This window comes from Rhopalosiphum maidis, chromosome 2 (assembly GCF_003676215.2).
Source record: "Rhopalosiphum maidis isolate BTI-1 chromosome 2, ASM367621v3, whole genome shotgun sequence".
NCBI classification, from domain to species: domain Eukaryota; kingdom Metazoa; phylum Arthropoda; class Insecta; order Hemiptera; family Aphididae; genus Rhopalosiphum; species Rhopalosiphum maidis.
In genome coordinates, this window is record NC_040878.1 from 24583740 (window position 1) to 24727918 (window position 144179).

The 144179-nt window shown below is 26.3% G+C and overlaps 5 protein-coding genes across 6 annotated transcripts; 1 reads left to right on the forward strand and 4 right to left on the reverse strand.

Moving 5' to 3' along the window:
• The first annotated feature begins 23980 nt into the window (after nucleotides 1-23980).
• LOC113551148 lies at nucleotides 23981-27226 on the forward strand. The gene is made up of 2 exons (XM_026953200.1): nucleotides 23981-24646; nucleotides 26753-27226. Exons 1-2 carry the CDS (start codon nucleotides 23981-23983, stop codon nucleotides 27224-27226), a joined length of 1140 nt encoding a protein of 379 aa, XP_026809001.1.
• Nucleotides 27227-36204: 8978 nt separating this feature from the next.
• LOC113551149 (endoribonuclease rege-1-like) lies at nucleotides 36205-47544 on the reverse strand. The gene is made up of 5 exons (XM_026953201.1): nucleotides 46986-47544; nucleotides 46203-46302; nucleotides 44225-44449; nucleotides 39357-39464; nucleotides 36205-36313 (listed from the first exon to the last, which is right to left on the reverse strand). The coding sequence occupies exons 1-5, from the start codon at nucleotides 47542-47544 to the stop codon at nucleotides 36205-36207; spliced, it is 1101 nt and encodes a 366-aa protein (XP_026809002.1).
• Nucleotides 47545-63691: 16147 nt separating this feature from the next.
• LOC113551326 (eukaryotic translation initiation factor 4B) lies at nucleotides 63692-80727 on the reverse strand. Its single transcript, XM_026953505.1, has 12 exons — nucleotides 80476-80727; nucleotides 77045-77155; nucleotides 76205-76386; nucleotides 71231-71341; nucleotides 70816-70972; nucleotides 69663-70142; nucleotides 69323-69581; nucleotides 67214-67453; nucleotides 66814-67139; nucleotides 66687-66747; nucleotides 66591-66624; nucleotides 63692-64414 (listed from the first exon to the last, which is right to left on the reverse strand). Exons 1-12 carry the CDS (start codon nucleotides 80480-80482, stop codon nucleotides 64367-64369), a joined length of 2016 nt encoding a protein of 671 aa, XP_026809306.1. The 5' UTR covers nucleotides 80483-80727; the 3' UTR covers nucleotides 63692-64366.
• Nucleotides 80728-83525: 2798 nt separating this feature from the next.
• LOC113554038 (ribokinase-like) lies at nucleotides 83526-88090 on the reverse strand. 2 transcript variants are annotated; one of them, XM_026957690.1, is made up of 7 exons: nucleotides 87891-88090; nucleotides 87669-87738; nucleotides 85384-85516; nucleotides 84991-85114; nucleotides 84719-84892; nucleotides 83888-84177; nucleotides 83526-83813 (listed from the first exon to the last, which is right to left on the reverse strand). In XM_026957690.1, the coding sequence occupies exons 2-7, from the start codon at nucleotides 87725-87727 to the stop codon at nucleotides 83637-83639; spliced, it is 957 nt and encodes a 318-aa protein (XP_026813491.1). In that variant the 5' UTR covers nucleotides 87728-87738; nucleotides 87891-88090; the 3' UTR covers nucleotides 83526-83636. The 2 variants fall into 2 exon arrangements, with proteins under 2 accessions (XP_026813491.1, XP_026813490.1); XM_026957689.1 differs by having other exon boundaries at nucleotides 87887-88090.
• Nucleotides 88091-92419: 4329 nt separating this feature from the next.
• On the reverse strand, nucleotides 92420-120121 carry LOC113551632 (carbonic anhydrase 2-like). The gene is made up of 6 exons (XM_026953984.1): nucleotides 119778-120121; nucleotides 103265-103333; nucleotides 100619-100783; nucleotides 94651-94789; nucleotides 94074-94407; nucleotides 92420-93183 (listed from the first exon to the last, which is right to left on the reverse strand). Exons 1-6 carry the CDS (start codon nucleotides 119812-119814, stop codon nucleotides 92962-92964), a joined length of 966 nt encoding a protein of 321 aa, XP_026809785.1. The 5' UTR covers nucleotides 119815-120121; the 3' UTR covers nucleotides 92420-92961.
• Between the last annotated feature and the right edge of the window lie 24058 nt (nucleotides 120122-144179).

Here is a 144179-nt window from a genome sequence, read left to right on the forward strand (position 1 = left end):
ATATAAGAAAAACTTTCCCACTTAACCGCGAGACCACTAATATAACAAATTATTGACACAATATATACTTTGGTTGGCTCGTGGGCACTGCTACCATAAAGTATCCGTATAAACCAAAACATACAAACCAGACGTCGTCGCGTCGATATTCCTGTGAGCCGATGAGTGGTTGCTGATTTATTATATAATAATAAACAATGAAAACTCTCCTAACGGACATGTCCAAACCCTAAATATCGGACACCTTCAAATAGTAAATACAATCTTTTCGGAAACAAACTACAAACTAAACCTACTCGATAGCAAACACCTCCAAATTTCGGACAAGATTTCAACGACCCAAGTGTCCAATATTTAAAAGTTTCACTGTTATAATAAAAACATCGAACTTCATAAATACTTGATAATTTATGATACCATACGCTGATTCAGTGATGGCTGCCAGAAATCTACTAGGTACACGATAAACAGTGTATTGGCTATACCGCAGACCACGCGAACGCGTTACATTCCTCCTTCGTATACTCGTGGCACCGCAGGTTACCGTATTTTAAGGTACGCTGCATATTAATTTCGATTTCGCACGATCGCGTCGTTTGAAATCGATTTTACCATTCTAAAAGCCCGATTATCCATGAGCCACAGTCTACCAGCGTACAGTGTTCTAAAATATAATCGTAAATTAAAAACAAATGATAAAAAACAACCTATATTATGATTTTAATTTGTATAATATTATACACCTTATGCAAATAAAAGTTATTTTAACGGTTATCGATGTGCGTTGATAATAACATAATAATTGCGCGATTCTCGTAAATGTATCACGATTCAAGACTGCATTCACTTTTGCTAAACTTCGATTTATGAATATGTCTCTACTCAGTCTACTATCTAATTTTAATGATTATAATATACAAATATGGCGTCATTACCGCATTATGGACACTGATAGCCTTAAATGTTTTATTACAAGGCCTCAGATTTTATCATCATATACGCATTTTTTTTTAAATTTAATATACAAAACATAATAATTTATTAACTGTGGCGTTTTAGAAAAAATAAACGTATAATAAATATTAAAGATAATACTTTCATGATAAGTGCAAGTAATGCAACTGTAGTACCTTACAGATTATTGTCCAACGTGCATTTTCTAACTAATATGTTACATGAGGTGGCAATTTAGCTAGTTATAGCCCTAAATACGTTTAACCCGGGTTTCCTCTACATATACTGCACAGCCGTTCTATTAGGTATATCTACGAGCAGTTGCCCGTTACACATTTTGCAAGAGAGCAAAAAAAAAAAAAGTATTCTACGTGCTTTCAGTTATATTTAATGAACGTGCATTACGTACATAGTGCAGGTTTGTCGCAAAAATGGCGACGTTTTGAAATAATATTTTGGTTATAATTTTATGACAGAGAATAAAGAAACTCGATTTTCAAAAATAAAATTTCGCTTATAATAGGACTAATAGGTAGTGCAATTTAATTTATTGAATGCGCGGAGAGGTTAGAACTAGAACGTATATAACCTGTATTCGAATTGTAACAACGGAAACTTGCAGACTTATTACGACTTCTTATATGATTTACACCATAGCCTTTACGGTTAACAGTCGCGTCACCGCCGTGCTATAAATGAGGATGATGATATTTCGTTTGTATAGATCGGAACCGGCGACGGCGGCGATGGCGTAACGAGACTCTATTATTGTTGTTACGCATATTATACAACAATAAGGTTAAATAATATAGTGTCGTTGTAGTATATTTACCTATATATGTGTATATCTATTGTTAGTTGTTACGTGTATACCTTCGACTCGGAGTATGAGGATAACACGCTTGCGGAAAACAATATTCACGATCGACGGGCGCCGTCGTCGTCGTTGTCGCCGTCAAAAGAGCCGCTTATATGTATAGACCTATACCACAACCTCCACCCCCTCCTACCACTTTCACCTCCCCTTCATTACAACTGTCGTCATCACAATAACCTCAGCCCCCCATCCGTAGCTTATTATTAAATTGGATTTAGAAGCTTTCCGATTTACGTGTGTCTGACCCAAAACATGGGACGCACGCACGCAACGGGTCCTTTTGTGTACGTGAAATTGGTTAATGGAACGTACGGCTTTTCAACGTCGGTGCCGGCGCCCGGCACAGACGAGCGGAGGCTGCGCGGCAGTGCCAGTGATGATGACGACGAATTCCCTGGATAAGAGAATGATTATTACCGTGCCTATTGGTGTAAAATCGTGATGAAAAGAGGTGTAGAGCAGGAAAAATCGAGGTGAAATAAATTAATTTATAAATAAAAACGCACTCAAACAACACAAAAAGTGCAATTATATTCGTCAAAGTCTTCCATCAAAGTAGTTTTCAAAGAAAGTTTATTACTTCTAAATATACTTCATTTCTCCACATTGTTAAATAAGAATAGTATTTACATAGTATATAATATTTTAATCACCTATATCTATACCTAGTATAGGCTCTAAATTTAAAAACGCGTATTTTATACATAATCTGCAGTAGATACAATTACAAATTTTAATATTATTAAATAAGTACCTTATACAGTACTTAAGTTAATATTGTATACGTGATCAGTGGTGATCAGTGACGAGCAAGGCTCGGGATTTAAAGCATTTGCTTATTTTTATGGATTAACTTAAAATGTAGCAGATTGCTATGGAAATGTATGTCATGTTACCCGTGGCGTAGCTAGGAATTTTAATTGGGGAGGGGGGAATTTCAAAATTGTTCATAATAATCATGGTATAAAGTCAAATACATAAGTATATAGGTAGTAATTAATAATTCATTTCAGTAAATGAATATAATAAAATAAATGATACAATATAAAACTTAATAATATACAACTTCTTATACAACTTCAATATACAGTTTTTTTAAATTACTAAATTTTGTTTAAAAGTTAATTTTTAAAGGAGGTTGGGGGGCAAGCGCCTCCTTTGCCTCCTCTTAATTACTTCACTGCATGTTACAATACGTTCAATTATGAAATTTGAAAGTGCTTTTTTTGCTTTTTTCAACGATTTTTTAAAAAGATGCTTATTTCCAGTTTTTCTGATTATTTTTGCTTTTTTGACCAGTTTTTTAACTTTTTATAGTTTTTTCAGAAAATCCCTCGGAAAGTCTTTAAACAATAATACAAAAGGTCTCGGACGTGAAGTTTGATTTTTTTTATAATATATAGGATAAGGATAAACTGATAATCTATAATGATTTTAGAATGGTATACTACCTAATTAAAATTAATGTATCAACATATTCAACATTTATAGTTTGTAAAAATGGTTAAACTATAATAAATACTAGAATACTAGATATAATATTACATATAATTTATATTTTTGTGAAATCATTCTTAAGGACTAAAATACTATTATATTCTTATTAAATAAATTTTAATAACTGAGAAAAAACTGGTACAAATTTTTTATTAGGTAAATGGAAATTTTCAGAAAAATTAATCGTTGAACAATTTAAATTAGAAAAAGAGGATTCTCATTTAAAAAAAAACAGAAGTTTATATGGCCAAAGCCAAAGTACACTTTTTATGTAGAACAAAAACTCTTAAACATTTGAAAATATGATGGTATTTTTAAAAATTTAAAAAAATCAGAATTTGAATAAATTCATTGTTAAAAGAAAAAAATAGGGTGAACATGATTCATGAATTGACCTGTATAATCTCCACGCTGAAAGTTGTTTTATAAAAAAAATGATTTTGTTTAATTATACTAATAATCTAAACAATTAAACATTTAAATGCGACTAAAATGTCAGGTAAACTGATTAATGTGTTTAATGAAACGTTGTGTACTTACTTAAACTTTTTCTACTATTTCATATTCATGAAATTAAAATAACAAAGCTATTTTTTTATTCTGTTTAACTAGCTATTAAACAAAAAACTTCAAGAACCATCAATAACATTATAATTGGTCTTCTTGAACTTCAAATCAAATTTATATTTCTCGAAAATCAAATACAAGAAAAAATAGATTGTTAAAAATACCTCTAAAACTAATCACACCTTTATAATCATTTTTATCAAGTTATCGAAAAATAATATTTAAATTTTAATAGTCGAAATAATATAATATATTATATATTTATCCTTTAATTAAAGTTTAATTATAATAATAATATATAATTTCACTGACTTAAAGGTATAGAATACAGTACCGCAGTATTAGTATAATAAACTCATTGATAAAAAGAACACAAATAAATTACCGAGCAATTATCAATATTGTTTAATATTTATGCATTTTGGGTTTATAATTGAAACCACAACAACAAAATTAAACTCATATCAAATGTCTACAAATATTATGACGAATTTACCACTCGAAAACTGAAAATTTCTGTTCCTATTTAATAAAAAACTAGAGTAGGCAACGGTGAAAAAGTCTCTTTGAACAATTTTTTTAACGCAGAAATGCTTAACTCAATTACGTTGTTTGTCGTCGAATATTTTTTACAATAATAATGAGCGCGTCGACACATCGATGTTTTTCGTAAGCGTCGGATGTATGTGATCACTGCTGCTGACGAATGTTTGGATGGTGTGAGTGTATATCTGCAGAAGCGTGGATGTAGTGGAAGGGTGTAGTTATGGTGCGGGACGAGGGGGAGGGGGGAGGAGGGGAGGGGGCGAAGAAAATGCGTATACGTATAATAATTATGCTGTGGTTTCCCGAGGGACACGGATTCTCTCCGATGGGTCTCTGGGCCGAAAAGAAGAGGGCAAAAATAACCTTTACCAGAGATCATCATGAATAATGTAACACCAAATGTAGTACAACACCACTACGCCCAGACCCCCTCCAACCAGCCACTCCTTCCAAACGCATACTAGTTATACGGATGCGAATCTAATTTAAAACGCAGTCATCGGGATAGTTCGACATTTCTCCCAACTATATACTCATGTGGTGTGTACAGTATACATATATAATAATATATAGATAGAGCATCGGAATCATGCAATGAGTGTGTGTAGAGCTTATATATATATATATATATATAATAAGTTAGTGTGTGGTGTAATATATGCACCGTGTCAGAGAGCCGCACTCTTTAATGAAAACAAAAACGAAAACATATACTCGTATAAATCATAAATTTGAATTTCTAAGTACAAAAGTTTAACTATCATGCGTGTATGGTGAACCGTTTTTTTCTGAATACATCCAAATCGTTGAAGCTAAGGGTCAAATGGCCTCGATTCCTTTGCCAAGTGTTCAATGTACATGCGGGACTTTTAATTCAATTAAACTTTGTTCGCATCTATTGCTGCCTACACTATCTATTATACTAGTTATCACTATACCACAGTACAATAATTTATACTGTTACAATATATATATATATATATATAAGTATTAGGTTCTACAACTTTTAATTTTTTTTTTCAATCACTAAAAACCTGGTGATTTTTTTTTCAACGGCTACCTTTGCAGTGGTACACTGGAATAATTATGACTTGATGTTGAGCGAAGGGGATTCACGTAAAACAAAATTGTTCACCACTCAAAAATGTATACCACAAATACAAATGAACACGTGGAAATTGTACGTTATAAATGTTATAATTTATGAATATTGAATATCTAACAATACGTTACACAGCTTGATTCAATACATTATTTATATTCATTAGTAATTGATTTCAAATTAAGTGTATATTTCTTTAATCAAATAAATTACCCAAAAGAATAAAAACAAAAATGTTAATATTTTTATGATACAGATTTATATAATATTCAACTATTTATCGATTTTTTGTAATCTTACTACTTTAATAATATATTATAAAAACTCGTATTTCCGGTTTTTTCGTTAGAACAAAACAATTTTTTTTTAATATTAAATTATTCAATATTATTAATTTTCTTTTAGATTTCATCACAAACAAATTTTACAGTTTTTGTATAAAAATTTTAATTCTTGAAGTAATTAGTTTAGTAAACACAAAAAAATGATGTAAAGATGAAATTAACACATTTGTAAAAGGACTAATAAATGTGGTTTAATAATTATTAACATGAAAAAAGATTCACAGTAATACAGCATAGACAGGTTGTAACGTATATTTCTCTGGCCTCCGCCACATTTAATATATTGTCATTTTTTATTTGTACGAAATTGTAAATATAAGTACTACCTATATATACTTGGTTCAATCATTACGAAAATACAAAATATCGAGAACGAATTGACAGGTTTTCAGCATCGTCTATATCATAGGCGAAGATTTAGGGATGCTTGGGGGGCCTAACCCGCCCAAAAAAAAAAAAAAAAATTATTGAATATTTTTCAAAGTCATGTAACCGGCCGGACATCGGACTTATTTTACAACAATTGCCAAAATCTTGGAACTTTACAAAAAATTATTTTTTCCGAAATTTAGTCAATATAATAATTATTACAACATTTATCTACCTACTCGTCATCGGCACGCACCAGGCGGCTGTCACGACGGATTGAAAAATTTAATAACTCTTCAATATTATACATTGAAAAAAATATCAATATCAGTATTGAAAACATTATTAATATATTTGCTAATCAATATAGGTTCATTATACTAAAATAATAAAATATTTATTGTATTATAAATTAATGATTTTAAAGTACATATGTAGTTAATAATGCGTATTTAATAGGTTTTTTTTTTTATTTGGTAATTATTAGTTGGTTATTTAGTTAACACGTATTGGAGGTAATACAGTAGACGCCGCTTATAAGACTCACTTTTGGACCAACACAAAGTATCTTATAACCGAATTAATCATGTATAGGCGATAGGCCAAGTGGGAAAAAAAATTGAATAACATATTTATGAATTTTATTTTACTATATTTTTTATTTAATTTTAATTTACTTTAATACATGTACTATTACATATTACATATATATTATTGAATAAATTTAAAAACTCTGATAAAAAAATTAAAATTATAATACATATAAATATTATAAAAATTATTACATATTGATAAAAAATTATAAAAGATGTATGATGTATTTATGATTTATGAAAAAAAATTGTAATTTTGATTTGTTTTGAGTATTAATATTTCGAAAATATATTTCTCGTACTCATATTACAATAACGATAATTGCAAAAAATGTGAAATGCCATAACATTTATTGTAAATACACACACTAAAAAGCATGATTTGAAACCAGAAATAACCCAAAAAATATGTAATTTTTAAAAACCAACTTATTTCTAAATTTCAATCAAAAATGTTTATTTTTTTCGAAATTTGAGTCTTATAAACGATTTTTTTATAATGTATTTGGATACGTCCGGATCGTTCCAGACGATGTTGAGTCTAATAAGTGCGTGACTGAACTTTATATCCGTGAGTCTTATAAACGGCGTTCTCTGTATATATTGATATTAGTGAGGGGGCATGGGGGCAAAGCCCCTTCGGATTTTTTTGCAAAGAAAGATTTAAGCCCCCCCTTCCCTAAAATTCAATCAAATCTCAGCCTATAGTCTACATACCATCACATACAAAACCGAAGATAGTTTTTATTAATAGATTATAGGATTGCTATAATACTATAATATATTAATGAAATAATAATAATAATATGATTGTACAAAAAACAGCATGACCAACAGAAATGTCGATATTCAAGTTCTCAAATAACAAGGTTTATAAACTTAAATAATTAATTTATTAAATTTATCATGTAAAGAATAACTATAATTTATGACAGCCAACAGGTTTAGTTTGAAATAATACCAAAATAATGCTAAAAGACTTAAATAGTTAAACCTTATAAATATTCAACGAAAAACAGGCATTAAATAAAATTAATAAAGGAAATTATTTCAACGTAATGATAAAAATGTAAAGTAAATTCAAAAATAATGAAAAAAAGTATAACTAAGCCATATTATACTTCATTAAACAGAATAATAAATAATAATACGTTTAAGGTATTTATAATAAGTCACGTGAAACACGATTGAGTTAATTGGGGTTAAAATACATTTCGTCACAGGCTTTTGATGACAAGCAAAGTTTTTTTTTACACTTTTTCAGAGTTTTGGCCAGAAACCTTTTTCCCCTCCACAAGACGAGTATACATTATTGAAGTTAGGAAAGTGAAGTCTGCATGAAAAGAAAGGGGAAAAAGTTTCAGCTGCGAAAGAAAAAAATAGCAATGATAAGAGGAAAAAAACGGAATGACACTATTGAACACTTGCAGAATACATTATTAGTTGGGACATAGTATTTATAAAATTGCCAACACATTCTCCGGACGGAGTTCTCATTGTAACTTTTTTCTTCATATTATTTGGTTTTATTTTGCCGTCACCACCGTTGTCAAACTTATGGCGACCAACCCACAGCAAATGGTAACAACATTTCTATAACATAATATAAGTTTCCAACAAGAAAAGATGAGGAGCTGCTATTTTATAATATTTATTTTTATAAAACAATATAATTTTTTTTATAATTTGTATATAAAATTAATTTGATAAATTAAATAAATTAAGCTTTACATATTAACATTAACTCTACAATATATTAGATACCAAAATAAATCGGTATCTATATGAATTTATTATAAAATCTTTAATGAGTTTAATACACACGTTTTATTTTAGATTAAATCAAAATGTAATTAAAGTAATAAACTAATATATTGATTTATAATTGTATGTAGATTATGAAAATGTATTAGTGTTATTACTTATTAGTTATACATCCATAATTTTATTGAAAATATAATGATTTGATCATTTTTATGATTTTTTTAATTGTATCTAATAATGTATTATGACTTAAATAGGTACTTTTACAATATTACGTAATATAATACCTATTAGATACCTATACTGATTATATCAATAATTATCTTTATCTCTGATTATATTTTTGTTTTACTTTTATGTGTATTTACGTAATACCATTAAGACTTAATGTTTGAATAATCTTATATGTCTTTTATAAGTATAGGAGTTCGGTACTTCCGTGAACATTGTAGAACCCACTACTACCCTATGAATATACAGCATAAAATGTTTATGAATAAATAATTCTATTTATATATAATTACCTATTAATTAATAATTGTATTACAATAACAATTTCAACATTATCATTTAGAAATAATGCATGAATAACAAACAAACAAAAAAACTAAAAAAATTACTTTGCTATATAGTATTAGTATCTATTATACACAATTATAAAGTTCAAAAATGTATTACAATTTACAAGGTTCTTCATAAGTTTTAACATTGTAATTAAAAAATATTAATTGTAAATCTACAATCATATTTATCATCTTTGAAGTTAACATTTTGACGATGATCGTCAAAATCGTGAAAATGTTATTATTTGTCATTTTGTTAAAAATATAGAATATTAATTTTCATACCTAAACGTAATATGGTTTACATGGTTCCATGTAAATTTTGCTTTTACAAGAATGATGATAAAGTTAAGTGAAATTCCACAAATATTTTTTATAAGTTTTTATTTGAAATGAGCGTCATAAGTTTAAATTTTGATAAAATTAGGCATTTATGGCTAATATAATGATTTCTCATAAAACAGTTTAAGTTTTTTTGTTATAATAGTGCAGAAACTATAAATATATATATATATATATAATATTATTATATTATATTATATATATTATATATTATTATATTAGGTATTGATTTTCTAAACTCAATGAACATTTTTGAACTATTTAGACTTCTTTTAAGCTATTGTTGGGTTTTTTAATCAAAAATGATTACCTAGTTTTCTTTTAAATATTGATAAAAATTGTTAGGCTTAGTCAAAAATCTTGAAATTTGATTAAAAATTCCACAAAAATTATTCTTATAGTAGGTACTCGTAATACGAGTTATCTATTTATTTTATGCAGTAAAGCAAGTTTCCTGATTTATTTATTTTGTTTTTTCTGATTATTTTGAAAAGTACTGTAGTTTTTTCTCTTGTCCTCAAAAAAATACTAACTTTACAATTTTTTTTTACCAAAAAACCCTTTGAAATGGAAGGTCAAAGCATTTTTTATATTACTCCGCTTAGAATCTAATTCAGAAATAAAGTAACAATTTATAAGTAGCAACTTATTATTTTTTCGGTATAAGCAATACTTAAATTAGAAAAATAATTAGTATACATAAATATTTTTAAAAATATGAGGGACTTTGTATACCAGCGTCCACCTACATTCAAGTATAGGTACTTATAAGTATATACTTAGTCCGAAAATTGTGTACAAAATGAAGACTCGTTCATAGGATATGATAATGCGTATTTTAATTACAAAAACAAAGTATACTTGTATGTTAGCTACCACTATTCATCAAGAAATGTCAATATCATATAGCAATAGTAAGTATAGACATGTTTATTGCTTGTGCAGGCTATATTATACTAGTAATTATCTATAACCTAACATTCCTAACCAAAACCAAAACTCACAATTAAAAATATTACTCTCGTTATTAGATCATAAATAGTTATAACTATTATGGCCTATTAATTTATGTATATTTTAATATTTATATTTTATAATCGATTAAAATTTATAAAATAATCACCTGAACTACTGTAGTACACTAATATTATAATTTATACAATTATACAGTATTGTCAAAAACTTTTAATCGCATAAGCATAAACTATTACATTTTACAGGAATTAGAGTACAATGTCATCTAACATGGAGTGCAATAGCAAATCTAATCTGTTAGTTTTAAAGACAAACATCCTTAGAAACTACCATGTTTCTAGTATTCTACTCTCAGAATATAAATTGAAGCTGACTTGAGGTATATAGATACTATTTTGTATACATTACGCAAAATCTATTCGTTCTCTAAATTTGAGTAAACAAAAACGCAGTACAATTAGTGTCTTCAGACATTCAGAGTTAATATTAATTTCATAATATGTACCTAATAAATTACGATAAATAAGTAATAAATACATAGCTATAAAATATGTACTAATTAGAATTCATATGCAACGCCAATTGATACTTATCAATTATCATAATATATTAATTCCCATACCTATACTATATGAATATCAGTAATATACCGGTGTTTGTAGATATTGTATTGTTATAAATAATATTTAAAGTATATATCTTATATTTATTGGCCATATATTATTTATATATACTGTATACTTGTCAAATAGCTTTTTAATATGTTTGTTAACAGTTGAATAAGGGTAAATACAAGTTTTTAGTTTTTCTTAAATAAAATATATTTGTTAGCACTAATTAACACGGTAATGGTATTTTTATTAGGTATGGTTGACCTATTCGTTGAGAGGCACTTCATTTATGTCCTAAAAAAAAGGAATACACGAATAATTGTCGCGTCCACCTGTATTGGTTAAATAGTAGAATTTTTTTTTCGAAGCTTTCTCTTCTCCGTGTTATTTTTGCAAGGAGTTTTTAACTCTATATAATATTATAAATTACGATAATAAATTGTTTTTTCCTAATTTCTAATTAATAAGCAATAATAAGCAAATTGTCGTTTATCATTATTATGATCAAACTAAAATATTGACCTCTATACTATATATACTATATAGGTACTATCGGTTAAGCTTTATATTATGTATGTATAATATTTAGTTTCTCAATGCACCAAAATCATTTAAAATATTTTAGGTATAGTGTTAAAACTTATCACTCTTATGTAATAAATATTAACTGATAACGTATAATCGTGTATTTACACTGTCTTCTCATAAAAAACGTTTTAGTCAACTAATTTTTTTAATAACTCCTATCTGACCTATCTGAATATTTATACATTGAAAGATGTTTTGAAAATAGTTCAAGCTGATAATGCAATGCAGTGGCGGATCCAGCGAGTGCGATCGGGGCAATTGCCCCCCCCCCTCTTTCTCTAAAAAAAATAGTTTGAAGTCCTTGATTTTAGTTTTTGACGTAATTATTATTATTATGTTATTATATTTCAAGTGTAACAAAATTATAGTGATATATTTTTTTTATTACTATTACTATAAAAATTGTATAAGTTAAAAAGCTCACTAATTTATTTACCTCAATTTAGGAAACAACGCCAAAAGAAAAATTGTACGTATTTGTTAAAAAAACAGATAAGATATCCAAATGAAAATAAAATAACCAAATTAGATTCTATAAAAAGCCTATCTTTTAAGTATAAAAATAATATATGTCCAACATTTTGATTAATCTTATTATTAATTTGTTTATGTATACATTTCGATTGACTTATACTTTATGATTATATTTATAACTATTATTTATTTCCTCTATTATATCATAATTGACATTTGATTATATTTAACGCATATTTGATTTTTATGAATTACTTATTATAGATACATTCAACAAACAATCAATAATAAAATAAAAAAGTATTTTATTTAATAATTAGTTTATTAGGAACCCTGAATTAACACTATGATAATATGGATCCCAATTCGTGTATACCTATTTTATGGGGCGCAACTCATGTAATCCCAATCATTGGCGCCTATTTATTATTGTATACCTTTAGTCTAACTCGCGAAATGAGCGGTACCGCGGCTTGACGAAAACCGGTTATACCTGCTCATTCCCAGGCCGCACCAGTATTAGTACCCCACCACATTCGGTCCGACACCGGTTTGTTGTTCAGTTGACGTGCGTCAAACGGCACCATCCTTTTGGGTGACTGATTCAGACAGAGTATAGGTCATCGGTGTCGGCACCTTTTTCATGGTATTTTCAGTCAATTTCGTTGTATCTACCTGTGTATTAAATTTAAGATGCTATCGTTATATATATTTTAACATACTAAATAGAAGCAGGGGTCTGCAACTGCTGGAAAGCAAAACCCTGGACTCTGTCGATACCAAATGATATTATTTTATTTACCTAATATTGTAATTTTTAATATAAATTAATTTTAATAACGATGATTTTTTTTGATTTTTATACTAATATTTTTCAGTTTTAAAGATTTTACAATGATTTTACAGTTCACTGGACCTCATTAGTCATTGGTTTATTATTTTAATCTATAGGATTAAAGACCTCCAATAAAATTACTTGCCGACCCCTGCTGTATAGCATATAATATATTTATTATAAGAATGTGTTGCCATATGCTGGAGAATCTATTTGCATAATAATATTATAATAATAATTATTGGATATATTGTTTTGTTGCTATTTGGTAGTTAATGGGTATTATTATCGATAACATTTGATATGTATTAACTTATATGAGTATTGAGTAGGATAAAAAGGACAAAAACGCCACAACTATTACAATTTTCCCATCTCTGGGACAGAGTGGTATAGTAGCTATAAGCGGTCAGAAGATTGTTCTGTTTTTATAATATGGTAACAAAGAGGACATACTAATAACAGGAAATATTATTATTTTATAATTATATATTTTATACAAGTAAGACTATAAAATGTATTTTTTGAGAGTATATAGTTTACAGTTGCTCTCCGCAAGTATTAGTCATGAGGAGAATCTTCCTTATCATAAGGTGGCTACTGGCTGTGCATCAAGCCACCAAATATACCAAATATGGTGTGGTTTGGGCCATAGTAATATAATATACATATTATATATTAAAAACTACATTATTTAAATTAACGTTATTTAAAACGTATCATTCTAATGATAATGTATAATGTATCGTATTAAATGTATAACGGATTAAAATACCTTTTTTTTTTTTGTTGAAAAATGTGTCTGTAGTGTTAAATTTAAAGAAGTAAAACATAATATTAAATAAAATATATATATATCACATAAAAAATATTAGAACTTAGAAAAGTACAGAATAATAAAAATCGAAATACGAATCCTCGTTAAAATATGTCTACCTATGTAATAATAATAATAATAATAATATTGACCGATAAGAATAAAAAATGTATACGTTGGCTAGGAGTCGGGAGATTTTTTAATTTATCGAACACCGCGTCGATTGAAACCCAAATTTAAATTAATTTGCAATTCGAAGTTCAAACGCTACAAGAACAAAAACGATGGTAGTCAACGAATCTGTGAGCGTCGACGAAATTTCAAGTGTAAAGGAGCAGTTTCGGCGACTTCGTACTAGAACGACGATAGCTACGCCGTTGGCTGCACACCGGGACAGCTATATAATAGTCGTGACACACAACTCATTACGAAATGCACGATATGGTCGATACGATTTTATCGATGGAACGACTAACGTAACAGACGTCATCGAGGAGGACACGCGGACGCACATGCACTCGCATACCATTGTATGTATAGACTACCAATCGGCCAACATCGACGAAGTCAAATTCAACGGGATCATCGACGATATCATCATTATATTTATCATAATCTCATCGACGGAACCGATCTGAGGTACTCATCAATGGCGAACCTCGAAAACTCGTTGCACCGATCACCGTTGCACGATTCAGACCACGTCCCCCGCAGAATCGATCACAATTTTCCGCCGAGATAAGAGACGTCTAACGTGTAGTTTCGCTACGTATCGTACACGGCGCCGAAATCCTTTGCCGTTAGCCGAAGTCGTCGAACAAGACGTAATAATAGTAAGCTGCTATTGCGTATGTTTTGTGTCGGTCTGATGAGTCGACTGCGCGCGTTATTCGGCCACCCGAAGACGGTGGCGGCTCGATGGAGGTTACCCGTAAAAGCGAGACTCTCGGCGTCTCCTCTACGACTACGGCCGTACCGGATGTTGCGGTGACGATAGCGACACGTTACGACAGAGATTTTTCACGGTTCAGCGTTGCGGTGGTCGAGCGTCCGATTAAACGGCATTCCGAGCGCACGTCGATGCCGCCGAAAATTAATGTGCTCCGTTTGGTCCGCGACACGACGTCACGCCGATGTCACCGCAGTCGGCGTATATGTATAATTTATATGGATCTCGTTCAGTACCTACCGCGCGCCACGGCAATTAGACATTGTCACTGCGTTCAAACGCATGCCGACCACAGTAGTACGCGTGTATCACAACGATATCTGTTTTTGATTTTTATATTTTCTTTTCGAATGTGTTCCCCGACACCCCGGCATTATATCTGTGTACGATCGCAAGACACCATTTGCGATGTGGATCGCCGGGACGTTTTTATTTTGACGTGGGTCCGAGTGTGCCACCGCTTCGCGCGGCGGATTACTCGACTTCAAACGCTTTATTCGTACGTTTTTTTTTTAATGTTTTTATCGTTGTCGTCCGGCTTCTTGGCTGGGTGTTCCGTTGCCGTTGCCGCCGCCGCCGACTTTTTATGCCGTTTTTCGTTACCGCTTTGTACTCGCGACGCAGTACGATCTCGCTGTGACTCTACACCCGTCTCGTGTTTATCAAGCAGTCGGTCACATTGTTACGTAACAACTAATTGTCGATCTCTCGTAAACTAGTAACGAGTGCTGAAGCTGCGCTATTAGTGCCATCAAAGCGGCACCGTTGTCCACTCGGGTGCCGCGCTAGTCACCGTGTCGCCGTCGCCGTCGGGCCGCGCGATTGTAAAAGGAGAGTGCCGGTTGCCATAGAGGGTGTCACGCGTTCATAATGACTGCAGAGCGTGTGACACCACGGGGTACCGGTGAACGTGCGGTTTGTGACTTACCGTCAGACTCCGTTCTTCCCCTTCTCGTATTCCACCATCGCTGTCGTCATATCCGACGGGGTTTCGGCCTTCTTTTTTTCCCCGGCACCAAACTTACCGAGATAAGGTCGTTCGGGACCCAATTTACCAATTGGTTGCTCGATAAAATATAACATAACCGCGTACGTTTGGACGTTGTTGTTATTTGTTTTACCAATGTGGTTTTATGATTTTGAAAATTTACCAATCATTTGATGTTTTTTCATCTGTACGTTAACTTATACTTTATGGCTTATGCTGTAGACGTTTTGAACATTTCGTGATTGTTATTTTTAGTCCGCCCACATAATCAGCCCTAAAATATTATACAATAATTCACGTTATAGAAATACGAGTAAATCGGATAATTTTCGTCACGATATAATAATTATTATTATGATTTATGATTATCTCGTCAATTTTTGCAAGTTACGTCTAAAATAAATGTATAAACAGATCTGTCTTGCAATGGGTTGGTGTACATTTGTTCGTGTATACAAAAGTCAGATCTGGCGTCTAAAATGGTCTAAGTGTACCAATAATATGTGCTCAAAACGACAACGTACATGACCGAAATAATAATAAAAATTTTTTTGCGAACGAGTGTAGGTGAAAGTGAAAATGAACATAATATTCCATCCGGGTCGGACGAACTGACTATACGATATTATTTATAATTGCGTCTTAAATTTACACATATTACACAATCGACAACAGCACGTGAAATAAAATTGAATCCTACATATCTTAATTTTAATTTATAAGTGAGTACTTATACTCCATTTATTATTTTATGTCGAATTCGCGTGTATAAAGACTTATTTTTCAATTTTTGGCTCAAAAACCATAGATTTCTTTAATAATTCACTATGATAATTGTATTTTATTATAATTTACCTATAATCGACGCAAAACAATTATAGTTATAATTTTAATTTAATTTTGACCACGTTTTACGATATTTTTTTCAACAAACAACAAAAAACAGATAACTTTTAATTTGTTATGTAATTTTATAGGTATATTTGTATTTAATATATTTTAACCAAACCTTGCAGAGGAAAAACGTGTATATGGTAGTACGCTACTGCTACCATTATACTTTTTTATTTTTGTGTTTACTCTTTGAGGATGTTATTGTATTTTTAAACAATTAAAAGAATAATGAATAGCAACAGTATAATGTTAAAAAATATATATATCATACACATAGACGTATTGTGGAACACCTTTGAGATTTTGTTCAAGTCGTACAGCCATCACTGGTCATCTTGATTATATTATTCTCGTTGGCGGCCCTTGGCTGAAAATTGCCACATGCAAACGACGTGCGTTTTGACCTTGACGTGTGTACGGCTGCGGCGACCGGACGTCCATAGTTTGCTACGATAACGGTGATGATGACGACGACGACAACGAATGCGCGAGTAAATTACTGCGGACAGCACTCTGCCGCCAGCGTTCCAGGGCGTAAAAGAGGTGCGGGCGGTCTACGGACGGCCGCCGCACAGGTCCCCGATACCGCGTAACCATCGCCCCGTCCGCGATGTCTGTATTCGGTCGCAGCCGATCTCGCGCACCTGCACCGTACCCGCGGAAACCGCAGCTCGGTCGACACTGCTGACATTTTTACTCCAAGCAACTCGCCCCGTACCGTCTTCGCCATCGATACGTCGCGCGTCGTCGCTATCGCAGCAGTACACGGTCATCACTGTCGGGGCCCGAGCGCGTACCAATAGCCGCCGCGAGGCTACGACGATCCGCCACCGTGACGGTAATTATATTCGGTTTTGTCTGTCGTGCGCGCGGTCAACACGAACATTTTGTATTCTGTCCATATGTCTTGCGTAGAACATCAATAGACGATGCTCGCATCGATACGAGACGTAATTGTACGTCCGTAGACACGCGCACGGCGCGGCTCGGCCGGACATTTCTTAGGGGCACAGTGCAGTTCGCGTGCACGTCGTATTATATAATTAATAACGCATAATATAATTTGTGCATAATGATAGTTGTATTCGTGGAGATCACGAACGTTATATTTGCGGGGATAGTATGGTAAAATTAGGTAGGTATTACCATTATTACTGTACTAAAATTACTCGGTGTAATACCAATTACAAGTTGTACCTACGAACTAGTCAGGGTCGTATGCAGAGTTTCGAGGCGAAAGAGCGTAGGCCATATGGACGCAATTCTATGGGGGGGCCTAAATTTCAATTCTACTTATTTGGGCGGATGTACGCGATAAAGAAAAAAGCTACGTATGAGAGTTCCTACACTGCATATATTATATTAATATTAATATATATATATATATATATATAATTATTCAACAATTGTAAAAATACTGTATTTTATACAATACTATAATTAATAATAATATGAAAATAGTAAAATAAATAATGACGGCGATTAGTGCCTTAACAAAAAGCAAAAGAAAGATACGGTGATTCTCGCACGCACACAATGTAATAAAAAGTGATGATTCGCGCCTGAACAATATAATAATAAAACGGTGGCGACTAGCGTACACGATATAAAAAATACTAGTCTTTGGAGCTCAAAATCATTAATGGGTAAACAATTTTACTATAATAGACAATAAAAATGATTATAATATTCGCACGTGCCGATGCGCGACATTACCGCTACAACGTACAGAGCGAGAAGGCCCGGGGGGCGGCCATGTTATTCTGTGCACCCGGCAAAACGGCGGTGGACGATAACGCGTCTACATAATATTATATTATATACCTCAAATGTGAAACGAGTACATAACACATAATAATTTAACAAAAATACAGTATAATAAACAAATATGTTATTCTTGTGCGTGTGTATCGGCCAGCGATTGTGGCGGCTATATTATTGTCGCGTTATTGGGCCTCAACAAACACTAACCAAAGAAACATAAAGATTATATTATTAAAATAAACAATGGTATTTATTATTTAAATATTTTTGGAACGAAATAATAAGAAATAAACAGTTTGATAGGTTTTTAGTTCCTTATACTTATTAAAAGAAAATTAACAATAACATTATTTATAGCCAGCAGATTATCTTATTAGTTATTACTATCTATTATAAATCTTATATAGAATTATATAATACTTATAATATCAAATATAAACAAATAGCTTACGATTCATATTATGCTTATAGTCAATCATATACGTTCATAAAAAATAATGCTAACTACCATAAAGTACTTTAAGTATTACATAAGTATAGTCGGTGGTGTAACAAGGGTACAACGTAATTTCATTATTCATTTTGATTTTTGAAATGTGTATGATTTTGTTTATTTGTACACACTAACCGTGGTTAATTTACACTGAATGATTAATCTAGTAATATGGATGTCAGCAGCTCTGGAGTCTGGACCCACGAAAATGTTCAACGACGTCAGACACAGACTTGAACGACCGGGCGCCATATGGAGTATCGTGGCCACGGTGCGAGGCGGTAGCAACCACGATCAAATTGGGGAGTGTATAAATACTATAAATGGCCGGTGCCGGCGTCCACACGACTATAAATCGTTACAAAACAAAAAAAAATGTTATCCACGTGGGTGTGATGGCGTAACGATAATACAATATGTAACGTCGCAACGTCACGTAAGACTGTAGGACGGCGGTGTTGAAACCGTACGTATATAGACGCACTTCGCGTACAAAGGTCAGCGTTCGGTATGCTGACGGCAACAAAACGGTACAATACGACTTTCAGCTGGCGAAAATGCCGAACAAACCGTAAACGTACTGAACTCGCGTTAAATTTCCACGCGATAAGCGTCGTCACGCACAGAAATACAAATTTGTCTCAAAAACATCAGAATACAAATTACAAATACACGTCTTATAGAATGATCGATGAATCATACTCATGATTTTAATTATTATATTTATTAAAATTATACATAATGTATCAAAATCTCACTAAAAATTGGCTATTAAACTCTAATTATGTAGTATTATGTTTATGTTAAATACTAAAGTAATAAGCCAGTAATAAGTATAATGTTTAAAATTAAACATTGCGAAGAAAAAATTAACGAATTAAGTACAGCCTATCTTTATATGCAACCTAAATCAATCTTTAATTATAAAATAGTGAGGTTATTTAATATAAATTAATATAAATATAATAATAATACATTATATTATGTGTATAACGTATTACTGGGCTTGTCCGTCGCATTGTAATGTGTAGTACAGACTATTCGACTATATATTTGTGCGTAGAGTAACACATTAATGATAAATTGATAATGTATTATATTATAATGTCTAATCAAAGTGTTGCAACATACTATCTACATCAAGTGATTTAACTCGACACTTGGTGTAAGTATACCATTAGCCGAGAAAATAATAATACATAGCTAACTGAATGGATATTTCTAGTTGACAGTCTTTTAAAGAAGAATGTTATATAATAATATTTGTTTAAAGATTTAAATCGTTTTTATATATAATATGCATACAAATATTATACAGGTAAGACTTATCGACAATTTGTTCATTACAACCACGAATAATTTTCATGCGCGTAGCCCTAAAAATAAATTCTAACATGATCGACTTTGAAACTGTCCGCGATCGCTCGTTTGACCGCCCCCGGATATAATGTATACCAATGCATGATAATATAGTAGATTATTATAAATCAGTTAGTATTAATTGAGTGATGAGTACACTCAAAACCATATTGTATCGTTTTGGTTCGTACAACTTTAGCCACTCGACGATTCACCAATACACCATTCGTCTTGGTGTTCCATTCGCATTTCCGTCACCTATACGCCTGTCGTTCGTACGTCGGCCCCGTGTTTTATCGGTGACGCATCAGTTTCGTTGTCAACACCCGGGTTGGGCTCGTCTTGTGCACTTTTGCCGGACGACCCATCACGCCGAAATAGCACGTGCTCATCGGTGCAAAAGCCGGCCGGTCACCTATTGTAATCGTGTCGTATCATATTATACGCCCGTTGTGCATGTTATTATGAATGTGCTTCGTTTCGACCGTGACGGTACTGTGTTACCCCAAAATACATTATTGGGCCACAGAAAATAATTTCTACCTAGTCCCTCAGGTACCCGGGCCGACCCTGCGTAATATACATAACAGGGGTGGCCAGCGAGAAGACTCGCGAGCCACCAAATATATTAATAAATATAAAAGAGCCAAAATGTAAAAAAAAATAAGGTCATACATAATTATAAATATACATAAATTCATATTAAAAAATGTTACGATAAGATACGAGCCGCAAAAGTCCATAACGCGATTTTGCCACCTCTGATATTTAACATTTAATTATATGTATAGTATTATTGTCAATCAGTGGCCGCCAGCTGGTATATTAATATTGTCGTGAATTCGTGACTCGTTTTTAAGGGCGAATAGGCCTCTACCGGGAACCCGGACATTTCCCGGTGGGCCCCCCTTTTTAAAAATTAAATGAAATTATTAAATCCAGATTATGACATTATTATTAGTGTATAAAACATTAATTTTAAAGACGCTCATATAGATCATAATTCACTTAAAAATTAAAATAACATAAAAATCCAATAAAATAACGTAGACAATACTAACATTAATTTTTAAAATAAGCCAATTCACAATAATATTTGGGATAATAACGAAAGAACACAAAATTGGAACATCTGAACGTGCATTTTAGTATATTATGCTTAAGACACGTCCTCTTAACATCGGATTAAAAAATATAAAGAATATTCATTTTACTAATGAAAACTCACGAATATTATAAAGATACATATCTGAGTATTGATATAGTGGAATAAATAAAAACGATTGGGTATATTTTTGTTTTATTCTAGAAGGATAAAAAATGATGTCTTGTCAATAATTTAATTATACACAATATAATAGCTTAGGTATCTAATAAATACTAATACAACCTTAAGAAAAATTTAATTAATTTCAAAACTTAAATTTTATATCAGTAAATATAATCATTTGTGTAAGTAAATTCTTGCTACCTAATATAACCAATTAATTTAATAGTTCGATGAATTAAAGTGGGGACCTATGACGAGCCACTAAATTATGTTTTGGGGGCCTTTAGCTTGTTATTGATTCATTAAATGTTAAGTGATTAAATATATACCACTAAATATATATTAATAATTATTATTTGATAGATACAGATGTATACTAGGCCAGGTGCCCAGACATGAGTCGTCCACTCACCCAGGCCTTATTCCATCCTAAGAATTTTTCCTGTTGACCAAATAATGAAAGAAGAATTAATATCTAATACTCTGATGTATAAGGATCAAAAAAAGGATGTAGAAATGATTTTTATATTCAACAACTAGGTATACTTAGTTCAAAAAAAATACAATCTCGACTGCGACAAGTTTTGGCCGGCGGCAGTGATCTGGTCACCCACTATACCGGTTTCCCTACTATACTAAACCATATATTGTGATTATGTAATATGCCACGCCCATTGCGCAGAAGCCGGCCGCTGAACTCACATTTTTTATTTTGAACCTAGTATAGGTACCTATTTATTATTTAAATAAGAGTGGTCCAAGCCACGGCACTCGAAGCCTTTTTTTTTTGGCTTCCCCCCAAAATTACGGAATTTTTATCTTGAAATTTTTTCTTTATTTGAAAGTAAGTATATTTATGAATAATTGCAATTTTCAACTATAAATTTAATAAAGTCTAAATCAAGAAATCATTTTCCCAATTCGTCTTTAAAATCGAGTGTCGAATTAACCACTAAAGAGTGTTCAATTGATATTGAAAATTGTTTTCATTAATTATCTCAAATCTAAATAATTCTAAATATAAGTAATCTAATCATTATTATTATATATAATCTGTAATGTAATAATTTGTGCATTATATAATAATATCATTTATCATATATTTTCTTTTAGCGGCCCCCGAGTTTTTTTATGAAAGTATAAATTGACCTACCAACTACTAAATTTTGTCCACCCTGATTTATGAGCTACACAATTATAATATCATTTCCGAATCGGCTTTGGGCCAGTTAACTTAATAATACAGTATAGCTAGATCTTTTATTTTATAAAAATTGAGCGATTAAAAAGGGTTCTTGTTGAATTTTAAAAGTATTATAAAATATACGTATCATCATTTTGTTGCATCGGTACAGAGAATCGAGTTCTTTTATCACCTCCTCCCCCCTCATCGGGAATTTATAATGCAAATAATGTTGTATCATTATAAAATCTATAACAAAATTGAAAACACGTTTTAAATTTGATGAAAATGTATTTTATAACGATATGTATCGTTTTTCGATATCGGCTTTACCATTTTGTAGTCTATGGTATTCGCCAGTCGCCCATCTACATTAGCCGAGTCCCTTCGATCGTCGTACACGGACTCACAACATATCAGTGTAAGCAGTGTTCATCAATCGGCCATCGAAAATATTTTAATATACGTTCGGTGAACGGTGATATAGTTTGCCTCGTCGTAGTGATGATTCAAAATACACATACACCCCACGGGTGACGCAACCCCGGGTCGATATCGCATTTCACAAGGGTACAACGCGACTATTACGTAGAGCGCTCTTGTGCACAAATGTCGAACTACTTGAGATTGCGTTATGATGAGTTCTGCTGTGTTGCTATTGTCCCTGCTGTTTTTGTAATAATAATTATTTTTTGTTTTAATCCAACAATTACCGAACAGACGTGTTTTATATAAAATATATACATATTATAAATCCATATATTTGCGCAAGGAAATAACATTTTTTGACACCCTTATAAACGCTGAACCGTAGTTATTGATATTTGTCAGAATCAGCTGATTAGGTTTGATGATTTCCCCCGCAACAAGCTACACCTTATCGATTAATATGTATTGAATATAAACTAAACGATGTTCTCCAATTGGTGGTCACGTATCACTATTAAATTTATATATACATATATATATATTAAATACAACTGCGCATTTATATAAAAGTATTAATACGATCCGTACATCGATAGTTCGAAGTTTATAGTAGTTTCATCGGGATTTAGCGTGTCGGCCATCGTACACCCTCCAACGATCGCGGTTCTAATTCGTGAATTTTCATTAAATTTCACTTAATCGCGGGGTGATTCGTCCGTAGTGAAAGTCAACGAGATTACGCCTATCTACCGCCATTGTGAAATTCGTACGCAGTCAAATTTCAAGTGACCGATTACTTTAGAAAATACGTTTTAACAAAACTAAAAGCAATAATGATTTCGATCACGGGATATATCTTCATAGATAGCATGAGCTCGGGGCGCAAATATGGTACGCGGGTGAACCACTCCATTGTCGAAATCTCCAATGTAAATGGCACATACACAATATTTCTAATGGAGAGACCGAATCAAGTGGAATTTGAATATAAATTTCACAACTTGGATGGCTTAATTTTTCTTGATAAGAAAATCGTGCTACGGTTTCGAAAACCTAGGCACGAGGTGGTCATTTTGACTAATGATGTCGGCAAGGCGAAAAATTTCTCGAATGATCTGATATGTCTCATTAAAAACCTGAACTTGAACATCAGCGAATCCTTTCAAACTGATATTCTCAAATTCTTCGGGAATAACAGTTCCAATACATTGTCCGGTTTTGACGTAGAATATCTGAGAACTGTCGCCCTGGAAAACTGCGATTTATCTTATCTGCCAGCGGGGATTGGAAATTTACCAATTGTAAGTCTTAGCCTGAATGGTAGCAAACTGAATATGCCAGATAGTGGTCGAAATTACGTTTGGGATTGGATGACTAAGGACATTATAAGTAGAACGTTGAATGAGTTTGAAATGAATTCAATCGGCTTAAAGAAATTGCCATATGAAATCATATATCTGAAAAAACTACATAGTTTGTCAGTGTCCAATAATGCACTAGTAAGTATCGATTTATTATTCAATTAAATTATCATTAAATTAAACTGTGTAGTCTGAAAATATAAGAATTATTACTATATTTATCTAGTTATTTATTTACAATTTCGTTGTTTACCAATAAGCATTTTTATTTTAATTTTTGCTTTTAACTTAAATTTTCCTTTAGTAAACGACAAATATAAGATAAAAAATAATCAATAAAAAAATCGTTATCGTAAGTAAGACTACAACATATAAACAAAGCATATAGGTAAATTTATTTCCTATACTCCACAACCCTAGCATTACGCATCTGCCTAGGTATTTGGTACCTATTACAGTATTACTTAAGAACTATATAAACCTTTTTATATTAAATGAAAAAGGTACATCGATTCTGTTGGTATAAATTTCACCAGTATAGATGTATTTAAAACAACATTTCCATTTCAACAATTTAAAGCAGTACGTTTTTAACCGAACCAGGAAATATAAACTCCAAACAAAAGTTATTATTTGATTTTACTTCTATAGCTATATAGATTCTGTACTATTCTATAGGTATTAAAATATATTAATATATAGTTTAGCATCATTACATTGTAATAAAAAAATATTATATAACTTTTAACTATAGATAGTTACATGATAATTATTCAACATTAATTTTGAAAAACCAATTTATAAAAAATGTATACGTATCTATAAACTATTATTTATATCTTATAATAGTTCATTGATTATCATTATGTTTGTTATTAACCTTAAAGGTATATTTAAACTGTGACATTGTATATACCTTATACCTAGTATACAATATATGCACGATAAACATTTACCTATTTTAATTTTTAAAAATACCTTCAAACCCAATATCGATTACACTTAACATAATAGGTATTAGATACTTATAAGTTATAACTAAAAACTTTAAATTTAAAAATATTGTTTTATAAAGCTAAGATGGAAACAGGATGATTACAGGTAAAAAATGTTAAATGGCATAATCGATAAGTTGTTTTAGATAACATATACCTATTAACAAAGTTGTTAATGTTTATAACCTTGATGTACTTATAAATTGATAGAATCAATAGGTCCCAAAAGTATTAATATCACAACTAAGATCTACACATTCAATTTTATATTAAATATTATACTATCTCTATTAAATTGTTAACGCCAATAGATATAATAAATAATGTTATATAATATGACAATATCTATGTGTATTATTTTAAATTGTTTAAATGTTTCTTATTATTTAGGATTATATTACTTATAATATTACTTAAAATATAATATTTGATAAATGTCTTATTATTATGAGTACCAATCTACCAATATCAGTAATTTATTTTAGTTTCAACTAAGTATAAATGGCTATTTTATATATCAACATAGAAATATGGAATACTCATATTATTTTCTATACATTTTGGTATTGCTAAAAATAAAAATCTTATATGCATAAGTAGTTACTATTATAACACAATTTTCTTAGATTTTTATTATTGACAACCTATGTTTTTATTAGTTTTTCAAAATGAACAAATAATTTTTAATTAATAAATTGTATTCAAAAGATGAGAAACAAAAATAAGTAAAAAAAACCTTCCTAAAATTAGCTTAAACAATTTGTTGCTAGTCAATTATCCTTATAAATGTCCCTCTCCTAGGTTAAAAAAAATAAGTACCTACGTTCAAATATTTATTAGTAAAAAACATAATATATTCCCATTGTTTTCAGTTCCCACAGGTATTTATAAATTGTTTGAGAATAAAGCATCTTCAAAAATCTATTGATAAGAACTAACATAAACAAAATAATCTATAATACTTGTTTTAGTTGTCATTAAAAAGTATTAAAAGTATGATTTATTAGTAGAATTTATGTATCTTAGGTTTTATTAAAGAAAAAATATATAAAAAAATAATTTAAATATTGTTCTGTAGCGTTACAAAAATTTTACATTGTGTAGTTACATTATATTTCTTATTTTTATATAAAACTAGTTTAATCACAGAATAAAATAATACATATAATATTTAAATAAAAAAATAATAGAGTAGGTATCTCTTTAGTTATACCAAACATATTCATTAATCATTTTTCATTTGTTTCAGACTTATTTACCTCATTTCATAGGTGAACTTTCAAAACTCAGAACTCTATTTGTTGATGGTAACAAGATAAAGTTCTTTCCAGATTGCCTATCGGATGTATATTTTCGTAAAATCAAAATTGTTAATAATAATTTTAATGATTTTATCCCGGATTTTTTAGAACCCAACGTAAATAAGTATTCTGATTTATTAACAGTGCCAACATTATTAAATTTATCAGTTGTATCTCTAATGACTAACCATGTGAAATTCAGTAGGCAAACTATACCTTATACTCTATGGACCTGTTATGATCTTATTGGCCGTTGTAAATATTGTGGGAAGGTAATGATACTCGATAAAAAATATGAACAATACTTTTTTGACTCTCCAAGAACAAAAAAAATGATTCCGATGGAAGATATATATTGGCAATTTTTTTTGTGTCGTCCTTCATGTTTAATTGTAAGATATGAGGAAAATATTATAATCTAATTTATAATTTATTTTAAATCAAGTAGTTGTTAGTGTCTTAAAACAAATTTTAAAAAAATTCACATTTTTTAAACAAAAAAAAAAAAAAAAATGGTACACGGGCAATCAATTCCTATCCATAGTATTTAATACTTTCACAACCCATACATTATCGAATATAAATAAAAACAAATTATCAAATACTCCTTCTGGATTCAAATAATTTCACAAAATAAAATAAATATAATGTGCGTTTACTGTGTTTTACCACATTATAACTATTAAAAAAAAAGAAACTATACCAGTTGTATCCTATAATCCATACATACTCAGATGGGGTATATCTTTTAGAATGCTAACTGTTCTAATGGTTCTTAATTACATTTCTAAAATTAATATAAATGAAAAAAACTTAAATTTACAAAAGTTAATTATTTAAGTTCCTATATCATAAAATAAAATACCTCTCAATTTTTATGTAAAATTAAGACAACAAAAGAAGTTTAAGACTATTTTTACTTCTTATTTTAAAGTCATAAATATTTCAATTATTATTGATTCCATTAGAGCATATTGTTTTTAACTATACATTTATTGAGTTCAAACTTATGAGTACTTTAAGTAAAATAATGATAATGTAACTATAACAAAAACAAATTTAAAATTTAATAACAATATATCAAGGCATTAAGGACATAACATTTAATAAGTTTAGATCTACTTGCTACACATATTGTAATAGGTTCTGCCCTGTAAAAATATATTGGTTGTAGTGTCATAATAAATTTTTCAGTATACATTTTAATATTATAATATTATAGATATATTTTTAAATGCTGAATTATTTTAAATTTTTAACTATAAATTGTTAATTAAAAAATATTGATGTAATTATTGTACTTGTTAACTATATCATAAAGTTTGAACTCTAACCCTTAAAATTAAATATAGATAATTAGGTAAGCAAATTTTTTGTAAAGAAATTATAGATAACTTAACATTAATTTAACCTATAATACTTAAGGTACCTATTAATATTATTTTATAAGGTACTCGTACTATTAATAGGTACTTATCAAACTGCAAATAAAAATGATGGCACATTATTGCAAATATAATACCTATTATTATAACCAAGTTAAGTAATTGAAACATTTATAAAAGCAAAGGTTCAAAATCACTATTAAACACCTAGGTATCTATGTTTTCTCAAAAACCAATGTACAAAATAATCTGTTATAACTAAAATTATAAAATTATATTTAATATACTAAAATAGTTTTACCTATATTTTTCACGAAAGATAAAATCCACATATATAATGCAAGTAGGTTTATTAAAATGTTTAAAACTTAGATTATAATCAAATTACCCATATTAATTCAAAATAAATAATTTTAATTTCATATTTTGCAGTACGTTCTAAAAGATTGTATAATAATTATTCATTATAAAAATGACAATAATTAATGTATTTTATTATATTATTTTATATACTACATCAATCAGTTGAATCTTTTTAATTATTTCATGATATACAACTAAAGATTGAAATATTTAACTAATATTTATTAAAATTTAAAAATTGATTTAAGTATATTAATATAATTTTTAAACAGGTTCCAAGTAATGAAGTAAACTAAAAGACGAATTATAATTATCAAATAAATAAGAGTCATTTTTCGAATAACTATCGTAATATTAAGTTAATTTGTAATAAATACCAACAATAAATCATTACATATTAATCGAAACTTCAATTACCAAATTTTAATACATAATACCTAAGTAGGTAATAAGTATAGGTACAGTGTGTATGTGTCCACTGAGGCGCTGAACGCATTACCTACGTTCTTGTGCATTCCCGAATTCAAATAATTTAAGAACGCATAATATACTATACACTAAAGTTTATAATAGTAATTTAAGTATATATACTTACCTAATCACGCGTGAATATTATTATTTACTATCGAGAAAAAACATCACAATACATTTATTTTGTCTAAGCATGTTTAAGATATATTTTAAATTTTATAAGTAGGTAATGTTCAATAGTCAATACCTATCTTAAAAATTGTCACTCCTTGAACCATGGGATTTACCTATACTATATTGATACATTTATTTATGTTTATAAGCATAGACGGAACCACTGTAATCTGAATTGGATACCTATAACTATAATTTTTTTATGAACATAATTTTTAGACTACCTAAGTGAATAAATACTTAATACTTAATTCACATTATCAAATTGTATCACATTTATTATCATATTATATTATAGCATTTAATGAATAAATTAATCATGGCCGCATTTAAGGAAGTTCGAAAATCAACAGTTGTTCGGGGCAACTCATTTTTAGGAGTGGAAATAAGATGCAAATAAATAAATAATGAATGCATTTTGAAGCTATATGTGGTATGTAAAAATACAGCAAATAATTACATTACATTGATTAAATATTTAAATTATTTATGTTTAAAAAAATGGAATCTGTCAAAATTTAAGTAAATGGGTAAATTGTGGAGAGGAGTAGGAGACAAAATAATTGTTCCCTGGTTATTAAAATAATAAATGCGGCCATGAAATTAATAAATAATACATTACTTTAGTTGTAAGTTTTTCTTATTGTATAACAAAAATCTAAAGCTGTAGGTTCTAACCCTTACACCATTTTATTATAATAAACTTATTATTAAGTACTAATTATTATAGATAATATTACGATATTATATATTATGTTTTAAGATTGTAAAACTTATTATCTCTATACGCCCAAAGCGGCGCTATAGTTGGATTTTCACTTGTAATATGATGCAAACAATATATATATATATGTGTGTGAAATGTGAATAAATAAAATATAGTACAAATTACAAATGAATTGTTGCTGGTATTTGAGTATTTCTTAATAATATATTATGTATGAGTCAGTGCCGCATTTGGACATTTTGTGCCCCGGTGCAAAAAAAAATTGACGCCCCCTTAAGGGGCCTACCCACGAAAAATAAATCTTCACTAACCTTTAAGATGTTGAGCAAAAAGAAGAATGAGTACTTTTTTTAAAAATATTGTTGAATAATTGCAGATTCCCTCTCCTTCTGCAAAGATACACTGGTTTCATTTGAATGTAACTTGAACCCTGCTTATTATAATGGGCGCCAATTCAGTTTTAAAATAAGACTGCCAAATTATTAAGCAGTCCAAATTTGTCCACCACATCAGAAGATAGTAAAAATATTGAAATTTATTACTGTCTTAAAAGATAGGGCGCGCGACATTCTTTATACATTTTAGCCTATTTGTAGAAGTCTTACAACCAGCCTACACACTCTTACTTTGAATCTTGATTATACTGTCATTGTCTATAAATATAATTCATACATCTAACTTAAGAACCTCAATTTTAATGAGTAATAATGACTATTATCATTCATTCAAATCAAATTTTTGATTATACAAATAAAGCTGTAAACAATATATAAAAAAAAAATCAATGTAAGCTATTAGCACGCCGTTATTTGTATGATTAAATTATTTGAAGTTTGAAATTAAGAGTTTTTAAATAATTAGCAAAATGAATAATGTAAGACTGATTTCTACACATTTTTAATAATTTATATTTATCTCACAATCTTAAGAAGCTAATAAGACAGATATATAAATATTTTTGTTATTTTTGAACTTCTCATTTTAACAAATATTGATGTAGTCTATATAATATACTCATAATGCATGGGTACTAACGAAAAAAGTTATGGGTTAACTTCTAAACTACTTCTGATTAGACCCTAATACTTGGGACCTAACTCAGATGTGTCGATGCCGACGACAACCTAGGTCCAAGATACAGGATCCTGCAGCAAAAAAAACCTCCCGTATTTAGAGTTAGCGCTGTGTGAGTTGTGGTGGTGGACGATGGTACAACAGAGGAGAGGGTAGTGGTAATAGTGGTTATACGTGCCATTTTTAGTAGATATAATGACAAGGAACAAAAAAAAAAAATGAAATAAAAACCAACAAAAAATAAAACGAGATTTTAAAAATAATCTTAAATTAAAATTTTTTAACGTGATCACCCAGTGATTACGTTCTTTGGGGATATTTAAAGGCAAAGTGTACAATTATCGCCCAGCATCCCGGCAAGCATTTAAGGAGCCAATCACCAGACATTGGCCGCCATTACACCAGAAATGACACGAAAAGTTATGGACAACTGTCGGGAAAGGTTTCGTGAATGTGTTAACAATGGAGGACACAACTTAACCGATATATTATAAACTAAACTAAATAATTAAAAATGGCATAATATTTATTAGTAAAACAATAAAAGAATTTTTTCTATAATTCTTTGTTTGTTTATTTGCAACTGCATCTTGAAATATGGGAGGTTTTTATGTCGGACCCTGTATAATATGGAATTTTAGTCAAGTTGAAATTGCGCAATTTGACAGATCAGCCGTAAATTATCATAAAATTCAAATAGTATATGTTTAAATGAATTAAATAATAATTACTAAAATACAACGAATCGACGAAATATAATTTTATATTATTGCAGTACTATAGCCTATAATTAATAATAGCTTGATTCAAATTTCAATACACATCACTTTTTAACATTCAAAATTGTAAAATAATAAAATATACTAGGTAGTAGGTACCTACCTAATAATAAAAATATAACCTTGCTACTGCAAATAACCGTGTCAAAATTTGACTATCTGTTCTAAAGGGCTCATTAGTCGTTATACAATTTGATAAATTACCATTTTTATTCATAGTAAAAAGTTTCTTTTTCTTTTTTTTCTTCTGCATTATGCATGTGCTGATTTTATTTAAATATTTTATTGTTTGTTGAAATTTAAGATCATCATTATGTGATTTAATAAATTAATGATTATTAAGCCACATATTTTAAAAGTTAATAGCATTCATCTACTTATTGTATTATAAATTTAGTAATGTTTATTTGTATTGTAAATTTAAAACTGTCTTATGCATTTGAATATAGATAAGGTAGTATGCTTTGTCTTTTAGTAGGTAACTCATGTGGTGGGTCGTTCACATTAAATAAAAGTTGTTTCTTTCTCTTGAAACATTAGATAAACTATTTGTCTTGACTATAGATGTATCGGAATCATTATATAAATATCGATGAGAATACCTTATAATATAGTGACCATCTATAAGGGAAGTAGAGAGGATAATATGTGATGATTGATTTTATTTGATATTAATGAAAATATTGAAGTCAAGGCTTAATCAACTATTTGTAGTTAAAAGTATTATTAGAATTTAGATGTTAAGGCATTCCTCATAAGCCGTGACGTGTATTCATAAGAGAAAAGTGGATAAATTCTGCCTCAAAGTATCTGCCTTCATAAAAATATATTTCTATAAGTACCCCTCTACTTAAGTAGGATGGTCATACATAGGTAATTATGTAATTTTGAGAAAGTTATTAGTAGCACATCCCTTACAATCAAAATTATGTTATACACTATAATGTCCTCCAATATTTGTACCCCACAGAGTTTATTTATTTTATTTAACTTTCATGAAACATTGTTTTAGGTACAATTTGACATTAAGAGTTTAGTCAATTTATAAAAAAATAACAAACCATTTTAACAGTTTAAGTATCTATATTATATATATATTATATAGGTACATAGTTTGGCAAAAAACTCTATGTGTAACCAATGATATTGTATAGAGACTTAAATAATTGTTTAAACATAGAGTATTTTAGCTCAACACTGATAAGTAATAATACATAAAGTGCATAATAATTAGCTAAATGATAATTAGTAAAAGTACATTAGTTTTTTTTTTTTTTTTTTTAAATACTGGTTAGAACTTAAAATAAATAATTAACAATTAAATGAATACACACAACATACATAATAATATAACCATTAAATATTAAATTAACTAGCTACAATAAAATAAAAAATACACTAACTTATAAATAATCCTTAAATATTTAGTACACAGTATGTCTTATCATATTTATCATCATCATTAACTTTACCTACCTATAGTCTATAGATTTAAGACTAGTAAGAGAAGACTTCACTCGCTTTCAAAGTATAAGGTAATCAATACTTTCAATCCAATGCATATTATATTGAATTTAAGTTTATTATTTAATTCTACTAGTTTCTACTATCTTTTTTTATATGACCCTAAAATTTATAATTTTTATTTAATTAAATGTTGAATAAATAAAAACTAAATTGTAATTAGTCATTAAATGAATACAATTTTTAGTGAAATTTAAATTTAATTTTATTGAATAATAAAAAAAACAAATTTTGTATTTTAATGTACGAGAACAGACAAGATAAGACACTGTGTGTATAATAAATTATGCTAAGCAAAATAATACTAATACTAGTTATACATTTATAATTAGATCTATTTTTTTTTTAATTTATAATTTTACAATGGATAATTATTCTAAGGTTTATAGTTCTATTAGTTCTAATAATGTATTAAATAATTATAAATATTTGTATGTTACCATAATATTCCGTTATGATGATCCAATTTCAAAAACATTAGTATTTAGTTTTTTTAAATAATTAATATCTTATGTTAAATGGTTCATCCTGTGAAATATATGTATGAATATTTAGTTTTAAATTATTTAATTAGTATTGAAAATCCGTAACTTTATATATAATACCTATTAAAGTGGTCGAAGTGGTCTAAAATAAAGATTTTAATAAAATATTATCAATTTTAATCAACATTTAATGAATAAGTAAAATTTAAATTATCAATAATAACATTTCCACATAAAATGAATTTGTTTGAACAATTAAAATTCATAATTTTTTAATATAATTCAATGTAATATGGCAGATGTGGTTCTTTTTTAAAAAAATGTAAAAAAAGCATAAAAGCATGAAATTTTAAAAATAATTTTATGCATAAACATTATTTCTATACTTAAATAAAAACAGAATAAGATATTACTATAATATTTTTTTTTTCTCAGCTGGTCATCCACTTCAACCACTGAGGTTACAAACACTTACTATCTAGCTTATGCAATTATATATATATATATATACAATAATATAATAATATAATAATAATATTATATTACATTTATTATTAAATATTAATACTATTGTATTATATTATGATACATATTCATTACACTACTATTAAATCAATTTCTCTCTACTAATATGTAAGTATGTAGGTAATTATTCTAGTTAAGATACTATTCTAAAGAAAGACCCATAGGCCATAATAAAAGTTATTATGTTATATTAGAATTTAGATAATGTTTGATTAATAGTTTATATAATATGTATTCTGTCAACATGCTTTGAAATATAAAGAATTTTAAAAAACACCTTTAAACCAAATAAAAAATTATAATTATGACCTAAATCATATCCAGCTTATAAATTGAACAAAGCAATTAGTATTAAATAGTTAAATGTTAAAATAACTTTAATATAATAATTTATTGATAAAATCTCATTAAATAAATAACTCAAGTTATTAGAATTATAATATCATAAAACAACTAACTACCTAATAAAAGATAATAGATTATTTTATAGAATTCAATTTATAGTAAAACAGCATTTGTCCAACATGTGCAACCTATGAGGTAGGTAATTGCGATACAAATTACAAATATTATTACTTTATTAGGTATTATCAATAATACATCATAATATGTAATATAGAAAAATATTTTTTAACATAAAATTGAGCCAGTGTATTTATTTAATTTCTTTGATTATATTTTTTATTGTATTTATGTAAATTATCTGCACAAATAACAAATAATGGTTGATATAGTAATCATACCAAGATACAAATTTGGAAATTCCAACTTCCAAGTAATTAAATGTCAAAAATATCAGTTGAAAATTAAAAACAAAATTGTATAACGAGAGTAATCAGATGATCTTTATTACCAAGACCATAGGTACTTTATTATTTAAAAAAAAAATGGTTTTAATCCCTTAATCACACTATAATTGACAAATTTTGATCATAGAGTACCTATACTGATTACATAAATGAGCATAACTTAGTTATTGATATCATCTTCTTGGAAGGGAATTATGTGAAAAAACAGTACTTACACAAGTTATTTTATAGGTAATATGCAGGTCAACAGTGAAATGTAGCTCACATATTAAAACAAACATTTATCAATAAATTGCACATAATTGGACTGGTTCTTCCTGGTAATTTTTTTTTAAGTTTTGGTAATACAACATAAAAAAGAAATATTTTATAGATATTTCATCACTTATTAAATTTATGTATGTTATTATATTCTTATATTAATTGAGGTACCTATAGAAATATTGAGTACAGAGTAGGTAGAGTATAATTCAATTTGTACTTATAGTTACTATGTATAAATATATGCTGGAAAACACAAAATATTTTAATGATACAAACACCAATAATTTAAATGATATTGTTAACAGTATTGATCAATTGGAACAATAATTTTATGATCAAATAATATTGTCATTACATAACTGCATGGATAAAATTTAAAGTAAATATAAACAAAATCAATTATCCTAAATAAATATTAATATATAATAATCAATAATGTATTCTTATATTATAATTTATTGTTATATGAGGTAATTGTTTAATGTTAAAAATAAATTGACATCAGTTTAACATTTTTGGAAAAATGTATTTTAATTTGAACTTATTAATACTTATTTTTAGTAATAAAAATTTGAATCAACAAAAATTATCATTCCAAGGATAAAATTAATTATCTTAAAATTATTATGTATATTATTATAATTATAAATGTTATATAATATAAAATATTGTAATATATAATGTATTGTTAATTGAGGTAATGTAGTATTTCATAAAATACATAAAAACAAACATTAATCTAAGAATACTAGCCATTTACTATGAAAACAAATTGTATTATTTGAACTTAAAATAATACTTATAGACGATATGTTAAAATTTAAGATGGAAAATGCAAAATATTTGAAAGATACAAATTTGGATATTGACGACTATACTGATCAGATGGAACAATAATTTCGTCATTGATAAACATGATCATTATGTGCCTACAAAAGGTTAGAAAAAAATATACTAATTAATAATAATATACATAAACCCAAATTAAAATATGCATTATACTACAAACACAAATATTATGAATATAGCTCATAGCTTGAAAATTCAGCTAAATATCTAGTCATCTAAATAAGTATTTTATATGTTATGTTTAATTAAAGCAAAGCAGTTAATAGTTAATATAATTTTACATAATTTATTGAATGGTTACAGTGCCGGCCCTGAGGGGGGGGGCAAGCGGTGCGACCACAGGCTAGAAATTATTCTATTAGGAATATCACTTTATAAATAAACATAATATTGTCCCCGTAGACAGTAGCACAGAAATTGCGACCTATGTTGTTTTTTATTTATGTAAAATTATTAAAATAATTCTATCTAAATTTTAAAAACAAGACTGATAGGTAGTATTTTTTCACATGCATTTATTTACAAAAACAATTCTTTGTAGTTCATATACTTCTGTATCATTTCATCTAGAGATCGGGATAATTTTAGTAGTTATCCGTCAGGAAATTAAAAAAGGCAAAAAAAAACATAAGGGAAAAAAGTTTAAATAAACTGCGTGGATCTTTCAACAAATTTGTTCATTATCTTTAAATTCTACCCAATCGTTTCAAAATTTTCCGACAAAGAATAGTCCAAACAGTAAGTAACAATCTATCACAGCATAAGTTACCGGACCTGGCCCTTATCAGCATCAAACATAGTATTGCCGGTTCTTTGAGCTACAATGAGACAATTGGTCTATTTGTATCACAAAAAGCACGGGAAAAAATATTTAAATAATATTATATAAGGTATTTTAATTTTTTTATTCTAAGTAAATGTATACTCAATGCATCATGATTATAATTTATGTTCAATATAATAAAAATATTTATTAATAAAATATTCTTTGTACACTGTACCAAAGTACATTAAACCTACTCATCTTGTGTCTTATATAATAAAATGCGAATTGGATTTTATTATAGTTTATACATAAAAAGTTAGGTTTCTAACATACCTTAAAGGGCTTAAAGTTTATAAAATTATAAAAAATTAATGTGATTCTCTATAAAATAAAATAAATATAGATGTGTATATCGTATAATGTATATACAAATAATTAATAAATTAATAAATGGGGCCATATGGGGCCCCGCAAAATCCTGCACCAGATTTTAAAACCATCGGGCCGGCACTGAATGGTTAATAAAATAATAACACTACAATTGCCTAATCTATCATAATATTCCATTTATCATAAACCAACATTATAACATAATGATTATGTTTACTTTTTGGATGTATATTGTCATAATATATTGGTTTTAGTAAAACCGTCTTACTTAGGGCCATATTTACGCACGGACAAAATAGACATTTGTCCTGGGCCCACGTGGCCAAGGGGTCCACCGGTGACTAACACTAACTATGTAATATATTAGTTATATATTAATATTATATTATATATATATATTTATATTTATTATTTAATATATTCATAGTCATACTGCTGAATACGTAACATCAACTATTATTGAAACAATAAAAAATTAGGTTTAAATATTGAGAACTGTGTTGGCCAGTCATACGATAATGCAAGTAATATGGCTGGAAAGTATACGGGATTACAAGCGCGAATAAAAAATATAGCTCCAGCTGCTGAATATTTACCGTGCACAGCACATTCATTATATTTAGTAGGAGTTCTAGCTGTTGGAAGTTGTAATAATGCAGTTAAATACTTCAGTATTATTCAAACGTAATATAATTTTTTTTCTGTATTAACTCATCATTGGGATAGATTAAATCAAAAGGAATGCTTTCTTTAAAATCATCATGACATCATCACAGACACGTTGGTCAGCGAATGCTAATGCTACCAAGGCCTTGACCCTTGACTATTCTGAAATTACCAAAATTCTTTTTGAAATGTTTAATGATATGAATAAAAATATAAATACTCGTAATGAAGCAAATCATATTTTAAATCAACTAAGAACAAGCTAGAGAAATGGCGATTATGATTGTTACTTGGAATTGTATATTACAGCTAATAAATTTAATTACAAAAACTATACAATTTTCAACAACAAATATATCGATAATAGTGCCATTATACAATTCTCTATTTGATTTCATACAAAATGTCCGAGAAAATTTTGAAATATACGAAAATGAATCCTTTAATAATAGAAAAACAAATTGATTACAAATGTCAAATGCAAAAGAATAAAAAAAATGTTGAAAAGAGACAACAAAGTTTAAGACAAAATTTCATTACTGATACTCATTATGTAATTTGCGATACATTATTGGCAGAAATACAAAAAAGAAGAGAAGTTTATGTTAATGTGGAAAAAAGATATTTAAAGAAAACTTAACCAGAAATGAAATTATGATTAAAATTGAAGCATTAATATTGTTATATGAAAATGAACTTGATATTGACGCCAAAAGGTTCGTAGATGAATTTATTTAATTTCAAAGTCTTATTTTATCTACCAACAATAGCACAACAATAACTAACCGATCAATTAGAATTTATAAGAAATATGCAAATAGCGCATACGTTTCCAAATGTAGAAACATGTTTGCATATATTTTTAACAATGCCAATAACTAATTGTTTAAGTAAAAGATCATTTTCATTTTTAAAAAGAATAAAAATAGATCATGGTCAAGAAAATGGGTAAAGAAAAATTGGATGCCTTAGGAATACTTTCAATAGAAAGTATTGACTTTGATGAAATTATAGATGTATTTTCCAAACAAAAGGCCAGAAAAAAAAATTTTCAATAATTTATTACAAATAATCGTATTTTATAATTTTTTAATTTTATTTAATTGACAAATGCTTTAAAGAATAAAGTATAATTTTAATATTCATATTGTATTCGTATATATTTATTCTTTATTTACATTATAAGCCCAATTTTTATTTTATCCTGGACCATATATTTGGTAAATCAAGCTCTACGATAGGGCATCTACTTTTTTTTTATCCAAAAGTTACAATGATATCAAACAATTTTTATAGCTTACCTGTTTTCAATGACTTCTTTAAACTTTTCATTTTCTTCATACAGATCCCTAAAGTTATCATTTGATACAACTACTCCACCACAGTTGTAAGCATGATCAAGTATAATTCTAAGAAAAAAAATATATTAATAATAATAAAGAAATATAAAAGTAACAAAAAATGTCTGAATTGTTCTAGGTTCTATTAATAAGAAATTCTATGAAATAAAAATAATTTATAAAGCTAAAATCTTATTTATTAGAAATACATAAACATATTTAATACATTTAATTTAATTTTTATTTTTTTTAAATCTGAACGGAGTGATGAATGTATTAATTTTACAATGATGTATGTTTTATTTTTATTTTTATGTCTGTCATCACGTTTTGGAGTAGAAATAATGCTTTGATTTTTTTTACTTCAGCACCTCTTTTAAAAGGAAATTCATCTAGTTGGTACGCTGGGGGATCAACGGTAAAAAATTTAGAGTAGTTTTAAAATGCGTCAAGAAAACCCCTAAAAAAGTAACGGAAAAACGGAAATTTTTACGCATCACCAGTTTTCGACAAAAACGATATTTTTTATTTTGCTGTAACTCAATAACGAAACATTATAAATACTTGACATTTTCATCAAATATTTATATTAGCGTTATCTGTTAACGATTGAATTTTCAAAATATTTTGACTTTTTTTAAACTATTTATAGTTTCTATTTTGAAATGCCGATAAAAAAAATTTGGTATTCTAAAAAGTCTTTAAAATTTAAAACAAGGCTTATTATAAGTTGTAATTATCGTAGTAAAAAAAAAAAAAATTAAAAATTGTTAGTTACAATTTTTGTTTATAAGCATTTAATGTACAAATGTTTTCGAAATATGTCAAAATCGCGAAAATTTACAAGGAATTTTTAAGTTGAAAATACATAAAAGTTTTGTGATTTATACCTAAGGTTAAAAAACCCAACACAAGGTTCTTCATTATTTCTTCTTCAAATAAATGTAAAATAAAACTCCAATGTCAATATAAAAAAAAAATTATAAATGTATGAAATTAAATTTTTTAGGAAATCGCGTAAAACAACGGTAATAATATAAATATTTAATATATCCTAGATTAACAAATCATCTCCGTATTGTATCTATATTGTAATTAGTGTCCCATAATGGACGAGATTAAAAGATATAAAATACCTTTGGTAGTGCTACAGGAAATAAGATGTCTAGGAAATGGTAGCGTAAAGTCAGATGATACCACCATATTATACAGAGTAGGCACGAGTCCAAACACGATTTAGTGGTGGGATTCCTGATCAATGAGTCATTACTACCTATTCGAAGCGATAAATGAACGACTATGCTACATACGATTGTCGATGTTAAACTATGATCTTGTAATAATCAACTGACACGCACTGACGGAGGAAAAAGAGGAAGTAGTAAAGAATGTATTTTATGAAATCCTCAAACGAGTATATGATACACTTTTTAGACACAGTATAAAGTTGTAATTGGTGATCTAAACGCAAAATTAGGGCAAAATGAAGGTTATATACCAACAATTGGTAGTGAAAGCTTACACAATATATGAAACGATAACAGAACAAGACTTGTAAACTTTGCAACATCTAGAGACATTGTTATTAGTAGTACTTATTTCCTAAGAAAGGATATATATAAGCAAACATGCAGTAGCGTAAGTACCCTCATCAGCCCCCAGAGGCAAAATATATTTTTCGCCCTACCTAATATAAATTCGATTCTTCGACCTTTGTCATTAAAACTTTGTCATGACCAAATTTAAGGTTTTTTTTATAAGTTTAACCCAATCACACTTATATCATATAAAAAATATTTTTTTAAATTAAATAAAAATAAATTTACAATTGCACAAAACCAATATTATTTTATTTGTTATTTTGCGCCCCGAGGTAACTACCTCTGTTGTCCCTGCGGTAACTACGCCACTGCAGACATGGGTATTACCTGATGGATGAACTTATAATCTGATCGACTACATAACGACCAATAAAGAACACAAATAATGGATAAAAAATATTCATAGTTTCAGGGGGGCAGATGGTAATACGAACCACTACTTGGTGGTGGCTACTTTAACAAAAAAGTTTTCAATCAACTGGAAGGTGAGAAAAAACAAAAATAAGCTAAAGCTTCTAAGTATAAAAAACTGAAGACCCAATTAAAATAAATAAGTATAGAAACATCTTATCCCAGGAGGTCAGAATGGTGAATATAACGCAGTGGACAATCAGGATACGAGATTGAAAAACATACGAGGTATAATTGAAGGAGCCACAAAGGATCTAAAAACAAATGATATAGGTATAAAAAAGAAACATTGGTTTAATGACGAATGTCAAGGGATAGTAATGAAGCGTAATGATGTGAGAAAAAAGATGTTACAGAATATTACTCCGGAATCCACGGAGAAATATAGGCTAAGGAAGACAATAGTAAACAAAACGATTAGAAGAGAAAAAAGACGGGTCGAAAAAGAAATATTGAAAAGTCTTGAAGAAAATTACAACATGAGAACATTTTTTTAAAAATGCAAAGCAGTAAAAAAAGACTATAAACCTCAAACTTCTATCTTAAAAAAGAACGGATCCGACAAAAATAATCGAACAATTCCGTATACATTTCGACGAGTTGTTAAATAATAATAGTACCAAAGGAAATATTTTAAAATTTGATATAATGTCTTATCAAACAGCAGAACCAAAATTGGCCGAACCAAAGTTGAAAAAAATAGAGTTTATCATTAAGGCTTTAAAAAATTTTAAAGCCCAAGGAGATGATAAAATTAATTCAGAACTACTTAAGCTGGCCGGAAAAGATCTTGCGACAGAAATATACCTCTTAGTAAAAAATGTTTGGAACAAATAATGTTTGCTTAAGGATTAAAATTTAGGAATTATTTGTCCAATCTTCAAAAAAGAAGATACGAATTATCGCGGAATTTCGTATTGGATATCACATACTCGTACAAAATGTTATCAACAGCTATCTTGAAGAGACTTGAAATATACAGAATAGACATAGTTGGAGAATACCAGTGTGGCTTTAAAAAAGGAAAGTCCTCGACAGATCAGATTCATACACTAAGGCAACTCATGGGAAGGTATTACGAGTATAATAAGAACCTTCATATGCTATTTATGGACTTCAAACAGGCATACGATAACATCAATCGTGAACGATTGTGGACAACTTAAGAAACTTTAACATACCCGATAAATTAATTAGACTAATCCAGATGTGTAACGAACAAACCTGTTGTAAAGTTCGCTAGTAGATTTATCCTCATTATTTGAATGCAAGAATGGCTTGAGACAGGGTGATGCAATGTCCTCAGTGCTGTTTAAATTAGCTCTAGAAAAGGTGGTGAAGGTTAGGTTAGATCTCGAAGAAAATGAAAATAATAGGCCTTTATACCTTGCTCGCCGATGCAAATGACATTATTTTACTAGGTGAATCCAGAAACGACGTCGAGAAGAGTGTAAGAAAGCTAATAAAATCTAGCTGCAATATGAGACTAGTAATAAACGAAATCAATACAAAGGATATGGTGATAATTAGGAATACAACTGTAAAAGATAATGTATGCATTGAAGGACTTACTTTCGATCAGGTAGAGGACTTCAAGTACTTGGGAGTTAACAGAAACGAAAAGAACAATATGCACAATGAAATTAGGATGAGACTGAATGCGGCAAACAGATGTTACTTCACAATGAAAGAAATATTTTCCTCCAAATTACTGTCTAGACGTACAAAGCAACACCTATACTGCACATAATTAAGACCCGTAGTAACGTACGCATGCGAGACATGATCTAGCCTCTAACACTCAAGGAGATGAAGAAAGGCTACAGATGAGCTTCGAGAAGAAAATACTCCGGAAAGTATTTGGACCAGTATAAAATAATGACTTGGAAAGTTACCAAAGAAGATCAAACGAAAACCTGCAAAACTATACAATAAGTCGAGTCTACGACATTTCTTAGCCAGGAAAAGGCTAGAATGGACGAGACACGTTTGGCGAGCTGAGGAATCACTCATTAAGAAAGTTACAGAAAACAATCTAACGGGAAAAAGACCTGGAGGTGGATCTCAGCAGAGATGGTACGATACAGTTAAGAAAACCCTAACGCAAATTAATCTAATACTGGATATGGAAGTGGCAATGGATAGGGAAAGGTGGAAGAGTATATTGGAAGCGGTGATGATTTTAAATGGACCGCTATAAGCACTGTAATAAAGAAAAAAAGAAATTATAGTGACCTACTTTCCATATTTCTACTATACAGCAGAGCGATACCCACTTGCCCACCCTTATTTTGCTTGATAGATACTGCTTAAACATAAATAAATAAATTTGATCACTATAATAGGTAACTTTTTTGATTTATAAAATGTATTAGTGTACGTTATACTATTATTATAGTAGGTATGTACCATACATTATTAACCCAGATAATAAAAAATAAAATTAAAAAATAGAAAACTGTTATTATTTTCCCCTTTTATATTGTTATAGAATGTAAGCCACTATAAATGTTATACGGTGTAACTTATACCTACTATAATGAAATTATATAGGGGCAAGTTGTATTAACATTGTGTGTAGGTACTGTCTATATGTCAACAATTCATAATACCAAACCTGAATTCATCCATAAACTTAAAATGGTTCTAAATTAATTTTTTTGGTGCCATCTAATAGATTGCTGTTAGGGTAAATAGGTACTAGATAGTATTGTAATATTGTATTAATGATTTGTTATAACTTATAACTAAATTCATTGAACAATAAAATCTAAAATAAATAACTATTAGTACAAAAATAAATCAATTTAAGATTACCGATCACTGTAGCATGTTAGACGAACGTTTTTAATTTTTCTACTAGGTGTAAAAAAAACATAACCAGCGTTCAATAACAAACTGATGTTTGAGTGAGTTTCTGATCCAGGCATTCCTTGATAATGTTGTGGTAATAAAATTCTCACGGCTCGAAATCCTAGATTAGTAAAATACTGTACGCATAAAACAATGCCTTTTGCAGAAAATTTCTTATTGCATCCATGACTAAATAAATAAATAAACAACAAAATAATTATCAACTATTTACATCATGTTAAGTTTAAAATATGGTTACTAAATCTTATTGTTAGTTTAATAAATGAGACTATATGACAAAAACACATCTTTAGGTGAGCAACAATTATCAATAAATCTGTAATATTAAAATGGGTAAATATAAATTCCCCTAAAAGCATATTGTTTCCAAATTACATTTACGTAATTTTCCCTAAAAACTTACAGCAAGTATTAGTCTTATGTTAATTCCTCTAAAAGAGGTAATAGAGATAATTTAAATTGCATTTATATTAATTTATTCATATTCTATATTGTATACGATTCATACACTTTTAATCGTCAATAAATAATAATAATCAAATAATGCACAACAAAAAATTATTAGGTACTTACATATCATTATCTAAAAACAGTTTTATACTATTTCAACAATAAATATAATTGTAATTAAATTATCATGAAGGTGACTGTGAATTTGTTTAAATAATATGAATAAATTAATAGAACATATAAATATAAATGTGAATAAAAATTCAAATATTTTTTATAAGTTGTGTCTTCCAGGTAATGCAAAATAGTTTTAAATTTTTAATATGATAAAATGTTTTAAGGCAGTTTACATGTGACAATTTATATTAACACCAAAGTTAATTAAAAGATGGATAATAATTATTTGCAGATATTTTTCCTATGTGTTACTGTAAGATAATATGAATAATCAAAATGGCATAAAAAATAAAATCTCATAATATCAAAGGCTGTAATCTTCAGTAGAAACCAACTATAAGATATATCTTAGATCATTTTTTTAAAAATTATTTTTAGTTAGGCTAATGACTTTAATAACTAAATTTTGAATAGTTTTGATCTTTTTACCTAAAGAGTTGTTAAAACAAATTAATGATTTTAGTTTATATGGTTTTAAACATTTTTAAATATTAAGTTATCTACCTACTTCAAAAAAATAACTTATAAAATACTAACTAAATAATAAATAGGTATAAAATTTTTTTTTAATTATTGTATAATTATAAATATTTAAATAAGAACCGCACACATACACAAATTAGTTTGATTTTAACCTCATTTTTATATTAATTAAAGTTATCCCGATTTGATAACTTGAGTAAGTCCTCAACCTCCTACTAGTATTATATGAGTATAATTTTTTATGGTAATAACTAATAACTGATTTGTCCAATTGTCCAAATGTATAAATATACTTATAATTTTTTAAATATTTTGTCTTAATTGGGTTATTAGATTTCTATAATTTTTATTTGTATAATGAGTGATGACTAATAACTTTTTATGAATATTGTTTTAATTATATACCTTTATTTGTTATTGATAAAATTGTTTTTATATAAACAAAAAAATAATTTGTATTAGAAGTTTTTGTTTATGTTAAATTTTAATTTTTACAGTTTTCAATAAAAGGTATTGGTTTATTTGTGTATTGTGTAACATACTTACAAACCTATGATTTATATTTTATCTTTTAAACCTATCCAACTCTGTATACACCCATACACCAAAAATTATGTTACGTAGTTTATAGTAATAATATTGGCTATTATACTTACTTGAATCAAAGCACAAAGTTAATTTTATCTTAGTAATTAAATTTATTATTATAGAAACAAAATAATCGTAATCACATCTATCCTAAAGTATCTTAATTTTTTTATAATTTTATCTAAGATTATTGTAAAAGAACTATATGAAAAATAAAACTTACGCATAACCAATATTTAAGCCATCAATGATAATTGGTCTCTGTTCTCCGAGAACTATTGATGAAGTAGATGGTGAGGCCAAGCGTTGAAAATAATTAGGTTCTGCAAAATCAAAATTTATAATTGTAAATAAGACAAATTTTATTTTAAACTACTATTATTAGTTTTAAAAATAAAATTCCATTATTCAAGTATAATACTTATACTAATAATTATACTATTATAACACAGATATAGATAAGTAATTGGTATATTTAAATAAATTATAATAAAACTAACTGATCCTGCACAAACTAATATTGCCTGTGACAAACTAAATAATGTTCATGGATTTACCCTGTCTTAAAGTGTATTAAATATTAAAATATGTATACTATACACATTTTTAACACAGTAATTTAAGTGGTCTTGACCAAGTATAAAATATATCTAAAATTATATCTAACCATATTTTTTTTTCATAAGCCATCAAATCTTTATATGAGCATCTCCTAAAATTAAAAAAAATAGTACATTTTTTCTTAGTGCACCCTTAGATAGCGGAATGAATGTACCATAAAAATATAAAGTCTCTAGCTATCATGGTTTTGGATACATGTTGTTTATGAATCAGTTAGTAGAGAATTCTTTTTTGTATACACAAATATTAATATTTATTAAAAATTAAAAATATTAGAATAATTATGTGTAATTTAATATAATTTTAAATATTCAAAGCATTTCTGGTTTAAAATCTAAATTATTTATTTATTTTGTGTTATTAAACTAATATAAATAGTAATTACCTTGACGCATATAATTATGCTGAATATATTGCAATGATTGGCCAGCAGATTGGACAGATTGACCAGCAGATTGAATAGATTGAACAGATTGAACAGATTGACTAGGAGATTGACCGGCAGATTGAATAGATTGAACAGATTGAACAGATTGACTAGGAGATTGACCGGCAGATTGAATAGATTGAACAAATTGACTAGCAGATTGACCAGCAAATTGAAAAGATTGACCAGAAGAGTGAGCAAATGGTGCAAATTGAGCAGATTGTGCAGATTGTTGATGCACAGTGTTAATATCATTGTCGTCATCACTAATTGTTATGCAATCAATTGGACTTGGTGAAATATAATTAATTTGATGAAAAATTTTAGCGTCATTTTGTATTCTTCCATAATTATTATGAGCCATAATATGATTACCAGCAATAGCACCTAAGGTAAGGTCTATAGCGCCGTTATTTGTATCATTTAATGCTGTTATATTGGAATATGTTGCGCTATTAATAAGTCCCAAAATACTATAAGCAGGAATTGATCTAGTTTGAAGTCTTAGTCGGTCCATAGTAGAATTTAAATTTTATTCAATTATGGTAAAATTAGTGTTTGCTGATGTATTTTTTTCAGAATTTTTTTAAAAATTCACTTTAGTCCACTATTTTTTTCTTTCTATTCCTTGGATACTTCTTCTTATACTTCAAAAATGAACCTACAAAATACTTAATTTAATTAGTAAATATATGAAGATTGCGATCGTAAGGAAATGTAGAGTTAAATAAAATTTAGATTTTTATCTCCTACATTTAATTAATCACTAAAACTGTAGCATTCAACAAGTACAACTAATTTATACTATAATTTATTTTTTATGTATTCAATTATGAAATACTACAGTCAACTAAAAAAACATGGCATATTTATTCTACATCTATTTTTATGGTTTACATATACATACGATATATCATATATGCACCAACAATTATACATTATACTAAAACTTAATGTGTAGACTAGGTGGTAGATCAGTTATAATGTGACTCCAACAACCACAAATATATGTTTATTTGTTTTAAAACTATTTTCATTTATGTGGGTACTCAGTGGCGGATCTAGGTTTTTTTATGGTGGGTGCCATTTTGTTAATAATAGTAGTCCTAAAGTACTTATTATGTACAATTTGGGGAAGAAAAATTAATAATTTGGTACTTAAACATAATTAAGCAATATAAAAATTATAAACAATTTAACATATTTTTTTTTTTAAATTAGCGAATTATTAGTAATTTTTAATAAAAATACGCGCGGAATGGGGGGTGCTTCAGCTCCTAAGCACCCCCCCCCCTAAATCCGCCACTGTGGGTACTTATTTATAATCTACAAAACTTTTAGTAGTTTTTGTATACATTGTGTTGTATGTCAGTCTAGTTTGTAAATCACTAACCTAAAATCAGAAGATATTACAATGTAACAGATTTATTTAGGTTAGTAAATAATATATATTATGATAATTATCCTACGATCAGGTATACTTTGTAGATAAGGGCATGTTGATTTGACTATAAATAACATTTTATAATGTATTAATAATTTTAAACTTAAGTTTAGTATAAAATATTTGTATTTTAATATTAAGTTTTATAAAAGGTCATTGAAGATAAAAATAAATATATGTAAGAGAAACCATAGTTTTAGTTTAGAAAAGAGTAAATTTAATTTATACATTACATAAAGTATTTATTTTAGTATCTATTTTTTTTTTTTTCATAATTCAGTTTTTTATGTCTTTTTATGATAAAATTTAAATTAAAATGATCATGCATATCTACATAATATATTATTTAATATATAAATAGTGTAATATTACTTACAAATTATTACAATGTTTTAATAATAAACAAGTATGTATTAGAAAAATTATTAGGTAAACCCAATATTATTAACTCCTAATATTAAAAAACAAATAAAGCTTTGAATAATTGTTTTAAATATATTTCATACAATGTAATTTAAGGCATCTGCTTTTTAAAAGTATAAGATAAGTGGCTACTACTTACTAGGTAGATATTAATATAATTTCTATTAAAAATAAAGTAATTCAATTTTAATTACCTGTAAATAATATTGTCACAACTATTATGTCCCTAAAATTAATATTTAAATATTTTATGCAACACATAATTTAATAGCTAATTTCAATTGGACAATTAAAAATCTACATGTTATTATACTATTTTCAGCTTACTGATGGAAATACTCTATACTCAGGGAATCGAGAATCTTTATGATCTATTAAAACATGCTACATGCTAATTATTAATAAATTGGTGTTACCTATTTTGAAATATTATTATATAATTTATTAAAAGAAATTTTTATGGAAAATTTTCTATAAAAATAATTTAATAGCTTACTTTTCCAAAACATTTTTATTATTTCTATTAAATGATAACCAATATTTTGAATTGCATAATACCTATAAAATAAAATATTTTTTTGAAATTATTGTGTAGTAAATGGTGATAAGAGTATTAAACAAATAAATTATAGAATTAATGAAAATACTAAATGTTATTAAAAAATAATAATTAACAACTAGTCAAACATTTTATATCTAAATTTAAACATTTTTAGAAGAATATAATGCTTATAAAAACAAAATTAAAGTATGATTGTATAGACATTAGACGTCATAAAAACTATTTATATGTACCTATAAATAAAACAAATCATACAGTTTCTGAGGAAGTGGGTACAAATTTATAATATACGAAATATTTAATATTTTTTTAATAATTTTGGTAAGGTAAGTAAATTAGCTATATTATGAATGATAACTATACAATCAATTATTGAGCAAAATATACTTGTGTACTCACTATTTACTAATTGCAAATAAATTGGAAATACTTACCTTACTTATATAGTAACTATATATAGTATAGTATAAAGTATATAGTAACTTATATAGTATGCATAAAACTATGTATACTTGAATAAAAGACCTAGCTGGTATTTTGTAAAACCTAATTAAATTTCTTATTACCTAAAACGTACATATTATATTATAGTAATTTTATTTGTATTTATCATATTTCAATATCGTTCTTTGAAAACTATAACATCATACCAAATATACTAGTTAATTTAATCAGTTCAGATGATTTGTTAAATTATGTCTAATTGAGTATACATATATTATATTATTATATATAGCATACTCGTCTGGGCTCCGCCCAAGATTTTAATGAATAATAACTAATTATTTATTAACTTTATTGGACTAAATTTCTGCCTAAAATCTTCTCTGTGATGTCCTCTTTAATTTAAAAAAAAACTGCACAACGATTGAATAAGTAGTTTCGGCGTTTATCCCGAAAATACAAACAAACGCTATCATTTTATATATTAGTATAGTATAGAATATAGATAAGGTTACTATATAGTATATATTATATTCTGTTCAGTAAGAGACACCGTAGCCCAATGAGAATCCATTTATTCTATGCATCCCCACGCGTCACCCAATAATAGCTTCTCAATTCCCATCAAGACCACCCATCAGCGTAGACTGTAAATCGATTAGAATTTATATGCTATTGGTTTACACATGCGCAAAACCGCCATGTCTTCTTATTTTGGACATAAAATACTAAATAGTAACAAGTATTTAAAAAATATATGTACCTTTTTTAAGCTTTTAAACACATAATAAATTACAATTGTAATCTGTATGATTTAAATGATCAAAGAGAATCATTTTTCTGGGACCACTTAACTGATAACAATATCACTTTTTAAGCTATAATATTGTTAGAGTAGAGAATACGAGTAGAAATCAAAAGTTTAAAAAAAAATGTAAATTTAATAAATGGTCCAAGATTCATCATTCTCCTACAACATGATTAATCACAATCAAATTTAGATTTAATTATAAAACCTTGATAAATTTATTATTTACATTTATTAACTAACAGGCTTTGCTACTTATGCTCGCCAACCACCAATATTTTGTAAGATTTGTCGAACTGCAGGCCTTATCTCAACCATAATGTATGAACCAATCATACTATAAAACTAATAAATATTAAATTTAGTTGACAAATTACTTATGTCTGTCAATCGATTAAGAGTTTTACAGTGAAAAGATAATAAGACTATAGTACTATTAAATAATCCATTAAACTAATAAATAAATATTTCAGAAAAAAACTATAAATTTAAACAAATCAGTTTATAAATTACACTTATTAAAATCAATAAGAACTATTTCGAGTCTTCAAAAATACATTTTATCTAAAGTGAGAGGTGAAATCGATTAGTAGAAAAATAAGCTGAGGTCGAAAATTATACAGCTAGAGTTACTGGTAATGAGGTCCAAATCGGAATCTTAAATACTGCATCACTGCATAAAGTGTTATTGTCTTATTGATATAAAATATATAGAATGATGATAATATAATATGTGTCAGAATGGCCCTTTAAACTATTTAATAAACAAATATTTGAAAACCCACTGAAGTTTTAGCAAAACAGGTAAATTTATTTCCAAACATAAATAATTATCAACGAATAAGTAAAAATAATTACATCTATTTTCATTATATTAACTTACCAAAGTAACCAAATTTACCTTTTAAAAAAGTCAACAGTAGTTATCATTAGTTTTATTATTATTATTATTATTATTATTAATCACCTGTTGTTAGAACTATAGTTGAATGGAGGATTTCCAAAATGCAGACGTTTTAAAATCTAATAAAATACTTGGTAGCATCAAAAATGTTTCGTTCAACCGAAAATGGCACTAATGAACGACTAGAGTTGAACTATGTACGATTATGGTTGAACGATAAAAAATTAAGTTGACGCGAAACCTAATGGATGGCACTAAGGCAGACAGTCGTCTGGCACTTGTCGACAAGTAATAAAATATTATTGCGTAGTAGTATAGCTAACAAAAATCAATACCTTCCAGGAGCATCCAGGGTATTGGGGTCAAGTCGAGCAGTATTGCCATATTCATCATTCACTTCCATAGTTGAACGTCAACCTGCAGACTACAGGTGGATTGGGTTTATACGTCCACCACCGTTCGGGTGAGCGCTATTGATGCTAATTAAGGTATAAAAAAAAATTTCCTATTAACAAATAAATAAAAATAAAACTGAAAATGAAAAGAAAAATATTTGTTATCATATAGGTAATAAAACTATTCTTTAAGTTATACATATACATGTGATTATTGATTTATATGAATTTATTATGATTACGAAATATAGTAGTCTAAATTAATTAAGTAGAAAATTAAAAATTATACAATTAGAAACTGGTTTAATTTAAATTTATTTATTATACATAATAAACATTTCGATTAAAATGTATTTATAATTATATATTTTGTATACATATGTTTTTTTGTTTTTTTTTTTCAATTTATATCATATAAATTTTAACCAATTATAATTTATGTATAAGTTATAACTGATTTGTATTTATTTATAAATTTCCTAATTCAATTACCTACGTCATTATATGTATTAGCGTAACTGTTTAAAAAGCTGGGCAGGGAGCAAAATAATTCACTAACATTGAAACAATAATTTTAATCTATTGTATTTTTTGTACACGATTTCCAAAATTCACTTCATGGCTTGGAAACAAATGGTTTGCACTCATATCTCTAAATTATATAAGAACAAAAAAGTTCATAAAAAAGTGCTTCAAAAGTTGTTTAAAAAAAAAATAATGTTATGATAATCCTGTAACTACTACACAATTATGCTTTTGTGTCAACATATTGATTATTTTGAAATAAAAATATATCGTAGTCTTAAGTTTCGGGGCTCGAAAGTTGTCCTAAAAAACATAAATTAATGTCAAAAAAATAACCAGGTAACGTAGGCAACGAAATAAAACCCCACACACCAGTTGCCTTTACCGCGTCACTACCGCCCGATAGCAGTGCGGGTGCGTCGACCACAACACGGTGTAGGTATGCGTCGATATCAATTCATCGCCGCCGCCACCGCCACCGCCACCATCGCCACCATCACCACCAACGACACTGACCTATATTACACGACGATAACGCTATTGTTAGAAACTATATCAACCGGGTACGTGTCACAATAGCCCATGTTTTCGTCATCAAAATTTCTTTTTACCTTTCCTGTTTCTCTTGCTCTTTTTTACTGTCCTTACTGTATGTCTGTCTGTATGCACACTAATCACAATAGCACGTATACAGTATACCCATGTCCTCTAACGGTTCTAACATTCGACAGTATAGTATTTCGTAAACATGGTGTATTTTTAATTATTTTTCCCCTCTGTAGGTAGTCCTACAAACAGAGACGTATTTAGGAATTGCTATTACTCTAATGATGAAAAAATCACGATAATAATATATTTTAATGAAATTTCATTTTTATTAGGTACCAACGTAGGTATATTTATTTTATTTATTCATTTTTATTTTTTTTGTTTTTTTGATACGTTATATTGTGAACCAATAATAGCACGCCGTAATAGGGTTACCTGAATTTTATTCAGGTATCTCCGTCCTCATTACTAATGGTAAATATTTGAAATATTTGAATATTAGAAGAATTCTGAGGGTTTCCAATCGTAATTACTATTTTAAGTATTATTATTGGAGTATAATATATACTAGCCACTAGGTAAATTGTTATATATAAATAAATTAATATAGTATGCAATTAAATAGGTATAAATTCATAGGCGCCAGGTTTTAAAAAACTTTATGGGTGCCTTGGTATCATAGGCATAAATGCACAATTTGGGTGATGGGACTTAGCCCCTAATCAATACAGAGTCCCAGTAAAATCCAATATTCTAATGTGTGCCTGAGCCCACCGGGCACCCATCATAGGCGTTCGCACCGAGCTTGACCGGAATCTTTTTAGGGGCATAGTAACATTTCAAATGTGTGTAAATTATACCTAGTTCTATCAATATATTCGCGGAGATCATAAAAATTGTACTTATCGTAATAGTGAAAAAAAATTTTAAAATTTTATTTGTATACCATTACATATTGTTAGACTAGAAATTTAGTTGTTCATTGAAATTGAAGAAAGAGTTTGATGCTGAAAGCTAAAAAAACTAATATGTACAGCCTGACATTTTCTCCGCTGCATGATGATTGATGGTTAAACATTGAATAATATTTATGATATGGTATTAAACTGCAACTACATATTATACCCAACAACTGTTTTTTGTTCTTGTATCTTTACCTTCAACCCAAACTCCTCAAATCCAAACGTTCTAGGATGTTTTTATTAATCGTAGTACAAGTACCTGGAGTCACCTGTCTTACCCCCGATGGGTACCCATCATTATGTGTATAAATTAATGTTTGAATGTTTCTTCATATTTTTTCTGCGCTATAGACTCAAAAACCATTGCACCGATTTCAATAAAATGTTATATTATTGACATCAAATTTTGGACCAGGTCGATCGTAATAATAGCATTAAATATTAAAATGAAATCCGCGGGTAACAGGTATTACGCAGCGGATTTTACGATTTTACGAAAAAAGGTGTAAATAATAGATTGAACTAGTTATCAGTTATCCCAATTTGCATTTAGTAAGAAAAAAAGTTTCTTATTGGTTATTTAGTTATTACTTTTAGTCGCAAGTGAATATTGTCCATCTCAATTTCATTTATTCTCGAGCAACGTCGGATGTGTATAAAATATACATTATAGGAGATATCTCGATTTTCGAGTGCGTACCATTTTTAATTGTTACCTTTTTCTAGCACAAGTGCGTCCGCAGTCATATCGACAAATTATTTATTAAATAGTTCGAGTGAATCCTCGGTTCACAGCTATAAGTACGTATTTAAGACAAAATAATCGAATAAATCTTTCAAGATACAGGTTTGACGATCGAGCATAGATGATTTGGTTGTTCAGATGGCAGTATACCAGTAGCGTATCTAGGAATTTTTCGCGGGGGGGAGTATAAAGATTTTAAGATATATTTAGTATATTATACACATTTATTCATATTAATATATAGCGTATAGGTACATGTTGTAATGTGTAAAAAAATTTGTTTTTTAATTATAAAACAAAGTTTTTGAAAAAATAGCACAAAATTTACAAAAAGCTCCCTTTTTTATATCAGAATATACAAGCCAAGAAAATTCGTCAAACCATTTGGACTGAAATCTAAGCCCTCTTTTTTTGTTTTGTTCCAATAAAAGATATTTATACATTTTTGGCGGTTCCCAAACATTCTTAAGCATCTATAAATAAATGTGTGCAATTATAAACATGCAGTTTAATATTTCATAGTCCTAGTTAGGTATGTAGTTACTAATTATATAATATAGCTACAAGCAAGCAAGTGTGTGTGTGTGTGTGTGTCATTTAATGATACATTTTACACTAATTGTCGTTATTAATAAAAATTGAAATATATCTTATGGCTAGTAACTTACTAATAGCTTTTCTTCGTCATATAAGCTACGATTAATAAATAAAGCAATATCATTAATTTGCGGAAGCAGCTGAATATTAGAATTTATCGTGCAATTGGTTTCAATCTTCAAAATAAAAATAATATTTAACGTATTTTTATGTATATTATAACTTATAAGCAGTAAGCTGTATAAATGTACAATTACTATAGTTTTAACACTTAAAAAATAAAATAAATAAAACATAATAAACTTACATCACAATCCTTACTTTTTTCATCCAGATTTTCATTATTAGTAACAGGGCAAGAAGTGACAAGAACTTTATTTGTCTTACCAGATTGACTATTTTGACTTGGTGAAGTAGACGCTTTTCTTTTAAAATAGTTTTAAATAGATTGTTTTTTACCTGTATCAATTGTATCCATGATAACAATTTATTATAAATTTAAATATAGGTACGTTATATATTCAAGTATTCAACACTTTGCAACTTTCAACACAAGAATTCAAGATTAACTAGTAATTTCACTTTAACACATTTCAAAAATCAAACAGTAGAATTAATTCAGTTTGAGATATTGATAAGCGTTTCTCGTCTACGTTAATTGTTGATTATTAGCTCTGAATTCATCTTAAGGTAAGATAATATCACTGAACAATAGTAACAATCTAAGACTGTGGTAACAATATTATATTCAACAACTAGATAGCCGCCTCTTTCTTATCATTGAAATCGGCAAAGCAGGAAATGTTTACAAAATGTATTTTCATTCATAGGCTAGGTTAGTTGTTCAATGTTCATACAACTATCAAAATATCGTTTTAAACATGGTTTTAAATAAAATAAAATAAAATAAGCTTCTGGGGGGGATATGACCCCCATACCCCCCCATACGCCACTGCAGTATACCAATTGCGCTCAAAACATTTTATAATACCTAAAGACAACTTATTACATATTAATAGTTATAACTATAATTATATAATATATATCAGGAATTTTATGAAACGTTATTATTATTACCGCAAATAAAGTAACTTATTAAATTTGAAGAAAAAAAATATTTATTAATTTATATTATATTATATACCAACTAATTTTTTAGCGATTATTAGTACATAATATAATATAAATAAATAAATAAATAATTTTTTCCTTCAAATTTAACAAGTTACTTTATTTGCGGTAATAATAATAACGTTTCATAAACTTCCTGATACTGTAATAAAACATATTATAATCAGTCACTTTAACCAGTAATCAAATGATCGATAAGTAAGTTTTTAATTTTCAAGAATTTTAGTGTTTAGTTGTTTTATATTAATGGAATTAGATCAAACAACAATATTTTCATATCTGAAAGTAGGCAAATTTGAATACAAGCGCAATTGGAAAACTCTATTTTAGGTGTAATTGGTCTATGTCCATTCAAATCTACAACTATAATACTTTATATGTGCTTAATTTTTACAGCTATGATTATGAAGCACTGGAATTGGTTGAACCTCAAAAAAGGTTAGGAACCTCTGCAGTAGTTTCTCGTCACATCTAATCTCAAGGGGAACAGGAAAAATTTCGAGATATCGAATTTTATTAAAATTTAAATTATTGGTAAATAATTTGAATGCTTAAGTATTAATATTACTACGTACATATCAATAAGCTACAATAATGAGTGAATTATTGTTTTTTTTTTTAATTTGTCATTAAGGTTTGTTTAATATTTAATATTACTTTTGTTTTTGTGAAAATGTAATAATAATGGATATTTAATATTTAATTTACGTTTATTTTCTGGTTCTTTGATCACTATATTGAATGTACTGCTTAATTTTGTGTTCTTACCGTAATAAAAATATTTGTGTATTCGTGATAACTAAAAACGATTAATTTTATTTTGAGTTATCGAGAGCAAAACGCTATAAGTGTAATAGTAATTTCAAGGGCATTTCAATATGTAGTTTGAGATAGGTAATACAAAATTTGAGATAACGATTTTCGACATAATAAGAATCTACTGTGTACTTATAAGGTGAAATACTTACATCATTAAATCAGTAAATAAAGTTAATAGAAAATATGTTATCATCATTCATCAACCAATTAGAAAATTTTTAATCCACATGAAAGTACGTACCCACCGCCGGATTGACAATCTATCGGCCTACCGAGTTTTAGGGATTTCTAACGTTTGATTACAGCTACAACTACTGTACGGTTAAAATAATTCAAATCAATTATATTTTCTACCAATGTTTGTACTAATTTATCACAAAAATAAAAAAATACGACCTAACACTCAAAACCAATAATATAATAATAATAAAACTTCGTATTGAAATCGAAAGTGACGATGAAATAAGTTATAAAACATTGGATATTGAAATTTGAAATTTGAAATGAAAAAAACTGAAAATAGTGATGGAAACATTAAAACATTTTAAAAATAAAATAAAAAAGACCACCTAAAAGTTTAAAACGAGTGAAATATAAATCGAGATATTCGAAATCTTCGTTAAATTATTACAATACTATACACTTAGGTAATATCACTAATATATATATCAATAAATAATGACTATAGTGTTCAGAAAAATAAACAGGCCCACGAAATCTTAATGTCGACCGATTAGAATTGATAAACGAGTAATATAGGTAGGTACTCGCTGGCTAGTGGATTATTAGTAGTAATAAACTAATAAACGACGCTTTAGTACTTGTCGTCCAGAAAATTTATCCACCACCACGGTGTTCGACAATACTCCAATTAAGTTTAGATATTTGCAATTCAAAGTTCAAGACGTGTACACTACACATTCGCAACTGTTAAGATAGCCTCAATCGGAGAAAACATAATGATGACTGCAACTTTCTTAAATGATGTCTTCCGTGAAATTTAAAATAAATCCATATCCATTAAAAACCATAACCATTGAAAACAGCATAGACGTCGAAAGCAAATGAGAACGTCGAAAGCGCGGTCCACGATATCGTGGAGGAACTATAATATGTTGTTGTCGGTATACGTCGTCTAGCGGAGACGCACCGTCCGAATCTATTTTGAAGATCGTCGTTACTCGTTGCTTCGGATAAAGGAACGCCTGCAGTCGTCGAAGATGGTCTTATAATTTTATACGAGTAGTAGTTGATATATATATAGCTTAGTTTTGGTATATTAAGAGGTCACTACATCAACATTTGTTTTCTCTGTCTATCTCCCACATAATAAGGGAACAAAGATACTCCACGTTTACGACTCTGGTTCGGTTTAGGGCAAAAACACGTATTGTATATTTTATAAAGAAGAGTATTTCCTGTACATTGACCTAATAGATTTTTAATATTTATAGTTTTAAATAAATTATTAACACGTTAACCGTCATATGACCGCCGGCGATCATACAATAGGTTTTAGTTATGCACCATGCATATTTTTCCATGTCTTTCAAATTTGTATATACTATAATCCTTTTAAATATAAATTAATATAAATACATTTTTATGTACCCATTTTATGACGACTTTATTAAACATTTTTCCAATTTTTCTTCACAGAGTTGTTTCAAATACCTGTCTGAGTGTCACCACGTCGCCTGATTTTCAAAATTTTGATTTTAAAGGGTTGAAATCGGTGAAAATAAATTTTTACGTATAATTTGTATATTTATATTCATATAATAATAACAATAGCAATTGGCCAATAACGGGAATACGGTACGGCATGGCGTCCCGAGGGTTTCCAGCTACCAGTAACCTGACCTTTTTTTTGAGTGTGTATTTTGTCGGCGTGTAAATATGACTTGTTCTGATACGTAAAACACCGGTCAATTATATAAATTATAAAATAAAGGTTTTTCGTCTTTAAAACACGACAATGTGTGTTGATTTAAGAATTTCATTTTGAGAAAGCAAAAACTGCACACGGACGAAGCCGGGTAATTCAGCTAGTACTATATATTTGAAAAAAAGTTTAAAAATAAAAAATAATGTATCATATTCAAAAAATTGTAATGATTCCCGCTACGCCGTGGTCTTTATTTTAGTGCATTATTGTAGCGCCATTGATAAGTTAATAATATAAAACCAAATTAATTTTGGTCGCCAACTGGCACGTGGCGTGGTAATGGTAATAATGATCAACTATGGGCGTCGGCGGACATAAAAGTACAAAATTTAAACATTGTAGTATGACCACCGGCTGTTATATGGCGGTAAATATCTTTTAATGGTTAAAAATAATCGAAATTATTTTAAATTAAAACATGCTTTTATAGTTATATTTATAAAAAAAAATGTAAATACTAAAAATCTATCCGGTCAATGCACAGAAAAACTCTTTTTTATAAAATATATAATAGGTGCTTTTGTCCTAAACTGAACCAGAGTCGTAATCGTGGAAATACGGAGTATCTTTGTTCCTATTATATTAAGTGGGAGATGTCAGAGAAAATAAATGCTAGTGTAGCGGCCCCTTGAACAAAAAGTGAATTAGTGAAATAATATACAAATACTGAAATACAACTTTCAGGACGTACTCTAACTTTAGCTCTAATTAAAATTCGGATATCGAAGTTATTAACAATGACTTCAGTGATGAAGATGATTTTAGGGAGGACATTAAATAAATATTACTTACTTCTGATAGAGATCCTTGGGTGAGGTAAAAATGTTCGTCAATAGCAAAAAAACCATTTTGAAGAATTTCTTGCGGCCATTAGAGACAACTCAGACATCGACAGAAGACGAGGACAGATCTATTTTTGAGTCTTTATTACCAACTGTCAATTTTATACAGATCAAAGACTTCTTTTTCGTTCTTATATTATAAGTACTAACACTAACAATATAATAGAAATAAAAAATGATCTGGTCACTCAAAAGTGCAGTTATCCTTCTATGTATCCTAAATAACAACGATCCTTTTTATTTTCCATATCAACAACAACAGTATTCACAAGTTTTACCAATAAACTTTCAAGTACAATAAATTAGTTATTTACTTAATTTTTATTTTATAAATAAGTAATAACTAAAAAAGTACCCAATTGAAAATTAGCGTTATCTGTTGTTTTATTTTTTACAATTCCATATGAAATTTATATATATATATATATTTTTTTTATTTAATGTATAAATAAGATTTGTAATAAGAATTTTTAGGCGAGTTATGAATATGAAATTATTAAATATTTGAAAATGCTCATAATTCACTTAAAAATTAAAATATCGTAAAAAGCCAACTAGAGAACACAGATAATGTTCTTACATAAAAGTTTGATAATAGGTCAATTCACTCTAATATTAAAACTAAAAGCGCACTATTGAAAATTGGTGAACGAAAATTTACTGTAGTACGTGTGAAAGACGGAGACAACACATGCGGGTGAGCAGAGCCCAACTTAGAAATTTTGGGGCCCGGGTCTAATTATTTGATGAGGCCCCAAAATTAATTATCATCTTAATTCTAAATTATCAACTTAAATTATAAGTGCAGTCTTTTTGCTATATGGATTTTTTATATTCAATTTATTTTATAAGATTATAAATAAATTATAGTATAAGTCTATAAGTAATTATTTAATGATGATTAATATAAATAAAACGATGAAATTAAAATTATAAATATAAGTAAAGAAGTGTAGATAGTTAAAGATATTTTAAACAAATGTTCAGTGATATACATCATGTACATTGTACACAAACTCAAAGTAGTAATGCATTTTTCAACATAGTCAATGTAAATAATAAAAAAATGTACATGATTTAGAATTTAAAACAACGGTTTTTTCTAGATTTTACTATTTTAGTTCACTAAACTTTTGAATTAGATCTGAAAAATGAAGTGTGTTAGTTTGTGTGTGTTTTGTTTTTTTGTTTTTGTTGTTACTTTGTCTGCACTGTTGATAGTTTAAAAAAAAATCGTTAATTTAGGTAACTTGCTTACTGCATCTTCGGCCTCCTTTAATTTTCGTTTTGTATAACCATTGAGATGAATACTATTTTTCTCAGACATTTTCAAATTTCAATAGTTTTTGGCATACACTAGTAATGAACAGAACTCACAAACTCGACTAAAAACTAATTTAATAATTTAACATCTCTACGACAGTCGACGGATTACTAACAACTAATGTACCGATTGTACTAATGATGCGAAACTGACCAACAAAGTGTATGTAACGATAAACTGTAGACTGAAAGGTTAACTATCTACATAAGCAATAATATCATAAAATTTCACAGTGCCTTTTAAATAATTAAATATCAAAGGAGCCCGGGCTGCAGTCTCCCTAGCCCCCCTCTAAGTTGGACTCTGTGGGTATGACGTCCTCTTAATATGGATAACACAAATTATAATGATTTTATATTATTATAAGAGGACACCATTACCCGTATGTGTAGACTCTATCTCATTAACGTATAGGTATCATAACAAATTTCCGTTCAGCAGAACACATTTTGTGATGTTAACACTGTGATGTCCTCTTAAGTTATAAATATGAAAATATTTTTATTTATAATAAATAATTTATTATACTTTGAACTAATATTAATTATTATGTACCTAAACATCATTATTTGTGTTTGGTTGAATAGTTCCCTATAATTAATTAAATATAACTTAACATTATTTAATTATAGCTAATATATAGGTAATTAAAATCTAAAACAAGCTTACCTCAACGTGACAATGTAACACAAAATCGGTCTACTGGAGTTATTGGTACTCCAATACAATAAAAATGTTCTAAATGTTGTTCAAATTTATATGATAGTTTGTCGTAACTTCTAACGAACATCCAATAATTAAAAAATTGTCTTTGTGCTCTCGGACATCAAATAATAACATTGAGGTAAATGCACATTGCACAAGTCTTTTTGCACAATTTTTTTCAACTATTTGGTCTTTTTAAATAATAATACCGATAAAAAGTGTCACTTTTCATTTTGATTACTTATATTAAATTTTAAATGATAGACATTGACAATAGGTACTGGAGCAAAACCTCAATATTTCCACTCAGCTTTTATTATACATGATCATGTGAATACAAGTCACATTTTCATCAACATACATACGATATGTGAAATGAGCCTTAAATTCATGTCATTATCTAACCATTCAGAAAATTCAAAATTATTTAGTGAACATACTAAGACAATAACTGTGAGGGAAAACGATATATTCAACACTTAACACACATTGTTTACAAATAAACAGGACTATCACTAAAAAATGTCATACATTAATTTATGTATTTATATATATGTATATATAAAAATACATCAGAATACCAAATATCATTCTACTATATCAGACAATAATTAACAATAAATTACATAATTTTCTAATTTTTAAGTTATATAATTTAAATACAATTATCATGTTGTCACATATTTCTTAAGCTTTTTTTTTAATTAACTTGCTGTCCAAAGCAATACTACTAGTTAATTCCCATTTCTGTTAATATAAAAAAAATTTTAAACAAGGAAATAGTTTTTTTAAGACTAAATGTCAAATAACATAAAACTGACATATATTCACACAAGATTAAATAGTTATATTGCACAACCAAAAATGATGAATTGGAATCAGTTGACAAAAACAAAATCCTACAGTATATGTATGTATAAAATTGATAGATAATATCACATGTATTTCCAATAATCCATATTAAACTAATGTTTACAATATTAAAAAATAAAGTAGATACATTTAGAGAATCACTAAGGCAGTATAAATAATTATTGTATTGTCCAATTATTAAACATTTTACATTAAAATTTTAAAGGAAAACTTTTGTATTATTTTTGAAAAAACTAACTAAATAACAATTGTTTTCGGTAATGTACATAAGTTCAACAAATAATAATAAAAAAGGGATACTAAATGTAATAACCAATGAACAACACTTTTATATAAACAATGCACAATAATTATAGTTAACTAAACATTAAAACTGCTCGAGCAGATTAAATAATTAAAGAATACAATAGTCTTGGTATTGTAAATTGAAAATATCTACTAGAAAGTAAAAATATTAATTTAATATTTTACAATTCATTATTATTTACAGAATACAAATGATTAAATAAGTTTAAATTATGTTTTGAATCCAAGTCGTCAGTATCAAAAATTAATTAAACTCACAAACTTAAACATAAGTGTTTTAAAATTAAAAATAATAATAAATACATCACAAGACTGCATACATTCAAGAATTAAAATTTACATAATATCTAAAATTTATTTTATAAATTATAATACTTACAATTTATGAATATATATATATAGTAGATGAATTTAATTTTTAATTCTATAATTGTGTAAGTCTGTTGATACACAAATCACAAACAAAATTTAAAAAATGTTTACAAATTAAGATGCTAAAAGAAAGATTGGCAGTGACTTGTCCTTGGTCAAAGTCTTGTTAACATAAATAATGAGCGTCTGTTATCATAATACCTAATATTTATGTATATAAAAAAAAAATTATAATTCACTTATTTAAGTAAGCAGTCTTATAGATTGTTTAGACGACAAATTGAAAAAAATTTTTTAATTTAATTCACAAAAAAAAATTAATTTTGTACAGTGGTATTTAATAATTGTGCAAACCACATGATCTGTTTTAAAAAAAAGGATTAGTTAAATTAAGATGTATGTCTTAATTTGAATCACTTTAAATTTGTATGGATGTAGTGTAACAACAGACGTCGCGCATCACCATAAATTAACATATAATTACATTTACTATAAAACATTTCTATCAGACATTAATATAATGAATATAACATAAAGGGATTATAGAGAAAGATATATGTTGGCTTAATTTTATATTCAGCTCTTTCTCTATGTATATATATCCTTAAACATAAGTAATATAACAATATAATGAAAAAATATAAAACATTAACTGTATTTTCTATTCGTTGGAACCGTCATCAAGAAGTGCAGCAAATTTATTACTAGTCTAAAAAAATAAAAGGCAAATTATAATATTTATAATAATGAAAACTATAATTAGTAATGGAGACCATAGAATATTTTGTAGTAGATAATGAACTATATTGTGTTAAACAATAGAATTTGTCGATTCTGTACAACCCTGCCATAGTGGAATAAAGTTCATACCTAGGTTGTACAGGAATGCACAGAAATAATGTTTATTTTCAGGTGCAGACAAAAGAACATAATATTATTATGTACATAGAGTTTTAAGTTTTTATAATTGATGTTAAGACTTAATAATGATTTGTACAACATTCAAAACAATTTGTTTAATTTTATAATTAATAGTATTATTATGATGTAGCCGGAAGTCTTGAAATACCACTATATCCATGTGTTGTCCGTGTCTTTCAAACATTAATATACACAACGGGTCTTAGATCTTAGTAAAGTTTATCTGTAGATAATATACACTTATCAAATTTATAGAGAATATAAATTAAGCTTAAGCAAAAAACTTTTCATGTTTATATTTAAATAATATTAACATTAATTAAAATATTTAAAAAAAAATGCAAGCAGTTTAAATTAGTGATTGCCATTTAATTACACATGTTTCTATCTGAAATGGGATTAAGGCCCGTACAATTAAAATACATGAACATACCAGTGGCGGAGATCCAGGGGGAGCAATCATCCCACCTTTTCACTAAAAAAAAATATAGTTTGAAGTCTCTGATTTTAGTTTTTGACGTAATTATATTTCAAGGTAACAAAATTATAGTGATATATTTTTAGATTTTGAACGAAGTGATGAATGTATTGATTCTACAAAGGTGTGTTTTTTTTTATTTTTGTGTCCGTCATCAAGTAAAAATTTTTCAGGGAAAACCCTAAAAAAATAACGAAATTTTTTTTATGCATAACCACTTTTCGATTTTGCTGTAACTCAAAAACGAATCATTGTAATAAATACTTGAAATTTTCACCAAATGTTTATATTAGTGTTATCTAATCACGATTATATTTTCAAAATATTTTTTTTATTCTGTACGAGACTGTGGAAAGCAACATAGAAATGTACCTAAATAAATACTTTATCAAAATTAGTTTATGCCCTTTAAAAATCGCGCCCCCCCTGTTATCTTGATCTGGATCCGCCGCTATTACATACTACCCGTACTATGACATTACCCAACATTAACCATGATGTTACCTTACATTACATTTATTAATTTTCTGTTGAAATATTACATTTTTTGTTTTTTAGAAACACAAAATTTAAGTCATATAATAATGTCTAAATAAATAAATCTAGACAATTTTAGAAGAAAATATGAAAAATAATAATTAAAATAACCAATAAAAATTTACTTCATAGATAATAAGTATTAAACACGAGTGTATTGGTAAAAATATCAGTGTATAAAAACTTGGATTTTAATATATTTTATTTGTACATGTACCCGGGGTTGTATGTACATGTATACTCAAAAAAACAATGTATAACCAACCACTAGGGATGGGCATGAAAACCAAGTATCCAAATCTAAATTTAAATCAAATTCTTATCTGTAATTATTCGGTTTTATGGATTTACTTTTTATGTGACTTACAATTATTTTATAATGTATGGTGAAATTAATAAACATGGTACACCTATGTTTGAAATTTATGTTGTAGAATTAAATTTATTAGAATATAAAAAAAAGTCATTGATTAGAAAAATTGAGTTGAATAATCCACAAAATTCAGATTTCCTAAATCTGGATTTAACAAATCCAAATAATTCAGATTTTTTAAATCCAGATATGCTCATTACTACCAACCACCACTCCTAGCTTAAATTTTCTTTCATAAATTCAATAATGAGTAAATTTACTTTAATATTAACTATAATAAAAACCGGTAGAATAAATTTGTTAAGTATGTTGACAGAGACAACACATGCGGGGTATGGCATTTCCACAATAACATACTCAACAAATAATAATCAATTGTATTTTAAAACTATTATGGGTAAAGTAAAATAATACTTATTTAAATTTTTTGAACATATTTTTAGATTAATTTTAATAAGAAACAAATTTTATTTTTGAAATATCACCGATTGTTATATGGTTGGATTTTATTCTACCCAAAACTCGCATTGCTCAGCACTAAAAATTGTATTAAATGTAAGTACTATTTATACTTACAGATTTCTTTAGCTCCTTAGTTATAACAGGATCTCTGTAAATTAAATAAGTTATTAATAATAAAGTAACTATTAGTTTTAAACTGTCTTAACTTACTTCTTCTTAACTTCTATTTCTGATAATTTTTTAACAACTTTAGGCTTCTTTTTTGATTTATCTAAAAATTAGTCTACATTTTATTCTATTCTTTATTTTATAGTAATATTTAAATATAAACAATTACATTTATCAGAACTATTTTTTCCACATTCAATAAACCCAGAATCATTTGTATCTTCTTCGTTAATGGATTGGTCTTTCACTACATCAGGTTCACTGGATTGGCCGTCAGGGTCAGTTCTAACATCATTTGGGGCTTCTACAACTATAGTTTCAACAATTTCTGACCCATCAGCTGCTCTATCTGGAACATTTTTATCTAAATCTGGGGAAGTTTCTTCTCTAATAGGTTCAGATTCTACTGTATCTAATATCACAGTTTCTTCCAGAGTTTTTTTACGAAGATTTGGTAGAATGTAAACATTTGGTCTCGGTTTTTCATCTTCCACTCTACAAATAAAAATTGTTTAATATAATAAGATTGTATTAAGATACATTTTGATTAATATAAATGCTTTTAGTACATTGTCGGGGTTCCATTGCACACATTTTCTTCGGAAGACAAGGATTCTTTGATTAAAGAATGTTTTTCCCAAGCATTTTCTCGTGGTGGTGGAGCTTCTTCATATCTAGGGTTACGTTCAGGAGAAGCTCTTCGACGGGGTATACGATCATCATCATTTGTTCGACGTGGACTTCTACGCCTCCATGTTTCAATTGCTTTAGGCTTAGTAGGTGGTTTTACTTCCGTTTCTTCTTGACACCTAAGAAAATAAAATATTTATGATAGCTGTTATATAAAAAAGGTTATCCAATAATTTAAATCCAAAATGTATAACATTTCATAGCTGATTTTTACCACTTCTGTTTAGGAAATGTTAAGTCTATTATAACCTTAGTACTAACTTAATGTAATTGAGTGTATTTAAAGAGATGCATTATTTTTTTGAATTTATTGAGCAAATTGGAGGTCAACTATATAGAATTAAATTTAGCTGGTACTATGATTGCTCGTTTAATTTTGGCTGATTGCTCATTCCAAATAATAAAGAACTATTTTTGGTCTATCAAAAATCAGCCTAATTTTAATTTAAACTAAGAAGAATTAAAATAACACTTATTTTCTTTAATAACAACAAAAAAAAATTAACAATAGCTGGTACTATGATCAGTGGCATACTTAGACCTGAACTTGGGGAGGGGTTAACCCTTTTAGTGTGCCACTGACTATGATTGCTCTTTTGGCTAAAATATGCTCAATCCAATAAAATTATACATATTTTTGGTCTGCCAAAAATTAGCCAATCATTGAGAAATATTTTTTAAATGATATTAACAAATTTTTGGTAAGAATAAGGTAGATTTTTAACTTTATAAGATATGTTGTGTACAGTCATATATTTTATACACATCTTATAGTTATAGTTTAGGATGATTTGTTCATTCAATACTTTTTGTATACATAAGGCAACTTAACTATAGTATTAAAATAACTTTTCAAAATATAAAAAAATTAGGTTGTTGTATTAAATCTAAATAAAATATAGAAAAATATTTATATGATTAATTAATATAATGGTATTTCTAACCCAGGAAAGTGATATTCCTGAATACTGCTCGTAACTAATTGTAAAATTCTTGAGTAATACTTTCTTGGTATTTGAATGCAAATTTTTATATTATTTCTCTTGATTTATATTTATAAATATTAACCTGCAAATCAATTCCCAGATAATATTTGTTCCCATTATAATAGTATAAATATTTTTATTTCAAACAAATATATTCCAGAAAACTACATATTACCAAATAATACAAGAAACTGTTAAATTAAAATGTTTGAGAAACAGATGTTTGGACAGAACAAATTTAGTAATGAATTGAATAGATAGTACATACAATTTTATAACTTCAAAATAATTAAATTTATTGAGCAAATTGGAGGTCAACTAAACAGAATTAAATTTAGCTGGTACTATGAATGCTCATTTAATTTTGGCTGAATGCTCATTCCAAATAATAAAGAACTATTTTTGGTCTATCAAAAATCAGCCTAATTTTAATATTTTTACTAGGAAGGATTAAAATAGAACTTATCTTCTTTCATAATTTGAAAAATTCATTACTACACTTTCTAAAAATATTTCATTCTAAAATTTTACAAAGAATAGGAGAAAATTCGTTAAGCTTCTACAGTTATGTTTATAATATTAAATATGGATGTTCTATATATAAATTCCGAAATTTGTAAATTTTCTTTTTTTACAAGTCAAATAATAAATTTTAGTATAATAAGAGAAAATATTAAAAACATTTAAATAAGTAACTCTTTTATAAAATAACCAGGGGACATAGTCCACTCACTGCGCTCTTCGCTCAAAAAATCTGCCCACCTTTTTAAGTTGAAATTTAATATCTGTAATTTAAAATATTTAAACATAAAATATACTAACTTCAATAAATAAGAGAAAAAAAACACTCTTATTAGAAGTCTAATTTTAACAGGTTTCCAAAAAAAACTTAATTTAATTAATAATAATTTTTTTTCTAATTTGCTATTGTAACATAATAAACTTATTATCCACAAGATATAAAAATAGTTTTTTTATTTTATAAAATAGATAAAATTTTACTTATTATCAGAAGTCTCATTTAAACTGGTTTCTGAGGAAGCACCAGACAATTCTGATTGAGGTTTTGGTTCATTTTTAGCTAAAAGTTTCTCTTCAATTTCTCTTTCTTTAGCTGCTGTGTCTACGGGTTTGGCTGCACCAAATATAGATGGTGCAGCTACATAGCTAGGTGCTTCAGTCTTTGGTGCATTTGGATCAACAGTCTTTGGCTTTAGTATGAGCTTTGGGCGTTCTTGTGGTTGTGAAGTATTTTCTCCAGCTAATAAATTAATATTAAAATGTCATACATTTGTATTAGTACTATTATTAAAAAATATTAATTCTAAAAATAAATAATTACCAATATCAGGCAAATCATCATCTCGTTTAAAACCAAATCCTCTTCTTGATTCTCCAAATGGTTTTCGTCCACCTTCGATGTCATCACGGCGCTCACCAAAAGGTCTTCTTCCACTGTCAGAGTCATCAAAACGACGATCACCAAATGGTCTTCTACCACTATCAGAATCATCTCCTCGACGATCACCAAAAGGTCTTCTTCCACCATCAGAATCATCTCCTCGACGATCACCAAAAGGTCTTCTTCCACCATCAGAATCATCTCCTCTACGATCACCAAAAGGTCTTCTTCCACCATCAAGATCATCACTTCGTCGGTCACTAAAAGGTCTTCTTTCAGAATCATCAAAACGACGATCACTAAATGGTTTACGTGGTACATCGTCATCAATAGTACGTCTGGCACTTCTCCAAGGACCATTATCTCGTTCACTATCATGGTCTTTATCAAAAGCACCACCATCTCGTCGCCTAGTAAATCCTAAATAAAATAACTTATTAGGTTATTGTAATAATAACGAAGGGTTGAAAATTATAAGGGTTAAAATTTATAAAACATGCAAATTAATCATTTATTAACTATAAAAATAGTACACATAGTATACCTATATCAAATAAATATTATATTATGTTATTAAAAATAACTTAATTTATATATTATAGTGATTTACAGTGGAAAACTGTTAGGTTTATAAAATTAATAGATTGTTATTTTTAACTTGCCATCAGCAAAGACTGAATTTTTAGCTTCGTCTGTTTTAAACCTAGAGCTAGGGTTCTCAACAACACTAGGGAGACATGACAAAATTTCAGAGGCGTGAAAATGTTGAAAAAATTTAATTTGGTATTTTTTACACATTTTCTGTGTACTTTTTTTCTTATGCAAATAAATTCATATAATATTATAAAAATTTCATTGGTTATTTTCATACTAATTCAATAAAAAACCTTAAAGTATGTTCTGACGTGTATATATATTATACATACATCAATTTTATAGTAGTAAGGGTCAGGGTGTTAACTCATATAATAGTTTGAAAGGGGGTATGGACCTCAAAAGGTTGAGAACCCCTGCTCTAGATTGTAAAGTATATTATTAAAGAACATTAAGTTCTACAACTTACAAGCTCTACTAATAAAAGCAGTTTATTTACCTCCTCTATCATCGGTAGTTGAAGATCGGTTAGTCGATCGCCAATCACCAGGTTCATCACTAGGAAAATCCATACCCATGCGACTGCCTCTTTGAAAAGCATTTCTAGAATCTTGCATACCACTAGCCAGTTCAACTCGTACACGACGTCCACGAATCTAATTTAAGTTAATTTTTTAATAAAACCTATTTAAGAGACATTTAAATACATCTACAAAATTAAAATAAAATGTAACACCCTGGATTGAAAAATTGATCATAACAATCAACTTTCCACTAAGAATGTATACTACTATACTTCCGTTGACGACCGATATAATTAATTAAATGTATTATATTGGTGCTTTTTTAGAAGATATTTTTCTTCTTTTTATAGTAATAAATACATATTTAAGATAATACACTTTTAAGCTTACCAAATTTTCCATTCCAAGTGCAGTAATTAATTCTTTTCGCTCTTCAAACTCAACATATCCAAATCCTTTATTACGGCCATTGTCATTACGTGGTAATTTAATGTTGTTAATCTATTTTAAACATATAAATAGTCAATTTATTAATAACTTAATGCAATGATAATTAAATAATTTATTAAATACACACTCGGATATAATAAAAAAAATACCCAAGCAACATAATAATAATAATTAGGGAATAAATTTAAATGCAAATTACATTTTTTTCTGATAACAATGCTTTCCAACCACAAACTTCATTTCATACATATCAAAGAATTAAAAATATAACATTTTTTTTTTTTTTTTTTTTAAGTCATTTTTATATAAGAATGGATAAAATTCACTAAAAATTAGGCAGCACCTGATTATACAGTACTTTTATGAAACACAAAGTAAAAATATAACAAATCTATCTAAATAGTATATTTGTATATATTGTTTATTTTTTGGAAATAATTTTCAGAGTAAAAACAAGAAAGAACTAGAGGATGATGAAAATGATACGAATAATACATAACAATAAAAATTTATATAATGAAATAAATTTCTTCAAAAATTAATTAAAAATAATTTTAAGAGCATTATAAAAAAAAAAATTAAATTCTGTTATAAATGTATTCAATTTAATTTTTTAAGGTATTTTTTTTGATTTTAAGAGCATTTAAATCAGTTTCCTAACAATAAATAATATTTGTATCCATTAACAATTTATGATAGCAAAATTCAATATTATTATATAATGATAACCTAAACTAACTAACTGGATCAAACCAATTGATAACAATATTTATTAGTTTTATTGTGATTACTAATACTCATGTTCATTTATCATACAATGAATATCATTATAAATGTAAGTAAATATGGATGTGCTATTAAAATAAACATTATAAACTAAAGGAAACACTAATGAAATTTTTAATATATTTCTTATATATTTTATTCAATATTAATATTAGATTAGAAGATTCAAATAAATAAATATGAGTCATTTAAAAATTAAATTGCATTGTATAACATATTTTTTTTCAATCAATTATTTTTAAAGCTAACCTAATCTTTGGTGGCAACACTTACTCTATTATCCTCTCAAATTTTTGAATTTTAAATTGAATGTTAGTAGAGAAGCTCATCAGTTGACTATCATGGTTACTACTATTGTTTTAGTCAACATTAAAATTAGTTAGGGCCGGTCGAAGCAAGTCTGGGAAGGTAGGCACTTGCCAGGAATGCAAAATTGACGTTTTTCTTGTAATTTTTGAATTACGAGTTTAAAAATCAAAGCCAAAATATTTTAATATATTACGTTCAAATTTTTTTTTGATGAAATTCATTTTATTGATCAACAAGGATAACTGGTACAAAATAATATCATAAAGCAATAAAATAATATTGCTTCATGATATTATTTATTAATGCAATAATTATGTTTATTGTCCACATTTATATATGTATTATAAGCCACAAAGAATATCAATGCATTTCCCATAGCCAACAAAAATTAAATAAAAAGATCAAATAATTAAGGATAATATTAAGCAAAATAAATACGATCAACTAATTCATTGATTCAGTCATGTAAAGGATAACAGTTTAAAAAGTATTAAAATGGAAATATTGAATGAGACTGAAATTTTAAGCAAAATTTATAATAGTAATTATTTATATTTAATTGAAGGATAATACACAAAATAATAATTCAAGTAAACTTATCATTAGCAAAAAGACACAGAAAATAATGAACTTTATTTTAGTTACATGATCCTAGCTGTTGATTGACTATGACATTTAGAATCAAAGATTTAATGGTGCAAATAGGTACCTATTTTATGGATCAAAATAACTATTTTTCTGCAAAAATTATCAGATATTTTGACGGTAAATGGTTTTATAAGACTAAAAATAAAGAAAGTTTGAATGGCTACTATAAAGTACACAAAAAATGCGATTTTAAATTTCACATATCTTCGTTTTACAAATAATGACATCAGTGTTGATAGGCTCGGCCCTAAAATTAGCGGAGTAATCAAGATTGTATGGTTAGAAAAAAATTATAAGCTAGTACAAATTAACAGGGAAGCGTTCCAGTATACAAAAAAAAAGCTTACAGAAAAAGTCTGAGAAGTGGAAATGCACTAGAAAAAACTTAAGTTCTTGTATTTGCTGAAAAACTGATGTTAACACTGTTCTTTGATAATCAAGGTGTTGTACATCTAAAATTTTTAAAGTTCAACGACAAACTCCGCTTTCTACTGAAACCCTTAAAAATTTAGAAGACTATTAAAGATTGACAAAAGGATTTTATCATACTTCTTTATTACAATGCAAATCCATATAATACATCAAATGTAACATAGAACCTTTTTGAAAATTCAAATAGGAATTATAGAATCATTCTCAATACAATTATATTACATTAAATTGTCAATGTAATTTTCTTGCATTTAAAATATTAAAGTATAAATTAACATAGAACAAATATCACTTAGGACAACAGTAATAAATTCCAGGCGCAACTGGTGTTAACTAATTGAAAGAGTTTTCCAAGCTGGGCATTTCTAAATTTGTATAGATACATAAAGTGTAAGTACTTGTTTATCAATTAAAAACAGCAATCTCGTGGGAAGTGAATCATGAGAGTAAACCGCACTCACCGTTGTAAAATATAGACTAATAAACTCGTTTAATTTTCATTTTTGAGAAACAATGAAAGTTAACAGCAAGGATTACTCTTGTGTTCACTTCCAGTAGGAATATTGCTTTATGTGAGCTAACACGATATTATTATGGGTAATTCTTAAAAACATTTTTGCCAAAAAAATCTTGGTATTATTTAACCTAGCAAAAGTAAATTACATTATTGATTGATCTCTATAAATCATATCTATAATTATTTCAATTAATAAGTATCAGAATTATTGAATTATATACATATAACATTGGTTCAACTAACACAAACAAGTGAAAGGAACTCCACATGCTAATATTCGCCTTTGATTCATCATGTAAATTTAAGTTATATTATGCAAGTTGAGCATTACAAATCAAATAGATAAATAATGGTAGGACAAAATATTAAAATAATCGAAAAAGTATAACTTATAATTATTTATTATTTCAGTAATGTCTGTAATTTAAAAAAAAACACTGGAAACCATTTTGCTATATTGGTTCACATTGTCACTTTAATGAATCTATTAAATTTAAATTCAAACCATTACATAACATGGAAATTATTTTGACCAGAAATGGCAAATCACTGTGTCAACATCTACTTCTAAGGATATTTTAAAATGTATGTTACTATTAGTAATAAACGGTATATTAATTCATTTATACAGAAAATATTATATATTGATATATTAAGAAACCATTATATCATATGTTATTGTTATTACTTATTAATAAATACTGCCATTGTAAAAATTACTACTTTCAGAAACTTAAGTGATTTGAAGTACTTATTAAACAAAATAGTGGTAACTTGCAGATTTATTCATAAAAATGTAATATATTAAAACTAATAATTAAAATTTGACATTCAGTTGAACTTTATATGTATTACTTTTAGAATCTTATCTGCTATCACCATGAAACTTTATTTAGATAATTATCAAAATTAATTATAACTTAATATTTAAACAAGGTATTTATAAAAAAAATCTTATCTATTTATAATATAAACCTGCATTTGTAACATAAAACATTTTAAATAAACTTAAAATTAATAATATTAACTATTATAACAGAAAGCTATTAAATAGCATATTAATGCAGCATAACTTATACTATCTTTTACTTTGCGACCATTTTAAGCATTTAATAACAGAAAATAGTGTCTAAAGAAAATTTGATTTAGCATAGTTTCTGCAAAATACTTATTGACAGCAATAAGATTATCAACTCTGTGCATGTTATTATTCTTTTTTTTCACAATTATTATGCTGTACTGTATAAATATAGAAAATAAATCAACTATAACAAAGTAGCTTATTAAAAATAATATTTATTCTAAAAAATTGTATTTTACTTTGCGACCATTTATAGCATTATCAGCAATAATATGGTGTCTAAAGAAAAATTAATATAGCACAGTTTCTGCAAATAATTATTGACAACAATAATATCATCAACTCTGTGCAAATCGCCTAATATTTCAAATAAAAATATCCGAGTTACATAATAAAAACTTTTTAACTTTAGATAATACTGATGTATTTAAATATAATTTTTAATTATCAAAACTGTTCAATGATTACAATTTTGTATTATTGAACACTATTAAAAATAAGATTAGTATCTGGCAGCAACAGCAGATTACATTAATGGGTTCCTATAATTGAAAACCTGAATAAAACCGTGCCACTACACATAAATTAGCCACATAGTAAATATCTTATTTTTAATGGAATATATTAATTTAATATATTTATTTTATTAATTAGATCATAGAATATACTATCGGTGTCACCAATTAATATTTTTGAAGGGCCACATTAGAAATCTGAAAAATGTTTGTGGGCCATCAAAACTCTAAGTACATATTATTTACATTATTTAAAAACCAATAATATTTAACAAAACGAACACATAATGTTGTCATAATATGAGTTGTATATTCTTTGTCTGCGGGCCGAATAAAATTTGTTCCATAGGACAGTGTTTCTCAATCGAAAGGTCCAAACGTGTCGTGGGAAGTACTAATATCAAATGCTTAAACCTTATTGACACTATATTTACAAAAATGAATAGGTATTGTTTTAATTTTTTTTTTTATTGTGTGTCACAAGTATGAACATTTTTAATAGTATGTTGCCATTATACAAAGGTTGAGAAACACTGCCATAGGACATAGCAAATAAATATTGTTTTACCGGGAGTATAAAATATTTAAATACTTTTTTTGTCATATACTCAAGACAAATAATTTACCTTGAGTCCTTTAAAATAATTAGAAATATCATCTTCATCAATTTCAAACTGCAAATTCGACATATGAACCAAGAATGGTCCTTCTTGAGGCACGGTGCTTTCATCTATGATAGATTCACATGCTGCTCTTGGAGCCTTAGGAAGGTTCAATGGCTTAGGTTCAAATCCAAAACCAGCAAAACCTACAAAAAAAAAAAAATTGTTTAAAACATGATATAATTTATACAAGTTGTCAGTATTAACAAAAATAGTATTTCCATCTCAGTATCATTATATTATAAATATTTCAAGGTAAAACACAACATATTGATTATGATTAGTGATAATAACTAAAAAAAATTCTAAAGAAATTGTGCCATAAAATGACATCAATAATAAATCTTAAATAAAAAGCCCTCAGGTTTAGAGATTAACAGTCAACAAGAGATTAGTCTGAATTGAGTTATACTAGCATAGCTAGAACCTTGCAAATTGAACTAAAAATGCGAATCACAGGAGGTTCCAACAGTACCCAAAATTATAGTCTCAACCAGTGGCATCTCAGACTTAAAAATCTTAGAACTGGACCAATTTCTGGTTCTCCTGCCCAACTTTGTCAAGAAAGCCCCCGGCTGGAGGGTTGGCGATTTTGTCTCAGACCTTCCCGGGGTTATAAAGTAACAGAGTACTCAGAGTGTGAACCCCTGAAGCAAGATTCTTGTTGACTGATGTTACTCTCGTTAAGAAGCTTAAGCAACTAAATAAACGAGGATAAGCTCTAAAAAATTCATCATAAGGCAAGTTTTGAAACAATAATGTATTTACACATATTAAACTGTACAATAAAGAAAAGAGATGTACCATGTTTTCCATTATGTTCTTTTTCTGCTTCATCTGCCCAGCATGTACCGCTAGCAATTGAAATAACTTCTGTTTCTATTGATATCCACTTCTGCTTTTTATTCTTTTTGCCTATAATAAAATTTCAATAAAAATAACTATTATTTAGGTACCTAATACATTTAACAAAAATAAAATATATACCAGCGTATTATCATTTTTTGTAGTACAAAGACCTACAATGATAGATTAAAAAATCACACACTTCTTCTCCTCACTCATTTTTTTTCAAAAACAAAATAACCCATGTTATGTCCAGCCTAAAACCACCAATAGAGCCCCCAACAATGGCTAATGCTGAATAATATAATTATTATAATTTCTTGATTTAAATAATTATCGAGAATATTATTCTAATAACAACCAGTATAATATACTGGCATAAAATAAGAACTACAATATATTGATAAAAATTAATGAATGTAATATTCTGGATTGACGGATTAACCAGTTATTGGTATAAGACTCGCCTAACAAGTATTTTTGAGAATTACTTACTTTTATTTACTTGATTCATCTAATACTATTTAAACCTTCAATTTACATGTGTCTTATTAATATACTTAAGAAAATATAATAATTTTATAAATATTTCTTGATTAGATATCGACATGCAATGTTATCTATGTTAGCATTATCCGTGTATGCGCGTTGTGCTCAGTAGGTAATATTGACATATTTTTGAATAATGAAAAATGAATAGTAATGATAATACCTATGATTATAAAGTCTTAAAATATTGTAGTTTTTAATTTCTTTAGGGTGAAATATTTATGATTCAGAAAAATTGTAAGAACATTTATGTAAACTAAAATATAAAGAATTTAGTAATAGTTTCAATATTCTATGTTTATTATATAATATTGATGAAAAAACAACGAGGTGAGCTTATTCGATACCAATGACAGGTTAATCAAAACAGACTGATACCTCACTAAAGAAAGTAAAATTTAATTTACTTCCATTTGATGGCGAAAGTGACAATACAAGTACAAATTTGGTGCTTTTAGGAGGATATTAATTTTTAATAATCATAAAACATAGTTTTTAATTATGAAATAAATAGGTAATAAACTACAATATATATATTTTTAAATGAATAGATGTAACATTCCGGATTGATGGATTAATCAAAATGGACTGATCCCTCACTAAAGAAAGTAAAATTTAATTTACTTCCATTTGACGGCCAAAGTGACAATACAAGTACAATTTGGTGCTTTTAGGAAGATATTAGTTATTAATAACCATAAAACAAATAGTTTTTAATTATGAAATAAATAGGAAATAAACTACAATATATATATTTAAATGAATAGATGTAACATTCCGGATTGATGGATTAATCAAAATGGACTGATCCCTCACTAAAGAAAGTAAAATTTAATTTACTTCCATTTGACGGCCAAAGTGACAATACAAGTACAATTTGGTGCTTTTAGGAAGATATTAGTTATTAATAACCATAAAACAAATAGTTTTTAATTATGAAATAAATAGGAAATAAACTGCAATATATATATTTTTAAATGAATAGATGTAACGTTCCGGATTGATGGATTAATCAAAATGGACTGATCCCTCACTAAAGAAAGTAAAATTTAATTTACTTCCATTTGACGGCCAAAGTGACAATACAAGTACAATTTGGTGCTTTTAGGAAGATATTAGTTATTAATAACCATAAAACAAATAGTTTTTAATTATGAAATAAATAGGAAATAAACTGCAGTATATATATTTTTAAATGAATAGATGTAACATTCCGGATTGATGGATTAATCAAAATGGACTGATCCCTCACTAAAGAAAGTAAAATTTAATTTACTTCCATTTGACGGCCAAAGTGACAATACAAGTACAATTTGGTGCTTTTAGGAAGATATTAGTTATTAATAACCATAAAACAAATAGTTTTTAATTATGAAATAAATAGGAAATAAACTAAAATATATATATATATTTTTAAATGAATAGATTTAACATTCCGGATTGATAGATTAATCAAAATAGACTGATCCCTCAGTAAAGAAAGTCAAATTTAATTTACTAGGTAATGTCAAGATAACTAAGATTTTTATAAATTATTTTATTCAATTGGAAATTAAATGTGTAAGTCAAAATAAAAACAAGCACAAAATAGTTAAAATAATATACAAGCTATCGGCCACAGAATAATTTTGGTGATCAGTAAACTAAAAATAATGATCAAGTAAACATATATACATATTATATTAGCTGGCTATATCAATAGGATTTATTGTACAGTACTCAATCAAACAATTAAAAGACACCCTACATACATAGGATGGACAGATAAATAAGAGTAAATAAATATTTAAGTTTGTATTAGTAAGCTATTAAAAAAAAATTCAATCTGATGATCCAAATGCCTGTCATATGTAAACCAAAATTATGTGCATTTTGAATTTTATAATATATAAAAAAAAATATAATTAAAATCAAATTATTTACAATATAAGGAAAATTTGTAAAAAGATTTGACAATGTTAAACGGCAATAAGTAGTAATATAATATATAGTCATACTACATAGAGCATTTAATAAAAAATGTCAATTGAGAATGGTTAAGTTATTTTAATGGGAAATGGCCAATAGACAGTTAGATGAAAAACCAATAAATCCACTAGTTACTTGGTTGTACAAAGCTTAAACTTATTTTCTCTGAATGAGTTTATCTTCACAAGACAAGATACCATAATTGATATCATTATGTAACAATACGTATCGATAGATAAAAAAAGGACTGCCATGACATACGAACGGAAAGGGTAAGGTAGGAGGATTGAGAGGTAACGGTCGCTTCACCCCCACCATTGCAACATCACATTACGCCATGCGACATTGACCGGACACTAAAGAGTGACGGAGCTCTGGGGGGGCAACTCCCTTAGTGACAAGAGTAGACAAATCGAACGTGTTACAAAACGCTTCAAACGTCGGGCGGGCGCGAAATATCTCGATGTATGGCGGATACATCAGGCGATGCGCGCGGAAGCCATTGACCTGTTATCATCGGATGTGTGATAAAACATCGTACGATGCGTGTAAAACACGTGAACGGGATTTCATTGCGGAATCCCGTCGAAACGGTCAATCGATCGATTGAAATAATTCAGAAGGACGGAGCTCTCTATAGTCAGACGGTGGTTCGGAGACCGTACTTGGACAAACGTGGTCACGGCCAATGGCATTAGGGTTAGACATGCGAATCGCGCAATAACCGTGAGCACCTGAACGCGTCAATGCCGCCGCCGACGCCTTTCAATACGACACGTTTACCGAGTGGGCGTTCGTTCAACCGACGGATATTTTGTCATCAATCTCAGTTAAACGCCAGACAAAAAAGACCACATAGGGGAAATACTTACTCGACATGATTGTTGTAACGACCGTGCAGATGACGTTGAATGTAAAGAACGCTGACGACTGGTAGACTCCCAAGTGTGGCTACGCAGACTTTTGCAAACGAAACAAAAACTCGTAATACGTTAAACCGCGTTCGTGCAGCTTTTATTCGTTTTGAACGGCTACGGCACTACACCGTTGATGCCGTGTAAGGAGAAAATGAACGAGGCGGTTGCAGACGTCGGTGTGTTTGTGACGCACGGGCTCAGGGAAACTATCGGAATGGATGCTGGTGGGGATTGCCAGGAGGGGGAGGTACCTGTCCTGCCGAGCGTTGAGCAATGAGAACCCACGGCACCAAATCATTGCTTGCTATGTAAAACGTGTTCACGGAGACCAAAGAGGTTCGACATTTCTTTATAAAACTCTTTGGTCGCAAGACGATGGTTCAAAATAATCATGCAAACATTATAAATTTATAACCATATATACCATGGATACCGCAATTATAACTAACGCTATTTTAGTTTTTTTTTAAATTTTTCATTATCTTTTTTTTTTAGAACATTTAATATAATAATCATGAAAATATATCTATTTTGTCATGATAATGATTATATTTATAATGCATGACATTTATAATGTTCAAATTGAAACTACTTCATAGATTTGATTTTTATTTCGTGTTTCAAGTTATGATATTAGAGTTCGGAACTACAAAAAAAATTTTTGCATTTTCAAGCTATCATAATTTCTATAGAAGAAAAACGAAAATCAGGTTTTAAGTTTTTGACCAATTATGGGAAGATATAAATAACTAATCCGAAGAGCTAGATTTAGGCGAAGTCAAGCTACCTAACTAATGAAAAACTTCAAAACGTTTGATCGAAGAGGGGCAAGAACATTACTTCCTGTCAGCTAAAGAGCATTATAAAACACTAGTTTTTGAATATATTGATATCACATTATCTGTTCTACATAACAGATTTCAAAGTAAAGTAATTGAACATCTCGCAAAAGTAGAAAACTTAAATGGTGAATCTTAAAAAATAAATACATTTATTATAGCTAAATATTATGACTCTGATTTCGATGGGACAAAATTAGAATTAAATCGTAATATTATGTTAGATGTTGCTAAAGTAAAAATATTTAAAATATCAGTGTCAGATGCAATTGATTTTTTGAAAAAAGAGACGCATTTACAAAATTTGGTTCCAAAAGTGGTTAAATTAATAAAAATTATGTTAACCGTACCAGTTTTGTTGGTTACAGCTGAGCATTCCTTTTCTGCGTTGCAAACACGGTTTAATGATGTAGCATCATTAAATATAATAAACATTGAATATTAATATTAATTACAAATTTATAAAGGCAACCAAAATCAGGCAAAATACTTTTTAGATTTATTAGGAAATTTAAGAATATAATATATTGTAAAACTTTTTATTTTAATATTTTTAATTCATTATTATACAAAATAAAAAGAATATTTTTGGTTATTTACATATAATTTTTTTACCATTCATAGTAAAAATATACAAAAAAAAAAAGTCATAAAACGAGTTGACAAGTAATGCTTTGTTGATTTTTTTTTTCACTTTACTTACAAGTTAAATAATTTTAGGATTTTGGGCACCCCATGAAAATTAGAAAACCCATAGGTTAGGTTAGGCACCCATGTATTCAATAAATAATAATATAAGCAAAACTAGTCTTTAAAAAATAGAAGTATCATTGAAAATTATATAGCCTTTCACTCGAGTTTTACTTTGTTTTAACAATTAAAAACTGACTACTAATTAGCAATAATTAAGAATATTTTTTTTTACTATTGATATTATTGTCAGGTGTAACTGTCAGCTAAAACAATTAAAATTTAAAATAGTATGTACACCATGAACATTTATCATACCTTATTTATAATATTGCCAATAGAAAATAATTAAAATTCTATATGTTGATGATTTTGTTTTTGTACAACCCAAAAAACAATAATAAGCAATAAAATAGTCGTTATAATTTATAAAGAATGAACTTTTCACAAACAATTCATGGTGTACTTAGTAAGTAACCAAGGCCAGTTACTACTTATTATACTTAATTCATAATTTTCTTCTATGTACATAAAAATGAATGTACGTTTGAATGGAGTTCATAGACTTGGAAATAATTAAAACAATTAATACTAAATTCTTTTAACTCATAAAGAATTTATACTTAATAGTTTCATTTTTCAATCCATACAGATTTGTAGAGTAGGAAACCACAGAGACTTCATGTTGACTCATGTAAAATTGAAAATTTTTGCCATTGGTTACAAAAAAAAAATGTATATAACTTTTATGTAAATAAAAATAAATGTATGTTTGTATTGTTTGTAACTTATATTGTATACTCTACTAATATTGTCAATATTGAAAAACATTTCAATATTTATTTATATCTCAGTAGCTTGATGGCTCAATCCAGGGCCAGTCTATAGATAGAAAAACTGTCTTTCTATCTGTTAAATATTACAGTATGGTTTAATGTTTTTTCAAACTAATAATAAATATAATCGCATATTGGCAAGACTGGGCATTAACAAATTAAAAGTTAAAACATTAAGTTAATTTACTCTTAACTTTTTTTTTCAAAATAACTTTTAACTAAATAAGTTACTTTTATTAAAGATTAGCGTGTTAATTTAAAGTTAACATTATTTAAAAGTATCTAAATTAAGTTAATTTTTTTTTGAAGAATAATGCAAGAATAATTCAAAATGTTAGGATTTATTTTAGAAAATCAGGTTTTTCGATAGCTAGTTGGTACTTTGATGTATCATTTTAAATGTCCCTGCTAATTTTCTTGAGCGTAAAGAAAAACTATCTAACAAACAATATTATATACTTGGAATTTTTAATTTTTGCAAATTAGAAAATTTTAACTTTATACTTAGTCAAGTTACTTTTTTTTAAAAAGTTAATTTTTAACTTAACGAGTTAACAAAAGAAATATGAGTAACTTTTAACTTGATTTTATTTTATAATTTTCAAAATAACTTAACTTAACGAGTTAAAAAAAATTGTTAACTTTCCCAGCCTTGCGTATTGGCATGCATTAACATAATTTATACAACACATAAATTATAATTAAGTACTTTAATATTACAATAACTTCATATATTTATTTCATGTATATATTAATTGAAAAGTTCTTTGGGTAAATCTTTTTTTAAAGGATAACTTTTCTGGGTTCCTTTAAACTGAACTGTCTTTGTAGCTATTATGCACGCTCTTTTAATTTGTTCATATAAACTCAAATTTGGTGTATGGACAATGAAATAAGCTAAACTTCCTAAAAAGGCATCACCAGCGCCCTGAAATAAAATACAGACAACTTTTCAATAGCATTCAGAAATAAACAAAACTGTATTTTATCGATATAACTTACTGAGGTATCAATAGGATTTTCTATTTTTGGCACTTTAACCCACTGTGGTTCTGGTTCATCTTTAGACGCAAATATGGCACCTAATGGTCCTAATGTGATAATTACAATTTTGCATCCTTGTTTTAAAAGTAAAGATAAAACTTCATTTGCTGATTCAATACTATCAATTTTCTTTATGCAATTTGTATAAATTTCTGCCTCAGATTCATTAACACAAAATATGTCGGCTAATTTTAGTATATTCTGATAAGAATTTGAATAAGCAGGAGCACCATTTACAATTTTACAACCTAAACAAATTATTTAATGTAATTTAATTCTATTATATATGTACAATTATACAATTTGTTATTCTATTATTAAATGTAAGTCTTATTACTTATTAGTAGTAATTAGTAATTTTTATTTTATACTAACAATAAAACAGTTAAAAAAACCCCCCACCATAAACAAACTCTACATACGTTCATGTGCTTAATAATTCTACAAATATAATGTTTGATCATGATTACTAATACTACTTCATATTTTAATTCCTACAAAAATTAATTTAAGGGTCTACTATTCATATTATTATTTAAATTCTATTTTGAACTTTATTCATTAAATAAAAGTAAGACTATTTGTTTTTATACTATTAATTGCAATATATAACTTTATGTTTGCAAAACTAAAAACATTTATATTGATTATAAGAAATATAAGAACTTAAAATCATTGATTCACAAATTAAATATAAAATCTACCAACTAATAGGACTAACTAAAAATAGAAAAATATGATTTCACTATACTCAGTATTATTTACATTTGGAATAGTATAATTATTTACATTTACTATTTGCAGTAGAAAGCATATTAAGTATACATTCAGTTGTTTCTAGTGGAGTTTCAAATTGAAATAGCACAACTCTAGTTTCATTAAGTAATAAATCTTGTGCTTTATCCACATCTTCTTTTTGTAATGTTCCATTAGCTCCTGCTACTATAATGATATAATTTTCACCTGTAAAAATAAATAATTTAAATTAATTTGAAGATAATTATTATTATATTATTTTTTAACTACTAATAAAATAAATAAAAAAAAAAAAAAATTTTCACCATTATCTGTAACATTAATTTGTGCAACTCCTGTATCAATTGATTTTTTTGTAATAAATTGAGTGTCTACGCCCCATTTTTCAAAATTATTTATAATATCTCTACCAAAAATGTCTGATCCAACCTATGACATAAAAATTGTAAATTAAAATTGAACTAAAATTTATGAAATAATATAATGTATTATAATTGGACAAATAACTGCATGGAAACCTAACGCAAAGAGACCCAGAGGAAGACTTAGACAAAGATGGACAGGTAGAATAAAAGATTGGAGATAATATGTCGTTGCGGCAATGGACCTTAAAGGCCTGTAAAAAGCCAAAGAAGAAGAAGAAGATATAATGTATTAATTATTATATTTATTTTTATTATTTTACTATGCAATCTTACACAGCCAATAAATACAGTATCAGCTCCAAGTTTCTGTGCTGCAATACATTGGTTTGCTCCCTTACCACCAAAGTCTAAAGAAAATTGTTTACCGTGTATGGTCTGTCCAGGGTTAGGCAATATTGATGTATAACTGAAACAAATTAAACATTTAGTTACCTAAATAAAAAATGATTAACTGTTTTCCATGTAGGCAACATAAATATAAATAATAATAGACATTATGATATTATTTATATCTAGAAATTCTTTTATTCTATTTTTAGTTAGCTAATTTTAGCGTTTTGAATATAATTGGGCTAATGTTATGTGAAATAAATATTGAATTCTAATACCTATAGATTATAGAATATATTATTAAAGGATCCCACAATAAATTTAGTTTGTTTCAAGAAAGTTAATTTTATTAACATTTTCAAATTTAATACTTTAAAATATATGTAACTAAAACCATAATATATTTAATAATAATGTACAACAAGGTATTGTTATCCAAAAAATTTTAATTTAAAAATAAATTGAAATATATTAATGAAAAATGAGCATAATCAGTAGTTACCAAAAAGTCCAGATATTGATGAATATAATACATAATTTTTATTTTGTTCTGCTATGAATAATGCTTTTTGTATTAATTCATGATTAGGTTTCATTATTTTTATTTTGACTATTATATTTTTTATTCACAAATTCTTATTTTTTTTGATTTGATACATTTTTTTCTCCTCTGTATTTTTTATATCATTTATAACAACTATTTTAAACATGGAAAAAATAGGTAACTATTTTGTTGTATAGTTGAATGCGTCATTGAGTAATGCAATGTAATTTTTAAGTTAAATTTAAATTCATGGTAAATTATTACAAATCAAAAACAATTATAAGCAAAATCTGTCTATCAACCTATACTATATAGTAAATTTCATACTATGTTCTTTCAATATCATTATTTAAGTAATATATTATATAACTTAGATATATAACAATAGGTTGATTTAATTTTTTCTGAAAACATTGCATTAATTATATTTTTAATATAGATATGTAATATAAATAGGAAATCGCTTAAAATGAATTAAATGTTTTGAAAACATAATTATAATTTAATAATATAGATAAAAGTTCCCACAAATAATATTTTTGAATTCCAATAAATTAATGTAGTGTTATTCTTTGTCTAAATTTAAAAGCCAAATGTCTGTAAAAAAAAAAGTTTGCTTTCATATTTTTTAGATTTTCTGGTTTTAGAATAAAATACTTGAAAGGAACCCTTTGTATTAAATTTTTAAGTCTTAGTTATAAATATTAAACATTTTATACATATTTGACTACAAAATAGTTTAAAAATGTTCAAGATTTTTTGACAACTTTTAATGCTTTTAAGAAATCTATGTTTCCTTAATATTTTTAAATAACCATAGTACCAAATTATGAGAAACTTTGCATTAAATTATCAATTGTATTACCATTAATTATGGAAAAAAATAGAAAATGTCAAATATGACAAAACTCTAAAAAAAATTAAATTTAAAATTATACATACCATGTATAAAATACTAATATAAACATTTGGTGAAAATTTCAAGTTGCTACGGTTATTTATTTTTAATTACTTACTACAAATAAGAAAATTGATTTTGTCAAAGCAGTACCTTACTATTTGTATCATTATCATAATTTATCAATCATCATATTTATAAACCTATAGATATAAAATATTTTTTAACTAGGTAAAAGTGATTTTTATTTTCTCATATAAAACAAATAACAGGTATAACTGTTAATAACTATAACTTAAACAATTCAGCAGATAATAATCAACCAACATTATATACTTTTTAAACTGATATATAATAATATTATATATTATTACATCCATTTCCACTAGATTATTATCATCTGTGCAGTAGCGGCGCGAATGCAGTCTTTTGAGCCCCAAAATTTAAGAGAGTAGGTGGCTGATAACTGGTATAATGGTATGGAATACTGGAGTAGTATTTGCAGTAGTGTAGAGCGGGATAGTAGTAGAACTTTTGAGATTTTCATAAATGTACATTTAAAAGAAGGAGGTTCACTTATACAGGCTACCCTTTAATATTCTGAGTTGATAGGTGGATAGAACCCATAAAGTAAAATATCTACAGCCACCACTGCATTCGTGTATAATAATAAATTACAATTCTTTGATAACGTTTTCATAGCTTCTTTAGTAGATAATAAATAGTACTTGGTAATTACAAAAAAAATTGAAAATATTCATGGACATGACTATAATACATACTTACAAAAACATATCAGTACTACAAGAACCAATAACAACAATCTTCGACATTTTATTTGTCATAAAATTATAATCTATTAAAATTTAAAATTCAAAATTATAGAAAATAAAATTAAATATTTAAACAAAAAGCGGTCTATACTATTAAACTTCTGCTATAACTTATAAGTATATTGAGAATATGATTACAAAAATTTTTTACTTATATACATTACTAATTACCTACAGCTGAATTTATTAATTGACAAGTTTAAAATTCTATGGAAGTGTGTGTATATCTCAATAATATAGAATTATAGTCTATAGACTAAAGTAATATATATTATTATAAAAATATATTATAATAAACTCGTTAGACTCCTATATTATAGGTCCTGCATATTGTACAATGTATAACCGTGCCGCATTGCCAGTTGCCACTGTTGTGTTATCTGTCGATTCTGCCATATGCATTGATAACCTAAACCACCGCATTACAATTTACAGCTGTGATGTCACAGATTAAATTTTTTTATTTATTCCGTAGTGATGTTACGTGAACGATACCACATTGTTGCTGTTAGTATAAAATAAACATGGAACACTAGTGTGTATCTTTAATCCGTGCCCCGTGGTATAAATAGTAATAATAGTATTACTAGTATTAGGTAGGCATGATTAAAGATAATATTAGGTACCTTGTAAAATCTATTATTAGGGTACAGACGGACAGTAGTGAATAGCGATACTATTTTTTTTTATGATGTTACACGCGGAATCTAAATTATAAATATACCTACACAAAAATAACGTACCAACAATTGAGAAAAATAGTTGTTAATTTGTTATATATGTTAAATTAATTACTAGTATAACATTATATATATTTAATAAATTTAATTTTAATAGGTTCCTATGCCTACTTAATTAATAAGACTTGTATTACTACATAGTAGTAAATAATTGCTTTTTTTTTATAAAACTATAATTTCAATTGAAAATGAGACATTTATTATAATATTATCTCAAACTGGCCAAATAAATCAATTTCGTGTATTCTGCTGAAAAAGTGTGCTTTTTTATAAAAATATAAAATTATTTGTTACCTATTTAAAGAAATTATAAAAATTAATAATAAGAATTACATCATCGATTAAGTACCTATCAACGGTTACATATATAGCTGCCAACTGTACGTAGTTTATAATCTGTCCACTGTTGTATACTCTTCCTAATACGTTGTATATATTTATTTATCGTAACATTCGTGAGCCATTGCAGACTATTGACTAACCACTGTCCAAACGTCAGCGTTATTTCTTATTGATAACCGATTGATACTTATTTAATTAATTAATAAAGATAAATAGATGGGTTATACATAATAAAATTATTAGGTATATAACACTTTATTTATCATAGAAACATAGAATAATAGCACATTGGTACGTACTACGTAGTATGTACCTAGATTCTATAATTAGGTAATTAATGGTTCCATATAAAATACTATTAATTACTATTATAGTTAGCTGTTATAGGTACCTACTGTATAATATTATGTACAATGTTCATGCTATAGGTAGGAGGTAGGCACCTACATATTTCTCCATTAGTGTTACTAATGAGTTAACTTGTTAACTATAATATTTGTTGTAAGTATCTTGTACTTACTTAGTATGATTATTATTTATTACATTACATACTAATTAACAGTACTTTTAATGTTTATATTATGTATATATTACATTATTATAGGTACCTACTTACTAATTATACTATTGGCTATTGTCTTAATCGACTAAAAATGTTTAAAGTGCATTAAAATTGCAAGCAGACGTGCAGTACACGATTATTTAATTAGTTTAATGTTTTTAATTGCTTAAAAGTTAAAATATAAAATTATAATTCTATTTTAACGGTATGAAATTAATGTTTAATTTTTAATTATATGGGTTCCTTCTTCAGTCATTTTATCTTCATAATATTTTATATTAGTCAGTGGCGTCATTTGAGCAGTGGCAACGTGATGAACAATTGAGCCTACCTAAATTAAAAAAAACAACTAGTTTTTTAAAGCCATTGTAGCACTACGTGTTGATAATTGGTAGAAAAAACCACTATCTTAATTCTTTAATAATTTTAAAGAAATATCTTATTTTGTAGTCTGTGTAGATACTGGAAATAATTATAGTCGCAATAAACTTTAATATTAATAGTTTTTTATTTGGAATAAATAGACGTGTTTTCAGTGGGTGTATGTCGTGTATGATGTAGGTATATTATGTAAGATGTGCATACTATAATAGGTAAATGGTGTCTGCTTTGTTGTGTAAAGCCGTAAAGGTACGTGGCATGTGTATTTTAAAAATACGAGTTATTATTGTTTACATATTCTACTGACGATCGGAAAGACGTGTATAATATATTATATAGGTAACTAGATACCTACTGGCTACTACACGTTTACAGAAATTTATATGTGCGGATGTCAATCATTTATAATAATATAATCTCTTATATTTAAAATTGCGGTTTTTTTCATTTCAACATTAACCATAATATCAGTAATATCTGAATTCTGCGATGTGAATATGTGATAATAATATGATATGCCTATCAATAGTATACTGACACGATACAAATTCTAGAAATAATAATAAACAACCACTTTTTAAGTCATATACGAGAGTGACTGATTTCTAAAAAATAGCCCTGTATATTTTGCTCTTTTTAATTAAAATTTTACATATTTTATAATAGTTACGTTATAGCAATAAGCAGTCATGTGAAATATTGTAATTCTATTTATTTGACTTTTTGAAAAAAAACTAAAATAACGCCATTGAGATAGCTCGAAACATACCTATTTATTTGAATCCCCACATTTTTTTTATTTTACAATTAGACTAGTTTTCCCACAATTACGCATAGAATTATTAATGATGGAAATTGTATTTACATAAAAATTTAAATGTAAATTAGTAAATGTTTTTTTTTTTTCAGTTATATAAATTAATCAAAACTTTTGTGTTTGTCCCCTCATATTAAAATCTGAAATGACCCTTTTAATATTAGTGCAAATAGTACAATTACAATTATTGTATTATACCTATAGGAGGTACCTACACACTACCTACCTATATTATAGTTGAAAATAATTTTATTTGTACATTAATGAATACTCTCTCACAAGGATAAATATATTGTATATTGTTTTAACATAGACACACCACACATGTTAGGTATAAATGATATATTATGTATGTATTATACTACTGGTATACCTATTTAAAAGAAGTAAACCATTCTTTTAAAAAAGTTAAAAATTGAAATCGAGAGTGATTACCATAAATGGTAATAGTACCCTACCTACATTTTTATGTAATACACTACTAGTCTGGTATTTTTTGATTTACTCATTTAATTAATTTTGAATATAACATATACATATTACATTGTATATACATATTATAGGCAAAGAAAACCAATAAACACACGTTTGACCTTATAGTCAGTGTGACACTTTTGGTTTTTCAAAAGCAAACAACTTGATTTGTGTAACTATTTATAATTTACTGCAGTAATAGGTAATATAAAAGTAGTTGTACAATATAAATTATAATACTGCTTTTGAATTATAAAATTAATAATAAGTTTTATATTACAGTTTCAGTATTAAAAATTGAACAATAATATAAATAATATTATATTATAATGTAATAATGTAAGTAGGTAGTATACAGTTACCTATACAACTATACATCAAAACTAAATTTCACACTTAATGTATAAATATTAATATGTTTTTCATAGATATTTGCAGCCCTGTAAGTACCAAAAAATTTGGTCAGGAATTAGGATTTACTTACACAATAATTACAATAATTATAAAAAAAATATTTTTTTTTTTTTTTTTTTTTTTAACACAGCTAATTTATATGTATTTATAATGCAAATTAATTTAGATTTTAAATACATGAATTGGTATATGATCATTATATTTATACACACACTTTTTTCTTATTTATGGCAATATATTATTAAATAAAAATAAATATTTAATTGTAATACATATTTATATAGTTTAAGACTATAACCAGTATAACCTATAAGCTATAATTATAACTGAAAAAGTAATTATCGTATAACATAATCTTATAATAATAATAAATGATACAATAATATGTACTAAAAAGTATTATATTTTAAATACATTTTTTTTTTGTATTTCACAATATTATAGGTGGAAAAAATATTTTTTTAAATGATATAAACAGAAATATTATTAGTTTTAAAATTTTAAACTTATTAAAGCTTGTTTGTTTCTTATAATATATTAACTGGCTCTACAATTCTATCTCGATGAGGTAATTTTTAATTTTATAATACTATTTTTGTATTCATAGATTTAGTTAATTTAAATTTTACTATATAGTATTATGTATCAGTAATCAGTATCTAACATTTATAAAATTCTGATTAAATATGTATTTGTACAAAATAATTAATTATGAACTATGTTTTAGTTTTATTTTTAATCAATTCAGAACAATATAAATAAATGATAAAATCTCGATAATTTTTTTAATAAGTCCACATTTATTTAATGATAAATGGAGTCTAAGCAAATTAGAAAACTCTTGAAAATTATTACTTAAACATTATGCTATATTTATGTATTCAATTTGTGTTGTTGGATTTATTACAAAGATTAAATATACAATAATAATTGTATCTGCATTAACTGTACTCTGTTTAAAATAATTTATTTTATATTATTGTTAAATTAAACCACAAAAATATACATTATAACATTTATAATACAAAACCAATATTTAAAATTATCTACTTTCTAGCTATTTATAAAGTGATCAATGGAATTATAAAATATGGCTGTCATTTTTATTGAAGACAAATTCATTAGCTTAAAAGTGTGAAAAATGTTCTGTAATGACATAAAATGTTTTTAGAACATGTTTCAAAGATTGTTATCTTCAAATCAAGTAACTCATAAAAATTACATAGGTAATTAAAATGGTTAGTACAAAAATAATTAGTAAAATAATTTTTAAAAAAATTCTTAATATGAAAATAATAGTAAAATACAAAAAAAAAAAATGTTTCATCAAATAGAAGTAAAACACACAAATCGTCTAAGAATAAACTGTTGAGATCTATCACATAAATAGTTATACAATTTTTGTTTTCGTATATATACATATTGATTAATTTATAGTATAATTATCCCTTATATGGACCATAATAATTTAACAAGACTGTTGATGGTTAAATTGGTTTTAAATACAACAGGAGAATCAAAATAGCATTAGTGCAGCAAGTTTGCAGCCCAATAACATGAGAATATCGGACATGAGAAGACCTATTGTTGAAGCGGAATTTTTCTCAATAATTGGATTATTCAAAGCCGCAAAATCACCTACGTTATACCATACTGGTCTTCCCGACAACTCTTGTACAGGCCTAGAATTGTGTGTTAATTGTCCGTGTTTTGAACGCAATGTACGAAAAGCTTGAACCTGAAAAAAATCATAAACATAAATTAATTCAAACTGTGCTATGTAACCTATTACCTATAGCATATGATATAATGTAAACGGAGTATAAAGTTGTTAAAAGTGAATGAAAATAAATTTCTCACAGATTTTATACTCCATAGAATTGTACTATAATAATTTATACCTAATATAATATTTTTAAAGTAATAATATTATTTTAACAAGTACCTATAGAGTATAAATAATTTTAAATGAAATTTAAATTATAGTTTTATAATATCATATATATATTTATCTAAAAACCATTCTCTATTCATTCCTATTTCCTTTATTTCCTCAATTATAATTTTTAAGAATATATACATTTACAATATATTTTATTGTAGGCATTCGTTTAATTGAAAATCTTGAGTTCCATAAATTAGGACCCCCCTAAACTTAGAGAATTACTACTTCAACATTACAGTTGGTACTTGGTGCAGTTATAAGAGTGTTAAGAATTATAAAGTGAAATACAAAAATTTTGTATTAATCATAATCTAACATAATTAATTTAACCCTAGGTTCTTACCAAATAAATTAGAAATGTTTAAAGCTCATTTTTATTGTATACATTACAATAAAAATGAAATACATACCATTTTTATTTATACAATCTGATACAACATAATATTAAACTATAAGCATAAGAAAGTTGAGAGCCTTGATATATAATAAGACTCTCTAATAAATATAACTGAAATTATACATATAATATGATAATATGAAAAGCACACAAACTGAAGAGACCTATTAGAGGGTAGAGGGATTTTGTCAAATTTGAATATAGTTTTATAATTAATGTGGCATTTCTATCTACTAACTAAGTACTAATTAAGAATATAAATATAGTAATTAGGCATATAAAGTACTTGATTATGAGATAATTTAATAGGATGTTTGAAATCTATCCATTGAACGACTTCTAAACAAGGTGGTGTAGTTAAGGAACCCTTGTACGTGAAATAGTGTTCGGTAGATTCGGGTAACATGGATCTGATGGTGAATCCAACTGGTAAATGTGTTGATTGATCAGGCATATGTATTTGACTTAAGGAGTCGACGATTTCTGAGTACACGAGATTGTCCTCTTGGGTTATTTCAAAGAACATAGCTAAGACAACCAATCCGTCACTTTTTGTTAAGGCTACTTTGTCATCATCATAATCTGTGTTTGAAAATACCATATGCAATTCCATCGGGTAGCTATATAAAAACCACAAAATAATAAACATTTGAAAATTATATTAAATAGTTTAATATTAATATTCTTAGTATAATATATAATATTATTATTATAAATGTATGCATTAATTATACAAGAAAGCAACATAATTTATATATCTTATAGACTTATCTATATTAAAAAATATATATTTTGTTTTGTTTAAAATATAGTTTTTATGTTGTATTTTAATCTTGCATTTACTTAATTGTTCAACTACATACCTATGGTTGTTAATAAGGTCTTCACTACCCAATGAATCATTAACACCCCAATGGAAATGCAATTGAGTGAATTTGTAGGTTGGCGTCAGTGGACCTCCACTGATCATTACTTGTTGAGTATAATTCAATTGTATGACCACTGTAAAAATGTATTTTAAATAATTTATTATACATTTAATATAGTTTAAATTTTTACAAATTTTTAATTACAGGTAATAATGTATGTACCATATTATATTTTGTGAATTTATGACCTATATATGTCATAGGGCAACTACTATTAAAAATTTAAAAATATTCCACTGTCATCTGTCAATTCTATACTGAATGATTTTTAAGTATGTATTTATAGTGTCACAAGTTACACTTTTAAGTTACTCCAAAATACATATCGGAAAATGTAATTTAATTAAATAATAATTATTATATCATATACTTATAAACATAGAATAATAGTCAATTGTCTATAGCACTATTTTTTAAAATTAAAAAATTAGGTCTAATATTATTATAACAACTGGTATATTTTAATCTAATAATTTAAACAATTCAAGTATTAAAATTTGAGTAAATCTTTATTCTCTTTGGTAATATTTTTTCATATATTATGTATTAATAAGTAAGATATTATCTATGTTTTAAAAGTAAAATAATATACAAATAAAAAGAGGCTTAAATCTATGGTGTGTAGTTATTAATTTATAAAATCTTTAATTTTAATTTAAACAATGATTAATGATTTAACTATTTCATTTATAAAAATATCTTTAGGCATTCAATCTTTAATTTTATTATAAGAGGAGTTGAAAGTTATTTTAATATTTAATTATATTTAATTGGCTTTTAGAACAAAATGCTTAATTCAGAAGATATTGATGATACTTCGGTAGAAGAAATATTCGCTAAATATAAATCTGTATGTTAAACTAATTTAAATCAATAATTATAATGAAGACTAACATAATAATATAATACAATTTATACAATAATGACATATTAATGTTTTTTTATTTAACTGTTTATTTATTTTTTTAACTGACAGGTAATTTTTCATAAGATGCAGGATATTATTAAAAAAAAGAAGTATATATTGGAGTTAAAATCGAAAATTCATACTTCTGAAGAACAAAGAAACAAGTTACAAGAATACGTAAAAATGTTAAAAGATATGATCCATAAATCCAGTCACTTCTCAACATTGATCCCAAATTTGAACAGTGAGTTTTTAATTGAATACAGCCAGCGCCAGATTGGCAAGATATCGGCCTAACAGGTTTTGGAATTTGTAACATTTGATTACAGCTACAGCTACTGTACGGCTAAAATAATTCAAATCAATTATATTTTCTACCAATGTGTAAACTATTTATCACAAAAATAAAAAATAAATATGACCAAACACACAAAACCAACCCATATTTTGAGCGACCCACCGAGTTTTCCTCGGTAGTTCGCCTGACCAATCCGACCATGAATACAGCTTAAAATGTTTAAATACCTGTAGGTATATGATAATAAAATTTAAGTATATACATATCAATGTAATAAAATAAAAAAGTATTGATTTATGCGATGTTTTATTAAAATGAAAATTAGTTTTTGATATACATGTAAAATTTAGGTAAGTACACATATAATAAAATATAAAAATTTAAAATCTTTATGATCATTTTCTTAAAATAGGTAATTGTAAGACTAAAAAAAAAAATATGTTTTATAGGTATTGTATCAAAAATCTCATATTTTATTAATTATCGTAGATTAAAAAAATACCCATGGGTACTTTTGCAAGCATAATCTATCACACAAAAATTACATTTAAAACGAGTGGTAACTCAATTTTATTAATCATATAAAAATTTTGGTAGAAATTATAGATGTTACATTTCTAATGTTAAACTAGTACTTGAGTATGGTTTGGGAATTATAGCTTTATATAGCTTATAGTAGATTACGAATACTCTTGAATAAAATATAATTATTATTTGATATTTATAGATGCCATTGCTGAAGTGGAAAAATCAACATTAAATATTAAAAAGGTGTCTAATTTTATTAATTTATAATATCAAAGTACACTTCTTTTTTTATATATAAATAGTAAAAATACATTGTTTGAATAACTAAATTACATCATGTACATTATATTTTTGTTTTATTTTAAGGCTATTGCTGTTTTGGAAACCGAAAAAAAAATGGAAATAGAACCAAATAAAGCATATACAAAATTAGGTGAGTATGATGTTATCATGAAAAAAAAATATATAAAATAGTTGTAGATTAGGTATATTAATAAAATAATTATTTATTATAATTTTTATGTGAAGAAAATTTTTACTGTACTAAGATTATTTCAAAATAAATATTTTTATTTTTTTTGTGGTCGGTACTTTACTTGTAGGTAAAAATACCAGCCAAAGTATACTTTTTTAAATACTTAGGTAGGTACTACGTATAATAGAATATAATAGCAATAATGTTTTTCTTTGATTTTGATTATATTATATTTTTCTTTAGTATTGAGCATGAAAAAAATATTATCTGAATTATACAGTAAAAATGTTGATGTATTGATGCAAAAAGAAAATAGATTGCTTGAATTGAAGAATCAAATAAAAGAATTTAATGCTTCACATACTATATCTAAGGTAAAAATATATTTGTTGCTTCTGCAGAATCTTAAATTAATATAAATATATAAATATACCTATATCATAGGGCATAGGCGGACATTTGATTGAATTTTTAGGAGGGCTATAATAATCCAATATAAAGTAATCCCGCATCCCCAGTATAACATATTACCTTTTTTTGGAGGGGCTAAACCTATCCTAAGTATAAGTACCTAACCTATAAAATTAGGTAAATAATTTGAACACTATGTTTTATTTTCATTAGGAAAAACAGAAACTAGATTGTTATATAAAAGAATATGATTTGCTGAAAGCCAAAAATATGCATCTTAGAGAAATGATATCTTTAAACATTGAACAAAAAATTTAAAACGTTTATTATTTTAATCAACAGAAATACATAATATATTTAAAAAATAGTTCAAAAGTACATTAACAAATAAACAATAATTTTTAATATTGATAGTTTTATTACCAATATTTCATGTGTAAATCAATTATTTATTTTAATTAAGTATAATTATATTATACACGAAAGTCTAAGATGTGAACTATAATCATTACTTTTTGATATAATAATACTTGAAATTTTTTTACATTTAGTTTAGAATTCTATAGCCTATATAAAAATTATAATTTTACTTTTGTATAAGTAAATATATATTATAGAAATAAAATTTAACATTTTAATTTATGTTTGTTTTATATATATAATACATGTAGATAATTATTAATTACTTATTAGTTGTATGCTAATAAGATAGATATTATTAAACTCAAGCGTGAAAATTATTTAAATTATCTATAATACCTATGTATAAGTGCACTTTTAATCTTTATTCATAATATGTAGTTCAGTGTACATAGATCAGAATAGGTACAATTTAAAAACAGTTTAAAATGAGAAAATAAAGAAGACAAATGCAAATAATAATAATATATTATGTTACCTACCTAGTACCTATAATAATGGGACCATTTTAAGATTATATAAGATATATCTTAATATGATTATAATTCCATAATTATTTATAATTGTAATAGTTTATGCAGTTTATTTATTTACTGAGTTATATATTTACCCTATACAAGAAGCATTGAAAAACTTAAATCAATCAATACAATTATAAGTTTTATTATATATAATTTACAATAAGAGAGTTCATATATACTCCTTGAAATATAGTATAAAATATATTCCTGTAGGCTACTATGTTAGACCTTGACTAGATAATAAATACGTGTTCTTAATACCAGTAAATAGTAATACCTATATTATATTATATAAGTATGTATAATTTATATATTTATAATTATATTATACTACTATTTTATACTTTTATCCTTTAAACTAAGTTTGTAAGTTAGAATTAAAACTATTGGATAAAATTATACTTAAATAAAAAAAAATGAACTATCTAACAGATTTTGTTATTCAATTTGTGTTTTTTGTTTATTACCAATTAATTTTAAATAATTATAATTTTGATTTTTCTTTTATTGTACATCACAATACTACTAATGAATTTTCATTTCCTATTGGTTATTACCTAGCAAAATAATAACTACTTACATTTCTATTTCTAATTTTACACTAACTATAAATTAAGTTTCCTATTTTAAAATGTCTGTACACATGATATGTTCCACTACTGGGTCATTTTTATTGTTGGTTTGAAATTTTAAATAGAGTTTTGTATCACAGAGTAGAATCAATTGAAGCAGCATAGGTTATTTATTATTTATTATTTATCTTCTTATTTAGGTCGGTCTCTAAGTGTGTTTATTGAAATTTGAACATCACAAGTGACTAAAATTATGTTTATAACTTATAATCTCTGTTGGTAAGATAGAGTTAATGTTCTATTTGCAATTTGTTTATGTTAATTTCTTAATTTCATACTATAATTATACATGTAATTTTTACCATATAATAATTTAGCTAGAGTAGATATATTAGGTAGATAGTTAATTTATAAATTGTGATATATATATTTTATATTTTTATTGCTTGCTTTACTATAATATTTCTGTTTTTGGGTTTTATAAATTCTTTTTTAACTATACAGTAGTATGAATCATTTTTCATCATCTATTACATTTTGGTCAAGGTTCTATATAATTGTAATTATTTTGTTTTGTGTATATTTTTTTTTATGGTTTTAGCTATTCACAATTTTAAGTCAGAATTTATTTCAAATGTATTTTAAATGCATTTAGCAAAGGATAATGTATGTTGATGAAATACTAAAATATATGTCTCTCCAACAATTGTTAAGCCAATAATATATTAATTGACACACCTCTTGTTGTATCACATATGTGGATCATAATATAATATAGCTAATAATTATTTAACATATTGATTTATTATAAATGGTTTATCTTTTTCCAGAGCTTGTTTTGGATCCAACTAACATTTAACATTCTACATACCTTATTCTTATATTCTGTGTTCTTATTTACTATATACATATTTTATGCATAAATCTATTTAATCATCATGATTTAAATAAGTAATCATTTAATCAGAAAGTTTATTGATATTAGATTTATTTGGTTATAACTCATAACTCATAACTGTGTACCTACACAATAATAATATGGCATGCGATCATTTACAACAAAAACTTGTTCTTATTTAACTACAGACACTACAGCTATTAATATAATAACACTTATACAATATATTATATGTACTTTTGTAGGCATGTATATTATAAATATTGTCATACACAAACTAGTAAGTGGTTTTTAATTTATTTATTACGAAAAATAATAATGAATATAATAATTTAAAAACTAAAATAAACAAATGATAATTTGTATACCTCTATGGTTCTAGTGTTCTTACATATAATAATTGCATGAGGTATTGTAATAGCATAAATTAAGTTATTTTCCTAATAAAGCGTATCAGTATTGTATTAAATAAATATATATTTATGATTTTTTTAGAAAAGTGTACATATTGTTTTGTTATAGAAATTGTTTCATTGCTTTATCTTTATCATGACATATTCACAAAAACTACAGTTGTAAACTTGTAAGTATGTACATGTAAATAATTAAACCAACAGTTTAAAAAAGGGTAGAATATTTTCACTATCTATTGAATGTTGTGGTTTTATGGAACTTGAGTAATTTAGTATTTTAAATGAATAGTATTGTTCTTATATGTCAACTTTATGTGTTAATATGTTACATAGTGCCATGTTTTCATATATTAGTATTTCATTGTTTATACTTTAACTATCATTGAACAATTTTATGTTTTATAATTAATTTGTGTTAAAAGTAAGTATAAAGGTATATAATAAATAAATCAATATTACCTGTATGTCCATTATTTGTTATGTTTGCTCCAGTGGGAAGTTCATCAATATTGTGAAAACGTAAAAGTGGTAAATTTACTTTTGTTACAAGATTTTCTTCAATGTCGATTGGTGATTGATACTTTCCTGAGCATGTTTTATATTCTGTTGCCCAATGTAAAGGATCTAAAAAAAAGATATTTTATTTATAGCTTTTCAATTATAGAGAAAAGATTTGAATAAAAATTGCATTTCTTTTTGAAATATTGCTTTCAAAGTACAAAGTTCATTTCATACATCAGAGAATGAAAAAATGAAACCTTTTTTTGAATTTTTTGACATTTTTATACAAGAATGGATAAAATTTGATAAAAATTAGTTAAAATTCATTCTAAAAGAATAAAATAAACTATTATTTATTTTTCCTGGTCGTACTATTTATATAATAACAAAATAAATTTTTCCAATGTTATAAAAATATTGAAAATAAATATTATAATAAATATTATTAAAATTAATATATATTTTTATAAATATATTATTTTAGGTTAATTTTTGTTACGTTTTACAGCATTTAAATCCCTTCCTTAATGATGAAATTAAATATATGTAATTCAACTAAGTATACATTTTACAACTACTAAACAGATTATAATACAATATACTCAACTACTAACAATAATATATTCAATATTGTCTTAAATGTTCAATATGTTTCTACGTATATCTGATATTATGATATCTGTGGTATTCATCAAAAATATTTTTCGATTGCTATTAGAGTTGATTCTACTTTACATCTTTTGTTTGGTTGTCATTATTTTGATGAAAAATACTGTTTATCATACTTATAATTACTTAAAAATCATTAAAAATTAAATAGTTTACTAATATTTTTTTATTTTAAATATGTGATAGATACCTATTACCTAATACAATGATTTTATGGATTTAAAATACCTATCAATTTTATGGATTTATCAATGCTTTATTACTTTCAAATAATTTCTAAAATATATAATTAGATATTATTTTTATTGAATAATACATTATTTTTTTTCATATTACTTAAAAATAATTTTTATTTTATGTAAATATCAAATTACTTAGTAAAATTTTGATCATTGATACATTACAAAGTGTGGTTATAAATATGTTGTTACCAAAATTAGTCATTGTAAGGTTCTAAAAAAAAAAAATTCATTGTAAATTGAAAATAAATCTTCGACCAACCTTTAAAACAACTGTAGGGATATGGTAAAATTGATAGATAATAATATAAAATATTTAAAACCTAGTATCAGATTGTTAATAATATTTCTCTTAAAATAACTTAAGTGCTTAGCAATTAGCACCCCCCAAATTGTTTCGTGTTAATTTAGATTTAAATAGTAACAGGTATCTATACTCCGTAATCTTCAACACCCCCATTTTTTTATTGAAATTACGCCCTTGATGTTATTGTTCAAATAAAATTAATGTGATTAAATACTCATAAATAATAATAAAAATATAATGATATTAGGTAAAATATTATTTTTAAGAATTAAAAAATTTAATATATTTAATTATAAAAATATATTTTTGAGGTTTAATCAATTTCGACTTTACGTAATATATTATTATATATTATTCAGAATAGATATTTTTACAAAATATATTAATATATAATACGAATCAATCAATCAAAAATAAAATGAAAAAGTAATTGTAAAAATCATTTATGCTATTATAATAATCTTTTAAAATACGTATAACATAGGTACTTAGAATTTTGTTCTACACGCTGTACCCGAGTCCCCGGTATAATTATAAATTATTATTTTTATAATTTATTATAATAATTTTTATATTATTTATATACATATATATATACTAATATATGATTATTGTTTTTATATCAGCCTAAATATACCTAACGATTTTTATCATGGAACATATTTTTATTCAATTTGCAAGTTGTAACTTGATTGCGTTTAGGTAATATTTTATATGTTCCAATATCACTTATGAATCATGATGTGTGATTGGAGTGTTCATTAGGTATTTTAGATTTCTTACGTAAAGTATCTTAAAAATAAATACGTTAAGACTTAAAAATGGCATAAAATTGAATGTACCAAAAATGTAATATACTTTTAACATAATATAATGTAATATTAATCCAAACTGTAATTGAGAAATATTTAATATTTGGTTCATAGCATAGTATTTACCCAGGGCTCATTTATAAAGTAAATAATTAAAGTGATACATAATCTGTATGGTATTTATTCCAAGTATATTTCTTACATAAATTACGTAAGAACATGTACAAATCATATTATTTTATAACGAACTAACTGATGTATTTTGCGTTTTAATTAATATTTAGTTAAGCTAACGACTTTCATCTTGCCATCATTCAGCTTTATTTTATAAATTATACTATTGAACGCTGCATTTGTTAAACTATTTTTTATATATATAAACAATGCTATAATGCCTGTAATAAATGATAATTATAAAATTTATATGGATCTTATTAGTTTATAATTTAATTATATTGATATCAAAGACTAAGTAGTAAGTACTTATTCGTTAAAAAATTTTACCTTGACCTGAGAGTTTTAAAACTTGGAATTTGAACTATAAATTATGAATAATGTTATGAGTTTTAATTCTTACCGAGCTCTCCAGAATCGTAACCAAATGATTGTTCGCTTTCTCCAGGGCTTGGTAATCCGTATGCTAGACCTGTAATAAAAAAGTTGATATAATTTTTAACAATACATATTTATAGCGAATTTAAGTAATAATTTTTTTCTGGCAAAACTATTCTAGCGTAAAATAACAATAACATTTAAATACAAGTGGGCAATATTCATATAACATATGTTATCAAATAGGTAAACATATTTTAGAAGAGACTATTAATTCAGTTTCTACTAGAATTTATTTCAACATTTCAAATTGTAAAATATAAATAATCGTGTACGTGTTTTAATGATTAATACGTATGTTATACACACGTACTTTCCATGAAAAATTAAAATATACCTATTTACCTACAAATAATGCGTACGACACGACCTACCTTTATATTATTTTGATATGACTTTCACATTATTTAAAACTTGTATTAATTAAAGGAAACATAATAGTGTTTTTTAGTGTTCATTCAATGATTAGACATATTATCCTATAATTTTAAAACTCCCATTAAAATGTAATTAAAGTATATATCTCAATATTAAATACTTTCAAAAATACATTTTTATTATTATACATGATATTATAGGTATCTACTATTACATAAAAACATGTTTAATTGACGTAAGTGAAATTGAGTCGATAATCACTTTCAAAGAATATGAAAAATGAAATTTTTAATAAAAGTACGTTTGGAAATTGGTAAATAACTAAATTTGCAAACGACACTTCTAAGAAGATAGATATAAATATATAATTATTTAGCGCACGGGAGTGTTGAACTTTAAATTATACAGAACCAATTTAATAATTTATAATAGGAATATTTGTTAGTAGCGCTTGATGATGATATGATATGTTGATGAGTGGTCGTCATGAATATTGTATTATATATGTATTAGTACATACTTTTTCGAATTGTGCTCGTTAGTATAAATCAGATTTGAATGTTTATTGCATATATAGATGACATTATAAGCGACAAAGAATAAAAACATGCAATAAAAATATTATAGTCTGAGCGAGTAATTTTGATTTTTCAAAATGACCCTGTGTCGCTTTTTAAATGACATAGCTGTTATTTTATTTATTGATCGATCGCAATATGTGTGTATTATACACACGCACATATGATAGGCAAACATCACGGGGTTGAATTTGAATGAAAAAACGTGTAAAGTCATGTACAACGAGTTAGTGGGACAATGAAGTTAGCCAAGGCCCAAGGGCAACTATGTCGCAATCTTAGATCAAGAAAACAACAATGATTGATAGTTAAAGGATAGGTATTTACTATATATAATGGTATATAATGTATTATTTTACGGAGACAAACTCTTGCGACGTTGTTAGTGTACACATGCGTTTTTACGACCTGTATAAAATCATTAAAATCAATGACATTAATGTCAGAACTCTACAGGAAGTTGTTAGGATAATCAGCAAGAGTTACTGGACCATAAGTATTTATACATTTTACATTTTATTACAAATTAAAAAAAAAAAAATGATAAAATTGCGATTTATGATTGCCAAAATTTCGGTGTGCGATTTGGCACACCATCTCTTAACTATAAAGTGAATATAGATACCAACTTTTTTGACATTATAGATGATTTTATATCAGGTATATTTTATAAACCTAGCCTGATACACGATTACATTTTTGATGACTGATGACGTATTCCATAAATAAAAATTATAACTCGTAAATCATTATAGAAGTGAAATTTTAAATACAATTTAAAACAAATGCATATTTTATCTTTATAATTAGTTTTGTACCATGATAAATAACACATTTTTAATATAAGGTTAATATGGTATTAATAAATCTAATTAACATTAATGGTCAATAAAAAAAAAGAAAACTTAAATATCGACAATTATAGATATTCCTAACTTTTAGGTAAATATTTAAAGTTTAAGCAAAACCAATAATACCGGCTACCGAGACTCATTTATTTATTATAAAATAATAATAGACCTGCATATCAAATGTATTTACCTAATTACCTTAAATAAAACTTCCCCAAAAAATTTAAAATATATCGATGTATAAATATATATAATATATATTATATTTTGTTCCGGAACCAATTTTTAACGGGTTAAATACTTTGTTATTACCTAGGTAGGTATCATAACTACTAATTTAATTGTTATGTATTAACTAACTGTTAAACCAGCTGGAGGTGCATGAGTGGTTCAATAAAATATTATTGTCATTGACACTAATTATACACTAATAAACGATTTAATGATCCATTTAATGAACCACCAACTAAACACACACGGGAGAGAGTAATAGTTAGGTGATATACTTCCGGGTAATTGATACTACGGATAATTTTTTTTTTCTAATTATTAATATTTAAATAAAAGTTTTAATTTTAATTTCTGAGCGGTGCGATGAATGTATACATTTCACAAATATATTATGTTCACGTTGAGGGTGGTTTATGATATAAAATTGTATCTAGTTATAGTATAGTACCTAATACCTATTGGGAGATAAAAATTAAAAATGTATAGTAATTTTTCAAAATCCTCGGAAAAAACAAAATTAACTTTTGAAATGTTTTTGACAAAATTCATATTTTTGTTTTGTTTTTATTTAAAATATACAGTAGACATTTTTTTACCAAATATTTATATAAATATATTTTATACATGGTACAATTTTCAAATTTTTCAACTATATTTCGATTTATAATTTGAAATTAAGATTTATTTTAATTTTTATATCTAAATACCGATAATTTTTTGTTGCACTGTCAACATGTCACTTGAATATATTTTAATAGAAAGTTCCTTAATTCAACCTACCGAATTATTAATATTAAAGTCAATTACTATAATTGAAATACAAATAAATTATAAAAAACACTTAAAAAAATAGTTAAGCATATTTAGCTATAGAAGCTTTATTAAAATTATTCCAAAGGGGAAGGTATAATTAAAATTGCAGATTCCCTAACACCCCAGCATTTTATTACTTACACTAATTATTATTATTTTTATTATTTATTATTTATTTTATTGCTAGTTTAAAATGTAAAATTAAATTTATACACAAGCAGTAGTAAACTAGCATTGATTTTTACTGAGGTAAAACCTCGAGTTGAAATTCAAGAGTACAAAATACAAAAAATAAACATGAGACATTGAAGAGAAAAATACAAATTGATACAATTAAAAATAGGTTACAAAAAACAAATAAATATATATTAAATGTATAATTCTTGACTTGATTATGCTGTTTTTTTTTTAAACATTAGAATAAAATTAAGTGATAAATAGCAAAAATACAACTATAACTTTATAAATATAAGGGGGTCAGGGAGAGATAAAATACGCCACTAGCTGATAGACTAACCATCTTCATTTAGAATCATTTTTCGTATTCAATGATTTATCTTTGATTTAAATTTTAACAGATTCATTATTCATTACAGTGACTTGCTTAATAACGAGGTACATTCGACACAGCCTACTGTACAACAGAGCGATTATTGACTTTTCTCGTTTTAAAAATAAATTATCTATTAAAAGTTTATTTTTTAACGTCAAAATACATACTACTTCTTTATATTTTAATATTTGATCTTTAATTCAGGTGCTAAAATTTTTATTTTTTTATTTAAGGGAATGATAATTAAAATATATTATACAATAAAATAATTAAAATAATAATATTATTATTTAATAATAACATATTAAGTTGAAAGTTTAACAAATATACTTTATATGTTGGGATTAAAATACATAGTTCTTATCACTCAAGTACCTCTAGAGTCAATAATGAGTATTTCATGGATGATAATTAATAATTATAAAAATAATTTTACTAAATTTAAAATAATTAACTTTAATAACAATAACTAATAAGTTATAGCTGGATATATTATAAGTAATACCTACATTACTCAACCCTAGTGACTTAAGAAAAATAATTTATTTTATACATATTTAAATACTTAAATTTGATTTTACAATAGATATTAAACGTGAGAAATAAAATAATATATACAAAATATAGCAGGTACATTGGTAGTTTGTACTGAGTACATCTTATAATACAGTTTTTATAATTAATATAGGTACTTATAGGAATTCATACAACATTTTTAAATTAGGATAAAATTTAGTATTTAATGTATTTTTTTTAAATTCCATTTATATTGAGTTGCAATAAGTATACAATAATAATATTTCATAAAATAAATAGTATATTATTATTTTTCCATTTACAATATACATATATATATATATTATACACGGAAGCCACTCTATAGATTGGTATCATATAATTTTTCGAGATTAACATCAAATTTATATGTAAAAATATGGCATCAAATAGAAGCACAAGGCCTCGCCATCAAGAATATTTTCAATTAATTGCAATAAAAATTAGAGGTCATCGCACACCAAATAACGTATATAGAATGTACGAACACACGCACTGCACAGTACAGTTGCGTATCATCATATAACTGATATTATAGCAGAACGTGAGTAGGTCTTTTATATCCACATGTCCTATACTCTAATACACATTCGAATGGGTTTATTGTAAGATGAAAATCTAACTCATTGTGATTGAAAATATTTAACAGCATCACAATGGAAGTCCAATTGTCAAGCGTATATTATGCAGTGTGATATTTTCTCGAAATAACAAAGAAAATAATTCTGAAATGTATAACGTGCTAAAATGTACATCATAAAACCATTTAATTGTATAGTTTAGGCGTTAATATAACCATACTGGGTGAGCGTGTTCCAGTTTTTATGGTTACGGAATAGAGTATAGTGTATGACAGCAATAAGCAGCACAATCTCCTTTTATCCTGCATTATAGACTTGATAATTGCTTAAGAGAGGGGTATAATTTTTCTTATAATAAACTTATTAGAACTGGTAAGTTCTCTTTTGTCTCCTTTAAGGCATGTTCTTCGCTACTAAGGATTTTGCATATAATTTTGTTTATACAAATACAACAATTTAATCCTCAAGTATTTTCCAATTTACCTTGGAATTTGGGTGTGTGTAGTGAGACTGGTTATAATGAAGATTGAACAGTCAATAGTTTATAATTTAACTAATTAGTGCGTGAAAACTAATTTATTTTAAAATTCACGACTCACGTGTCATGAAAATATTTATTTTGCAAAAACTGGAAGTCTCTTGATTATACATAATACTTGGACATGAAAATAGAAAATAATTGAGGTAAATAGGATCTGTTCATATTATTATTATATTACATAATCAAATGGGATATTTAACTGAATTGAGAAAATTTTAAAAGTATGTAATATAAATAGAAAAAAAAAAAATAAATCCCTACCTAAAATGCCATATTTCTATGTTAAATTATTCCAACCAATTAACTACATAAACCTTCGAAGCACTATTATCCTGAAAAATTATTTAAACGGTATACATTTTAAGTTTTAAATTATTTTTTTATTGTTCCTATTTTTAAACAATGGATTAATATAATTGTGAATAATAAAATGCTAACTATCGTTATTTTAATAAAAATTATAAAAAATGTTGGAAATTTATCTAGAAAACAACGCTAAGTTTTGAATGATTTATTTTCATTATTATTTTTAATTTATAAATTAAGATTTTGATTTAAATAATTGAAAATTATTAGAATATTATATATAATATTATTAAGAATAAATATTGAACCTTAATAAAAAATAAAATAAGTAGACAATATATTTAATTGAAACAATTATGTACAGTTTCTTATGAAAATAATGCATTTTGTAAATATAGTATTATCAAAGTTAATGCGAATAATGATTATTATTTATTTCATATTATAGTTTATAATTATAGACTATATATAGTTATTAGTTATACTCATAGACCAGCCATGCCTGTATCACTAAAATTACTGAGATAAAGTACTCTCGAAAGTGACCATCACAAATCACAATGATGTTTATTTTTTTAAAATAAATAATAATTATTGGTGTATCGGTCATTTAGTCAGTTACTTATACAAGTGGTGAATGTCCTCAATCGTTGATCTGTTTTGAATTCATACTTTTTAGGGCTGGTATGTTATTATATCATCAATAAGGTCTATAATATTGCTTATAGATATATTTAATATGATTTAATCATGAATATTACGCGGAACTTTTACAATTTTATTAAGTGGAAAAAGCAACATTATTGTAGATTTTTATAATTCTTAGGTTAATAAAACGAAAATATTAACATTTAATATCTACGAATTAGGTAACTATCTACGTGGAAATCAAAAGCACCAAATAGTGCGACAGATTTTAATATAATTGATATAAATATGACAAAGACTGAAAGACTACTTATATCATTATTACATAGTCATCAATTCACCATACAACATAAAATGCATTTCCTTGCGGTACACTTTAATAGCGGATTTTTTAATTGCAGAATATTTTTTTCATCGAAACTATGTTTCTTATTGTTTAGAAAGCTATAGAAATTATAAAACTATTTGACTTTCTCTGTCTACTCCAAAACTTAGCATTGTATTAATTAGTTCTTGATGTTCTACTGCAGTGTTAGATTGTTTATCTAAGTTTTAAGTTATTGCTAAGATCACGGCTTTAATAGTGTAATATATCAAATACAATTTAAAAAAATACTATGTTATTAAAAATTACAAAATTATTTTTTCTTTATCTATAGTTGATAATTGATATAGGTACTATAGTTGTGGAATTTATATTATAGGATTAACACACTAACACGTCTTGTAAGTCGTAATTACAAATAGGTAACAATTATACATATTTTTTAAACCATAACTATTTAGAATTTAATCTGGCAGTTTTGAAAAAAAATGTTTAATGCCTAATTCCTTTAAAGGTAGGTTCTCTTAAAATGTACAACAATCATAGACATGTATCTAAACATTTTTATTACAATAGAGTTATAAGATAAATATAAGATTAAACATTATTTAATTGAATTACTAAAAAATTGTATTTCACCAATGAAAATTATTTATTATTATATTAAAATACCATTTTTTATTCCGAATAAATAATTCTTAAATTTACATTACATTTTATATTTTATTTAAAGTAACTAATAAATATAATAATTGAAGTTTGCAAATTTTTACTTATAGTTTTATTAATGTATTTATTCATGATAATGACAAACAATCTATATTCCATGGTAGAGACTGATTAATTACTAAATATATTTTTATAAATTTTATAAATTGAATATACATTATTAATATATAGTACAGTAAATATAAAATTATGTAAATAAAAATATAATATGTAAATGACCAAATATATATTGTCCAGTTCATAACCTTGATATTAGAGCTTAATCTTAATAATAATAATAGTTATTTATTTATTAAATTATTAAAATAGGTATATAATTTCTTATCAAATAGGTATATTATTTATTCTTAGTTATTATTATAATATCAACAAAATATGACACATTAGGTAGGTAAACATAGTATATACCTATCTACTAAACAATTTTTGAAATAAAGTTGAAATTTTTGTATTATTTTTTAAATGCAAAGCAAATATTTTTATAGTAGGTAAATACTAATTATGTATATAAATTTATTTACTGTATGTCTGTGTAAATATCTATGTTTCTTATTATGTACATGAATCATAAATCTTTGTAAACACGTTTTATTTAAATTAAAATACTTTTAGTATTTAATATTAATTTAATTATAGCAGTATGGTATTATATGAACATATTATTTTCAGATTTCACCTAACTTGTCATTAAGGCCACAGCATGTATTCATTGCAATTTATATTATTCTGCATTGTGTCAATAAAAACGATATTTACATAATCATTAATCATCATTCATTATTCTTTTATTTTTGTCAATGTCAACATTTTGAAAAATATTTTTGAGTTGATGTTAACAATGTTTATACCTATTCCCTAATCACTTGATACAACATGTTAAATAGATTAAAATATTTCTTGCAGAGTATATAATATGCAATAATTTGATAATAAAATAACAAATAAGTATAATTTATTATTTTTTAATTCATTGACCCAGTAAATACTAAATATTAATAAAATCTTTAATATTATAATTGTATTGAATTATTCGTAAAATTGTTAAAATTTCTATAAACATTTATGGTAAGCATTATTTAGAAATGAATGGTCAAGTACCTTAATGATAAACTTAAAAATTATTTTTTTATTTTGTATAAAAACAAAAAAAAATCATCAACAATTATAATATAGGTAACTAACACGTATAACGAGGTAGTTATCATAATAATTTTTTCGTAATATATAGATATGTTAAAATATATCATGTAATTAGTTTATGATTTGATTGAAATCATATAGTAGGTATGTCGTGCGCAACAATAAATTGTTAAATTGTCAATCCAAGTTACTCAATGTCATTATCAGCTATAGAACTGTACCTACATACATTCACTAGAACATTAAATCTGCCAAATATCCATGCACTATTATACATTAAATATTGGCAATAATTTTTTTCTTTTTAGAAACTGAATATACGAGACACACACTTAAAAATTCTAAAAATACAAAAATATGCAAAATTAGTTTTTAAATAAAATTAAAAATAGTAATTCAAATAAACCTTGATGGAGATTATATTTGTTATTCTAATTTATACAATTATACTATTTAAATTTTCAAGTATTGTTAGTGTCAAAGGTCACATTCAAAAGCAATTTATAATATATTTATCGGTACGTATTTTATTTATTTTTTTATTTTTATACATCGATAAGCGGGATTGACAACATTATCTAGAACCAATTTGTCTTCGGAAATAAAAATTAAAAAGTATTAGATACAATATTATAATAAATGTTCATAGACCAGAAACTAATCACTATAGATCAAATAAAAAAATATTTATATACTTATTATATATACATTTTAATTCGTCAAACATACTAACACCACATTTATTCTTTAGTAATGAATTTATTCAAATTTTAAATTTTAAATTTTTCAAGTACTTAAACTTCAGGATTGTATTGTTATTTAGATTTTTACATCATTTAAGGAGTGTTCTGGTACAAATTTATTTTTTTAAATTATAGTCAATACAAGTAATAATATTATTTAATATTTACTGTAAATTGTTAACTAGCTGAATTTTCGGAAAATGTTTGTGTATTTAAATCAAAATTTGAGCGAATAGTTTGTGAGTTTATTAAAATGTATATATTAAGGATAATAACCATTACTCATTAGATTATTTAACAAAAAATAAATTTATTTAATTTTGAATCTTTATTTATTGTGTGAATTTATATTAACTGATAAAAATAATGATAGCGCACTATACCTATTTGTTTTCTCTCTGACCCACCAACATCATAGCGAGTTTACGTTCAGTAGAACCAACCTTGAGTTGTGAGCTATAGTATTACAGTGAATAGCGAATTGACCACTTACCAAACTCAAAGTTAAAAGTTGTGTTTGTACGTTGGCTTTTTTACGATATTTCAATTTTTAGGCAAGATATAGTAGTATGCAAAATATCACGCTCAAAAAAATGATCAAAACTCGCTTTAAAATTGAAATATTGTAAAAATCTATAAGTACTAATACACATAATGTAAGTTTAATGATAGATCAATTTATTTTAATACTTATTAAAGCAAACATTTGTTTAACAAACGACTCAAAGTTGATTCTTCGGAAATTAAATTTGCTATGTTGCGCGTGGGTCGGAGATAGAAAACAAATTATACATTGACATCTTTTTAATATTAATTATTATAATTTTCAAATAATTTAGCACCCATATCTTCCATACCTATTATCCAAAGTACACAAAGTTAAATAACTTAAAAATTATTTGTTCAAATTTATATACATCAACATTTTCAAAAAATAAATTTGCTTATTATGAGTAATTTATCGAAAAAGAGCGATATTAAAAGAAAAATGAGTTAGTGTCACCCCAGAACTCTTTAAATAGTTTAAATGCATTCAATATTAGATTAAAAATAAAGTCATTACGTATACTTAAAAATTCCAAAAATCAGAATTTAAATAAATAAATTATAAAATTAAAAAATAGGGGTGCTCGCTGAATTATTCTATATAATATACAAGAATATATTTTGATATAAATATAGTCACATATTATGATGCTGTTTTTTTTTTTAAATACATAGGCGGACGTGAGGGAGGGCTTAGCCCCCAAAAATCGAAAGTAATATGTTATACTTGTGTATTGAAAGGGGGTGGGGATCACTTTACATTGAATTATTATACCTCCCCTAAAAATGCAATCAAATGTCAGTCTATGGTGATATGTAAATGTAATAAACACTAATGTACAACAAATTATGACTAAACTAAATTTTTAATTTACAAAAATCACCAAAAACATTTAAATGTCATTAATTTATATTAAATAGTCATGGTCATAACACTCATAACTCATAATAAATATCTATTTAAATTTGATTTAAGAAGGCAGGCGCAAAATATAGGCAATACAAATACATTTCAGGTGCTGATAAAGTACCTACATGTTTTTACAACTGACACAAATAAATATTGCATTTTAATGGATACAAATAATATAAATACAACTTTTTAAACTTAGCGGGAAGGAATAAAAAAAACAATAAGTGAACGTTATTTAAGGCGCTGCTGTGTTATATTTTTTTAGAGTATAAAAAGCCTAAAACATTGGCAACATTTAATGGAAACTTGCCATTCAGCAGAATGTATAGACTATGTAAAGAGAAATGTAAGCGACACTTTATACATTAAGCATTAACACATGCGACTTATTTTTTTTCGTTATTTAAGACAAGCATTAATTTAACACCGGTAAAATAAAAAAAGATGCAATTGTTGTTTTTAATTGTATTTAAATAATAAAATACAATTACGTAAATTGAAATTCTAGTAAAATATCATTGTTTTAAAATTTTATCGCGGAGTTATTTGTTAAGTATAAATACATAATGCTTATAGTAAATTTAAAACGCTATATTTGTATTACCATAAAATAATAATACAATTAAAATTAATAAGAACTAATTGTTCGTATTAGATAAATTTAAAAAGTTTCAGTTTTTTAATGATATGGTAAGGTATTATATTAAGTGATAGGTACATAATAATTTAAAATAATATTGGATAATCTATAGTATTAATATATGATATACCATTCATCTTTATAATTAATTTCCCAAGTATAATTTTTAAACTTATTCTTATTGAATATATATATTCGTATTATTATGATAGAATTATGAGTATACACATATTTTATTATATTATAAATCATAATGTTTGTATGTTATATAAGTATTTATATTATACAAGTAATAGCAACGTTTTATTAATTTAAATTTTAAAGTATAACATATAAATATTAAGTATACCAGTATACGTATATAACATTGCTGTTTATTTAATTGTGATTTCGTTTAAATTAGTAATGATAAAATTAATTACATGCATTTATTGGGTATTTATTTGCGTATTACATATTAATCATAAACTTACTCTTTGAACATTGATTGAGGTAATTGGCAATTCGATAGATCGATAATAATGATTTTTTTTTTTTATACTTTTCGAGTACCTACAGTTGAACTTTTTATTAATCATGGCACCTGGATAATGCGTTTGTTGTTTTAAATAAGCAAAACATTATTCTACAAAAAGTAAATGTATATATTGAAGATGAATTCATTTTGACAATCATGTGAAAAGAATTCCTTCTTAGTCCCACGTGGTATAAATGTTTTTTACTTTCTTTATTTTTAATCGAGTAAGTATGGTAATGAAAAAGTTAATTTTTAAAACTTCAAGAATTTTTGTTAACTAGGAAAATGATAAAAATGTAACTCAGTTGTAATGAGTAGGTGGATAATTAAGCTAGCTTTAACATAAAATATTAATGAGAGATCCAATATCACACCCAATCGGTATAACGATTTGAATCCACAAAAACGTCGGCGTAAACAGTCCCAAAATTTCTATTTTTTTTTTTTTAACTTTTATCCAGAACTATTACAGCTAAAAAGTTAGTTGATAGTTCATTAAAAAGGGATTATTAAATAGATACAAAATGTGAAATTAAAAATTTTCCAAGAAAATTATTTAATTTTTCACAATTAAAAAAATTGTTATTTTTTGCTAGATTTTCATTAAGCGGGGTAGATGATTACCGAAACTGGAGAACGGATTTTGTTATTTGGAGTCTTGTTAGATTCACATTGGCTAGGAAAAGTCTTATGATTATGAAGATTTTCAGAACTTGCAAGATTATGATGATCAATTTAAATAAATAAGTACCTACGTAAGTTATAGATTTTTATTTAATTCAAATAAACGTCTAACTGCAAATGCATTAATATGATGTGTAACATGTGAATTGTATTATTAAACAATTGATATTAATATAAATTATTGTTTCCGTGGCTATAAAAATGAAAAATAGGAATCGATTATATTGCATAAATTATATTATAACAGTGCGAAGGATAAAAAACACGTTTTTTCTTTCACGAGTCAACATTTTTGAAACCATTATACGCGGTAGTTCAGAATCGGGCGGAAGAAATTAAGAAAAAAATTCATAAAACACTAGTTAACCTCAACATTACACGCGTCGGTGGCAGCTTCGGCGTTCGTAATTTTGCATACCTTATCGACTATCGTAGCTTTGTACATAACATGAAAAAAAAAAAAAAACACTACCTATATACATCCCAATAATATAATAATAGCGTCTACAGGGAGCATATAACTACTTTATAATATTTGATGTGTTTTGTCTTAAGTAGAATAATCGCAGTAATAAAATCTCGGTATAATAATATTTTCTTAGGTTACGATTGTAAAAAATAATAATAATTAAATACGATATTAATATTAACCACCTGCCGGAAACAACCTAACCGGTCTCAGATATCCGGGACGCGACGGCCGCCTTATAATACATAATACTTTTAGTTGGTGAATAATAATAATATATAAATTACCAATACACATCGATAACAATGTCCACAAAGTCAGCGGATAACATCCATTAATTAATATTATTACTTTTATATATTGTGATGCAAATTATTATTTGCCGGTGACTATTCCGGGACATTGGCGCTTGCAACGACTGTACGAAATAAACCACGGGCACATACATCGTGTATAAATTGGCGCGTGCGGGACGAACACAATATAATATGTATGTTGTCCTCGTGCCAATATAGTGTAATATTATGTATACAAACACAATTATTATTTATTATTATTATCATATATCGTAACGATACGGATCGCGTGTATTACATACGCCACCACTAGGTTTCTGTTTGGCTACAAACGACTGCGACATATGGGTACTTATCTGTACATAAAATACCGCATATTATGTACTTATAATTTAGTGCTATGCGATTTCTTGTGCACGGACAAGTGAAAGATCTTTGGGAAATGAAGCAAATTTCGTATTCGTGAGCCGGGGCCACGCTATAGAAACACACAAAGTAAAAACGTGTTTTGTTATTAAACCTTTTCCCTCCGATTGCGTTCAAAATTATACAATAATAATATGAGCTACGCTATCGACATAGAATACGTGTTGCGAAACATCCGCCGCGGCAGTGGCGCAGTGCACGATATATTACTAACTTGTACGACGCGTAGGTATTATTAATAATAAAGTATAAAGACGTAGGAAATAAATGGAATAAAATGAATCCGTTTTTATATTATAAATAAATTAAATTCATGAACGATGAGCACAATGGAACGGAAAACAACTGAATTCATAAAAACGATTTTTACTACCAGCTGATAATCGAATTTGTACGATTTGGTTTCCTGATAACGAATATTTTTATTTTTATATCACTGAAGTAATGACAAAAATAAAATTGTGTTAATCGCAAATATTACGTTGTACGTCATTTTAAATTTGCTTTCTTATTTACAGCTGTATATTCTTAGCAAAACAAAATTTGAAAATTTAATGAGTAGTAACGATGCATTCACTGTTACTGGGTTAAGGTTTAGCGTCAATTTATTTAAATTAATTTTTTTTAGTGTAAACACATATAATTCGATGTATGTATTATTATAGCGATTGAGCTATCCCATTTACGAAAGATTTTACAGCACCATAATATTTAAGAGCCATATGTATACATCGCCGGGGGGTCTGAATAACGATTTTATATCTACCTTGTATTTAATAATAGATTTCATCGTCAGTATTTATACTTATTGTTTTTTTTTTAGATGGAAAAATACCAGGTGAAAAACTAAATATTTAGATTTTATCGATGTTTGTTGTTTATTGTTTAAAATAAAAATAACAAGAAATAATAATATTATGGTTAAAATATACCAATTAATTGGTCAACTCAAACACAACAAAAACTTAAAGCAATTTATATTAGAATTTTTGAGGGATTTTTGTATTTATTTTAAGTGTACCTATATTTTATAATATAGTAATATAGATATTAATATTATCAATTTATATTGAAGTTTACGTATTTATTAATAAGTGGATACCGATCAGAGTATACGATACTACGACAAAAATTAAATGATTTATTTATTCTGTGAAAAGTACTATGTATTAAGATTACTTAACAAATTACAGAGGATTCAAATATTTTTGAATATCAATTAAAGTTGTGTACTTATCATATTTTTAAGTTTGACCTAGTTTTCGTAGTTCTGTTTAAGGTTTTAACCTCGTTTGTGCACATTTAGTTTACAAAAAAAATGGCAACCCCTTTTCAATTTCTAATTCGAAATAAATGGATTTCAAGCAATTATAATAATAAAACTATAAACTAACGAATGAATCATTATCAATACATTAATATATTACTAAAACCGCCGACAGCGTATAAAATACGCGCGTCTATTGTATAAGTAGCTGCACATGTGGTCGGCGGCTATAATGAAATGTCGTAGCACCAAATTTTTAAAATTTTTAAAGCAATTAAAACATGTTATGCATATTATAATACACGATTAACCATCACACGTTATATCGTGTAATGTGCGTAAAACAGTATATTATCATAATTAATCATTATTACTAATTTGCCAAAATATTAATTATTTGATAGTCGACACTAAATAGAGACTAATACATAAAATTTAATGTTTTAATATTTATTGTTATTATGTATATATTCAACACGGAACTTAATTTACTCAAAAAACAAGATTAATTATAGTTTATTTATGGATAAAATTGTTATTTTTATTACAAGTTATTATAAACAATACACCTCTTAACACAATGCGATTTGTCTGTTATTTGGTGTATTATTTAAATTAAAAAAATAATTATAAACAAAAATTACAATTTAAAAATACTATGTCTACCTATGTACATATTGTGATATTTAACGTTAAAAATTAAAATAAATATATTTTAGATAAATAAACTTAATTAGTCATACCCGTATCTATTATTTTCAAAATGTAATAAAATATTTTATATTACATAAAAAATAAATTTTCTTTTTAAATGTATAATGTATACCTCAAAATAATATCTTATGATATACAATTATACACGCGTATAATATTATAATACACATCGCGATACGGGAACAAAAATAATTAGAGTAACGTAATTATTTACGACAACCGTCTGTTACAAGATCCGTGACGTGACGATATTATAAGTTAAAACGATATTATCGTGCGTAACATTTCGATATATTTTTGGTGTACTATGTAGGTAAGTAGCCAGTTACATAGATACCTATCTGGCTATCTATAACTAAGCGGTATGCTTTTACGAAACGGCGTGCATTAGCTATAATATTATTATAGAGGGACGAAAATACACGATTGTATGTATATCATTGTTATCAAACGTGACGTAAATAAAAAAATAATAAAACCAAAACCGGAGTTATTTTCTTGGAACCTGTGACCGTATACCGACCATACAGTATTTGATAGTTGGCCGACATTATTATATTTTGCGGTTTGTCATTACTCCCATACCAGAATATAATATTGGGATTCGTTTGCAGAAAAAAAAAAAATACTCACACATGTCTGCTGCACGGAATTCCAGCGGGATCCGGGGGGGACTCGCCGCATCTGTCGTCTTATTGGTGACCCCGCGCACATATACCGCAACCTATATATGGCGTGCAACGCGTATTTTATTATTATATACATTATATTTATTGTCGTATGCTCGTCGTTTTTACGATGGGACGTCAAAGGGTTGAGATGAATAGACTGTTGGTGCGTTCGGATTTATTAGTTATTACTGATTAATCGTTAACATTATAACTTTGCGATCCCGTAACGATATAGTTCGTGTGTTATATTTAAATACCCCGCAACTAGCAGTCAATCGGTAGACACGTCGTGTCTCCGCTTCGAAATTATTGTGCTACTACAATATACTTAATATCACAACGTAAACTATGCATTTCACTTACCGGCGGTCCAGAGCACTGCAGCGATTTTGAAGAGCATTATAATAGTTTTCTTGTTGCTGGCCGATGACTACGATGATCGGACTCGGGAGATTAAACGACAACAATAGTGTTGTTACAATGCGGTGCAGTCGTTTTCTAAATTCCGGTTCCGTTTGATTTCTTACCGCGACTTGATGACGACGTGTAATGATAATAATATTATAACTGTGTATTTCTGTATTAATATAATACAATGGGCATTATATTATTTCGTGTAATATAAGTGACGGATACGACTAGGCGGACCACGCGGTACAAACGTACTGCAACTAGCGCAGAGTGCAGACACCAATAGTCTGTTTAAGTGTGAAGTAGTCCGGGAGCCGGGGAACCCAACTCGTGTCGTTGCACTGGAGCAAGTCTTCGCGTGCACGCGCCCCCTGGCGGTCGTCGTCAGAGTCGGTAGCGCGCGCGCGCGCGCTCCGTACTCCGTTATTGCAATAATAATAAATTATAAGTATAAATGTATAATTATTAATTATTATTCACTATACAGTATACAATACACTTAATACATAAATATATCTATATGTATATTATATATACATAATATATATATATTATAAGATAGTATAGTGCATTAAATAATTATTGTATTTACGAGCAATTTCAATATAATTATTAAGTACAATTCTCGTTAACGCCACCGCCAACGCTGTCTGACGAATCCGGTTTTATGCACTCTCACATGATGCTCGATAAGTAACTATTGTACGACATTTTAGCATTCTACTTACCGGACATGCATTAGAATTGTTTTCATCAATGTCACCTCATCACGCACATTTCATTCCACAGATAACATTGATAACATTAATCAATTTTATTTTATTATAATGTACATGTTACGGGAAAAAGTCGAAATCAGACAAACCCATAAGTGGTGATCCACGTCATTTGTATATCCTCAATTATTATATTGTATGGTCATAGTAGTGTTATAAAAGATTATTTTTTAAAAATTAAAATAATTCTACAAACAAATTCATAAATCAACTAATATTCGGCCATAATGATTTGATTTGATCACAATAATAATATGTATAACTAGAAAAACAAATTATAACTGTAGTAGGTACTTAAATTCAATAACAATAATATTAATATGAAAAAATAAAAAATATGAATTTCTTATGGCATTTTATTTTTCAATATCTTATTATCTCTTTACTGTTGTGTACCAGCATTTCCTTAGTTTATAAAAATGTTGAATTCGACGATGAATACACGTCTTTAACCATCTATAATTAGATATTTTTTTTAGCCATAGCCACAATAATATAATACAATCGTAGTAATTTTATAGTAATTTATATTTAATACTAAACAATCATTGTACAATATAAAATATATTAAAATGATGTTAATCATAAATTCACAACTAGGTAGTAGGTACTTATGCCTGATTTCTTTTTCCCGTTACAATATATAAGTATATGTTATTAATAGACAATATTTATGTACCTATGTATATATATATATATATTGTATATAAGTATATATAATGTTTAATGTTTATACGTATGTTCGTAAAAGCAATATAACGATTATCAACTAAAATTGTCGCCTCACGTAGTCTCTGTTAATACAAGAAAGCGCTGTTTCATAGAAATACTCGATTCACGCCCCATATTATGGATAATGAAGATAGCATCTATTATAAATACATTTTTTTATATGTGGCTATTACCTAACATCTGCAACGATTAGTACAGACTTAAATGTTTTCATCTGTTCCGCTACAGTAGCTGGTATAATTTGTAATAATAATAGTTTTGTTGTATAGATACTACGATATAGGTACCAATAAACATTCAGCGAGTTGATTGCTTGTAGGTATTTAAAAAGCTATTTTATCTAGAGATTGCAGTGCGTAAATGTTTATGTGAATTAAACCAGAATGGATGTAAAAAAGCTGTCTGTCAATGAGCTCTGTTGAGAACATAGTGCGTTTACGATTTCGAACTTAACGGTATTCATTACCATGTGTGATATATTTAAACTTACACTCGTACACGCCCACTCCGTGTACCTACCTATAATAAGTCATTGGTAAATGCATGTATATTATATAATGTCATAACATAAATACTATGCTATATTACGTAATATAAATATATAAGTATTTATGTGAATTTGTCCGATTCAGTAGCGCAACTAATCAAACTGGGGCTCCAATATAATTTATATTAAAGACCAAAGGGGCTTTAATTTAAGTTTTTTACGCTTATCCTCGTAAAAAAAATTTGGGATTAAATTGTCGATTAATAGGATATCAAATGAGATCTTTTCAAATTAAAAAAAAAAGTACAGTACCTATATTAGTGTTTTGTTTTTATATTTTATTTAGATATATATATATACCTATATTCTACATATATATATATATATTATAAATAAACACGTACACTTTTAGTTTATTAAACATATTATTTACATTTTAAAATGTTATAAATCCTAAAATACCCAATGTCCCAATAATATATTTAAGTACCAAGAGCATAATATATGACTGAGAAATGGTTCTTACATGAATTAGATGGGTACTTACTAGCATAAAGAATTTTACCAAGACAAACATTTTATTAATTAATGACGATCGCAGATATTAGAAAATAAAATATAATTAACCTTTATTTTCATGTTATACTTTTCTATATTGCACCTTCGACAATTGTACGATAATAACTGTATTTTATATAGTACTGAACCGCATTTTGTGAATTTGTTAAAATATCATCATTTTTGTATTTGTTGTGAAATTTGTAATTAAATTAAGCTATTGTGGGTTTGACCGGAGGCTCTTACGTCAGTTAACATCACATGGGAATCCCAGTGATCGACACTTCCAATTCTTTCGGTAGTTACGTCACTGGACTCCGAGAATCTTCCAATAAATAGTTGTAAATGTTATTCGGTTATTAGTTTATTACATACGTCAATGATTTGACGATTTTCCATTTAACTAAAATACAATATTTAGTATTCGGGTATAATAGGTATTTCGTTAACTAGGTATATTCGATTTTCAAACGCAAGAATATTACGTTGTTATGATCTGTAATACTGTAATAATATATATAGAAAATAGAACCCCTTCTCACGTTCGTTTATTGAAATCGACACAATTTTCAAAAGCACATTAATCTTTTTAGTAAATTATGTATTTTCTGGTCAGTGATTTCTCGGTTGTGGTCCGCCTATTCGATATGGTGTCACAACAATCACTATGATTTATTGTTATTTAATAAAATATTGAATATTTCGTTTTATTATACAACTTATGTATCATATTTTCAAATGTAGAAAATATTGTTATTTATACCTATGTATGTGCCTATTATATGAAATGGGATGACAATAAGGTAGGAATGGTATCCATTACCTTAATTATATATTATACTGCGATGATGGCGTTAGAAAATTGGTTTTGTTATATTTTCTACGTACATTTTTTACTATCGTTATTTGATAATATTGTACGTGACGTGTATTCCATATTGACATTTGTTTATAGTATATTTCGGGTTGAATATCCTGTGTGGTCGTGTGGATGATAAATCAATCGTATTATTTCATTAACAATATTATTTGTTTTCTATATTTATATTTTAAAATATTGATTTTAGTTTATAAATTATTTGTAAGACTATCAACAGTATACAGGATTGACATTATAATAGTATTTCATTTTAAATTTGTATTAATTATAATAACTGATAATTAAACCAGAGTACAATTTATTTATTCATATTAATTTACATAATTTTGTATAATAATAATAGATTATGATTTTGACAACTATTACATAAATTACTATTACGATTTTCTTTGAATTCATGTTTAATTAATTGCAATATTTTATTGAAGTCCAGTGTCATCATTTATTAATTTATGAGATGCTAATATTGTTACATTTGCATCCTACGTGATTTTATTTTATTATAAATGTAAGTTAATCTACGTTTTATAGCAATAATTGTTATCGGTGTAATACTTATATTATGAGTACCTACCGTGCTACTTACGTTGGTTATAGGTTTATTTAGATTTTATGAAATTACAAAACTTATTGAGGATTATTTTACTTATACTTATAGTTTAAACAACGTTACGATTTGTTAAGTAGCTACCTATATCGAATAAAGAGAAAGTGTTTTGTTATGTACTGGAAATGGTTTTAAAAAACTGGTTAATTTATTGTCGTAGGTCAAGTCTTACACAGACAATTGTATAAATTAAAAATCTTCACGAAGTACCTATAGTTATTCACGATTTAATATCAATAATAGCAAATAAAATATATTTTGTGTATACCTAATCTATTATTTTATATTTTTATTAATAAGCAAGCAGAGGTGTAATTTCTGTTTAAATTTGTTATCACTTGAGCTAACTAGCTTAAGCAGTATTTTAAACAATAGCTTAATCATTAAATTGTTTTTTTGTGACACAATAATATGTTTATCCAACTCTATGGGTGGGTTGAATTTTAGTGATCATTGATAGTTTAAATAAATACTGTAATTGTTAGATTTAAATAGTTTTAATTCATTACACCTATTGTAAATTGCAATCGTAACCCATTTGCTTATATTATTATATATTAAAATACAAATCGTATTTATTTAACATTGTTATTTTTAATTGTTAAACTTTTAATATTCATCACAAATATATTATTATACATAGACAGTGTAAATTATGTAACGTATTTTACTAACAAAAAGTGTTGAGGTCAAGGGCAGCGCTACACGGGAGCAAAGATAAGCAAGTGCCGCTCCAAAATTTGATTTTGCTTCTCTATTTCCCCCATATAATTTAATGTTAAAAATGTGTAAGTGAATAAATAAATTGTAAATCATAATTAATTTATAAAATAGTATTGATTAATTTAAAGACTTTTTAGACTTAAGTTATATTATTTTAAGTTTGACTGTTATATTCAAATTAAATATGCTTTTTTTGCACATTTAGAAGTAAAAATACTTAATAAAGTTAATACTAATTGCACACTTTATAAAGATATCATACATAAAAAAAAAAGTTATGTATTTTTATATACAAATAAAATAAAACGAAAACGAAGGAGATTTTAAGTTTTACTGTAGTACTTTAGTGATAATAATGTAGTAGGTATCTTTTTTGATAATCTATTTAGAAATATAACATATTATACCCAAAACATTTTTAACAATACTTTCCTGAAAATATGGTATAGACAAATTAATGCGTGATCGAGTAGCCATACATATAAATGCCCCCTCAATAAAAAATATCTGGCGCCACCACTGGTTGATGTTTAAAATTAAAACATCAATTAAAGAAATAAATGTTTAGAACATATAAATGACCCTGAAAACAAGACGTATAGAATATCAGTAAGTACCCTCGCGTGGTTGCATATACATCGTATATAATATGTCCTAATTTCTATATGTAAGGTCTACAATTGTATTCAAAATTGAATATCGGTGCATTACAAATACCTAGATTAGGTTCAAATATATATTATTAAAACGGTCATCTAAATTCTGAAGTCTAAAAAACACGTGTGCTGAACGGCTACATTATAATTATTTTACAAAATTAGCATAGATATGCGAAATTGTATTACATATTATTACCTATATTATATGATAGTAATTCCAAACATATTATTCTACTTAATCTTTCACTTATTCTCAATACCAATTTTCAAAACACGCAAATATATATATATATGGACTAAATTGTTTATTATGAATGTTCTTTAATATTTATATTTTTAATTTTTTTTTTATATAATATTATCATGCACACACATGACTATGCTAATAAGCGTGTAATAGCAAGAACAATAAAACAATAATATATTAGTAATAATGATATCTACACGAGGAGTGTTTAGTTTAAACAAAATATATACACCTATTTGTATAAAAACTAACAATAGTTAGCAGCTATTCGCCAAACTATACAGCGCAACTACAATTGTGACGCAAGGTATGTTGGTAGTAGCATAAATATTACTATATAGAAACCTAATATTGAAATTATTTTAATTATATCTATATATCAAGGGCACTCTTGGAAATTAAAACGTGTGTTAATATGATTTACGTGTTTCAATAAAATTGTTGAAGGATTTGTAATACACTTTATTTTTTAACAGAATTCACTTAAAAGGGAAATTTAATTTTAATGCTCTGACATTTAAGTTTGTTTATACAGACGGTTTTTTTTATTATACATCTACAAAATCCTCAAGTGTTTAAACACTTTAAAGTCGAGAATCTCGTGAAATTATAAATGGTTTTTATGGACACTTCCGAATCCACTGTAAACTTCTTATTACATTTTTTCTTCTTTTTTATAATCAACTATAAAAACGTAATTATTAAGTTTAACCTCACAACAATAGGGACTAATAGTGATGTGAAATTGTGAGTTTGTAAAATACACGTATTCCAAGTGGTATTATACGCTGCATATAGAATTATTTTTTACGGTTTGATGCACACGGTATTATAATTTATAAAAAGCTTGATACACGTAAAATATAATGAATAAAATGGTAAAATCAAAAAAAAAAGAAAATACTTTTTATTTACATTACTAATTTTATGAGACTTTCTACAGTAAGGAATTTTTTTTATATCTTTATCGATGTTGTGTTATAATATTTAAGAGGTTTCATAATAATAGAAATTAAAAAATAAGAAATAAGATTCAAGTATTCGTAATGACTGACTATAATTATATATAAATAAATATTTAATATATATTGTAAATACAATATTGTAATTAATATAATATTTTAAAATGTTAGCATAATATATACTTATTATTAGTTGTATTAAAATATGTTTAATTTTAAATTATTTAAATCCATAAAGAAAATATGTTTCAACATACCTAGATTATGAAGTTATGTAGAAATTAAATACCATATAATAATATGAAAAAACATAAAAACCCATTTGCTATTCATTTTATTACTGATTAATTTCAATTTATGAGAACAAGAAATGTAATATGAATGAAATGTAACTATGTTTATAATATAATAATATGTAAATGCCATGTACGAATTAAAAGATATTATTTTTACTAATGACTGTAGAAATATAACAAAACAAAGAGTAAATTTGTACTTAAAATAAAATAATTTATTATTTAATCATTGCTTTAATTTTAGCAAATAATAATCTTATTTTAACAACTATAATATAAATACAATTATTTACTTATTATGCTTACCTATATATATTTTATATTATGTATAAATTATGAATTTAAAATATTCATTGAGAGATCTGAAATATAATTAATTTTTTTATTTTAATCATTTTTTTAAATAACACCATATTATATTACTAATGAAAAATTTGATATCATCTAGATACCGATGAAACATATTTTATGGTCAACCAATCTGTAGTCCATTTATTTTGTTGTTGTCAATATCTACTATTCTAATATTTCAACTAAGGTTATTCTAAAAAAAAAAAATACGAACATTGTAGTAAAATAAATCAAGAGAGGCTTCACAATGAAAACGTGCTTTAATTTCGTAACGAATTAATTGATTGATGAAAATTCAGTGATTGATGCGTATTGTTCATTGTTTCTATAAACTCTAGAGTCTTGACAGTATAAGGAGGGCGTTTCATTATTAATTTATGGCCAATTTACTATTTGTTTTCGGTTAAGTTTAATTTAAATCGTAGTTGAACACATTCTGCGTATTATCTCAACCAGTCGGAAAATGAATATATATTATTCACACTTACTTGAAAATCAAATTTGTATAGAGCAGATTTTTTTTATTACTTAAAAATATTTGTTGTACCTTATACTTAAATTTTAATATTTAGACTTATGCGAGTATTGTAAACAAATTTTTTTATAATATTGATTTTAAAGAAAGAGGATTTAAAGATTTTTGATATTTAGTTAAGAAATTACTATGTAAATATTTCAAAATATAAATATTGAATATAGTACATACTATTATACTTCAGTAATTGTATTTTATAAATTTGAGTGAACCACAGAAAATAAAAATTAATGGGAATATCTATCATATAAAGTTTATCTGGACTTGTGGCATTGACAACTCTAGGGTTGTGGCGCCGTGCCACTAAATCCATTGTTGGTGATGTCCAACGTTGCCAAGACATCGTCCTACGTCCTACCATCATCAACTCGTATCGGTACCAACAAACAAAATAAAACGACGCTGTTCACCGTTATATTATGATGTTTCTCGTAGTCGAGGAAAAAATTATATTATACAGGTTTACATAGAACAGCATAGAAAACCATGTTAGCCCAGCGAACATCCATTATCTAAAAAAATTCTCCGGTTTAAATAAATAGATATAAGTGCTAATTTATGTCATTATTTGTTTTATTTATATTTATTTTATTTGTTTTTTTAACAGAAAGCTATATTAATGTATAAGTATGCAACTTTAAACTTTAAAAATGTAGTGTAATGTGTGTTGTGTATTATATGTCACATACTCAAATCCATGCAGTGAAATAATTTACAAAAAGAAGGTTAGGCTATTAATTCATGAGACGGATGATAATTTAAATTTCTTATCTACGTGAATTGAATATTTATTTTGTATGCTTTGCAGTTCGCAATGAAATAATACAAATCTATAGGACTATGCATAACGAGGTATAAACACAATTTAATGAAATACGTGAATCTTATTGATCTTGTTTAATTTGTAAAATTATATTACAGATATATATCTATGCCTATAAATAATATGACATATTATCAATGACGTTATGAAAATTTTATCTGTAGGGCAAATATTGTAGTTACCCAGTACAGTTACCTACCCACCCATACATATAATTAAAACCTGCGTATGTAAAATTTTTTTTTTATTTTAAAATAAATATTGATATTATTTTACAATATCAATTTACATTAATGTAACAGGTTATTATATGTCTTATATTATACTAATAACAGTAATAACTGTCAATAATAAATGCTCTAAGAGTCTATAAGCACAAATAATATAATATTATATTATCATCAGTTTCTTTATTACATACAACAATACGTCAATACAGTATGCATTTTGTTACCTATCATCAAACACCTATAATAAGTCAGTAAATATACCTATTGTACTTGTATTATACTAATTTATCTCATTAAATTAAAGCCAATATACGTATTGCTTATTCGATAGTAATAGTTAAATATAAACATTGTTTTACACCCTAATAAATTTAGTTTGTGGAAATTACCCTCCAAAGATATGTCATCTGCATATATGTAACACTGCATAGATGTATAGTATATAATTGATAAGTATAGTACATTATAATAAAAAATAAAAATATAGGTAGTTAGTGATATCACTATATTTATCGAACAATCTGCCAAGTTTAAAATGTACAAAATAATTTACTATTCGACACACAGCTGTATTTTTCTTGTTCATGATCATTAAAAGTTTAAGGCAATAAAATAAAATATATATGTTTAAAAAATAACTTATCCCTATATATATTTAGTAATAGACAACAGTGATTAGTATACTAGAAGTTCTACTAATAGAGTTCGCAGTTCTCACTGTTAACATATGTGCATTGTGCATACTGTATGCAACATACATATATATATATACTAAATAGTAAAAATTATACATAGCTGATTACATCAAATATACGTGGATTATTATACATTTATACGCAGTTAATATGAATGCAGGATAGATAATATAAAATAAATTAAAAAATATATAAAAAGATATTCATGGCCATAAATTTAGTATTTGTTAAAATGATTTATGCATACTATAAGACATTGGAATATTGAACATTTTTCAATGTATATAATATACGAAAATGAACATTTTATTTAAATTATTGTGATACCATGTTTTATTATAATATATGTTTAATTATATGTAATTATATCTAATATTTATAAGCTAGATAACTTGATATTTCAGTATTTTGATAAAAGTGATCAAATCAGTATAAAGACAATTTAAAAAGATTTAAATAATACGAAATAAAATAAACACACTCTTAGAACTAATTGGGGTCTTTTACATATTGATGAATGTACATAATTAAGAAATAATTTTCAATACTAAATAGTGTTTACGTGAGTAGCTCGAAAAATCTATTTAGGTATAGTTTCTTCTATTAATATTAGACACACTATTTAACCATTATTCTAATTAGCAAACATTTATCGCATTTATGTCTCAATTGTTTATTTAGTTTTGCGAAGACACTACTATACGTTTATGTGCAAAAATTGTATGAATTAACATTATTTTAAATCAAGGCCCGATACCCTATAGTTACGGTCTCTATCAAATCAATAACTACAGTAGTATATTTGTAAATAATTAACTTTATATTGATACTTACTCGTAAGTATAGTCTATACGTATATAGAGTATATTTTAAATGTTTTCAAAGTATTGTTGACCGTGGTTTTAAGAAAAATATTGTATTAGTACATATTATTTAGTAATATTATTTTTATTATTATTATAAGGTTGATAGCCTTGGATTTGTTACATAAACAGTAAAAAATAATCAATTTATATAATTAATCTCCATCATTTATAAATAGGTCTGAAGAAGGAATTAAATTCAGGTTAAGAAATCCTTTAATCAAAACTATTTTTTTAAAACTATTTTGAAGGAGAGTACTACTATTACACTTAGTAATTAACCACCAAACAGTTGTTTACGTTTCATTAATATAACTACTATTATAGTAATATAGGCGTGTTTTTTCCTAATTATAGAACATAATATTAGATATTTAATTTAGAATCAATTTAAAACTTTATGACCAATAGCCGATAGTTATAGAATTTTATGTTATGTTAAACTAACTTAACAAAGACTAAAATAAAAATTGTATAATAAGCATTTTTATATTTAAGTATTTTTACTAAAATTTTAGTCTAATATGACGTATCAGCTTCTGTCATCATTATGTTAGCTAACCTCTGTAGAATGTTCTCAAATTTTAAGTTCAAATTACGATGTGACATATACAGACATACAGTACCCATTTATTTTAGATTTTGATTTATTGTAACGAGGAATATTTGAGTCTTGCAAATATCTGCTTATATTATCTATACCATTGTTTTGTGTACCAGTGCAGTGAATATAAAATGTTTCGTACTACTTTATATTAAGATTTGTTTTACCTTGGCTTTCAAAATGTATTTAAACCATACGCACAGCAAACAAGAATTAGTAAAGGTTTCTAAATTAATAATATATGTATAGTATATAAAATATGATCAAATGCTCATAAATAATAATAAAAATACAATAATATTAGATTTAGGTATAATGTTAATTTTAAGAATTAAAAATGTAATATATTTAGTTATAAAAATATTTTTTGAGGTTTACAGGATTTCGACTTTTGACCATCGCATATATATTATGCAGAAAAGACATTTTTACAAACTTTATTAATATATAATATGAATAAATCGATAAAAAATACAATTATGTAAAAACTGTAAAAATCAGTTAGGCTATTATACACATTTTAATTTTGTATATCACACTTAGAGTTTTGTACTATACACAATTTTAGTCCCCGTAAAACAGTATATGGTATATTGGATAAACTTTATCCTATTAAAGTACTAGACGTTACTAGACTAAAACTAAATACCTTATTGTTACTTGAAGACAACATTTTACATTATCAAACTTCAATTGCAATGGAAGGTATGACTTTTGAAAAAGTATCCAACTTTGAAACGTAAATGAAAAGGCAAATAGCCAATCATAATATAACGGCAAAAAAAACGAAAATTAAGCTAAACTCCTTGTCAAACCTATTATTCTGTGTCCTATCATCAAGGGTATAATTTGGGTTTAATAGTTAAAGGAATTATAATATTCCTGGAAAACTCAAGTTCAAAATGAGCCCCTTTATTACGAGCGTCACTTAAGTTTATTAGTTACAGGGAGTATTATAAGATCTAATAGTTAAAAATAAATCCTAGAGGAAAATCGTTCCTTTATTTACAGTTGAATATTTTGTATTTATCATTCACCCTTTCTTTCTAAAAAATCTCGCACACTCATCGGGTAAGCAATTAAATACTGCAAGACATAAATTGTTTTACCTTTCAGTTTTCAAACACAATTTATAGTTTATTTAATCGATTTAAAACTATATATAATATTTTTAAATTTTAAACAAAGTGTAGTATACAAACACATGACATCAATACTTGAACAATACTATTATATGCAATATTTATTTAATAGTTGTCTTATTTTGTCAATATATATCAGTTCTATTTTTATAATTTTTTTATCTTATAATTAAGCGTATTAAAATATATTCTATGTTTATTTTATACTTAGTACCTTCTAATGTTGAATACAAATGATAAGTATTTGACATTTGTTAAATAGACTTTAAAAATGAACAAATAATAGTTTTATTAATCAATCCTTCTTATTATCATTTTTAAAAATTGTAACGTAAATTATCGTGGTATAAACAAACATTATAATTTTACTTTTATAACTATAAAAAAAATAGTTTAGAATTTAGCTGTTATATATTAAAGTAAGTAATTATTTCTTATTAATGTATAACCCATTATATTATACAATTTTTAACTATTAAATTGAAATGTATGTGTAGGTAACATGTGTTTGCAATTTTAAGTTTAAAGTTAAAGTTTAATTTTAAGTAGAAAAAATATCGTATGGATTAGATTATTTTACAAAATGTAATTTGGAACATAAAAATGATATAATTTATGATATATCTATAAGGTCATAGCTATAATTATAAATAGTATTTACATTTGACGATGCCATCAACTCATCCATATAAAAAAAAACAAACACAAGTGGTGGTTGACATGTATAATTCTGAGAATTAAACATTTCTCATAATATGACAATATTTATTTATATATTACAATATTGTAATAATTGCAGCTTTTGAGCAATCAACTATGCAGCTTAAACGATTTTATATTTCAGAAAACAATACATATCATAAGTTGTGTTTATATTTTTTATTATTTAGTACTTTTCAAGCGTGGATCCAGAATATATTTACGGGGGGGGGGGGCATAAGAACGGATACGGTCGAAACGCTATCGACCAGACAATGCATTTTATCAGCTGCTGAAAACAGACATCCAAGAGCCTACGAGGGGGGCTATCGTAGTCCTTCTTGGATCAACGTCTGTTACATATAGGTAATAGGTTAGGTACACAAATAAATAATACTTCACATTACTGAAAAACGAAAGAGTAACTTTGATTTTATAGATTTTTTTATAAGAAATATTTATAATCATAACATTAGTGACATAGTACTTTAGCATTTGACACATAATATGACAAGCGTAAGATTCTGAATCTTAATTGACTATTATAAAATATTAAATAATAATGAGAAAGAAAATAACAGTAAATTTTTATTAAATCTATTACGAAAAATGAGGTATAAACTAAAAAATCAAGGTGAATCGTCATTTCTATTGTTATGATTATTACGAGTATATAATTATTGTTTTTATTTTATTTTTATAGATGCTTCATTTTTCTTAAAATTATAAATTTAAGTATCTACTAAATATTATAAGTTTTAACTTTTTTAAAAACATTTTTCGAGATAAATTTATTACAAAATAACATTTTTGAAAAAAAAAATCAATAATTTTATTTTAATTTTATGTTCCAAATTACATTTTTATTTCATATTAGCAGAATATTTTTTGGGATATTTTGAAACATAAAAATCGAATTTATTCGAGTAGATAAATAATAAATTATCAGTATTAAATATTTAGGTGAGTGGAGTTGAATTAATATTTTACGGGGTGATCAACTCCGCTCATCTAAACTTTAAATATTTTTACTAATATACATCTTGTTTAACATTGTTTAAAAATATTTCAAAAAATATTCAGTTTGGGAATAAAAAATAAAAAATGTAGGATGCCATTTAAAATAGTAATAACTTAAAAGTTATAACTATAAAGAATTGAAAAAAATATATTTTGTTTTGCACGAATTATACAAATAAAATATTTTCAAAAAAGTTAGAACTCTTTGAAATAATAGGAGTATGAGTATTATACGCACTTAAATGGATCACCTTGTATATACACATATTAAATATACTATATTAAATAAATACATTGTTTTGTTGTGTATATCTTTGAAAACCGATAGGTATACTGTCCTTGCAGTTTAAAGTCGCATGCTGTGACCTACTCCAATTCACTGACACACTAGGGGACTTAAATTATTGTATTGATTTGCATGTTTTAAAGTTTTAATGACGAGTATAAAAATCTTAAATATAGTTTAGAATTTTAACATTTTATACAAATCACTTTTATGTTCAGAAATCAGATTTTTTTATAATAGTGAATTTAATTAGATTTTTTTAGGGTTTTATTGATAATTTATTATTTTAACAACTTCATAGTAATATAATAAAATAAAATAATACATTTCTATCACTAGCATTTACTGATTTTATTGTTGTAATTAATCTGATTAGAAACATCACCACAATTTGAACCCGGTTCCTAAAGTCTATATTAATTATCAAGGTATTTTATAACACTTAATTTAACCTAACCTAATCTTCTAAGTAATACATTTATTTACATACATTTATAATGCTTGATATTTATTATTATTTATAGAGCTGATTAGTTATCTTTGAGTGCCGTATGATGAGTGCTGATGTAGTTTATACGTATTTTATACATAATGTATTAAATAGGTATTAAATACAGTATAATAACGTTTATGGTCAATCGATAATGAACAAATAGTAAGGTCTACTTAAATCTTAAATCTTAAGATATATGTTAATAATAATGAATAAATAATGTGGTTATGATTATAGTTCTATCTTCTAAGTAGAAAGTATAATACAATATATTTAACTCGAGATACTTATTCTAATTATTATTCCTACAGGAGGACTGGGTATAATGAGTTACATAATACATATATTTAATTTAGTGATGGGTCGAACCCTGATTTTTTAAATCGAACCGAACTTGAACCGAACTTTAAATTATTTTTTCGAACTCGAACCGAACCCAACCTAAAATCATTTTAAGTCGAACTCGAACTCGAACTTAATACTTTTTATCATTATTATTATTATAAATGGTATATAAAGTGCCCATTACAGCTTATAACTTTCTATCGCTAATAGTCTAATTATTCATAAATAATGATTATCAATTTTTATTTTTTTTAAATAAGTTGTGAAAAATTGTATAAATATTTGGTCTTTGAACTTTTGTGGCTAGTAAGTCTGGCTTGAAAAATATTTTCAAGTTTAATTTTCGAACAGTAACAGATGTTTGATAGTTTGGTTCGAATTTTTTTCATGCCGAGTTCGGTTCGAGATTCGAACAGTTCGACCCATCACTAAATATTTATAAATAATAAATATATTTTATAATTCTAAACTTAAAATTTAAATAAACTACTTTTACTTGTAAATCATCATAGGTCAGTATTTTATGGTAACTTTATATTAAAGAGATGTGATAACTTAAATTGACAAAATACATTTTTTAAATATATCTGTGTATAACTTCTTTTATTCTTAAAAACTAGATTTAATATGCTAAACAAAGTTAACTCAATTAAAATTTTTTTTTTCTTATAAGAAAAATTGTTAATATTTTTAGCTGAAAATCCAAAAAAAAAATGTATTTAATAATTTGTTAACAAAAAAAGAGTAATATATACTATATACATGTATATTTATACTTCAACGATAGCGGAATGGGTAACATTGAACAATAACCATGAAGATCTAGGATTCGATGATTCAAGGACTCTCAAGCGTTGCAGGCGACTCCGCAAATAATTTTAATCCGTAAATAGCATAAAGGGTAAATTTGTCAGAAGGATCGTATACTATATACAACTACAGCCATTTAAAATTAAGGTAACGTAGACTTTCTATAATCATGGTAATTATCGTGTTTCAATTTAGGACTATGATGGTCGTCACCATATAATCTCTCATCAAAATTACATTGGTCTTCATAAAATTAAATATAAAAAGGTAAAAATAATATATTATGTACATTTTGGTTCAAATGTAGTAATTATTAATTGATATATTTCGTAAATTTATACATTTTAAAATCACGTTCAAAAAAATATATTTTATTAATATTTTGGCTTATATTAGTTAAAATATTAACATTGGTATATATAACTAGGAGACAGTCGGCACTCGACAGGTGTGTATAATTAGTATAGTAGTATGTAAGTTTAATTTTATAATTAGTCACAGTAGTAATGTAGACTATTGATATTCAGTTATGATGTAGGTATGTACTATTTTTTTACAATATACCTACACTAATCGTAAACGAGTTGAGAGAAGACGTAATAAAAATACTACTAAACGAATGCGACATCTGACGTTTGACAACTTTAAATACCAAGTGTCTATGATTATTGACCATAGATTGAAAACTTAAAATAAAAATAGTTAGCACTTATTTAAATAATTTAAATATAAGTTTTTTATTTTGTATTTAAAAAAATGACATTATAAATAAAATGAAAAATTATGTAGACATAATAATATATTATGTAGTATGTATATAATGTATACTTTACATCTAGAACATGAAATATAAATGTAATATAATATATTATAAATTATAATATTTATTATTCATTATCGATTGTTATTATTTGTAGAAAAATAACGAAAATAAAATTATTTTAAGTGTTAAAGATAGATTTATCTCTTATAAATTATACAAAGCTAAAGTGGATAAGCATTTTTAAATAATTCTAAATATTATTAAATAGTAATAAATAATACATAATTAGTATAACTGTATATTTACAGGTTTTGTTTGAAATATTTTTTTTACGATTATAGTAATTCTATTATTTTAAGCAAATTATAAAATATTTTATTTACATTGGTGTTGTTTTAATTTCATTTTGATAAATTCACATTACAATTTATCAATCATTTAAGATTTATACGTACATAGAACATAGCACAAGGTATAATATATGTCTGTTTGTTATGTCAGACTATTTGGGCTGTGACTTGTAATCTGTAAATAATTGATTGATGACATTGACCAATATACACAAACAGTTTAAAATATATTATTCTCACTTTATTTTAACAACAATGAATGTTCTAACAAAAAATTATAATACGAGTATATGTCACTAACCACAATAGTTGCGGTGGTTTCTTAGAATGTGGTTAATTCTTAATAATAGTTCAACTTTTGATCGAAATAAAAAAAGACAAATCACACAGGTAGATTATATATCAGTTTTTTAAACTCAAGAGCATACAATGCCATTAGTAATAATTAATAATAAACATAGGCTTAAACTTTTATTGAAAAAAAAATATTGTAGAAATAAATGTTTATAATATAATCATTGAATATTATTAAATAATTAACAGTCTTGTGAAAAATACTGTATATTTAAGTAAACATAAAGGTAATTCATTGAGAAATTTAATAAGTATTATAATATAATTAATTATTTAATATATAAAATATGTAATTGAAATACAGAATAAATGTTTAATAATTTGATTTTAGTTATAAATCAAATATTAAAATTATTATCAAATTATAATATGAAATAGTGAAATATTATGACGAATTATAGTTATTTTGAATTTTGAAATGTATTTAAAATTGAAATTACTATACAAAGACACAGACCTATGTCCAAAATCGTACTTAAATACATTTATTCATGTATTGTTTCTCAAATACTTTACAAAACTGATATTAATAAATACTATTTATGTATAAGTCTTTCAAAGATACGATCTATAATTGTTATTAATGATTTATTTTCTATTACTTTTAGTTGTTAGATAATATGTTTGTATTTACGTAAACAATTATTTAGTTGATTTTTGTTCGACGTTATTTCCGTTGTTTCGTTATATTTCAATTATCCGGATTTCTTGATTTCACGACTAACCACTACCCCTGACATTTGGATATTCTGATCTAACTATGAAGTACAAGGATAGATTTTTAGGAGACTTAAGACTTATTAGGGTTGATGGGTAAGTTGTTAGTAGGTGTCTAGGAAGTTGAAATTCGGTAATAAAATGTTTATTATTTGTCATTTATATCGGTGGTTCCCAACCTTTTTTTATCTCTCATACCCCTAAGCTTAATATTTTGCTAGATTGTACCCCTCATTATAACTTATAAACTTTTTCACATAACTACTCATAACATTTTTAAATAAAAAATAACAATAATAATAATAATAATAATATAATTTATATATTTTTTTTTTGTAATTGTGGAGCTATCATACTTATAATATTAATAGCATTGATTTTTTGAAAATTAATGCTAATAGTTGTATAAAAAAATGTATATATTTTGGAATAAGACACCGCAAAAAAAAGAAATAAAATAAATTATTATTTTACTTATTTAATGATATTAAAAATAATTTTAGTATAGCAGTTGGTATGCAGTTATTTTTCAAATATGTAATGGATATTTAATTTCTTTTCATTCATTTTAAGCTGAAATATTTAAAACTGAGTATCATTTATTCAAACAAATCATTATGCATACTATTAAAATATACGTGTATATGTATATAACTATTATAATTTATAACTTATATATATATATATATTTATACTACTTTAAAAATGTTTTGCGCTTTTTTATAAGTTTCATTACTTTAATGACGTAATCGTTTTTTTAAGAACTTTTATTATACTATCTGTACATGAAATATTATTTCAGAATAATATCAATGAGTCTAGAGAAATAATAAATTAGTCTTTCAAACTTTTGTTGTTTGTCACCATGATCAATATGAATTTTAAAAACTAATATTTTAACCAAATCATATACATTGCTTTATTGTTACTTTTAAGCGATTTCGTTGATTGATAATTCACTGGATGCTCAAAAGTTATAATAATTATTTTATCAAATTTTTTCATAATTGACATTTTTATTTAGTAACAATAGATACGGGCTGAATAGGATTCTATTAAGTTGCAACTGAGTGGAGTTGAAATTCTATATGAAAAATTTAAAATTCTAGCAGGGTCTATCTTTTTTTGAAAAATATATTAAATTGCGAGTTACGACCGAGATAGAAGCATTTTGATCAATTATAATACTATTGAAAAATAATTACTACTTAATTTTAAAATTTTGATTATTATCTTATTGTAAGTTAATGGCCATTACACAAAATAATCAATATGTATGGTTTATATTATATAGTCGTTTTATAATAGTATATATAGTATGTGAATATTAAGTTTCAAATTTAAAAAACTAGGTTTTAAAATATTCCAATTTAGTTCCAGAATATTGGTAAAAGTTTAAGAAGATAGGAAAAACTAGTAACTAACGCCAGGCGCGAATGCAGTGCGGGTTTGGGTGTACCGGTTGTCGCCAATTTAATGATGTACATAGGTAGGTATTGTAGACGATAAGTGTAATTATCGTCGCTACCGACATATTACGGGAAATCCATAACATGTAAATAATAAGTACCTAAAATAAATACAGTATGAATAGTAATTAGTATGATATTTATGACCATTTTTTCAAAAACTACCCTCGAAATTTTTTCTTGTATATGCGCCTGGCTAACGCACGTTAAAATTTCATTAAATAATTATAAAATTAAAAGATAAAAGTTATTTATAATTACCTTTTTATTATTCTATGATCTCTACGAAGTACCAAAACCAAAAGTATCTCAAGAATAAAAAAAAATGCCACATCAAATATTTAATTTCAATTATAAAACATAAATTATACTAAAAATTAAAATAAAAACAAATAATAATATATAATTATTATTGATATCCGAATAGTTCCCGGCTTACTCATGAAAAATTGCACCCAGACTGTCAAAAAAATTACTGAACCAAGCTAGACTGTAAAGTAGATCTCTATGGTACATGTCTTACATAAATATAAAGATCGTTTTAAAATTAGAAATTTGTTTGTTTATTAACTATAGATAATAAACATACTAAAAAATATAATATCTTCTTCACACTTGATAAATTTACTTGAAGCGGAATAAATTGAGAAGTTTCTATGGTAGATGTAATTTTGAAAGTTACATATTTGTTTAAGTACACCGGTGGATCATTCTTAAAATAATTTTAACTACAAAAACGTGAAACAATCTAAGTTTAGAATCGTATGTGTATATAAAAACGTATATAAGATAATAATTCTCTCAAATGTGTTTATTTTGCAAAAATAAAAGTTCTGCGTTGTTAATTTTTTTGCTTAAATTGTTGTACACATATTCGTTAAGAACATTTACGAATTAGCATATGTATATTTTATATAGATTATTAATAGAACAAATTGGTGTATAAACTATTCAATCCATAATTCAATCATAGTAGTTAAAATAAATAATTGTAGGTATATTGTTAACATTAACCCTAAAATATTTAAATTATATTTCAATCGTCGAAACTTCCTTTATCGCTAAATTTAAATAATGTTAATAAGCTAAGGAAATTGAAAGCTGTGATTTTCTGTCTTTGTCTAATAGACGTGGAATATAGGAAATTATATGTATTATCATTTCAACGTACTTACGTAATACGTACCGATTGATTTAGTAAAGCGATAATAATTCTAAAAATAGATTTTAATTTTTCGTCAAGCTTACTTGAGTTCAACTTCCCCAGATTTTTTATTTTAACTTCTCAATAAAAATTAACTATTAATATTATAGTCGTTCCCAAGTAGACTTGATAGCAAATTCAAATCTGTTTTAAGAATTATATTCGTATAATTAGATTCATCGGTACGTTGGAATGAAAAAGCATTTAAATTCTTATATTGTACGTGTGTTAGAAAAAGAGTATGGGCAGAAATTCGCTACTTCCAATCCCCTTGATTTTAAACAAGTTCAATATAATTTAATCAATTAATGACTAATGGCTAAAAGCTTACTGAAATTTAATGTCACATACATGACACATACTCACGTCGATTAGTAAATATTTGAGACAATACAAAATAAGCAAACTTTTAGTACATTTATTGAATTTTTTAAAAAGTTAAGTAATTGTGTCATAGTCTCATAGGTAAATAGGATATGGGTGATATGTTAATTCTTTTTTTACTTAAATACACTGACCCGGAGTGAATAAATTATTGAAAAAATATTGCAAACAAAATAGATAATAATATAAAATAAAATTATAATAAAAATAATAATTGTAGTTTTTAAATAAAAAAAAAATGAATTACTTTCATTGGTAGGAGCCGTGAATATATTTTTAATACCTATTGCAAACATGAATAACGTATTTTAAATACCTACGAATATTATTAGTATTGACAATTGAGTGAATATTAATTTATATTAAATATGTATGTATAGTTCGTTTAATTTTAGATTCAGAGCTGAGTTATGAATTTTTAATGTTACAATGTGTGTGACACTTTTACTAGGTAATAGAAAAAAATGTTTTGAAATGTTTATATTAATATTTTATAAAATACTAGCTCTCCTCATGCACTTTATTGTACATTAAAATTACGTTTCCTATATGATTCAAGCTTCAAACGTTATTCAATTAATTATTTAATACTCTTCATTCGAAGACGATATGGTGTTCCTTTTACCTTTAGGTATCCTTGTACACTTCGTTGCTGTAAAAAAAATATCATTTCTTATCTTTTTAAAATGTATTTCATCATTAACTGATATTGTGAACATTGCAGGCTCCCGACCCACCGCGTCACATCACCCACCCACGCACCTTACTTCGTTTTTAGCTTAATAATCTTTCTAACGATTTTTTTTTTGTTCAGCTCTTAAAGACCATAGCGTGATGTTAATAGTCTATAACCTTTTTGAAGAATTAAAACAAAAATATTTCTTAAAATCCTACTGGTATAGTTTCAAATATTAGCGCATTCAAACAAACACTTCAGCTTTATTATATATATATATATATATATATAGATATTATAAATACATTTTAAACATATTTGACCTCTTTTTGACCTATAAATAGACATATGACATTTTTGAATTTTTTTTTCTAGTTTTTTTTTTTTTTTACTTAGTTAAAATTATTGAAAATATTTTTCTCTTTAATTTTTTATAAACTATTTAAAAAACATTAAAAATACATATTGTGACAATATATTTTCATAAGCATTTAAGGTTACAATTTCGACGATAGTTGTATATTTTTTTATAGTTTAATATGTTCAATTTTTATAGGTAAGACTTAACCATTTAATACAAGATTTCTCATAAATAGTTTATATTGTAACCAAAAAATATATAAATACAATTTTTTTTATAATAAAAAATTCATAACATTTTCAAATATTCATTCCTATAAGATTTAAAAATTGTACACAAAGTTTTTCATAAGCTGTATTATTAGAATTTAAAACTTAAATACAGTTTAATTCAACGAATACTTTTTATGAGAAGCTGAAATTAATGTTTAGACGAAATTAGATATTTATGCATAAGAAAACGATTTTTTCATTAAACAATTTTCTTGTTTTGTTGCATGTAATTTCGAAATAAATAATCATATTTTACGCCAAATGTTTATACTCGTATTAGCGTTTTTGTATAGTTTTCAAAATATTTTTTTAAAATTATTTTAGGCATTTGATATTTTGTTTTATTTTAATAAACAGTTTTTTCTATAAATATCAATAAAAAAATTTTTTATTGGTCAAAATGATTTAAAATTCAATAGAAAGTTTTTCATAAGGTGTTTCATGACTATTTAAAAATATGAAACACTCACACACATATTATGCGTGATTTTTTTATTATCATATAGCATTTGAAGTTTAAATTTTTATAAACCATTTTTAAATTCACAAAAATCATTTTGTTGTTAAAAATGTATAGGTACAGTATTTAATTTATACAGCTATAGCAACTTAGGCCAATTTCAAGATTCTTCATATGTACCGTATTTCATACTGTTATCAATAAAATATATATAAGCACAATTTTTTTTTATAGTTATATTAAGTTCAAATTTGGACCAAATTAATATTGAAATGAAAAGTAACGATTTTAGTTAATTTTTTTTTAATTTATAAATATTATTCATAGGTCTTTATTTAAACTTAAAAATAAAATAAAATTATACTTGGTATTTAGTAAAGCAGGCTGACTGATCCTCTTCATTCTGCAGAATTGTTTATTATATACAATAATCTATAAATTCAGTAAACATAATAACAAATATGCTCGACACCTATATTGTATATATAGAAGAGTGGTTTCCAATACTTTCTCTTTTCTTATTTTCTGGTTTATTTATTTTCTTAGTTAAAATTGTTTGCACCAAGATAACAAATTTTAATTGAACATATATATTTCATTTATAATATCAAAATGATAAAATGAAATAGGAATTATAGATTTATTAATACTTACTAACTTTTATTGATATTACGGATAATAGTTGAATATTTTAAATTTATAATATTATTATGAACTGTTAGTATGATTTATTAAGACAAAACAGTATATTATAACAAAAAAAAAAATAATGTATTACATGTATTTAATTATTTTACTGAACTACTAAAGTAATTAAATACATTTTTTTTCTAAATTACCTATATAGAAGTACATACATAAAAAAAAGATATTCAATTTTTTTATTTAGTTGTGTAACTTAATCATTTTATATAGTTACAATTCGTCATTTGTCAACATGTATATGATTTTTTACCCTATAAACTGCTAACATGGTGAAAACTACGTTAGCATCATTCCACCACTCCTGTATGTAGTATCGTTCATTAAAAATTATAACAATAAAATGGAGTAAATAACCAAAAATGGGAGATAGACGGGACATGTCTTGATTATTACCAACTCTTAGAATATAGTTATAATCGTTATCCAAACCGTAATGCCAAAAAATAAAGAATAATTAGAACATTGTCGGTGGTACTTAACCTAACTCATAGCCCATAGGTACTATATCTATGTAGTTAGTAGTTACTACGTAGCTATTAGTAAAAAAAACTAAATAGATAATAGTACTAATGATGTTTAACATGAAAAACGTTGTGTGTATGGTAAATAAAAAAACTAAAATTTATATGATATCGAGTTTTAAATATTCAGAAAGCTGATTACATTTATATTATTTACTAATTTTTATAATCATGTACTAATGTTATAAAATAATTTCTAAAATATTGCAAGAGAAATTTTAACATGTATTCGACGTGTATAGTGTGTAGTATACTATACTGTATTCATAAATTATGTAAAGAAATTCAATATCTT

What these genes read in the sequence shown, in the direction of transcription:
- LOC113551149 (XM_026953201.1), bottom strand. Translation starts at nt 47,544, where the DNA reads ATGGACCGACTAAGACTTCAAACTAGATCAATTCCTGCTTATAGTATT. An exon ending in GCATAATTATATGCGTCAAG is followed by an intron (nt 46,303 to 46,985) that starts GTAATTACTATT and finishes TTGATTTTGCAG; the next exon opens with AACCTAATTATTTTCAACGC. An exon ending in CTAACATGCTACAGTGATCG is followed by an intron (nt 39,465 to 44,224) that starts GTAATCTTAAAT and finishes TTTTTTTCTTAG; the next exon opens with AATTATACTTGATCATGCTT.
- LOC113554038 (XM_026957690.1), bottom strand. Translation starts at nt 87,727, where the DNA reads ATGACAAATAAAATGTCGAAGATTGTTGTTATTGGTTCTTGTAGTACT. An exon ending in ATACTGTATTTATTGGCTGT is followed by an intron (nt 85,115 to 85,383) that starts GTAAGATTGCAT and finishes TTTATGTCATAG; the next exon opens with GTTGGATCAGACATTTTTGG. An exon ending in AAAATCCTATTGATACCTCA is followed by an intron (nt 83,814 to 83,887) that starts GTAAGTTATATC and finishes ATTTTATTTCAG; the next exon opens with GGCGCTGGTGATGCCTTTTT.
- LOC113551326 (XM_026953505.1), bottom strand. An exon ending in AGAACATAATGGAAAACATG is followed by an intron (nt 76,387 to 77,044) that starts GTACATCTCTTT and finishes TTTTTTTTGTAG; the next exon opens with GTTTTGCTGGTTTTGGATTT. An exon ending in ATTATTTTAAAGGACTCAAG is followed by an intron (nt 71,342 to 76,204) that starts GTAAATTATTTG and finishes TGTTTAAAATAG; the next exon opens with ATTAACAACATTAAATTACC.
- LOC113551148 (XM_026953200.1), top strand. Translation starts at nt 23,981, where the DNA reads ATGATTTCGATCACGGGATATATCTTCATAGATAGCATGAGCTCGGGG. An exon ending in CAGTGTCCAATAATGCACTA is followed by an intron (nt 24,647 to 26,752) that starts GTAAGTATCGAT and finishes CATTTGTTTCAG; the next exon opens with ACTTATTTACCTCATTTCAT.
- LOC113551632 (XM_026953984.1), bottom strand. Translation starts at nt 119,814, where the DNA reads ATGCTCTTCAAAATCGCTGCAGTGCTCTGGACCGCCG. An exon ending in TGCAGTGCTCTGGACCGCCG is followed by an intron (nt 103,334 to 119,777) that starts GTAAGTGAAATG and finishes TTTTTATTACAG; the next exon opens with GTCTAGCATACGGATTACCA. An exon ending in TTACGATTCTGGAGAGCTCG is followed by an intron (nt 100,784 to 103,264) that starts GTAAGAATTAAA and finishes TCTTTTTTTTAG; the next exon opens with ATCCTTTACATTGGGCAACA.